This window comes from Malus sylvestris, chromosome 7, assembly GCF_916048215.2.
Source record: "Malus sylvestris chromosome 7, drMalSylv7.2, whole genome shotgun sequence".
NCBI classification, from domain to species: Eukaryota; Viridiplantae; Streptophyta; class Magnoliopsida; order Rosales; family Rosaceae; genus Malus; species Malus sylvestris.
In genome coordinates this window covers 29652606-29791623 of record NC_062266.1, presented here as the reverse complement: position 1 = coordinate 29791623, position 139018 = coordinate 29652606, and the positions used below count along the sequence as shown (strand labels likewise).

Here is a 139018-nt window from a genome sequence, read left to right as displayed (position 1 = left end):
GGGACCGAGATCCAGCATGATCTCCACAGACTCCCTCATGTATTTCCCGAAGGACGATTTCCGCCTCGGCAGGCGTAAGACACCTTAAGTATGGCAGGCTAAAACCTCGCTTATAGAGTTGATCATTGATGATCAGGTAGCGGGTAGACTTGTATCGAATTTGCTTAGCCTGGACTTTATCATTTGGGAGGGTGCCATGAGCAAGGAAATTATAGATCGGGGTGATCCAACTATCCCCCTGTTGTAAGTTGCATACTTCTGCGACCATGGTGCTTGGTGTTGCCAACAGTTCGACATGAATTTTTCTTCCAATCTTGTCTTCCACAGCCGAGGCGAGGCGAGCCAGGGCGTCTGCATGACTGTTTGCCGCTCGAGGAACTTGGGTGATCTGGTAGTGGAAGTGCTTGAGCAAAAGTTGTGTTTGCGCAAGATATGCTGCCATGGAGCTGTCCTTAGCATCAAAGTTGTTGGTAACCTGGTTGACCACCAATTGGGAGTCACTGAAAATATCAATTTGTTTAACCCCGAGGTGTTTGGCCAAACGTAATCCTGCTAGAAGGGCTTCATACTCGGCCTCATTATTTGATGCCTTGAATTTGAAACGAAGAGCATACTCCATTGCTACTTTGTCGGGTGTAGTCAAGACTAGTCCCGCTCCACAGCCCTGTTGGTTGGATGAGCCATCAACATACAGACTCCATGCTGGGGTTGTTGGTTCTATCTTCTGAGTTTCCGGGGGTAATGAAGCCACTGCTTCAGGTGTAGAAGCAATGTCAACCGGATATGTGAAGTCGGCAATGAAGTCTGCCACTGCTTGGCCCTTCTCAGCTGGCTTTGGTTGGTAGGAGATGTCAAACTCGCCCAATGCTATCGCCCATTTGATCATTCGCCCAGACGTGTCAGGACTCTGGAGTATCTGTCGAAGAGGGTGATTGGTAAGCACGATGATGGCGTGTGCTTGGAAATAAGGGCGAAGTTTCCGAGCAGACATGACCAATGCTAGAGCTAATTTCTCAATGTTGGAGTATCGTGTCTCCGCATCTTGTAGGGCTTTGCTAGCGTAGTAGACAGGTCGCTCAATATTCCCATCCTTTCGAATGAGAACGGAACTTACGGCTGAAGCTGATACCGATAGGTAGATAATGAGAATGTCTCCTACCTCGGGCTTGGAGAGTAGAGGGGCTTTACTCATGTACTCCTTGAGGTTTTTGAATGCCTCGGCACATTCATCAGTCCATGTAATGTATTTCCTACTTCCTTTAAGTGCTTTAAAAAAGGGAGCACATTTGTCTGTGGCCTTAGAAATGAACCTGGTTAAGGCTGCCACCTTGCCAGTAAGGCTCTGGATGTCCTTTGAAGTTACCGGTTCCTTCATGTCGAGGATTGCTTTGATCTTCTCGGGATTAGCTTCAATGCCTCGTTGGCTAATCATGAAACCTAAGAATTTGCCAGAGCCTACGCCGAAGGCACATTTGTTGGGGTTTAACCTCATTCGATACCTCTTCAAAATAGTGAAAGTTTCAGATAGGTTGGTGATGTGTTGGTCAGCATGTTTGCTCTTGACTAACATATCATCAACGTAAACTTCCATGCTCTTCCCAATCTGCTCGGCGAACATTGAGTTGACTAGTCTCTGATAAGTCGCTCCTGCATTCTTTAGGCCGAAAGGCATGACTTTATAGCAGTATAGTCCTCTGTCGGTAGTGAAGGCTGTGTGTTCTTGATCCGAAGGGTTCATGAGGATTTGGTTGTATCCTGAGTAAGCATCCATGAAGCTCAGGAGTTCACACCCGGCCGTAGAGTCTATAAGTCTGTCAATAAGAGGAAGAGGGAAGCTATCTTTCGGACACCCTTTGTTTAGGTCGGTGTAGTCAACACACATTCTCCACAAGACCTTTTGAAGCAAAAGACTTTCTTTGGTCGGATTTTTCTTAACAAGGACCACATTTGCTACCCATGTCGGGTAATTGACTTCGCGGACAAAGCCTATGCCTTTGAGTTTTTCAACTTCTGCTTTCATTGCCTCGTATCGTTCAGCGTCATAAGATCTTCGCTTCTGTCTCACCGGCTTGATCTTGGGGTCAATACTCAAACGATGACAGATGACATCGGGAGAGATGCCTGGCATGTCCTCGTATGACCAGGCGAAGACTTCAGTGTTCTCTTTCAAAAAAGATATCAATGCTAACCGAAGGGGTGGTGACAATGTGGTGCCAATCTTCACCATGCGATCTGGATAATCTCTTGAGATAGGTACCTTCTCCAACTCTTCAGCAGGTTGGGCTTGCTGGGTGAAAGAGTCATCTCGAGGATCATCGGGTTGATTGTTGCTATCAGGAAGATCCAAGTTCGCTTCATCTAAGCTGGTCTTTGTGACTTGGTCATGTACAGACAGGGTTTCCTTGGGTCCGGGCAAGTGTTGTTGCTTAACTGAAGTGTTGTAACATGATCGTGCACTAAGCTGATCTCCTCTAATGTAGCCGTTGCCATGGGGGGTTGGAAATTTCATCAACAGCATATGCGTGGATACCATAGCCTTGAGATCATTGATGCCTGTGCGCCCAAAGATGACATTGTATGCCGTTGGGCAGTCAACCACTAGGAAGTTAGTGGTAATGGTAGCCGTGTAAGGGCCTGTACCAATAGTAAAGGGTAAATGTATGCTCCCTAAGGGTTGCACGATATCACCGGAGAAGCTTATCATAGGAGAAATTGAGCGATCGAGCAAGTGTTCAGCTACACTGAGCGCCCTGAAAGCTTCGGCAAACATGATATTGACCGAAGCCCCTGTGTCTACGAGGATTCGTCGAACATCAAAGTTGGCTATGTGAGCCTCCACGATCAATGGGTCGTTATGAGGGTAGATGATGCCTCTTTCTTCCTCAGGGTAGAAACATATCGGATCCCAGTTAGGTTTTTGATACTTCCCTCCCCTGATGTCTTCCACGTGAAACACTTGGTGACCAGGCCTCAGAATTCGTTCACTGTTTTTCATGGCCCTATTGGAAGATTCAGATATGGGTGTGCCGCCGCTTATGGAATATATGACATTCACCTGGCGTTGGTTACGGTTATCCCTTTGAGGGTGAAGGAGGAATTGATCAATTTTTCCTTCTCGTGCCAAAGCTTCAATACGATCACGGAGGATGATACATTTCTCGCTATCATGGCCGTTATGCTCATGGTAGCAACAAAACATGCCCGCGTTATTCGGGGGCGTGTAATCTGGGTGCCTCGGCTTTGGCTTTGGTATCAGGTGAGCTATGCTGGGGTAAATGGCCGCGCATGTGGCATTCAAGGGCGTGTATGTCTCATACCTTGGGGTAGGGGGTATCTTGACGCGGGTTTGACCCACTGCATTGACTGCCTGGGGGCGAGCGTTATTGTGGCGATACCCTTGGTTATCGGGATAGTGTCCCTTACTCTTTTTACTGAAAGGAGAGTGGTGAGGATGGAAATCCTTCCTCTTGCCTTGAAATTGATATGTCTGTTGATTCGGTGAAGCATTATGCAAGGCATGGGGAGGTGCCACTGCTGTTTGGAAAGTCGAGGTCTTCTCATTTAGGTGAGTCTGGCTTCCACCTCCCACTTGTTGATAAAGGATGGTTGTAGGGGGTTTCTCCTGATATGTCTTTGCCTCGGCGGAGGCATGGTTATAAGCCTGCGCCATCACCTCAGAGTAAGTCTTCCAAGTATTGGCATTGATCATGTATTTAAAGAAACAATCACGTAGGCCTGCCGTGAAGGCTTTGAGGGCAGTCTTGTCGTCTGCCTCGGCACACCGGGAGTATTCATGGCTGAAGCGGCCAGCATACATACGTAATGACTCGTCTGGCTTCTGGCGGATAGTGTACAAGTCATCTGCAGAGTGCAAGCGATCGGTTTGGAAAATGTGTTGGGAAACAAATAGTTTCCTCAATTCCTCAAATGAGTCTACCGTCTCAGGTGTAAGACGACAATACCAATTTAGAGCTCCACTAGAGAGGGTGGAGGGGAAGAGAAGACATCGCTCTTCGTCGGTGTGCATCCGGTATGCCATGGTGGACTCAAAGAGGTTAAGGTGCTCAATCGGGTCCTCTTTTCCAGTATAAAGTTGCAAGCCAAGCTTTTGCTTTGTCTTTGCTTGAAGGGGGGTGTTGAGGATCCTCCTTATAAGAGGGCCAGGCCTGGGTTGGTTCCAGTCAGGTATTTCAGCCTGACGTTCAGCCTTCAACTTGTTTACTTCCTCAAGAAGTTGTAGGACAAGGGGGTCCTGAGCGGAGTTATGTGTCACTGGAGCTTTCTTTCGTAAATCTCCATCTCCTCTTGGAATTAGGAAGGTTTGATCAAGGGCATGTGATTTTTCCCTGGACTCGCTGTACTGGCTTCCAGGGTATGTCTGTCGGAACACCTCTGAGTCCCCTGTACCCTCATGTCTCTCTGGGACTTGTTGCCCCTTCCCCAAATTGGTGGCCGGCTTGGGCCGTGGCAGGGGACCGAGTCTCTCAGAAATCCTTGGGTCATTAATCTTTGAGCTTATATGGATGGAATTCTCTCGACGTTGCTTCAGGAAATCCCGACAATCGCGAAAGACGGCTTTCGATCCTTCTGCCCCTTCAGTAAAGAGGTGTCTCCCTCCACTTCTCATGGTTCGGGTTGAAGCAACTGGGTTAAGAGAAGCCTCATGTTGATTATCAAGTCGAGGGGTAATCTGTTCCCTATCAGGGATATCTATGTCGAATGCATGTGACCCTCCATGTTGGAGGGCACCCAGTTGATGGTTGACTTCCACGGGGGCAACAAGCTCGCGTGTCTGAGCTTGCCTAGCTTCGTGGAGTGTCTCGAAGAGCTTCTCATATTGCTCCTGGAGGACCTCATTCTTCATTACTATCTTGTTGTTCTGAGCTTCCAACTCATCGACTTTAGCTTGAAGAAGAACTCGTTTTCCTTCCTTCTTTCGTTGTTTCGCACTATGTGCAAGGGGGGTGTCATTCTGTGTGCTGTGGCTTCCTTCGCTTCCCATGTTGGAGAGGGATGCCTGGTCAAAAGAAAGTGTACGAATGATAGAAACCAACTTGACACAGCTGAAGAGAGTAGGAATAAGTGTCGTTTCCCACAGACGGCGCCAAATGTTGATGCACAAAATCAGGGAAGACTTTGGTACAACAGAAAGTGTCAGGTTTTGTGACCTTCGCTTGGTTGCTTGGTTGCTTCAGTCACTAGTGAGGATAAGTACGTAAATGAATAGAGACAGAGAAGCAAACACAGGATGTACGTGGTTCACCCAGATTGGCTACGTCCACGGAGTAGAGGAGTTCTTATTAGTAGTGAAGGGCTTACACAAGTACAAAGGATCAAGCTCTCAATTTAGTGAGTTCTTGTGAATGATTTAACACAAAATGGCATTTGGCAATATTGTGGGGGAATGACCCCTATTTATAGAAAAACTTGTAGCTTTGTCACATTGACATGTGTCATGTTGTGATTGGTTCTTGATGTCGACACGTGCTGCGCTCTGATTGGCTTCTAATCTTGACACGTGTCGAGTAGTGATTGGCCTCCTGGTCGGAGGGGAACTCTTCTGGGTCCTTGACAGTATAGCGTTGGCCGGTGCTCGGTAGTTTCGGGATTGGTCAAGTATGGTACAAACATAGTATATATCTGAGTTGTATATATGATATATGATCTCTCTCTTTCGAATCCCTTAGAACATATTTTTTCGATAATAATATATGATCTCCCTCAAATCTTAGGTGTTTTTTTTTTTTTTTTTGTTGAATAAAAAGTATGCTCTATCACTAATTCTGTATACAGCGAATGAGAATCAGCTGTGATTCTTTCCGTACATTAGCATACTGATTGATTTCTGTACACTATTATCAACTATGCAATTGAAATATTAATTAAATAGCGAAGCTTATTTAAATTAAAGTTGGCTAAGAAATGGATTAATCTTTTTTCTCATATATGTCGGCAATACCAATGAGATAACTGCTGTAAAGTGTGAAGATTCGCAACAAAATTGCACCAGCACCGATGTGCAGAGACAAATAGTACTGCAATTACAAGCAGAACAAGCTTAAGTTAATTACGAATTACGAATTACATTGTATCATCCTTGCGTCCCTCACGTCTGATTACACTGTCATCTTCTTACCCAATTTGTAACCCAGAAAGTAAGTACGTAGGAGCTTCCAAGAGGAGGATCCAAGGCTCGAAGTACCAGTTACTGTATTGATATTATCATGTTAAGTGGTCTATATTATGAAATATTTCATCATTTCTCAAAAAAAAAAAAATCACGTAACATGAGCATTCTGCCCCTGATAAGAATTACAGCTAAATAAGTAATTGATGACCAAAAAAGATTTACATGCATCAATCTGATCAAAGATGGAGAAAAAAGTTAGAAACTGAACTGAGAGGGTTGTAACAAATCAAGCTCACTTCTACAACTTAATACAAAATTCCTAATTTTTTTTCACTCTTTCCTTTAATTTCTTTCTTTACTTGTTGTATTTATATACTTTTTTGTCAAATTGTTGTGTTTATAATTTAATGCTTGTTTATAATTTAATATTGAGTGAGAAAAAAAATGCTGAGGGGCATTCAAGAACTAAAAGCGGATTTTGCAATTATTTAAGAAAATCAATATAAGATTTTTAAAAGAGAAAAAAGGTGAGGAAGCATGTGCCCTCTGATCCTATGCTCGGGCCGTCCCTGGTATTGTTTATCTTTGCAGTTTTTTCTGAAAGTTAAAACGTACTACTAATTATCTCAAATTTGACGTGTAATATTTTAACGTGTTCAATTTTGTATTTTTACATGGAAGTACACACACGGAGTTTTAAAATATCGTATCACATTGTGTTAATTAAATTGGTAATTGTCGACATTGAGGAATCAATATTAGGTGCATTGGACTGCAACTTGACTTTAAAACGATCAAGTTGGTTTGGGAAACAAATGCAAGTTGCAAGCTTTGCCTCCCTTTAACTATATAAATTCTATCTTCGTGTGTACTATATATATGTTTTGCGTTGGAACAGATATATAGTCTCTATTAGCTGCTTGCAAGTTGATTAGCAAGTTGGCAAGAGAATGAAATCAAAGCCACGCATTACCTCATCACCTACGTATGTGTGTGTGCCCCATGACTGATTTGACTATATCATCCAAAACTTTAATTGTTTGGTAGAAATTTTATTCAACCACCGTATCGAATTTAAGGTGCAAAGGCCACCATATATAGCAAATTTAATTTCCATGACAAATCTAAGACTACTCCTAAAATAGTAAAAAATTATCGACTCCAAAGTTTAAAGTTATCATCGCATCCGAATTGTCCTTTTCGATAAATATAAACAGCTTACAATGGACCACAAACTTAATGGTTTTCTTGCTGGTAGGGTGTCTCAATTGGCATTTTAGTCAAGGGAAGAAAATGTGTTTGTATGTCCATGTTGAAATTTATCTAGGGTTTATAGAAGTTATATCTGAGAAATATATAACATGGTGATGATCTGAAGTTACAAGATTGAATGGCTTTCTGTTTGTTGTTCCTCAATTTTTGGAGATTTTGCCACTAATTATGTAAGAACGTTATCAATATCAAAGCAAGTAATGATTAGTTGTCCCTTACTTTCGTGGTATTTGCCACTAAGCAAATTAAGCCTTCGGGCCCCAAAGTACTCTTTAATCTTTATTTTGATGAGTACTGCTTTTGGTGATTATAGTGAACGATTCTTATTATGTCAGCAACTTTATATATGTAATGCTTCACAAATATATTTTATCAGAAATTGTTTAAATTAAAAAATATCGGAGATCAATCAATTGCAAATATTAAATTGATTAAAATCAACAATAATTGACGACATATTAATCAAATTTTAATAATTTAGAGATCAAATATTCTTAACATTATGAAGAAGAAAATCATTTTAATAAAAAAATATCATTGTGATCAGTTTCCCTGTATTTTTGTTGGAAGTACAGTTTAACATCATCCACATGAACATGAGACTTTTGACTAAGTCAGGATAGAAAAGTCTGGCAAGTAGAAGCCCATTCCAAGAAATCGAGATCCTCTTAGGATTTTTGATCCAGAGTATAGGGACCCGAAGATTCGGATCGTTGAAGAGAGAGATCGGACCATTGGTTTGTGTGAGATGGCACAGTGATATGGGCTAATACGGGTCGTAGATTTGAAATTGAGTGGTTTAGATCTCTTGATCCGCGGACTCCGAACATAGAGACTATGAGAGGATCTAGATTCCATTCCAAGTATCTTGAAGGCCAGGTAAGCACCAATGCACACAGTCAGCATAGCTAATAGGGTTTGCCAACTGTTCTGGGGTCAGTGGACCCCACTGCTTCTTTTATTTATTAAAATGAAAACTAATGAAAAATGCTTGAAAATTTTGAATTTTAACGAAAATGATAAAATAAAGTATGAACCCTTGTAGTTAGGATCTTCAATCAAACTAGTCTGTGCCTGTGGCAAATATGTTTCTGCCATTTAATTTATATCTAAGTTTCTGTCCAACTGTTAAGGCTCCATTTAAACCGAGGAATTTGAAAGAAATTATTTGGATTTAACAACGAGACTAAATTTGCGTTGAAAGTTAGAAAACTGCGGATATGCATGCATTTGAAATATATGCAAAGAATCATTTGAAATCTAGTTCTTTTCGTTCTTTTCTTATTGTTAGTCTTGGCATGTATTATTGTGAATCTTTAGAGACAACCAATTTAACATTATAACGTTATCTAAATCCCTATATTTGACTACTTAATATTACAGTCTAGTTGTATTCTTCTTCACTGGTAAGTGAGAAGTCTTAGGTTCGATTCTTACCAAATGATAAATTTAAAACCACATTATTACTGGTCCATTGTGAAGCTTAGCCAACTCTTCCACCCACCTTAATATAGATAATATCATTTATTTAAAAAAAAAAAAAATTCCCCAGATTTGGAATCCCACCATCCAACAGGCCCTTAAATCAAATTATCTGATATCGATGGGAATTAGGTGAGAAACAACATCATGACTGTGATAGTTTATGTATCTTGGCAACAACTTGACAAACCACTTTTTCCCTTCTACTTCGCATCTCAAATCAATGCACAGTAATGGATCATGTTAATAGAAAAGAAGATGATTCTCTTCCCTCTTAATCTCTCTCTCCTTCCCTTTCCTTATATTTGAACGGTCACGGTTAAACTACGTCAACATCTTATATTGATTTTTTTTATAGAGACAATAAGACAAAAAACAATGTGTGAGAGGAGATGATGGAAAGAGATGAGAATAGAAGAGGAGAGAATCATACTCCTTATAGAAAAAGCTGAAATTTGTGCATCTATTGTTGTCTCTAACTTCTTGTTTTTTTTATTGGGGATATCGTTGTGTAAAATTATTATTTGACAAAAAGTGAGTAGTTTTACGAAGGTTGATAAAAAATTTATGCAAATGGCGTTTTACCAAGAGTTTGTAGATAGAAAAAAGAATTATTCGAAAATTATTTTTCTGTAATATTTTTAGGCAAAAGAATTTTCCATGCGTTAGTAAATGAATCTCATGATCAAAAGTTGATGAGTAAAGTAGCAGTCAATTATTTAAAGTGGCTGCCTTGTACAACAAGGAAAATGGTGCTCCTCTTCCCATGATGATGGGTTGCGGTGTTTTCCAAATTTGTTAATGAGGACCCAATTGTCACACGTCGGAAAAATATAAAATCTTAAAGAAGTTGGGTCTGTTTGGTATTCTACTTGAATTCAACTTTTTTAACTCAAAAATAATTTTCAAGTTTTAGGCGTTAAAAACTTGTTTGGTAGACTATTTTTAAAAACTAAACTCAATACTAACTAAAAAATATAATTTATTATCTAAAAACATAAAAAGTTAGTTTTTAGAGTTTTTAAACTTAAACTCACTCATTTCTTTTATCTCCCTCCTCCCCTCACTCCAAATCTATCTCTCTCTTTTCTTCTTTCTCTCCTTTTTTTTTTTTTACCTTTTTCGTCTCTCCTCCAATCTACTGTCTTCATTCTCTCGGTTCTTTCTCTCACTCCTCTTTCTCTCTATCTCGTTCGATCCTCTCTCTTCTTTCCCTTTCTTCCAATCATCTCTTACTTTCTTTCATCCTCTCTCCTCTTTCTCCCTCTCCTACGACTCCCTCTTTTTAGATCTCTTTGTTTAGTTTAAGTCGTAAGATTTAAAATTTTTAAATCGCAAACCAATCAAGTTTTTGAGTCTTAAAAAAAATTGTTTTCAAGAAATGTTCTTAAGAAATGTTTTGAGAAATGATAAAAAATTTCAAATAGAATATCAAACAGGTCCTTTTTTTTTACAATCCTGGACACCCTTTTTTTTACAAGCCGATTTTTAGGAGCAAGTTCTATCCATGAGCTCTTAACAAAATTAACGAGAAACTTTATTCCCTTGCGGGTTAATCCCATAGGTGGGCAAATCCTGTGTCTTTCTAGGTAACTCCGGTGTTCTGCTCTGATGTCGTGGCCGCAAAAGCCAGAATGGCACCTTCACTTCTTTGTAATGTTGCGGTCCCTTGAGAACCAGAGACCAAGTTTGACTCACATGAACGATGGAACGATGCATATATGGTCAACATTAAAAACAACATATTTTTAGAAGTTGTCCAGTGAGTGATACATGATGGTGATGATGAACGAAAATTACAATGTCGTTTGGCTTCGAAGCCATCTGTGAAACCGGACCAACACCAAAATGGCTTTGAAAACATTGCAATAATTCTGTACTTTCTCAAGTGTTCTCCTTCACAAAACGCAAATTTAATAACAAAATTTCATTTTTCACATTTCAAAGCAGTATTCAATCTATCTTCTTCCATGGGCCCTTCCTTTACCCACATCTTCTTCTTCTCTCTTTCTTTTGCCTTCCATCTCACATTTTTCATGGATACTTACACTATTCAATTGCCACCACCATGCAATGACCATCCCGAAAGGCCGGAAGGACGAGAACTCACCACTTTGGACCACGATCAAGGATAGAAAAGTTTGGCGAACAGAAGCTCATTCCAGGTATCTTGAAGGCCAGGCAAACACCAATGTACGCAATCAGCATAGCTAACAGGGTTGGCTAATTGCTCGGGAGTCAGAGGGCTCCACTGCTTCTTGTAGATTGATGTGTGTGCATCCTTGCGATAGTTTGAAAGTTGCGTGATGTTGAGAAAAGAAATGGGCACCGTCGTTTTACCGAATACTTCTCCAATTACCTCCATTATGTTTTTCCGGGAATCTGAACCCCAGTAGTTTGGATCTTCAATCAAAGTAGTCTGGTTGTAACAGTTGCCTCCTGGTTCACCTCCCCATTCTATACTCCTGCCAAATATCAAATGTCAGGCCACCTAAATCTTGTGAAAACTTCAAGCACAAGTTACTCGTCTAAAAAGCTTCAAATTTTCAATTTGTCTGGTTTTTTTTCGAATTGGGGTAATCACAATTATGCATGCTATATACATGATTTGAATAAATAGGGTTGAGAGAACTGTACTCACTTTCCATGAGAAGGAGACATGCTAGTGAAAAAGACCCTCGTCTTCTTGCGGTCCATGTTCCTCCGCACCCATCTTAACATAGTTTTCATCGCCATACGATAAGCCTCTGTCGTTGGCACATTCACAATATCTTTCACCTCATCATTGAAGGAACCTAGTCTGAAAATTAAAACTTCAGCATTTAGACATTTTGTTAAGCAATATAGGAAGAGAGACTTAAGCAATGTATAATTTGATAGGGGCAGGAATGTACAATATTTTAAATTCCAAGCCGGTCATCCACCACAGATAAGTATTGAACACCAATACATCAACGCCCTTCCAATGTTTGCCATGCTTATTGACGGACCCTTTCCTTACAAGCCTGTCAGATATCCTATGGACGACAGCATTATCCGCGTTTGATTCAAGAAGAAACGGCGCCCAATAGAACTCGATTGTGGCATTGTATGTCTACACATTATGGAACAAAGAATAGTAAATGACTGCACAATTGGCAATGTACAATTGAGAAGTATGAAGAAAAAGTGAAAACCACAATGAAATATCACCTTGGCTGTGAAAACAGTTCGCGAGTCTGAGTCAAAGCTCTCCATGGATTTGGCATCATCAGGGATGAGTTTGTGGAGAAGACAAATCATGGAAACATACTGACCCCGGTTCAGAGAGTCTCCAACGAACATCATCCGCTTTCCTCGTAGCGTCTCGAGCATCAAAGTGGCATTGAAGCTGTATAATTTGTGAGAAGAATGTTATACATGTTATACTATTGGTAAGTTACAAAAAAATCCAACATAACGGATATATGATTTTTATAAGATTACAAGATTAAAGTTAATACCAATGACACTGTGAACGAAAAAATAATTATTAAACAATTAATAAAAATGAAAAGAAAAATCATGACAAATATGCAGAAGAAGCATATTATTATTAGGAAGTAAATGTTTTTTTTTTTTTTTAATTTCAAAAAAGTTTAGAGGAGATTGGCTACTCTCACCACCAGTGCCATGCAATACCCACAACCTCAAGCTGGAAGAACTTACGCATAGAACCTAACCGCCATCTGCTATTGGTATGGATTTATGTAGGAATATACGGATCGCACACCAAGTTGTTTTAACTTAGCCGTTTTAACAATCTTTGATACAGTTCAAACTATAATTTTAGGGACAATTATTATATAGAGCCTGTTCGAGATTGTTTTTTTCGGAAAATATTTATGCTCATAAGAGCTTATGCCAAAAGTGTTTATATAAACACGTTGAAATGTTGTTAAAACAAGTATTGTAGTTGTTTCTCCTAAAAACGCTTATAACGACCTAGAAGCACTTTTAAGTTGTTCTACCAAACATACTTATAAATGATTTTGGTTGTTATTAATAGGCCAATCAAAAGAAGGCCTTGGGATTAACCTCAAATGTCGAGAAAATTCGAGTAATGAGTTAAGATTAAGACATGCTCAGAGTTCGATTCCCTCCCATGCAACAACGTAAAAATCAATTATTAAGAAACCATCTATGTCCGGGCCGTTCCCAAGAGCCCATAATATCGTACTCCCTAAGCCCGTACGCAATTTGGGCCCAACCCATCCACGTTGTCGTGTGCGACAGTGGGCCCCTGTACATTAGTTGTCTCCCACGAGGACAGATGAAAGGTACGGGATTTCGGTTTCCCGGGAACAAAACGGCAGCGTATCTGGCTCCATCCACACGGCCGGCCGGGAAGCAACCCAGCCGGCTTAACTACAAAAACCGGTTCATCAGACAAGGACAAAGGGACAGAACCGTTTTGTTTGTCGGTGAAAAGATTCGTAAGTAGGGATCGAGAACTAGGAGAGTTAAGTTACTGTCGTGCGATGCTTTTTGTCGAAGTGAAAGCAGAAAATCGGCTCAACTTTCCCAGACAACGCCGATTAAAACGAGGAATTGACGCGTTTTATTAAAGACTGGGCTACTGACCTGGGAAGATCGCAGCCGTGGGGCTGCCACCGCCATTTCTGGTAGTCCTTGTCGGGCCGCCCGTGTTCTTGGCAGGTCAACTGTGGCTGGATGTACGGGCACTCCGATTCCTCGTAAAGCGGCCGAGTTGACTCGTCGAAGACCCACCTCCCGCTGAACAAGTCACACCCTTCGTCGGTCTTGCCGACGGCGAAAGGCAGCTTCTCTCTCTTCTTCCCTAGCCCCAAAACAAAAGACCCAATTTAGTAAATTGCAAAGTTTCAATTGGTTCACTCGGTGGAATGGGGTGGGTTGACTCACCTGTTCTGATGACGATTGGGTCTGAGCTGGAGGTGAGTTGGAGCTGCTGGCCGAAAATGCAGGTGAGATCCTCGCCGTAGAGGACGCAGACGAAGAGGATGAAGACGAGGAGAGTGAAGAGGTAGGGAGAGAGTCGAGCCTTGCGGAAGACGGCGGCGGCGGAGGAGGAGGAGGAGAGCGGCGGTGGCTTCATTAGTCTCATGTGAAATCGTATAATTGTATTTGAAGGTGTGATCTAATTTGGTTGAAATATATGAGACGGAGGTCCATAGAGATTCATCGTGTGAGAAGAATAAATATATAAGAATTTGGTCGTTTGAGATGGGTTATATAATTTGAAACATTATAAATGTCACGGTCAGTGTACTAAGAACACGATTCAAACACAAAAGAGTAATAATACAATTGATAATTTTTTTTATTCAAGTATTCAACTAATTATATTACTACGGATGAATTCCAACACTCAGAAATCTCTTCGTATTTTCTTTTTTGTATTACGTTTCTATTAAAGGCAATAATGAAATCCAAACGTAGGGAATTTCTGTGCTTTGGAAAATCATTAAATCAAGTACCATTTCTGGTCCCAAAAGAAAAACATGATCTCCCTTGGCTTCTAAGGTAAGTAATTCTCTCTCCTTTCCAATCATGAGAGAGAGAGAGAGAGAGATGAAATATTGGTTTTAGGTAGAGAAGTGGTTGGCACTCACCTGCTTTGCTTTCTTAATTCTCACTCAATAATACAACAAATAATAAAATGATGTGACCAACAACTAAACTTACCATATTAATTAACCAATTATTTTGTTTCTCTTACAAGTTTCCATCATCACATTCAAGTGCATAATCTTTCTTACAAGAAAGTTTGATTGTCTCTTTGCCAATAAAGCTCAGAAAGTAAATGCTAATAAACATTATTGTACTTAACTGTTATGTTGTGAATATCGAGTTTTAAGAATGGAAAAAAGGAACAAAACTCGAAAACTTAAAATAAATAACTAAGATAAATAACACCAAGGATTAAGGTGGTTCGGCTATATGTGCTAATGTCCACGGGGCATTAAACAATTTTTCACTATATCAATAATGAGTATAACGAAGAATCTTGCCAAGTTTCTAGAATTAAGAACTTGACGAAAAAACCTGAAAGATCAAGAACAAGAAATACACTCTTTTTCTCTTTTCTTTTTCTCTCGCACACACTTTGCTCTTACAATATTCTCTCACTCTGACTCCTTGAGTGGTATACAACTTATTGTTTTGCTCCAGTTCCAAACTAGTGCAATAGCCCCTTACATAGACATAATAAAGGTTGTATTTAATACGGATTACAATCATAATTCGAACCTAGTTATGCATCCTTCTCCAATTGAAAAAACCACCCTGATTGGGATAACAACTCCAATTGGGTAAACAATTTAATCCTCTAAGACTATAATTCCTAATAGACTTAGGACAACTCATCGTGGGCTTGGTAACCCAACACGTCGACCCCCGGACCCCCGGACCCCCTTCCTTTCCCCGCCAAACCATGAAGAGGAAAAAGAACAAAGAGTTCACAATACATAAACCCCAGTAATCTTAGCCAAGAAAATACTATTCATCCCTCCTAAAACACAGAAGTTCAAAACGCATAAAATCTCATTGCAAAAGTTAACGATATAAATTCGTACCTGAGGCTGAAGAGACACGGAGCACATTGCAAATGGAAAAATCGAAATGAGGCAGACAATTGAAGCTGGTTGTACTTCATGTATCAAAGAGTTGTGGAAAAGAATCTTCACCCTTGCTATTATACCTTTCAGACATCTTCTTCCATACAACTAGCAGTTGCTGCGTCTTCTGGCGCCTTTCAAAGAACCTCGACAATGTGTTAGCTAGCCACATCAGAATCAGTAGACAAATAATGGCACATAAGGTAAGCCTTCAATGCTTTCAATTCATGAGGATTTCTGTGATCGGATAACACTCCAAAGAGCCTTTCTCCCACCAAATCACCATATTACTAACATAATTCTACCATACAAATATCTGTCCAGTGACGGTGTATCTTTTCAAACATCTGAATCAGAACCGTCAATTTAGACTGCATATAAGCAAGATATTCACATTTCAATAAATCAGATACTAAAATATAGTCGCACGGTACCATATAATTCAACTGGCAAGATAATGCACGATACTCAACATCCAATGTGTTCACCTTTCATTTTATCCAGAGAAATATTAAAATCCATGTGGAAACATTCATCCAAAATTGCCTGAACAGCAGCCGAGCAATGTACGAAGAAAATAACAAGTAAACGAGGACTTGGTAAGGAGGATTTCTTTACATTACAACTAAAATATGACTCGTGACTGAAAAAAAAGAAGATGGAAAGGATAGGTGAGACGGAGAAGGCACCATTTTTATGATGGTGCATGCTGAGCTTAAGTGCTAGCTTTCACTACGCTGTTGCTGCATACTGACCCATTTTCTCTTGTTTGCCAAACGTTGATGGCAGAGTACAGATGATACAAAATGAAGTCACCAGCTTAACCTAAAACAAATATCTCTATGCTCAAAAGTCGACAGGAGAATAGGTGCTTCGATGACCATGAGAAGATCTCCTAAATTTGTGCAGTAAGGATGCAAACAGACTCTGGAAAGAAAAGAGGTAGTAGTTATTAACAATATATTGAGAGCTGAAGAAAAAGAAGAAGGCAATTTAATTGAAACTTGTGTATATCTGTGCCACATCACTAGAAGTATAAACCTAAGTAGAATACCTGGGTACTTTGACGTAAGGTGGTCCAAAAGTCCAAGTTTGGTATAATCTGAAATGAGGACAAGCACCGAATCATAGTTAAATTACCAGAATTTAAACTCCGAAGGAGCACTTTAGAACCTTGACCAGATTCTAGAGTACCAGTTACGAGTAAGATTTTTTCTGCTATGGCAATGTGATCTAACTGATGTTATATGTTCTAAATAGTATGCTGCCACAAAAAGTGAGAAAAAATGAATAGATTTTGACTCCAACGTGACATATGGAATTATAGTAATATGGTAAAAGGAACATGTGGCTTTATTCCCTATTCCATGACTGTCACAAGTTTGAATTCCCTTGCCCAAAGGTCACGTGTTTTGGTTCTCTCTCCCCTTCAATATTTCCTTCCATAGACCATCCACTGTATGATACACGTGTGTGTGTGTGTGTGTGTATCACCCAGTTTCCTATGCGTAATTCATGACCACCATTTTACCTGACTCATTGACATATATTAGTTCTTCCTCTATAGATTGATTTTTAAGAAAACTTGAATTCCATTTCAAAATGATACACAGCAAATAGATGGACCTATTCATAAAACAATTTCAAGACATATGAATGGACAAAACACAAGCATAACAAAATAGTTTGTGTGCAAGAAGCTGATCTAATTGAGGAACATACGTGTATTCCACGAACTCCAAGTTTTATATATCGATAAGCTGCCCCAACCAGCAGATAAGCTCCAAAAAGGCATAAGATTCTGAAATAAAGATCAATTATCAATCACTTACGATGACTCAGAAAAACTTAAACAGTAGACATAGAAAATCGCATTGGAAATAAATTTGACTCTTACATGATTCCTAAGGTACCAAACCAGCCCCACGCTCTTCCATGCACGTGTTCAATCTTGGCACAGCCAGAAGGATGCGTTAATACTGTAGCCTGTCAGATAGAGAAGATATTATGAACCTCATATTTTATACATTGTTCATGCACTCACTGCAAATCCGCTTTCAATGTCACAAAATGAACTGTCAACAGAGAGCCAGTGCTATGCATTTCAAAGCTTCATGCATCCCTATTTTGAAATCTATGATTTCATACATTCACAACAGCAAACACTGCTAGTTTACTGGTTTTTCTCAATAGTCAATACCACCACCTGAACCATATACACAAAAACAAAGCCAAAAAGATAAAGTGCCACCAGCTGGGAAAGAAAAAAGGGTTCGACACATCTTCAGTCAACAAAGAAGCGCACTAATGATAAGCAGGAAAATGAAACAGGTTGAGCACATATTCAGTTCCAAACAAGTTTACCATTCAAATCATATTAGTTTAATTAATAAATTTGGCTGGAGATCAAGGCGAAGGAAGATTCAAGCTAAAGGAACTAATTAAATCAGGTAAGAAGCTTAGTATACAAAAGCTGAAGACAGGGCCAGAGGTCTATACTCTAAAGTATACACTGTACAGTTCATAGAATATGGACAAAATATCGATATTCCATGGACAACTTTATCAAAGTAAACTCCCATCTTCTATAAGATTAAGTGATAAGCAAGGAGAAATGAAGATATTCTAAAACTGAAAGGACTCACGTAGTCGCATTTCCCAGTTTTCTCTAGTAAATGTGGCCACTGTAAAATAGAAAGACAAGAAACTGGATCATCAACCAAGCATGTCAGAATTCCAGGATCATTTCAAATTATGCAGACGATTTTGTATAAGGTCTTGCCTGAACTCTATTTGGATCACAAATTACAGACACAGAGAGCGAACAGTTGAACTTCAGGCCACTACTTGACATCTTAACAATGACACCAGTGTTAGGATTCTTCCTGTCTGCCATAACAAGGAAGTCATAAATCTTCGGAAAATTTATTCTCAAACCAAATCAATTGTGAAGGTCAGAAAGCATGAATGTCCACACATATTTGCGCAATGCCATATTCAAGCTACATTAATGGAAACCTGAAAGTATCATTCAATTTTATATCTGGGGGAGATTCCAAGAAAAATAGAAAAGAAATCTCACCGATTATGTTCATGTCCATGCTTGAGGCACGCCCAATGGTAGTGCACACATCGTAACCTGCAGTTACCGCTTGGTTCATTTTAGAAGAATAAATACAATCTTCCAAGATAGAACAATTTTCAATCCAAATTAGATGAGATAGGTCTCAGTCTCCTGCTTTGTTCGAAACTAAAAAGAGGGCACCACAGGCTCCCAATTTCTAATGGACCAAAGCACACCATAACATAAAATTAAGAGGAATTTTGTTTGAAGCCACAGAGCATAGGATGTCATTAAACAGTTCAGCTGTCACAAATTTTTTTCACACTATTGATGAATAGCTACTGTTTAACACAATATAATTTGCAAGAGCGACATCTGATCATGACCCTTAAAGCTTTATTTGTTCCAGAACATGTCCAAATTAAACATCTACTTCTGCAGAGCTAGGCAATAGAAGGAAATATCTGAAAGAAATTAATTTGATTATTCCCAAACATGATTGAGTCACTGACTACCACTATCATACATAAGCAATAGAATGTGAATTCCTTTTTCCGATTTTACCAACAGGAAATAGATACAGTAAAGTACACAGAGGGCTACGTCATTAATCATATGAAACATTAAAGCATCTGTACCTCCTATGTTGTCTGACACAAGCGCACTAGAACCCATATCACAGCATGATGCCCCCACACAATCCTGCAATGTTCGATAAGGTAGTCAAATAAATAAGATATTCTATAGAAATTAGGGTAGGAACTAGGAAGTATATTTTACTATCTTTATCTTTGTTTTATCCAATTTTTAACAAAAAGCGACCTCTGCCCATTACACCCTGAGTCAAGAGCCTGGAATTATATGTGAACAGTAATACTCGGGTCAATTGTTAAAAAGAACTATCCGTAATTGAATCCAAAATAAAAGTTATGCAAGCATCAGGTTCATGAAAAATAAAAGAAAGCAAATGACAATTAGGACCTTTGAAAGCTGTAGCAATATTCTATTCAATTCAGTAGATTTCAAATTTAGAAAAACTCTCATGTTGTTTTAGCTAGCAGTGTAAGTGCCAGCTTTAGCTGTCAATTTCCAAATTCCCATATCTCTCTAACCCTCTCTTTTGTCTTTAGAGGCAGAGATAGAGAAAATTAGAGCAAACCATCCGGAGCGGCTCCCTCACGGATCAAAATATAGGGAGGAACTAAGTACCAAGTAAATTTATTGACCAAAAAAAAAAAAAGTACCAAGTAAATAAGTGCAAGTATTACAAAATTGCACCAGTCTCAGTTCCTTCCATATCAACATAAAGAAAATAACAGTAACAGAGCTGAGAAATCTACCCAGCAATCAACACATCTAGGTGGGTCGTGATTGAAAATCATTCCATTGCAGAGCTGCTCCAGACAGTCAAAGAAACAAACTCAATAATGAACCTAGTGGCATTAATAAGGCTTATGCTTGTAAAAGTTAGCATGATATCCATTAAAGAAAAAAAAAAACAACTGCATTGTGGTATTATCATGATCATAGTCGTACAAAATATCAGTAAAAAACACAAAGGTGTGACCTGATGGAGCGAACCTGAAACCAGAGCACAGTCTCATTTGCTGCCACCTTGTAGAACCTGTAGTAATGAAGTTTAACATCAAGGAAAAATGATTTTGCTTGACCAAATTGATAATTGAAAAAATGCATCACAAATGCCCCCGTAAATAAGAGAATGCTTTCAATGTATATCAGCTAGAATACAACCGATGTCCATAGGACCATAGCTCAAGAGCACGAAGAACCTCCGCAACCCCTTGAACCATAATGTACCATACAACTATTACAGTTTAAGATACATCCCAATTTCAAACTAGAGAAGCCAGAATGGCTCAACCGAATCTCTTTCGAATAAATGAACATTAAGCCGGCTTAATGAAAAATTGAAAACCAGTTTCGAAAATGCTTAATAGGACAGAAGCACGTTAATTTGCACAACTTCAAGAACTTCATGTATTTAACATAGAAATCATAAAGTTCATAGCAAAACCACAGCAATCAAACAGTTGGACGACATGCATATCAAAGCCCACAAGAAAAATACATGGAGATGAGGTAAATGTTCCACAAATTGCATCAAATTTCAGCTTTAAAAGATTGAATAAAATCATTGAAAGTGAGAAGAAATAACTTGAAATTACAAGGTACAATTAACAATTCATGAATAATCCGAAAACCCATATCAAGTAGCAGAGAAATGGCGAGAGAAATGGGGAGGGAGAGAGAGAGAGAGTACCCATCTTCGCTTTGGACGCCGTGAGGGAAGAAAGGGATGGGAGAGTCCAAAGTGTAGTTATAGAGCTTGTCATCGTCGACGACACTGAAATGGCAGCTAGCGGAGACCGAGTTAACTCGGTCCAAAATCGTTAAGATGACCGTAACCCATATCAGAAAACCGAGTCGGACTTCCATTGCTGGCCACCGAGCTCACAGAAACTCGCTTACAATCTCATCAATGGCGCTGAGATTCTTGGTGCTCAGAAGCATGAAAACATCAGTCTTCACTTGTGACAAAAACCGACATTCCTCGTGGCATTGCCTTCAACCAAACGACATGGTCCGCACGGCCCGGTTTGGATATGTATCACATTTTATTTGAACCAAAGTTGGGCCGAACGAAACCGCACGTGACAATTTGGATCGCCCGGTTGGGCGTTTTGATGCCCACCCTAAAACGACAGGTCGTTGAGAATATAGGAGAAACCTTTATACCGCCGAAAGCCTAACGGTGCGAACCGCGAAGAAAAACAGAAAGCCATGGACGCCGACTCTTCCAACCCCAACAGCGCCTTGAGCGACACCCGCTTCTGCGACCTGAAGCCGCCGCTCTCCGAACTGGTTCTGGAAGCCCTGTCCGAAGGCGGGTTCGAGTTCTGCACTCCGGTTCAAGCCGCCACAATCCCCTTACTGTGCAGCTTCAAGGACGTGGCTGTGGACGCCGCCACCGGCTCAGGCAAGACCCTAGCATTCGTGGTCCCGATGGTGGAGATACTCCGGCGAGCTTCAACCACTCCAAAACCTCAAGAGGTCTGCTCCACACCATTAATTATTTTTCTTTCGTTTCACTTGCTAGACACAGTTTGGTTGCCGAGAAAATAAAATGTTTACTTGCTAGACATTGTTTGGTTGCCGAGAAAATAAAATGTTTACTTGCTAGACATTGTTTGGTTGCCGAGAAAATGGAAGAGAAACAGAATGAAAAAGAAAATTTTGTGCTTGTGCAGGTGATGGGAATGATTATATCTCCGACGAGGGAGCTGTCTTCGCAAATATACAATGTCGCAAAACCCTTCATTTCGACGCTGCCGAATATCAAGTGTGTGCTTTTGGTTGGTGGAGGGCAAGTGAAATCAGACATGAAACAAATTGAGGAGGAAGGAGCCAACTTGTTGATCGGGACACCGGGAAGACTATTCGACATTATGGAACGCATTGATGTCTTGGATTTGCGGAACCTTGAGGTAATGCATTTGTAAATGGAGTCGCATTTGATGGGATTTGATTGAAATTTGATTTTTTGGGATTTGATTGAAATTTGATTTTTTGGGATTTTATTGAAATTTGTTTCATGGAATTTGATTGTGTATATGGCTGACAGAGGGTCATTTCGTCGATAATTGTTGCAGATTTTGATTTTAGATGAGGCTGATAGGCTATTGGATATGGGGTTCCAGAAGCAGATAAATGATATTATGTCTCGATTACCTAAGCTCCGAAGAACTGGTCTCTTTTCAGCTACTCAAACTGAGGCAGTTGAGGAACTGGCTAGAGCAGGACTAAGGAATCCTGTGAGGGTAGAAGTATGAGCCGAAACAAAATCGAGTGATTCGATATTAAGGAAACAATTAGCCTCTTCTAAAACACCTTCTGGCCTTGCCCTTGAGGTATGCTCTATAACATAACGTCAACAAATACTAATTTGTTCATAATGTCTAGCTTCTCTATTATTGAATTATTTCCGTCTTTGACTGTGCACTCTACATACAGTATCTGGAGTGTGAGGCAGACAAGAAACCGTCGCAGCTTGTGGATCTTCTTGTTAAGAATAAGTCTAACAAGACCATTGTGTGAGTAACTTGAGATTAGTATGTTTTAGTGAATGTGGTCGAATTACTTTCGAGGTTAAAAGTTGTTTTGCTTTGCAAAGTGATTCTCGTATTTTTCTGTGTTTTCTTTTGTAGATACTTCATGACTTGTGCTTGTGTTGACTACTGGGGACTTGTTCTTCCAATGCTTGGCCCTTTGAAGGGTTTCCCTTTGATTGCTCTACATGGGAAGATGAAACAGGTAAAACAATACAGATCAGCATACTCGGTCAATTTTTGAGTTAGTATTTCATGAACTCATCGTTCTTTGCTTTTTCAAAATTTTGAATTTCTAGGCCGCAAGGGACAAAGCTTTAGCCTCATTTACATCTCTCTCAAGTGGCGTCCTTTTATGTACTGATGTTGCTGCACGTGGGCTTGACATTCCAGGCGTTGACTGTATTGTGCAGGTAGCATTTTTATGGTTATCACCAGTTTTGAAAGCTAAATAAAATAATTCGTTTATTTGTTGTTACTGCAGTATGATACCCCTCAAGACCCAAATGTTTTCATGCATAGAGTTGGCCAAACAGCTCGTATGGGTAGACAAGGAACTGCGATCGTTTTTCTATTACCAAAGGTTTGGTTATAGCATCCATAACTATGCCATAATTGTTTCCTTATGTACGAAACTGTCCTACAGCTCTGTTTGACTCATTTTGTCTTTTCTTATTTCCCGTGTTGCTTTCATTATGATGTTGAAGGTGCTTATTTTCATCGCACTGTTGCAGGAGGAAACTTATGTGGAATTCTTACGGATAAGAAGAGTTCCTCTACAAGAAAGGAAATGTTCTGATGATGTTGCTGATGTTGTTCCTCAGGTAAGCACCATGTTATGGAACCCTTCCCCTTAGCTAATATTGTTGTGGGAAAAAAAAAATTTTAATTTATTCCTCGACACAACTGTTCTAACTCCGTGAACAGTGTTCAACAATGTGACCTAAGATGCCAGCATTTTGTATGTAAAACAGATTGATGCCATTGCCCATGTATTTCAATGCTATTCATTAAATCAGTTTTATCCATCATGCTGTTGTCTTGAAAATACGAGTTTGGTTTTAGGTGCTCTCTCTTATTGTCAAAGTTTTTGGTCCAATATATTTTAGTGATAGGTTACTTTCTGAATATTTTGATGAGATTTTTCAGTAGTTTAAGTGACATCGTTTTAAAACTTTGTTTCAGATTCGATCAGCCGCAAAAAAGGACCGCGATGTCATGGAAAAGGGATTAAGAGCATTTGTTTCTTACATGCGTGCATATAAAGAACATCACTGCTCATACATTTTCAGGTGTCTAACAGTGCCATGTACTAATTCAGGCCAAGAAATTTATTTTTCTCTAATTTATGTTTTAATGCAGGTGGAAAGAACTTGAAATCGGGAAATTGGGCATGGGATTCGGACTACTGCAGCTCCCTGCAATGCCTGAGGTAAAGCACCACTCGCTTTCCACAGAGGGTTTCATCCCTGTTGAAGACATCAACTTGGAGGAGATCAAATTTAAGTAAGAACTCCCTTAATCATTTACTGTTTGTTTGTATGACATTGAGGCGTTATGTACTGTCACTAAAGGAAATTTTTTATTATATAGGGATAAATCTCGCGAGAAACAAAGAAAGAAGAATCTACAATCGAAGAAAGAAGCAAAACAGCAAGAACCGAAACATCAAAAAACCAAAAAGATCCCAAATGCTTCAGATGCTGCAATGAAGAAGAAAACAGGTAAGCAAAGACGTGCTATCCAGACAGCTGAAGATGACGATGAGTTGGCAAGAGAATACCGCTTGATAAAGAAGCTCAAAAAGGGGGCTATCGACGAAAGTGAATTTGCAAAGTTAACAGGAACAGAAGACTTGCTTTGAAGGCATAAATATACAGAACGTGATTTCGGGCATCCAGACATTATGGAAGATTGGAAGTCTAAAGCCTTTCAAAAATCTCAAAGGTGATAGGAAGAATTTCAAGCCGCATGGGGATCATATTTGGACCAAAGCAAAGTTACCAAGGCATCCCCAAGCTTGTTCAAAAGACAAAACTTACAGATGCAACAAAAACGGTTGGGAGACAAATTTGCAGGTGAAAGAGTTTTTGCTCCTGCTAGTTTTCGATATTGGGGGTCCCTTTTACTCGCCTTATTTGATTTACGTTCTTTGTAACCATGTTAAGCTCATACGACAGAGATTGCAGAAACAGAAGGAAATCAAAGCTACTTTGTTTACAATTTGGTAGATTACAAGGCAGATTGAACAGTAATGGCCACTCGATCCAAATAATGGTGTTTTCACAAGAACACTCTGGGGCAGATGCAGATGTTGAAAATTCCTCGTGGGGAAAACCGGAAAAGGAAACATCTGTATCAATTGTTTCTTACTTTCTTGTGGCTTTCAATCGAAGAGAACAGGTGGGAAAATTGATTCTCTGTTTGGACACCTCATTTTCGAGCCGTGGTCCAGAGTCAGTATAAAGTGATATTTTTGTGGGAGGAGGATTGTCTGCCCTCCAAGTTTCGGTGCCCTTCCATGCCCTCTTGTTTTGTGTGGTCACGGTTAAGTCACGTTAATATTTTATATTATTTTTTTATAAAGATAATAAAACAAAAATAAATAATAATATAAAATATTAACGTGGTTTAACCGTGACCACACAATCAGGAGGGCATGGGAGGGCACGGTAACTTGGAGGGCAGACAATCCTCCTCCATTTTTGTGAGAGGTGTGTGACAGATGATATGGTCAGATGCCTTATAAAATTATTCTCCCCCGCAGTTCAAAGATAAACTTGAATAAAAAAATCTGATCAGCTGAATGGTTAGACGTCAAACTTGAATAATGTAAGTACAACTACTAATAGGTACCAAACAGGCTCTGGCATTTGTAAAAGCGGCCTGACTGGTGACCAGGTACGGCGCAGCCAAGGTTTTTCCTCTTGTATTGTTGACATTGACAGAAAAGGATCATCGCCCCGGATCCGGATCATTTTTCTGGAGATTTCGTAATCATGTCTATTTATCATATATCGTACGGTCAGTTTTCGTTAGGTACTATTTATATTTAATTTTAAATTTGAAATGATTTTTGACCGGTGTAAGATGAAGATTACGGATACCTCACGAAAAGGATCGGATCCTTTTCCGACGGACAAAAAAGTGTACGGCATTTGTGATAGTGGCCTGACCGAATCAAGTTGAAGTCTGTCCTTTGTTGCTTTTGAAAATTCCCAATTTCCCACCAATTAAACAGAGAACCACTACAACGACCTCAATCTCTCTCTCTCTCTGTCTCCGTCACATGCTTCTTCCCCGTCTTCGCGCCTATATTAGCCGCCAAACCCTAATCTCTTTCCTCAATCTCCTCCGCCTGATCCGCCGAAAAGCCCAAATAGTCTTCCCCTTCTTCAAAATGTCCGCCCCGGACCACCAATCCTCCGCCCCGACCCCTCCGCCGTTCGACCCGACCCAACCCGCCGTACCCATCTCATATCCGATCAAAACCCTCGAAGAGCTCGAGTCCAGGTCCTACTTCGAGTCCTTTCACTACCCTTTTAACAAATCCACGGTTGCTCTGCAATCCGGGTCGCCTTCCCTGTCGCTGCCCGACAGGCCCAGAGTGATTGTTTGCCACGACATGGCCGGAGGCTATGGCGATGATAAGTGGATCCAGGGAGGGACCAATCCGAACGCGTATGCGATATGGCATTGGTATTTGATCGATATTTTCATCTACTTTTCGCATAGTCTTGTCACTCTTCCGCCTCCGTGTTGGACCAATACTGCTCACAAACATGGAGTTAAGGTAATTTGAAACTTCGGGATTTGGGGAATTTAAGGAAACATGTTTTGGAATTTGGGTTTTGTGTGTTCAAGTGATTAATGTGGAAATGAGTTGACTTTTTGTAAGTTTAAGACAGGGTGTGAGAATTCAGTTGGGAAATAGAGGGATTGTTGTCCTCTGTTGTTTTTTCTGGGAACTCTTTGATTTGGTTATGTTTCGGTTGTGGATCATGAGATGTTTTGCTTTCTAGCCGTTCATAGTTCCAAATGAATGATTGAAAGGAATTTCGGAATCTAACTTTATCGGTTTTGTATATTGGAATCCAAGGTGTTGGGGACCTTCATCACTGAATGGGATGAAGGGAAGCTTATTTGCAACAAATTGCTGTCGACAAAAGAGTCTGCTGAAATGTATGCTGAGTTCTTGGCAGAGCTTGCCGTTGCTTTGAGCTTCGATGGATGGCTGGTAACTGTTTTTTAAGTTTGTACATTCTTAACCAGTCAACTGTTGAATTGGATTATAAGTTACAACACATTTGAGTTCTTTGCAAACACAAACGTACACACACAAAGGAGCACGTTGTATTTTGTGGAAACATGAATGCTGCGGTTCAGCTGTCCCAAGAAGTTATATTTGCAAGTCAGCATAGTATTCACGGATGAGGTTTTTTAAGCTTAACCAATTCAAGGAAAGACGGATGATATGAGAAATAGGAAGTTTCTGTTATAACTTACAAGACTGATTGAACTTTGGTTATTACTTGTCATGATTACTGCAACTTGCAGATCAATATGGAGGTTGAACTGAAGCCGGACCAAATCCCTAATTTGAAAGCATTTGTCAGCCATTTAACACAGAAAATGCATTCCTCAGCCCCTGGTTCTTTAGTGATATGGTGGGTGTCTGGAGATATGATGCTTCCAGTCGCTTATATTTTTGCCCCCTTATGTTATAGTGTTCAATTTAAAGTTTATATTTGTCTTACTATTGTTAATTCTGCAGGTATGACAGTGTTACAACTGATGGTAAACTTAACTGGCAAAATCAACTGAATGAAAAGAATAAACCCTTTTTTGATATATGTGATGGAATTTTTATGAACTATACATGGAAGGTATGTTCCACTTCTTCCTTATGGAGTTTGTTTTGTTTTTTTAACTTTTCTTTCACACTGTCAAACTTATGTACCATGCAGCAAAACTATCCGAGGCTTTCAGCAGATGTTGCTGGTGACAGAAAGTATGATGTCTACATGGGAATTGATGTATTTGGAAGGGGCAGTTTCGGTGGAGGACAATGGAATGTATGTGACACTCTAATATCGTAACTTCTGAAATGTGCAAACCCTTACTGATTGAAAATAGTAAAAGAAACAAAAAAGCAAGAAATTTGGCTGTAATTTGATTTACAGGCCGAGGTTATATTTCACTCTGACCAATGAGTATTTTAAGTGCCATTATATATGAAGTATGACATGTTAACTCTTAAGGCTAATGCCTTTACAAATAGTTGTAAAGGAGAATTCAAGTGATTTATCCGGGAGTCTCGTTTTTGTAGTTCACTTTGTTTTTTCTAATAATTCTGCATATCAGACAAGTGTTGCACTAGATGTGCTGAAAAAGGACGATGTATCAACGGCCATTTTTGCTCCTGGATGGATCTATGAGACTAATCAACCACCAAATTTTCAGATTGCTCAGAATCAGTAATTGACTCGCCCCTGGTTGCATAGTTTCACAAACTTGTTCAATTGATTAGCATACAAACTATTCCTTAATAGTTCCTTAGTTATAATTTCAGATTTCCACTACCAGTAACATAAGTTCATAGACATTATTTTACAGACAAAATCTGGCATGATATTTCCACTTCTTTTGACAAAAGCTAGTATAATGATGCATTATTTCCTGAAAAAAGCAGGCATGATGATACAGTCGTCTTCCTAACATTTTTGTAACTGCTTACCTGGTTAGTTGGAAAAAAGAACTTTATGTAATCAATGCCAGTTAGATCGGAATATGACCTGGTTGATTTCTTAATAGTATGAATATTACATTTACCGAAGTTTCTCATAATAAATTCAATTGTTTTGCAGTTGGTGGTCCCTCGTGGAAAAATCATGGGGGGTGGTACAAAATTATCCTAAAGTGCTACCATTCTATACAAATTTTGATCAGGTTGTTATGACTATGTTGATACTGCAGTGGGCCATTTATTGATATTGGAAGCGTGACCTAGTTCATAAACTTCATATCCTGTATATATATACCTGTTATCTAAACGCTATTTTTCTGTATTATTGTTCAGGGTTATGGATATCATGTTTCTGTTGACGGAGGGCAAGTGTCGGATGCTTCTTGGTGTAACATTTCTTCCCAAGGGTTGCAGGTATGGACCAAATAGCCTTGTGGTATCAGATGCTTCTTGGTCAAATGAGATACCGTTAGATTGCAGTTTGGTTTCCATCTTCTTCTTTTATTCCTAATTTCCTACTCTTTTCATTGAAAGACTATCAAATTTGCAGTTTGAACTATCTTTTCTGAGTTCTAGTTGTTCGAAGGGAGTTTGTTCTTCTTAGTGAATGGAAATATTTGAGTTACTTCCTTATTTTAGTTGTTGACAACAAAATAACTTAGAATAAGAAGAAAAAAAATTACGTCTTTGAGCTTGAGTGTTGGTGATATGGAATGTTATAATAACAAATTCGAATTTTCAATCCTGTGCATGAAAGACTTCCGGCTTAAATTATCTTAATATGCTTTTTTTCCCTTTATGTGTCTATCGGTGGGAAATTTACAGTAGTATGCCTCCAGGTGCAGTGCATTGTTGTCAAATCTTTGAGATGGTCAAGCATGCTAATTTATTCCTATTGATTTGTCACAGCCGTTCCTTGAGTTTAGTGGCAATGCAACCCCAGATGGTATCCAGGTTCATGCTGAGTAAGTTTTAGTTCTTAAACCCTAAACCCTAAACATTTGGCACCTTATGCATAAACACTATTTTATACCAGATTTCAGAGTTTCGGTGCCTAAGCTTTGCAAAAACTTTATGTTGGCAAATATAGTTTCAATGAAGCATCTTATAGCGGAGGAGGAAACATCACATTTAAAGGAAACCTTGAAGACGGTGATGATTTCTCGACAAGGCTCTTTCAAGGAGATGTTCTTCTGGGGGATTTGCCTCTCCAGTTAACGTATTCTGTAAGCTCTCTCTTCCGTCATTGAAGTTACTAAAGTTGTTCAAATTGTAGTTAGACAACTTGTGGATGCTGCCCTAGAATCTTTTGTTTGTAGTGCACTCGCAGACAAGTTTTGAACTGTGAATATTCCAATTAATGCAGGTGAAATCAGATATTAATTCTCGACTAGGCTTGCATCTTAATTTCTCTTCTACCCTGAACGAAAGAAAGTCGGTACTTCTTGTAAACTGGAACCTGAACCAATTCTCAAGCAAATTTGATAAAGTGATAATGACACGTCAACTTGGAAACCCAGGAACTCCCCCTGGATGGGTCATACAGGAGAGTAGCATCGGAATGAATGGATACAGACTAACAGAAATACATGCTCTGTGCTACAGGTCGAAGCCTGAATTTGACGAAAGGAGACCAAAGTCCATGTCAGAGGAGGGTACTCAGAATTCAACAGAGTACTATGCAGTGCTTGGTCATATTTCAATTAAGACTAGTGGGCAGAATTCAGATTTTCCGCCTTCTGATTCATGGCTTGTCGAAGGTGAATATATCAAATGGACAACAGGATCTGAGGGTTCCAAGAGCGTTAGTCTTAAAATCACTTGGAAATTGAAAGACGGGAACGATTATCCATCCACAAATTATAATATCTATGTTGAAAAACTAGCTCAAGGAGCACTTGGCCATCCAGGAGCAGCGCCAGAAAGGGTGCATGAGTATCTTGGATCGGCACGAGTGGAAGCATTTTACGTCGATGACCTAGCAGTCCCTTCTGGCACATCTAACATCAAGTTTATCGTTCAAGTTTGCGGTACCGACGGGAGTAACCAGAAACTAGATGACTCGCCGGTGTTTCTACTTGAAGCTGCAGCTTTGGCCAACGAGTTGTAAGTGTGAGATAGTGGTTGTGTGAGCTAGGGTGAATAATGCTGTCTATAAAAAGTGCTAGTGTTGTAGTATGATAACACGAATGTAAGAAATATTTACTTTTAATAATATACAGAAATGTACTGTTGTTCCTCAGAATTTAATCATCATTACTTACTTGGTTTAACCAAATATGGTAATTAAAGTGCTGTTAATGATTTTTCTTTCGGGGACAATTGGTGACAAGCTACAATTATCCACCCCTTCCGGATCTGGAGAGACTAGAGGGAATTCCTACCCGTGGTCACAGTCAAGCAAACTTTCCAGCTCGGAGTATCAAATCCGAGACCTCCTACAATTTTCTTTTGTTTATTGGGGAACCGCGGTCTGCACCATTACTAATGGACCACTTGTTGTGATTAAAGTGCTGTTAATGTTGATTAGAATAAGATCTGCACTAATACTGAATCACAAGCACAAGCAAACACATTTTTCACATGGGGATGGAGGAATTGGTGGTTGACTTATGTTGCAAGAATAATTAAAATGATCAGGGTGCCGATTCGGTTTCCGGCTCTTGGCAAACATACAAACTAAAAGAAATTTGGTAGGCCCAAACCCTAAGTCCAAACTACATACTTTGATTACCCTAATTAAGCTTTCTTAATCTTCACGTCCATAAACCCAGTTCCAACCACAGACATAAACCTGAAAAGTCAACCACCTACACTGTATATTTTTACCTACATTTCTGGTCAAACAGTTTAGTGTCTTCCAGTAGAATCAAATCTCTATCTGAATATAAAAATTGCTATAGAAAATTAAACATAACTTTTTAAAGAGAAGTTGAGGCGTGGAACATGTAAATATTTGTGCACCCATGCGAGCAAGTTTAAGCTCGTTTATAAATGTTTTTAGAATAACTGAAAGCGTTTTTAGATAAAATATTTTTAAGTTCTAAAAGCATTTGAAGTGTTTTCTGCAATTGCAAGAAACACTTCAAGTATTTTTATAGGATTCACTTGTTCTTTTATCAAGAGTTGGTTCCAAATTCCAATAACATTTTCACCAAAATCTTTTTTAGCCTTTTTCACTTCCAAATTGCAGGAAGTACTATAAGCGTTTTTATAAGATTCATTTATACTTTTACTAAGGATTGGTTCCAATAATACTTTCATCAAAAGTTTTTTCAACTTTTTTCACTTCCAAACAAGCGCTTAAGTTAAAACACACAGCGGTACGTGATAAGTTTAAAACAAAGTGTATAGCGTTTTGCAAATAAGTTTCTCTCGTGTATACAATTCATGACGTGACAGAATGCTCTCCAAACAAGACTGCAAGAGTGGGAAATTTCTTTATCGCACAAAGGTGGAAAAAAACTGATGCCTTTGTAAAGAGATCCAATCAATTACCCAGTGTTTTGGAAGTATTATGTATTAACCTCGAGCCCTCAAAAGAAAATATAAAGGCTCCCCCACTACCTACCAATTCTTGTCTCGGCAAACATCGAGGTTGATAGATAAATAATATGGAGAGATTACAGATATCTTTGTCTTGTCAAATATAATTGATTAATTTTGATTAATCTGGTGTATAGTTATTTGTTTTCAAAGCCATTTGACTCTAACTAAACTTTCTGCTCTAATCTCACTAGATGTTTCGATTCATGTACAAGAACTATAGAACAAGTTGGTCTCCAAAATTAATATTATTCTTCATGCTGAAATCTTAGTGCAAGTTGCCATTGCAAATTAGGGTAGTGTTATTTACAAACTCATTTTTTTTTCTGACACATTTTTGTTAATTTTTATCATCGATATTTTTTAATTTGTTCCATCCGACAGCTGAAAATTAAAAGAGTTATATGAAAACTTCTCCAGAAGTGAGAGGAATTTCTACATCATGCTCCAACGTGTTAATTAGCAACTTGCAAGCGAATTTTGAGGTGCTTATTCGTGAAGAGGGACCTGCATGATGTGATAAGTAATCTACTACTTTTAGTTTTGCTGTGTGCTCGTTATGAAAGGAAAACTTATCATTCTTTGATCACTCTCTAAAAGATTAACTAATTATCAATCAAGAAAGATAATTACTATTGACGTTCTGAAAATCTAATCGTCATTCCTCATAAAAATATTTTTTTTTCTAAATATAAAATGTTTAGTGCAGAATTAGATATTTGGAATGTTTATAAAAATTATTATCAGTACAAGAGAAAGATTAATCCCTTAGTACAACCAAAACAAACAGAAGACTACAAGATCAGTCACCTTTCATCAATATATTACAAAAGATAAGAGCAAAAGGAAATTAAAAAGCATGAAAATGTCCACGAAAACCACAATTTAGCAAACAATTAGTCTCCAAAATTAATATTTTAATACCAGTTTCTTGTATGGTGGCACCGGTGAGAATGGAATTAGATCCTCTCCGGATATCTTCACTGAGGATCTAAGGGATCAATTAATACCAATTGTTCATCAAAGATCGTGCGATCACAATTGAATGCTTTTTATTTTTTCAAAAGTAAAGTAGTCTCGTTTTGTATGAAAAAATATATAATAAAAAAATTATGACCGCACGATCTTTGATGAACGGTTGTTATTAATTAATCCTTGAAACTCTCAATAAGGAGATCCAGAGAGAATCTAATCCCGGTGAGAACCATACCACATAAGTACAGCAAGAAACACCCACAAAAGAACTGCACAAAAAGAAGGATTTGATAGGGGGATAGGTGAAAGTAAAAATAAAAAATGCTTTTAAGTTTGACTTAGGACATTAATGCTTCTAGATTAAACAAAGCTTGAGGAATCTTCAGGTGTTGCCTTTTGTTTTTCCCTACCCATTTGAATTATTTCATTTGATTCGACATATAATGTAGAGTAATATTCCTCTTTTCTTCTTTATAGACTGATCACTGATGTTTATTTCGATCTTTTTTTATTTATTTATTCAATTTATAAAGTATATAAATCGTGAATGTGCATAGAAAGAAAAAAAAATGTTTGGAAATCACTTGTATTGAGAGATGGATTAAAAAAATCATATTATGGTAGAACTAAAGAACTAGAGTGGTGCTTTTTTTTTTCGGCACTCTTCTTAATTTTCGACGGTTGGATTGAACGAATTGAATACAATCGAATGACAGGTATTAACAACAGCTATATGAAAGATAAAAAAAACAAGGATTGTCTGCCCTCTCACTTCCAGTGCCCTTCTGTTTGTATGGTCACGATTAAACCACGTCAACATTTTATATTACTATTCATTTTTGTCTTATTATATCTCTATAAAAAACAATATAAAATGTTAACGTGACTTAACCGTGACCACACAAAACAGAAGAACACGGAAAAGCACTGGAAGTAGAAGGGCAGACAATCCTTGTCAAAAAAAAATGCTTAGATAGCATCTCTTAAAAATTGATATTAATTTCTGTTACTGTATACTTCGCAGGGACTGGTCACTGAACCACTTCTTGCACTACACCCCACGTGAACAAGCTAGAAGAACAATCTGCAACAGGTGGCGGCATGCCACGTTTTTAACTTTTCTTAATCGTGCAGATTAGGCTGGAAATTACTAGTTTAATGAGCAACTAATTGAGTCAGAAATGGAAGCAAAGCAGCAGCTGCAAGCCTAACATTAACATAAGCCACTGAAATTTTGAATATTAGTGGTAGTTTCTCACTTCTAGTTCTAAAAGCACTTATCTGAAATGGTGCTTTTCAATACCTTTAAAACAAACACAATGGTATCTTTGCCCATGTGAGAAAACATGAGACTGAACTATCAATTAAATAGTAGAGAAACTCCTTATATTCTTTGTCTTCAGTGGAAACTTTTTTGAAATTTAGGGTTTTGGGAAAGAAGAGCAGTATATTCGGGATTTGTCTTTCTTGCAACAGGATCGAGGTCCATGAATTCCAAACTTTGGCTTCTTAGGTAAAAACCATTGCTTCAGAGTTCAGACTCTCAAAATTAAGTGCTTGTAGATTTTGCCTTTAAAAATCCGCTTAAAGATTTAAGTGTGGGAAAAGGAAAAAGTAATATTACGCAAGAACAGTGTGAAACTTTGTAGATTAATGTGATACTTTTAATTACCAAATAACAAATTAGAACAGACTAATTAGTTTATTAAAAGTCTAATACATGAGATTACAAAGTTTATTAAGAAACCATGTCGTGTCCAAAAATGTTCTCCCTCTGGAGAGAGTCATGGATTACATTGCTGGACGAGGGAAAACTGAGGTACTGGGCGAGATTGTTGTTCTGGAGAAAATATGATTTTTGATCATCCGGATCGTCCATTATCTGTTGTGGGGTAGGGACCATGGGCTCATGCTGCATTTGGGTGCAGAGGATCTCAGCTTGGACCACAGCAAGCTGCATTTGTAGCTCGGAGACTTGGTTTTGCAGGTAAGAGATGGCCCCAACGCATCCGTACACTGGGTCCCTCATTCTTGCATTTGCTTCATAAACTAAACTGCTCACTGCATCTGCTCTCTGATGAGCCGGAAGCTCCTGCAACATACATACGAATAATTCAATTAAACGACAACGCTTAATGTTATGGTTCGTTTTAAATAAAGCATTTAGGCCAACTAGCTTTTCCATCGTCTAGTGATATTTTTCTTCTCGTTGTTGAAAGATGTTTTGAGGGTTGAAAGTTGAAACCCTCGTGAACCCCGTCAACGAGAAATAAAGATGAAAAGTAGAGAATGTATATAAAAGTAGGACCTGTAACATTTTGCTAACATTGCTGGCACCAAAGACCTTGTGAACAATGGCAAACTTGTGGGGATCATCAGAAGGAAAGTAAGGAGCAAAAATGCAGTCTTTGGCGCATCGGCGTCGCAGCAACTTGCAGGAAGCGCACGGCGAAGTTCCGGCCATGTTGATTTCGAAAAGCTTGGAGAGTAGTGGAGAGAAGAGGAAGAAAGTGTGATTGAAAACAACTTGGAGAAAATGAAATGGGGGGGAGTCTCTATTTATAATACAAGAGAACGTGTGGGGCTTTAAGTGCCTAATATAGATCAAACTACAGTGTCTTAGAAAAAAGATAATCATTAACTAATTGAGATTAAAATAAGCGAATTAATTTAGTATAAATAGTTAAATATCTCGCATGAGTGAGTACGTGGGTATCATTGAATTCTTGGTGTAGCATTCTTTAGTTCCAAACCGTGTCACAACGTTATAAATCACTAAACCAAACAGATGCATTTGGTTCAAACTCTTCTCATTCTATATAAATTAGTGCATAATATCGTTTATAATAAATATAAAAAAAATTGAGTTTACAGTTCGTCTTTTGCTTGTTGGTTTTAGGGTTTGACCACCCCCAACTTAAAAAATAGTTATTAGTCATATAAATGAAATTTTAAAAATTAAATTAACTAACTTAATGTATATTTATATGTCCCCATCTTCTATAGTATGACCGTCAAGATCCAACGTTAGAAGTTGGCCGCCGCCCCGCTTCTTCATGTCAAAGAAAAGAGTTGTATGGCTTCCACGTTCTTCTTTTGACTCTTTCCCGGATTTGCCTTTTTCTGGTGAGGATCTGTTTACATTAATTGTTTGCTTCTATATGATTCATGAACATCTCTCTATTTGATCTCTCTATTTGATCATATGGCATATCATCCCGTGTTATAAATACATTAAAAACCTCCACTTGAGTGCATTATGGGGCCTACCCCAATTGCATGTTGTTGCTTTAATATTTTATCAACTTGCATACATGATATATATGTTTTCATTTTTCGCCAACTTGCTCCTTGTAGAAGGATTTAGAATTGATCCTTAAGGTAAACTGCTTAATACACTTCTCGAAATGCTATAATTATATATGTGTCATCATGCTCCTTGTAGAAGGATTTAGAATTGATCCTCTGAGTAAACTTGCTCTTGGTGGACACTAAAAATGTCATCATGCACTTTTCGAAATGCAACATTTATATATGTGTGCACAGTATAAGTCTCGGTGTGCAATATTTGAGCCTCCGTGTGCTTATATGGTATGCATGCATGTGAGTAACACACAAAAAACTTGAATATGTTTCAGTTTTCTGAAGCAGATTGAATGTAGTATATAGGGAGCTTTAACTATGAAGACAAAAACACAAAATGCATTTCATACAACTTTGTTAGTATTGAATCGTTTTAAGGAAAGAAAAAAGCAAGCAAAAAATATAGTCTAAAAAGAAGCAAACCAAAATTTTAAAACTCCAACCATGCCCTCACTTGTTACTTAGCCAAGCCAAAACCACAAACTGACACCATCAATAAAACTTCAAACTAATTTTAGATCAGCAAAAATTATTTTCTGTAATTTTGCAAGATCAGTTTCACAATTTATGCACTTATGCAAGATCAATTTCAACACTTTGTAAGATCAATTTCAACACTTTGTAAGATCAATTTCAAAGTTCTAGCATTTTTGCAATATTGGTTTCAAAATATTTTTTTTTCCTAAAATTCCAACCGTTCTTAGGAAAGAAAAGAAAACACTCATAAATTCAGGGAACAATATGAAGAAGAAGAGGAGGAGGGGGAGATTGAATGAGAGAGAGAAAATGACGAAGAAGATGAAGGAGGAGAGAGAGAATGAGAGAGACACGGGTAGGAAAGAGAATGAAGAAAAAAATGGAGATAAAAGACCAGGAACAATGCTTGGCTGCTGAAAATTCAGCAGCCACTTCTGCTTTCACCCAATCAGATTTGAACACGTGTCTAATTGTGTTTACAATTTCAATTATTTGGATACGTATTCAAATCTAATTGGATAAAAGCAGGAGTGGCTACTGAATTTTTAGCAACCAAGTATTGTTTAAAGACTAGTGCAAACAAGGAGATAGAGACTCAACTTTCAATTATAGAGGGGTAAAATTGTAAATGCAAAGCTTGGTAACTAATAAAATATAGTCTTATAAGTTGAATGTATATGAAATTATTCTTACTGTGTGTGTATATATAATGTTCAACTATAATTAATTAATTAATTGGTCTTATGCATTGAGCAACTACAAATTAAGCAGATATTTCACAAAATAAAAGGAATTATATAAACTAAATATATGAGCAACTAGCAAAGCAGATGTTTAGATCGTATCTCGTGAGCAAATATTTATAATATATAAAATAATAACATACGGATTTTTTTAGTTGATATAATTTTAGATATACTTGGCAATCCATGACATATATAAGGAGCCATTGCTTTTATAATTTGTGGAAATTTTGCAATGTTGAACGAACCCGTGATTAATCCATCAGTCTTCAGTCATCACTATCATAAATCTTGAAACTGCTTACTGATACTAGACATGATCTAACAATCAACGATTACAATCATAAAGAAACTCGTAGTAATGGAGGACAAGGGGCCTATTCAAGTTCTAAAAAAAATTTTGAGTCAAGATTTGACAAAAAAGTGCCTAATGACGGAAACTTATCACCATAAACGAAGATTTTATCATGTTTCAGTGTATTGCGTGCATCGAAACAATTGATGATTAAATCTGTGATCAAGAAATAATCAGAAATTTAATAATCAAGACTATCAGTGCATAGACCAAACCCCTTATAGTCGCAGACCTCTTTATTGGCCATGGCGCTTCCTTTATAAGAAGAAAGATGCTCTCATGTAAGAGACATTTTAGGATTCATTGTTCATAAGAATTTGACATGAAAACGAAATGTCAGCTATCAACTACTTAACATTATTTTCTTTCTCTTTTATTCGGGTTTGAGACCGTCAATATGAGATAAAGTTATACGAGCGGAGTTGTATATGAGACAGATTTGAATACTGTGTAAACATTGTTATACTAAATTACTAGTGGAGGGAAATAAACAACAAACGAAGCCCTATCAAGAAATTAATGAGGCCCTGACATAAGTAAGTTGAACAGATTATTTAAATGAAACCTAATGTTAAGGAGATTAGTTTTGAAATTAGTTTATATGATTTTGAAGAAGCCCAAAGCCCCTGTCCTTGTATTAATATATAGCTGATCCCACAAATCCATGCTTCTTTCATGTTTCCAAAATAAAACACCCCTCCTTCCTTTGCATGTTGGTATGTAAATTATTTGTTTTTATCTGGTCTAGCTCGTCTCGTTGTGCCAAATATGTTGGCTCTTTTGGTGGCTAGGAACGAACTGATGAAATTGAGACCGAGTTAAGTCCAGTTTTATGGGGTTACATTCTTGTAAAAGAAGGAAGTGACTTGTATGGAACGAGTACATCATTATATTGACATTCTATGTATGGAATTGAGACTGAGTCAAGTCCAGTCTTATAGGGTTACATCTTGTAAAAGAAGGGAGTGACTTGTATAGAACGAGTACATTGTTATGTTGGCCTATGTATGAAATTGGAACCAAGTCAAGTCCTGTCTTAAGGGCTACATTTTTGTAAAAGATGGGAGTGGCTTGTATTGAATGAGACGTCGTTATGTTGGCGTTCTATGTTATGTAAAGAAAACTTAACACATGTCTTTGTATTATTGGCACGAGACGCCATTGTGACAGTATATACTTATCATACAAGTCATTCTCATAAAAAAGACACGTAAATTATAATATGTTGGCCTGTTATAGAAATTTAGTAGCATCACCAAGTTAAAAGAGAAGGTTCTATTTATATTATTTGATCACAGTGCGCATATGATAAACTACGGAAATTGCTAGTATGTTGGACTGTTTCTACTAAATTGATCTAAATTATAAAGAGAGGTATTTGAACTTGAATGCAAAGAAAAAAACACACAGCTCTAACTAAATTAATCAAATCTGTTTAATTAATAGCATCTCCAATTGGCTCCCTAAATGAGCTCTTAGCCCAAATATAAGGAGAAGTTAAATGGTTAAACGAATCGCAAGTGGCCCTTTATCACAGTGATAGAATGATGTTAAGTCCTTGCATGACGACATGGGTTCAAATCCCGTCAATGACTAATTTAACACCTAATCTAATAAATCTATCATTTGAAATAAAATAAAATAAAATAAAAGTGGTTAAACTAATCATAGTTTTAATGACTTGGACTGACTTAAACTTAAAAATAGTAAGCATAATTAGAGATGCTCTAATTAATTACATCTTGTGATTAAACTTAAAAATAGTAAGCATATCGAGAGACTCTTCAGTGTGCCCGAAACATGGGCATATACCTCATCTGTTATAAGTGGAGGGATACTTAAAAAATCTCTCTACTTATATAATGACATATAACGTAACATCCCCGTATTCTGAACACATTAAAAATCTCTCCTTGGATACCTAAGCTCTAATAAATTGGTAAGAACCTTGGTTCCTAGTTTGTAAGATTGAATCTCTAAGAATAGTCCCAATAAATAAATAAATTATAAGGGAGAAACAGACATCTTCTTCACCACCACACAAGGCAAAAACGACACCTCCAAAGCGAGCATTAAATGAGCATCGTCGCCATGCATGCTTTTCTACAAATGCACGATACTGTTGCAAATTTGATTCTGGTTTTCTGCAAACCCCGCGACGTTGGTTATCTCGCTGCCGAGCCATTGCTTGTATCTAAAGGTTCTCTTTTCTCTCCTCTCTACAAGTATTACAGTCTAATAATATTTCTCGTCATTTATAAATGGAAAGTTTCAAATTCGACGAACCTAAATGACAATTCAATACCTAATTATCGATGACCTATTGTATGATTTAATTAAAATCTCGCAACACAAAAAATAAAAAATAAAAGTATAATTTCTAAGAGGGGAAGATGTCTTTTTTTTGTCAATGGTAGAGAGCATTCATTACACAAAGTCCAAACAGACGAATTACAACTTACATAGTTCTAAAATTGACCGGCATACAAAAAGAAAACGCTACTTATAACAAAACATGAGTAATGGTTTGCACTGCACCAGTTACAAAATAGGATTTGTACTTCAACTGACATAATCCTAAGAGGAGAAGAGAAGGCAAATTGGATTTGTACTTCAACTGCAAGAACAGGTTTGCTTTGGACAAATGAGCAAATTGGAGTGCTTATCTAGGAGGACCAAGTAAGCCCAAGGCCCTTATATTGCAGGAATTGGACCAATGATAAGGCTCACTTTTATAGGTGTTAAGGACCCAATATACACCCCATTTTCAAATGACTTGGACTGAACCTAGAGGTTAAAAGAGTACATTCAGCCTAAGCCCAATCCAATGTTTAAATCATATTATCTTAAGTAAATTGCAGAGTTTAGTTTCACTGGTGGTTAAATGAATCATTTTTTTTTTCATTTTATTATTATTATTGTAAGGGGAGGAACAAATTTCAAAAATCTCACATTAATTTAGGTATCGTTTGGTATGCAGACTGGACGGAACGGAACGGAATGGAATGGGATGGGATGGAACGAAATGGAGAGGGAGCAAAGATACCCTCTGATGGAAACAAGGAGGAAGAAGAAGGAGACGAAGAGGTTATAATTTTGTATTTTACAGATGTGGAACGAGTTGTTCTACGGGATGAGGCGGAACGAAAATTCATCCAAAACTTGTTCCGCCCGTTTTAGGCACAGCAAACGTGGGACGGAACGCCTCGTCCCACTCCGTTCCGTCCCGTCCCACATACCAAACGGTACCTTAAGGAAAGAGGTAATTTCAAACTCGGAACGAATGAGTAGATATTTAATATTTTTACAACTAGAATATTAGATCATGTGCAATATATTTTGCATTTTCGCGTAATAATTTACTAGCCTCTTACCACATGTGTGATTTACTCTTATATTTTTTAATTATTTCTTCTAAAAACTCATTACAGTGTTTGAGTTATGAATGTCTCACTAAATTGGTATTCTCCCTTATATATAATATATTATAGATAATTAACTTTGAAAATAGGAAAATGATCCTCTTTGATCTCTTTCACCAAGTTTACTAAGGCCTCAAATCCGGGCATTTTAAATTTAATCCAACGACTACAAATAAAAATTCATTTTAAAATTTATAATAATTTTAATTGTTGAATCAAATTTCAAAGACTTGAATTTATAAATTTAATGGATTTAATAAAAGAGATTCGGAGATGATTCTTTCCCGAAACTGCCAACAAACCACTTGGAAGTCTTTCAAAAGGATATTATAGAAAAAGGGGTGTAGGACCCCCCAAAAACCTTAAAGATAAAATCATGCTTGTCACACGTCATAACCACAATCTTGTCATGTCGATCGTTTTGGCCCTTCCTATCCCTTTTCTTCATCAATCAATCAATCAATCAATCCAACCCATTTTTATTAAATCCGAATCTTTTTTTTTGAGAATTTTGAAGATTCATAAATTATGTTGATTTATCGTATATTATACAGTAAAAAATTATTTTAAAATTTTTTATTTAAAATTAATCACAAACAGTACTTGACATGACAAAAATTGACCATAAAATATACGATAAACGGACACGATTCATAAATTTCCAAAATCTCACAAACAGGATCCTCATCCTGATGGATTTTTATTATCAAGAAGAAGACTAGCTCGGTGAGTTAAGAGCTCAAGACTTGTATTTGTTCTTCTATTTATACCGGTGTCCGATAACTTTTGAACACTCTAAATACGTGCTATTTTTTACAGAAGACAATTGGATTTTAACATAATTTATACAATCATTTAGTCTAACGCTAATACGTCATATTCAAGAAATTAGATGGTGAGATACAAAAAGCTCGATCAGGTTTTCATCTATTGCGAAAAATTCCCCACTGCTTCCTCCCGTCGTGTCTTAGTCCCAGTGTGACTAATCTTTAAGTTCAAATTTGATTTGAAATCAAGTACGCATATTTTTCTTCGCATGACTGGAAAAATTTTAATTCAAATCTACACTCAACGATAGGGAGATATTTAAGTCGAGAGTCCTATTGGAAACTTAATTTCCAATTTAATGAGAAACCAAAAGAGAAATAAAAAGAAAAATATTCTTACGCTTTCTGCCATTTTTGGCTACATAAAAAACCAACAAAAATTAGAAACCCCACAAATTAGAGTTCAGATGCTTTTTGTGAGAATTATGAAGATCTGTGAATCATATCAGTTCATCGTACATTGTTTAATTAGAAATTATTTTAAATAATTTTATTTAAAAATAAACATAAAATGTACGTAATGAAAATTAATCCCATGATATATAAACAGATATAATTCACGAATTTATACGAATTTATAAGATCGTCCAGAAGACCAGCACAAATTATCCAGAAAAGTTCAACACACTCCCCACAGTTCCAGATATTTCCGTGGATCCCACAGCACATCCAGCTATGGCACAAGCCCGCCACGCGCCCCTCCCAACAAATCAATCCCAGTCGTCCACGTGGTTTTGATCCAATGGTCCATACAGCCCTTAGCCACCCATATATCGGAGCATTTTTTAACACCATTTAATATGATGTATGCTTAACATTCTATTTATTATCGTTAGGTAAATTTGAATTTCAAAATTCGTGTAATAAATAGACATAAATTTTAAAATTCATTATCTTGCGAGCACTAAATGCTAAGAGCAAAAATGCACTCCCCATATATCCCAGTCCCTTTCTTCACTTCAACACTCACTCAAAACCCTCATTTTCCTCTGTTTCTCTCTCCAGAATCATGCTTCTCAAAGCTTCTTCGGCCTCCTCTCCCTCGCTCGCTCGCGGGGACAGTTTTGGTCCTTTGGTTTCCTCTGCTCCGCCGTCATCGCCGTCGTCGGTTTCGTACTCGTTCCCGCCTCTGAACTCCTCCACGTCTATGTCCTCGATTCTCCGGTTCTCTCCGGCAAGAAATGAAAGTGGGGTCGTCGTCTGCGCTTCAAAGAACGCGAATGATCGGCCGCTTACCGGTGTGGTTTTCGAGCCGTTTGAGGAGGTGAAGAAGGAGCTCGACCTCGTCCCTACTCTCCCACAAGTCTCTCTCGCCCGCCAGAAGTTCACTGACGAAAGCGAGGCCGCCATTAACGAGCAGATCAAGTGGGTTTTCTTTCTTTTCCCTTTACGTGTTATATATCTATGAAAGAATTGTTGTTTCCATAGTATTTGATTACTGCAATTAATTTTGTGTGTTAAAGTTTAAATCTTGAAGAAATATCCGATTGTGCCTTTACTTGTTTAATGCGAGTTGTTCTATCCGTATAACTGCTAGGATTTGTGTTTGGTTGGATTAGTAAATCTTTGTTCTTGGATTTGTGTATGAATGTTTGGTTTCGAATTTCGTATCTAAAAGTATTGCAACTGTGAATCCGACTAATATTTGTCGAAATTCGGTTGTATTTGCTTACGCTCTGATGCACGCTAACGGTTGATTTGTTTCTTTGGTGGAATATCAGTGTGGAGTACACTGTCTCGTACATTTACCATGCCATGTACGCCTATTTCGACAGGGACAATGTTGCGCGCAAGGGTATTGCCAAGTAATGTCCTGGAAACACTTTATGCTAATTTGAGCATTTTAACAGTGATTTCGTTATTTATGGTTTCATTATATCGCAGGTTTTTCAAGGAATCGAGTGAGGAAGAAAGGGATCATGCCGAGAAATTAATGGAATACCAGGTGTTTGTCTTAGTCCTTGTCTAGTATATTATGTTTTGTGTTTTTATTACTCTGATGGGCCTTAATTTCAGTTTACTGTTTGTAAAACCGAGTTCCTTATCACTTTTTCTTTTTGTTTATTGTCGGCATTTCTTAGAATAAGCGTGGTGGAAGAGTGAAGTTGCAGTCGATTCTGATGCCTGTGTCGGAGTTCGATCATCCAGAGAAAGGAGATGCTTTATATGGTTAGTTTTATTGGCCCTCGCTTGTGTATTTGTGACGAGAACTTCAACAACTAAATTTTGGGTCCTGGACACCATTCTGTTAAATACTCAGTTTGGGATTTACATGAATATTTCTTATTTAGTTGTGTCGTAGAACATTGTTATTGAGTTTTGAAGAAAATTGATCACTTGTTTAACAAGAAAAGTTGATGTGATATATGCAATTTAATGTGTGCTGGTTTATTTAAACGAGAAACGAGAAAGGCAAGGACCAAACACCTGGTTTTTGCAGATGATTTTCTGTCATTGGACTGATATACTATGATTTAACTGTTAATTATTGAGCTCTAACTCGGTCCTATGTTTTCGATTCAGCAATGGAGCTTGCATTGTCACTCGAGAAATTGACAAATGAAAAGCTGCTCCACTTACACAGTGTAAGGCATCCATTCTTATTGTATGCTGTCTTCTTAGTATAAGATGATTAGGTTCAGGTGATTGTATTTGTACCAATAACATCATTTGGTTCGTGTTATGAATTCACAATCTTATTATGCTGTGTTCATCCTCGAATTTACGACTAATAGGTTGCTGTGAAGAACAAAGATCCGCAGTTAACAGATTTTGTTGAAACCGAGTTTTTGGCTGAGCAGGTTAGTCTTGATATCCTCTTTTATTTGTCCCGAGTAGGAAAGGTTCTACAGGGACACTTGCGGCATGATTTTTGATGTTGTGCTCTTACCTTTGTAGGTGGAAGCAATCAAGAAAATATCTGAATATGTTGCTCAAATAAGGAGAGTTGGCAAGGGACATGGTAGGAACCCATAATTCAATTTCGTTGTCATCGTTATCCTACGTTTACTGTTCGTCCTTTGACAATAACATTATCTGATTTCATTTCCCGTTTCTTAAAACTGTATGCTATTCTGTGTGTTCCAGGGGTGTGGCACTTCGACCAGGCGCTGCTCCACGGGGATGCTGTTGCTGCGTGATGATGAGTTTGTCACTGTTGAAAGTGGTGTTATGTTGTCTGGTGCGTTGACTGTAGCTGTTTATAGGTTTTGGTTGCGTGGTTAGAACCTTTTATTAGTTTATCGGACGAGTAAAATACACGAGGGACAAATCTGTTTGGTTTTCACTATTTATGAATAATGAATAGAAGTTGACATATCTTAGAAAAAAGGGGAGGAAAAAAGTCTGGTCTACCGGATTTTTTGGTGACCCTTTGGAGACTTTTGGGTGGAACTCCACTGGAAAAGGGCAATCTTTCAACTGAACTGATTACGGTACATTCATAAACTTTAATACTTTTATCATATGGTTCGTCCGTCGTAGGTGTTAATGTATGGGATGCCCTTCTGCCCAAATTGCACAGACCGGACTTTGCAAAGTTTGAACTGCAGCGAAAAGGAACCGGATCCCCTCCTGAGCATAGGGTGGGGATCCTTCTATGACTAGCCGACCCTTGAAATTTGATTCAACGTTACAATAATTATAATTTTTAGAAGATCCTCTTGTTTGTAACTGTTGGATCAAATTTCAAGGGCCAAATGAGCTGGTAAGAGGATCCCATCCTATGCTCAGGAGGGGATCCGGTTCCAGCGAAAAACCCGTTCTCAAGAAATCAGAATAGAGAAAATGTCCATCAGTTAACCGGATGAAATGCAGTTTGAGCGGAGGGCGAACCGACCCTTTGTGTTGTTCAAGTTGTGGAATTTTGCAGATCGAAAGGATCCATATGGAACAATGAAACACGATCCAAATGCAGTGGTTATTCAAGTCGTCTAAATTTTTTTGGACGAGAGTTTAAGTCATGCAGTGAAAGGTAAAAATAACCTTTGCCTCTTCGTCCCGGATTGAGTGGAGAAGGAACCGACCCTTTGTTTCATAAAAGAGACGGAAATTCTTATTGGTTTTGGGGATTGAAATAACATCTGCATATCAAGGAGCAATATAAGTTCTACAACAAAATCTCTTGATAAAAATTGACCGCACGATATACAATGAACAGATACGAATACATAGGATTATCCAGAAAAGTTCAACACACTCCCCACAGTTCCAGATATTTCCGTGGATCCCACAGCACATCCAGCTATGCCACAACCCCGCCACGCGCCCCTCCCAACAAATAAATCCCAGTCGTCCACGTGGTTTTGATCCAATGGTCCACACAGCCCTAGGCCACCCATATATCCCAGTCCCTTTCTCCACTTCCACACTCACTCAAAACCCTTATTTTCCTCTGTTTCTCTCTCCAGAATCATGCTTCTCAAAGCTTCTTCGGCCTCCTCTCGCTCGCTCGCTCGCGGGGACAGTTTTGGTCCTCTGTTTTCCTCTGCTCCGCCGTCATCGCCGCCGTCGGTTTCGTACTCGTTCTCGCCTCTGACCTCCACGTCTATGTCATCGATTCTCCGGTTCTCTCTGGCGAGAAATGAAAGTGGGGTCGTCGTCTGCGCTTCGAAGAACGCGAATAATCGGCCGCTTACCGGTGTGGTTTTCGAGCCGTTTGAGGAGGTGAAGAAGGAGCTCGACCTCGTCCCTAGTCTCCCGCAAGTCTCTCTCGCCCGCCAGAAGTTCACTGACGAAAGCGAGGCCGCCATTAACGAGCAGATCAAGTGGGTTTTCTTTCATTTCCCTTCACGTGTTATATATCTATGAAAGAATTGTTGTTTCTATAGTATTTGATTACTGCAATTAATTTTGTGTGTTAAAGTTTAAATCTTGAAGAAATATTCGATTGTGCCTTTAATTGTTTAATGCGAATTGTTCTATCCGTATACCTGCTAGGATTTGTATACGGTTGGATTAGTAAATCTTTGTTCTTGGATTTGTGTATGAATGTTTGGTTTCGAATTTCGTATCTAAAAGTATTGCAACTGTGAATCCGACTAATCTTTGTCGAAATTCGGTTGTATTTGCTTACGCTCTGATGCACGCTAACGGTTGATTTGTTTCTTTGGTGGAATATCAGTGTGGAGTACAATGTCTCGTACATTTACCATGCCATGTACGCCTATTTCGACAGGGACAATGTAGCGCTCAAGGGTCTTGCCAAGTAATGTCCTGGAAATACTTTATGCTAATTTGAGCGTTTTAATACAGTGATTTCATTATTTATGGTTGCATTATATCGCAGGTTTTTCAAGGAATCGAGTGAGGAAGAAAGGGATCATGCCGAGAAATTAATGGAATACCAGGTGTTTGTCATAGTCCTTGTCTAGTATATTATGTTTTGTGTTTTTATCACTCTGATGGGCCTTAAGTTCAGTTTACCGTTTGTAAAACCGAGTTCCTTATCACTTTTCTTTTTGTATATTGTCGGCATTTCCTAGAATAAGCGTGGTGGAAGAGTGAAGTTGCAGTCAATTCTGATGCCTGTGTCTGAGTTCGAGCATCCAGAGAAAGGAGATGCTTTATATGGTTAGTTTTATTGGCCCTCGCTTGTGTATTTGTGACGAGAACATTAACAATTAAATTTTGGCTTCTGGACACCGTTCTGTTATATTCTCCATTGGGATTTACATGAATATTTCTTATTTAGTTGTGTCGTAGAACATTGTTATTGAGCTTTGAAGAAAATTGGTCACTTGTTTAACGATGAAAGTTGATGTGATATATGCAATTTAATGTGTGCTGGGTTATTTAAACGAGAAATTAGAAGCACCTGGCTTTTGCAGATGATTTTCTTTCAATGGACTAGTTTATAGGACTGATATACAATGATTTAACTGTTAATTATTGAGCTCTAACTCGGTCCTATGTTTTCGATTCAGCAATGGAGCTTGCATTGTCGCTCGAGAAACTGACAAATGAAAAACTGCTCCACTTGCACAGTGTAAGACATCCATTCTTATTGAATGCTGTCTTCTTAGCATAAGATGATTAGGTTCAGGTGATTGTATTTGGACCGGTAACATCGTTTGGTTCGTGTTATGAATTCACAATCTTATTATGCTGTGTTCATCCCCGAATTTACGACTAACAGGTTGCTGTGAAGAACAAAGATCCGCAGTTAACAGATTTTGTTGAAACCGAGTTTTTGGCTGAGCAGGTTAGTCTTGATATCCTCTTTTATTTGTCCTGAGTTGGAAAGGTTCTACAGGGACACTTGCGGCATGATTTTTGATGCTGTGCTTTTACCTTTGTAGGTGGAAGCAATCAAGAAAATATCTGAATATGTTGCTCAACTAAGGAGAGTTGGCAAAGGACATGGTAGGAACCCATAATTCAATTTCGTTGTCATCGTTATCCTACGTTTACTGTTTGTCTTTTGACAATAGCATTATCTGCTTTCATTTCCCGTTTCTTAAAACCGTATGCTATTCCGTGTGTTCCAGGGGTTTGGCACTTCGACCAGGCGCTGCTCCACGGGGATGCTGTTGCTGCGTGATGATGAATTAGTCGCTGTTGAAAGTGGCGTCATGTTGTCTGGTGCGTTGATTGTAGCTGTTTATAGGTTTTGGTTGCGTGGTTAAGACCTTTTATTAGTTTTATCAGACGAGTAAAATACACGAGGGACAAATTTTAGCCAAATTAGTTGAATGCAGCTTATGAATCTGTTTGGTTTTTACATATTTACGAATAATGAATAGAAGTTGACATATCTTAGAAAAAAGGGGAGGAAAAAAGTCTGGTCCACCGGATTTTTTTTGGTGAAGCTTTGGAGACTTTTGGGTGGAACTCCACTGGTTACGGTACATGCATAAAACTTAACCAAATTCATGTATCCGAGGACTGCTGACTAGGGCTAGTTTATACATCAATTCGAGTAGTTCAAAGGTTCTTACTTGTCACCAAGCTTTATATGACATTGCACACAAAATTTCTTATGTTAAAAGGAAGACGTTTACCCAACTAGGGGAGTAACTTTAAACAAAAAATTACTGTAGGGGAGTAACTTTGAACAAAGATCTGACGGTTAAAAAACTCGAAATATGGTAGTGTACTCCGGAGCACCCGAGAAAGTTTCATAATCTGACGCCAACTTGACCTAGGTTATGAAGTATCAAGTGTGCCTTGGGAGGGATTCAGCTGCATTCGCAACGGGTTGTTGTTGAGTATTTCGTTATAGATGAAATAAACAGTTAGAATTACCCAGTACCGAGCAAAACAAACAGGAAATGTTTGAGTTTTGAAGAACAGATTCCGAACCAACAGCTCCAGGTCGGCAGCAAAACTAATAGCCACACAAGTAACGCAAAATTTGAAGGCTGTGCATGGTTGCTTAGGCCGTCGCTGCTTGTTGGGCTGCTTGCCTCTTTTTCGCCTCTTCGATGATGGTCAGCTTGATACCCTTTCCCTTTGGAAGACTTACCCATGGCTTCGTCCCCTTGCCAATGGTGAACACATTGCCCAACCGAGTAGCAAACTCATGGCCGGTGGCATCCTGGACGTGGATTGTCTCGAAACTTCCCTTGTGATTCTCCCTGTTCTTGATTACGCCAACACGCCCTCTGTTCCTTCCGCCGGTAACCAAGAACATAATTCAGCGGCTATGGAGCTCTGAACAGAGGTAAGAAGGGTGTAATTACCATTTTGGGACCGTGTGCTTGAAATCTGGGGAAGTATCTGAGCTTCCGCGGCTATGGAGCTCTGAACAGAGGGGATAAGAGAGGGAGAGAGACGCAGTCACTAAAACCCAACAGAATGGTGCATGGTGGGCTTTGAGGGGATCCAAATGATACTTGGGCTACGACTCCAGTACTCGGCCCGCGATTAAGTCGTGGATCATTTATTTTGATGTGGGTCGGTTCGGTTTGGATCCATTTACCTACAAGATCGGATTTGGATAATTTTAAAAGCACATCCAAACGAGCCAATAATGTTTAGTGATTGGTCATTAAACACCTTGTTTTAACTGTGGGTCGGTTTGTTGTCCTCTCGTAGTTTTGCAATTGTTTTGATGCCAAAAAAATGAAAGGGGAGCAACGATTTGAGCCATATTTTCTCCAGCGGATCCAGTGATTCGGACTAATCATTTTAAATCATACGGCTTTCATTAGCTCATCCTACTAATCCACTTCACACAAAACTTAGGATTCGCATCTCTCTCACCCTCGAGCCAGAGAAAATGGCTTATTTGACATGATATTTTCAAAGTAAAAGGAGATGCAATGCAAGGTTTTCGAGAAAACCTTATGTCCAACTGCTTGTACTCGACAGCATGCTCACCAGAAGTGGACGACGGTGAGACTCTTGGATATACGAGCAGTCAAATATAAGAATTTCTCGAAGGTGTTAAGGCCCAAAAATGAATACAATACACTTAATATTGATATTGATTTTTCATTTTATAAGACAAGATTCTACCCTCAAATTTTTTAGTATATGAAGAAGGCGATTTAGAGCGCATTGCCTTTTAGCTAATTGACCTAACTCGTATTCCTTGTTTGTGGCAAGTCCATTTCATATAAGGCACTTAAGGCTTCATCCATTGGAATGGTGGAGGAACCATCTTTCTTCCGTTGCAACCTGCAAGATATTCGCTGTTAACATGAGCAAAAGTGCTTAACAAAAAAAAGCTTCTATTGACCGAAGCTTATGTAACTGTTGACCCTAAAACTACAAAGCCTACGTGGCGCGCAGGCCGAGTAATTAATGAGCTAACTACGTCATTCGGTGAATGCGGGGCGTGCCAACTCGTCGGCCGAGGAGTAAATTTGTTGATGTTGCGTTGGGTGCGCGGCTGACTTCTGCGTCTTGCGATTGCGGCCGAGAAAGGAACATGTCTCGGCCTCTTGGGCTCTCGAACCTGAAGACAAGGTTACTATTCTTACGAAGTTCAATATCAAATTCGGCTTTCAATATGCCGAACGTAATAACGTGTAACACCTCACTTCGCCGAGAAGACTGATGAGATGACCTCGACCAATAAGGGTTCAGAAACCCTTCTCGACCGAGACTTGGATAGGTAATAAACCATTCTCGCCGCAGTGCTGTTGATGCCAACGGAAGATACTGCGAGACCGATTGATTCTACGGTGACAGAGCTATCTATGCCGACTTAAGATATCACCGTTTGCTTCCACAGTGCTGTTGATGCCAACGGAAGATGTGTCAGCGAAAAAGGAAAAAGAAAAATCACAAGTTGTGAGAATTTGCGCTGGGCAATTTTGTATTGATTTGCAGGGGGCTTCCTTAATGCACAGCTTCCCCTATTTATAGCGCTGGTCCTCGAGTCCGAGTTACAATTCTATTCGGACTAGGTTTCCCTCCCTGGATCAACATCACCTCGACCAATCCTATCTCTACTAGGACTACGAATCTAGTCCTTAACTGAGCCGGATTCGCTTTCTGGATTACTGATCCCATCGAGAGTCCCTATTGTACTAGGACTCGGCTTGCGTTCTGATTTAACCGACCTAGGCTTGGAAGCCCATGAGCTGAACGATCCATGGCCCTTTCGCCGCACGGCCTCCTGGGCCGAGAGTGATCCTACCCTCGGCCCAAACTATTATTTTGGGCCCAAACATTGCCCCATCGCTTCTGAGGTCCTCGGCCCGAATTCTTTGGCCGAGTTTCGGCCTTGAAGAGGCGAATCTACCACTCAGAACCCTAATGCCCGAGTTCTAAGGCGCATTTATTGAACATGATTGCACGATCTTGATCCTGCTAACCAAACTTGCCACGTGGCGTCCTCCAACACGGCCAACCCTAATGATGACGTCTAAGGCGTGCGGCTGCCTGAACCGTCAACTTAACCACTACCTCAATTCGCGAGCCACTATCTCAATCCGTGAGTCCACCTGTCGTCGTGCAAGCGTCGAAACGTCTTCCGCCATTAAATTTCGCCGTCACAAGCGATCGTGCGCCCCCAAAACCTGAAACCTTCGGTCTTCTCAACTGCATTTCCCAAATGTTCATCATGATCAATGATTCCTTCGGTCGATTTTGCCCTTTGTTTTGAATTTCGAACGATTGCTCTTCCCTCCACAACTCTATAAATACCGAAATTCTCTCATTTGCACTTTACGCTCTCAAAATTTTCTGAAATCTCTTGCCCTTCTTCTCCAGCACATTCCTTTTTCCAGGTCTTCGTCTTTAAATCCCCCAACCCAAAAAACCTTTTACGCCGTGCTTCCTTCCTATAATGGCGTCTTTCATCTCCAAGCTTTCCAGGGAATGTGAACAGCACCAGAAAATCCTTGATCGGAGCTCGATAAAAAACATACGGTTTGAAAGTGACATGAGCACTGTCCACCAAATCTTGGGTCCTCTCTTCAAGGCTACAATACCGTCGACCATTACTGGCCTTCTCCAGGAGCACTGCCTAACACCATTGTTCCAAGGGTTTGAATGGTCGAGATGGGATGCGGCGAAACCCCAAGGCTCCTGGCCCTCGATGACCACAACCTGGGCAGCCTGGGTCGTTCGAATGGAACGGCTCTTCGGTGAGCAATGGAGAGCCCTCGGCATTTACGACGCCATCCTTCTCTCGTCAATGGATGTCATTCTTGACAAGGAGCTTCTCCTAGCCGCCTTGTGCTTCTGGTGCTCGGCCACCAACACCCTGGTTCTTCTTCTTGGTCCCATCGGTTCCACCATCCTTGATGTCACCGCCATTCTGGGGACTTCGGCAACCGGGATCCCAATCGACGCGGCCCTCTCTGGGCACCCGTCGAATATTGATCTGAAGACGTTTTTCGATCGACGAGCCTTCGAGACCTTGAACCGTGACGGTCAAATCCCGTCAAAAGAAGACATTCAGAAGCTCCACAAGAACTTCTTTAATTACAACACCCTCTATCTTCACTTCGCCGGCCGAGGAGAAGAGGACTTGCGAGAAGGAGAGCATGAAGCCTTCCTCTTCTATTGGTACAACAATACATTTGTTGTACCAAGTCGAACAAGTGTTTGGTCGAGAACATGCCGGTAGTCGAAGCCCTGGCTAGTGGTCACGTCCTGGCACTGAGTTCCAACATTCTCGCCCATCTCTTCCGTTGCCTGGCCGAGGCGACCCTCCACAAGGTCGACCCACACCAGAATGGTCCCCTCTGGGTCTTCCAGCTCTGGTTACAAGTGTACTTCGCCTCCCTTTGGCCGGCCATAGCTGACTTTTCACCAACGGAGGCTCTTGGACCTCAGCTGGCCTCCCGACCGACACCTCCTCACCAAGCCGAAGAGGTACTTCGGTACCTCTTCGCTCTTGATGATCTCTCAAACGACGAATTCTTGATATGTCGTCGTCGGGACTATCCTTCCTCCATCAGACTACCTACCTCTGTGTGGGGCGCGGAGGAGGATGCCGAGCTTCGTCAGACTTGGGGATCGTTTGTGCTCGCTCGCGACCTCCCTCTCGGCTGCGATGGGAAACGGTCAGGTTGGGAAGTGTACCATCCGAACTTCCTTGCCCGACAGCTCGGCTATCTTCAGGGCTGCCCTGTTCCCCTTCTCTCCTCCCGAACAGTCCTAAGCCGTGGACGTGAACCTCGTTCCTCGGAGAAGGAATGTAAAACTGCCGCGAGGGAGTTCCAAGAGTACTGCCAAAAATTCCGCCTTCGACCGGCCACCCCAGAAACCCTTTGCACCAACACCTTCGGTGAATGGTGGGAAGATTACACCCAGGAGTTCTTTGGTGCTCCGGTCGAAGAGGTGCTGAACAAACTCTTCGGTGACCGACCGAAGAAGGCCTCGGTCTCCCAATCTCAAGGTAATTGTTCATTTCTCCTCTTTTCTTTCAACTCTGCATACTGATTTACCTTGCTGAATTGCTTTTATCTTCTCAGGTAGTCGGCCTTCAAGAAAAGCGGATGCAGTTGCCGCTGCTACGGTCGAGAAAAAATCGGTCGTGGCCAAGAATGGCAAAACTGCTGGTCGGGCGGTGCTGATCAAACGGCCTCGCCCAGAGGCTGAGCCGGCTGTCGAGTCTCCCCCGCCTGCCAAGCGGGTGAAAAAACTGGCAAAGAAAGGTGCACGAGAGATCCACGTCATCTCCAGTCATACTACGGGGACGACGACTCCCAGTGCTTCCCCTTCTCCCGCCGCCGGCCATTCCTTGGTCGAGAAACCGCCAGCTTCGGTCGCAGAGATAGTTTAAGCGCGGCCTGTCTCTGGGGCCGGCACACCAGTCGTGCCTCCCTCCGTCGAGGAGGCACCTGTCCCACAGAAGGCGGTTTCTGCGACCGATGGCACCTCCCCCAAAAATCCAAAGCCCTCGGTCTTTGTTCTGGAAGAAAGTGAGGGGAGCGACGAGGTCCCGCTGGCACATCGTCCTCATACTCGTCGACAACCTCCTCTAGTGTCCGAGATGGCGGTTCAAGCCGGCCCCTCCACGGCCGATCGTGGCAAGCGTCCGGTCGATGAACCAACGGCGGTGTCCGAACCCCTTGCTCCTTCTCAGGACCAGGGTGTTCCTTCCTCAGAAGCAGCTGTCCCGATCGGCCCCTCCACAGCCGACCGTGGCAAACGACCAGTCGAGGAACCGGAGGCAACGGCGGAATCGCCCGTTCATCCTCAAGACCAGGGCTTCCACATTCCTCCGCAGGAGGCTACTTCGGCCTTCGTAAGTATCTTCCACCGTCTTTCCTTGATTGCTTTTCCGCTTTAGAATTCTAAACGAGAAAAATACTAAATGTCAGGTGCCTGTACATTCTTTTCACCGACAATTCTACGCGCCGAATGGCGTTATCTATATTTCTTGGCCGCCTTAGTGGCCATCAAACGTAGATAACCTCCATCGGCCGCGTGAACTGAGAAACAATCTGAGACACTGGGCTGGGCCATTGAGTTCTTTAGGTTCGAGCAACGATCCTGGGGACATGGCCGAGGTCTCCTCTCGGCAGGTTAAAAAAACGAAACCTTCTTGCTATTCTTGCCATGACTTCTTCGGAACTTAACCTGATTTGTGTGTGCAGGCTTCGTGGGAGGTCGAATTTAAAGCTCTTTTATCCAGCACCCCTGGAGGGGCTGGTCCTTCGGCCGCCGCAACCGAAATTGCTGATTTAACTGCTCTGACCCGGCTGCGAGAAGTCCTATCGCTTTCGGCGTCGCAAGTTCTTGAGCGCAAAGGTCTTGATCTGCTGGAAGAATGTCTAAACGACCTTGGAGTCGATGGTCAGCTGAGCGACGAGGCTGTCGTTCAGGCGTCAACTGCCTTGGAGCGGGTTCGAGAAACATTCAATGTTTCTGAAAATGCTTTGAGGGCCGAACAAGACCTGCAGGCTGCCCTGGTCGTTCAAGATGCTCTTCGTCCCAAGGTTGACGTTTTGAAGGGTAAAGGGGAAGTTTTGGCCGACCTCGACCGTCAAATGGCCGAACTATCAAAACGAAGATCGGTCATTGCTTCCGATCTTGCCAGGGACTTCGAGTCGGGTGGTAAGGCTTGCTTAACCGAGTATACGGCGAATGCAAAACGGGTCGAGCAGTTGAAGCTGGAGAAGAAGAACCGGCAAGCCCGGGTCATCATGGGTGAAGTACGGTGGTTGGAGCTGAAAGCCCTGCTCGGCACTCTTCTACCCTCTTCACCTTGAATGTATTTGATTGTAAACCGTCCGACCTACTCATTTTGTAAATGCTTATCAATCTCAATGGACCCGTTTTCTATTCCTGCATTTCCCATGTGACTGGATAATATTTCTTTAAAAACTTTCCATTAATTGGTAATCTGTGGACTACACCGGTCCGGTTTTTAAAATGATACGCCCATTTGCCGTTTACTTTATGCACAACGAATGGCCCTTCCCAATTCGGCGACTACTTGCCAAACCTAGGATCTTTTAGTCCTACGGGCAACACTGTTTGCCACACTAATTCACCCTCGCCGAATGTTTTCTGTCGCACCTTTTGATTATAGGCTCGCTCGGTAATCTGTTTTTGTGCCACCAATAAGTTATAGGCGTCAAGTCGTGCTTCTTCCAAATCTTCGAGTTCCTGCCTCATGGACTGACTATATTCGGCGCTAAACAAACTACTTTGTTCGATTAATCGTAACGAATTTATGCTTAACTCGACTGGTAACATTGCATCGTGTCCGTAGGTCAATGCGTACGGGGTTGTCGCAGTCGCCGATCGGGGCGATGTTCGATATGCCCATAATGCCTCGTTCAACTTCAAATGCCACATGCCAGGCCTTTCTTTTATCATTTTTTCAAGGATGCCGATCAACACTTTATTACTTGCTTCGGCCTGCCCATTCGCCTGTGGATAATATGGTGTAGACTGTTCGAGCCGAATTTTCAAATTTGCCGTATACTCTTTAAACCTCTCGGCTGTGAAGATTGTTCCATTGTCAGTTATGATCGTTTCTGGTACGCCAAATCTGGTTACGATGTGTTCCTCCACGAAATCGCAAACTTCTTTAGATGTTAGTTCGGCATATGACTTCGCTTCGACCCATTTGGTAAAGTAATCGGTTGCGACTATTACCCATGCGTGCTTAGCGGCTCCAGAAGACGGCGTGATTTTGCCGATTACGTCCATGGCCCATCCTCTAAACGGCCATGGCTTTATGACCGAATGCAAAGATTCGGCCGGGACCCTTTGTATAGGCCCGTGGATTTGGCATTGTACACATCCTCGTGCAAACTCGATACAATCCTTTAGTATCCTTGGCCAAAAATAGCCGTTTCGTCGAAGTAGCCATCGCATTTTCCTTCCGGATTGATGAGCTCCGCATATCCCTTCATGGACTTCTGTAATCGCCCGAGCACTCTCTTGGGGACCGAGGCATAGCAATAACAAACCATCTTCGCCTTTTCGGTATAACTCGTTCTGATACATGACATAGTTCGTGGCGTGAACTCTCGTCTTGTGATCATGTTTACCATTGGGATTGTCGAGATACTGCATAATGGGCCTTCTCCAATCATCTGGTATTGCCTCGATGGCACAAACGTCCACAGGGTCGTCTCTATCTAATAACGAAGGTAAGAACATGACTCTTGTACGTATCACGTTGTCGCGCTGGAGGACTTATTGGTTAACCAAGGCCGGGTATAGCTGTCGCAACACGGGTATTTCTCGGCCTAACTTGCCCCCCAAGAGTTACGCGCCGGAGGCAATTTGAGCCAATTCGTCTGCGTCGGTATTAAGACTCCGGGAAATATGTTTAAATGTAATACCGTCGAAGGACTCGGCCAAATAGCTGGCGATCATGTGGTAAGACGCCAGGGCACAACTCATGCAACGAAAAGAACCATTGAGTTGGTTAATCACAAGTTCGGAGTCGCCGAAGACGAGGGCGCGGGTTGCCCGTAGGTCATGAAGAATTCCAAGGCCGACGATTAGGGCTTCGTATTCGGCCTGATTGTTGGTGCATTCGAAATCCAACTTAAGCGAAAATAACCAGCGATCGTGGTTTGGGGACTGAATGACAATTCCCACGCCCACCGAAGATGACGTACTGGAGCCGTCAAAGTACATCGTCCAGTGGTTGTCGCGCGTCTGAACCATGCCGATTTCAACGTCGTTGCCCCCAAAACCGTATGGGGAGGGATGTTGAGCAAGGAAATCAGCCAGTGCCTGACCCTTGACAGCTTTCTGGGCTACGTACTGCAAGCTAAATTCGAACAGTGCCATGGTCCATTTCCCAATGCGGCCCTTTACGATTGGTCGGGTGAGCATGTAGCGGATGACGTCGGTCTGAGCAATGACTTGGGTAACTGATGGGAGCATATAATGCCGAAGCTTGGAAGCGGCGAAAAACACGGCCAGGCATAGCTTCTCGACGACCGGATAATTGGTCTCCGGTTGACTGAGATTGCGGCTGAGATAAAAAATAGCCTGCTCTCGTCCGGCGTCGTTATCTTGCGCAATGAGGCAGCCGATGGATTCTTCGGCCGCCGAGATATAGAGCTTAAGAGGCTTACCGCGCCGAGGAGGAACCAGGACATGTGGGTTCGTGAGGGAGACTTTGATTTGCGTAAACGCCGCCTGATGCTCGTTGTTCCACACAAATTTATCTGAATCCTTGAGTTTCAAAAGCGTGGAGAACGCTTTCATCTTACCTGCTGAGTTGGCAATAAATCGGCGGAGGAAATTGATCTGTCCGAGTAAGGACTGGAGTTGTCTCTTCGTCGTTGGGGGTGGAGCATTGAGGATTGCGCGGGCCTTATTCTCATCGACTTCAATCCCACGGTGATGCACGAGGAAGCCAAGAAAATTCCCGGTCGATACGCCGAAGGCACACTTGGCAGGATTCATCTTGAGGTTGTGCCGACGCATGCGGAGGAAAACCTGTCGGAGATCGTCCAGATGTGTCTGTCGGCGTTTAGATTTGATGACAACATCGTCGATGTAAACTTCGACGATGGTTCCAATTAAATCATGGAAGATGGTATTCATTGCCCGTTGGTATGTGGTGTCGGCATTCTTGAGGCCGAATGGCATAACAACCCATTCGTAAGTGCCGAGTGCCCCCGGGCAACGGAAAGCAGTTTTGTGCACATCGGCTTCGGCAATGAATATTTGGTTGTACCCGGCGTGTCCATCCAGAAAGGATAAGATTGCATGATTTGCCACAGCATCGATTAACAGGTCTGAGATCGGCATTGGATACGCATCTTTGGGAGTTGCCAGATTCAGATTTCTGAAATCGATACAGATGCGTAGTGCACCACTTTTCTTTAAAACAGGCACGATATTTGCCAACCATTCAACATATCGAGCTGTCCGAATGAACCCGGCTTTCAAAAGCCGAACCAATTCGTCCTTGATGCCGAGTTGCACTTCGGTCGAGAATCGACGAGGTGGCTGGCGGAAAGGTTTACATCCGGGCTTAATACGTAATTCATGCTCGACCAGAGTACGCTCCAAGCCGGGCATTTCATGATAGCTCCAAGCAAAACAATCCTTGAACTCCGTAAGCAAGGCACGAAACTCGTCCTTCATTTGTTGGGGAAGTAACGCACTAATAAACAAAGGCTGTGGGTCATCGGCCGTCCCAACATTAATCTCTTCCAAGGGGTCCTTAACTTGGGGCCGATGATCTTCGAGTTCGGCCGGTGCAGCTTGAATTTTATCAAGAGACAAGACAGGACCATTATCTCATTCAGCAAGGAACTCGACGAGGTTAACTCCCGAATTTGGTTGTTTAGATATAGTATACCAATGGGCCAGCAGTCGTTCCATAGTAGATGAAACCGCGGCCCTACGTGTTTCCCGATCGGTGTCAAACATCAGCTTCGGGGAGGAAATTAGCTAATCCGAGTCTCGCCGAATCCTGCTGGACAGTCTCGGCGCCAACCTCGATAGCTTTCTGAACCGAAATCCGAGTCGGCCGTCCTTCTTCATTGAAGCCTTGCAATGTAATGTAGCCGACGTGGTCATCATAGTACCGTGCTTGGATCATGTTAGTTTTGAAGGGCTGGCTATCGGCCGGGTGAACAGTGACCGAGTTGCCGTCCCAAAATACAAGCACTTGATACAATGATGAAGGAATACAGCTGGTTTGATAAATCCAGTCTCGACCGAGCAGTGCATTATACTCAGTTTTGGAATCAACCACGAAAAAGGCGGTCATGTGAGTGCGACCATCAATGTTTACAGTTAACGGAAGTACACATTTGGTTTGGGATTTGTCGCCGACGAAACTACTCATTGTGATCCCTGACGGAATAAGTTCGTCATTCGAGCGACGTAAGGCCTTCATGATGTTCAGAGGCATGATATTGACGGTAGCTCCACAGTCGACGAAAACTTTAGAAACTGGATACCCCTCGATACGGGCCGTCACATACAAAGGCTTTAAATGGTGAAGTTTGGCCGATGATGAACGAGGAAACAATTCGGCCAAAGCCGCCTTTAGACTATCATCTTTTGTTGTTGGCTCAACCTCAACAGCAGATAAAAAATCAACGTGGCCGGCTTCTTCAGTGACTACGTCACCATCGAGGAAATTCGGTTGAGTCGTGCTTGACTGAAAATCGGCGGGTAACACATGGACCATACTGATTTCCATGTTATCCAGGACTGACGGGCCCATCGGGTTAGGACCCTCCTCACTAGCTTCATCTCTGGTCTGGTCGACAACCGCATACTTTGTTGCTGTCAAGGTTGGACAACGAGACTCTTCTGTTCATTCTTCGATGGTTTGATCCTGCGGTGCTGCTTCTTGCTGGTTCTGCGTACCTACCTCATGTGATGTTGAGATCGACAATGTGCTCGGGGTAAGGACCTGCTCCTGGTAGTGTAGCCGGGCATCCCTAGTGTCGAGATAAGCATCCAGACGCGCAACACGTGCTATTTCATCGGTCGTAAGGCCGAAGAGCGAAACAGCCGAGAATACTTCGAAGTGATATCGTAAATATTGAAGGTCCTCCATTGAGAAAGGAAGGTCGGCTGCATCCATATCAATGTATGGGTCGACTTCAAATCCAAGGACACGAGCTTCTCGTAGGTGCTGGAACCTTGCTTTCAGCCCTAGGTCTGAGGTTTTCTGGATGATTCGCTCGGCATCAGGACAAGTCAGGACTAGATCAATGGTGTCCTGGCACGCCTTTGGCAAGCCATACAGATCATTGGCCGAATGTTTCTTATGGAATTCTTGCATGTACTCCAAAGCCTCCCCAAGGAACGGGGGGTGCAAATTCCGTCGGATCTTGATCAAAGGTCATTGTATAGCTGGCGGGGCTAATTTGCTTTCGGCCTCTTGCCTGAAATGTTCAAGGCGCGCCTTCATCTCCCCTGGTCGAAGAAGAAGTTTGATCCGTTTATCGGCCTCTTCAAACGTGGTTTCGACATCTTGGTCGACCAGCCGTCTCCCTTGAGCCAACTCTGTCATAATGGCTGGAGGTGGTCGTTCATCATCAGTAGCCATTGTGTCCTTCGGTCGCCATTTAGGGACCGAAGTTTCTTGGGCTGCCCGTCGACGGGCCATGCAATCTATCCTTTGATGCCGGCGTTTCTGAGATTTGGACAACGCGGTGTAGACGCCTTTCGAAGAATGATATGTATACCAACGTTGATCTCTAGGTTCGGGAGGTTTGAAGGTTTTTTGGCTCCGCGATGATTCTGAACTACTAGAATTACGTTTATAGTAATCATCGTCATAGAATGAAGCATCAAAATCGAGGCGCCGCCTGACCGGGGGTGTCTCTTCCATTCGTACTTTAGGACCGAGCCTATCAAAAACCCCTTGATGTTGGCCTACTTCGGTAATCTTCTGCTGGGTTGCGGCCGTAGGTCGTTCCGTTATAAGCGGAGAGGGCTTCTCCTCTGGCTCACTACCGACCTTGGCTCTGCATTTGCTGCACAAAACCGCTGTCCCACTGTCTTCATCGGTGGTATAATATACCATAGGTTTGACAATAGCAGGTCCTGTTAAAGCTGTAGGTGGTTTGTTTGAACGAAAATCGGCCATGAAACGTGGCCGAGAATTCTGATTCCGAAAGCGTTGCGTCACAACATCTTCGGCCTTCCCTTTCCCTTTGTCTTTAGGTAGGCATGCATCAACCATATTTACTGTTTCCGTGGGGAACGGGTCAGTATCAACACTCATCTTCTTCTCTGGAAATTTCAATTTGCCATTATCAATCCAGCTTTGGACGTTGTCTCGAAACACGACACAATTATTTGTCGTATGCTTGCTTGAATTGTGGTATTTACAATATACCTTTCCTTTAAGCTCTTCGGCCTTGGGAATGTTGTGACCAGGCCGAAGCTTGATGATTCTTGCTGATAACAGTTGGTCAAAAATTGCGTCAGCCTTTGTAATATCAAAAGTATAAACTTTTGACGGTTTCAACGTTCCCTCAGTGGCCGAACGGCTTTTGACTTCCCTAGAGTCAACTTGAGTTAATGCCTTGCAGACGTATGGCTTATCTATCACTATCTCAGCTGCATCCACACTGACGTATTCATCCTCGGTTGATGCATAATTGACAGTAGGATTCTTGTAAATCGTCCCCCGAGTTGGGACCTTCGAAATTTTTTCCTCGCGGAGCAAGTAATCATACTACTCGACATGCTAGGCTAATTCGTACATATCCCGAAAGTTTGCCCCAAGAATTTCTTTTTGTATTCGACGTCGAGGCCGTTCAAAGCAAGCCTGACAAATTCGACTTCGGGTAAAGGCACTCGGCACCAATTCCTAGCTGATTTGAACCTGGTAAGATAATCCATTGGTGACTCATCAGATGCTTGAGCCATCCTTGCTAATGAGGAAACTGACATCTCCATTCCTGGCCGATAAAACTGCTCGTGGAATTTCTCGACCAACCCCTCCTAGTTTTGGACGGAATTAGGAGGGAGATTGATATACCAGGCGAATGCTGAACCGGTTAATGAGAAGTTGAACAACCGTAACATATGGAAATCACTATTAACATCCCCGCATTGCGTGGTGAAACGAGCCACGTGCTCCAACGAGGACAGATACGATTCACCGGTAAAAAGGCTAAAATCTGGGATCTTGAAACCCTTCGGATATCCGAATGTTTCCACGTAGGCCGGGTACGGATGGATAAACTTAGGAAACTTCGGCCCTTTCTTCATGGCCGAGTCGATCATCCGCTGAACTTCGGTCATGTCAACAGGTGTTGCTTCGACCCTCTAGTCGGTTCCGTCTGACATACTATTCGACCCTCCTCCTTTTTCCAAGTCAATTTGTTTGAGCCGAGCAGGAATTGGCTCGGCCGGTACAATTGGTAACGGATTGTTTCCTGGTGGTAAGTGTTGTAGAAGATCGAAATGCCTGCTGTCACTGACTTTACTAACCAGCATTTCAAGCAATCTGGTTTGTCGCTCATTGGAACTGAGTATCACGTCATGCAGCTTGTCAATGCCTCGACTAAACGTCTGTTCGACTGACCGAGACTGCTCGTCTAGTCGCTTCCGAAGAAACGACCTTGTTGGCGGATCAGATCCTTCACCACCATCCTTATCGCACTCTTCTACGATCCCTTCATTGAGAACGCAGGTGTTTCTGTTAGGGATCTCTAGACCGCGTAGTTGACCGCCGAGATTAACTTCTCTCTCTCGGCGAGTCGCGCTCGTGGACTCAGGTGTCACCGCGCTAAGGGGATTCTGCGCCTGCGGCACACTTTGTCCTATGTTCTGATTCGGCAAATCGGCTGTCGACTTTCCCATAGTTGTTTTATTTTTTACCGATCGTGTTTCAATTGGCATGAACTTCGTAGTCTAGCACTGGGTCCCACTGGGCGTGCCAAAATGTTGACCCTAAAACTACAAAGCCTACGTGGCGCGCAGGCCGAGTAATTAATGAGCTAACTACGTCCTTCGGTGAATGCGGGGCGTGCCAACTCGTCGGCCGAGGAGTAAATTTGTTGATGTTGCGTTGGGTGCGCGGCTGACTTCTGCGTCTTGCGATTGCGGTCGAGAAAGGAACACGTCTCGGCCTCTTGGGCTCTCAAACCTGAAGACAAAGTTACTATTCTTACGAAGTTCAATATCAAATTCGGCTTTCAATATGCCGAACGTAATAACGTGTAACACCTCACTTCGCCGAGAAGACTGATGAGATGATCTTGACCAATAAGGGTTCAGAAACCCTTCTCGACCGAGACTTGGATAGGTAATCAACCGTTCTCGCCGCAGTGCTGTTGATGCCAACGGAAGATACTGCGAGACCGATTGATTCTACGGTGACAGAGCTATCTATGCCGACTTAAGATATCACCGGTTGCTTCCACAGTGCTGTTGATGCCAACGGAAGATGTGTCAGCGAAAAAGGAAAAAGAAAAATCACAAGTTGTGAGAATTTGCGCAGGGCAATTTTGTATTGATTTGCAGGGGGCTTCCTTAATGCACAACTTCCCCTATTTATAGCGCTGGTCCTCGAGTCCGAGTTACAATTCTATTCGGACTAGGTTTCCCTCCCTGGATCAACATCACCTCGACCAATCCTATCTCCACTAGGACTACGAATCTAGTCCTTAACTGAGCCGGATTCGCTTTCTGGTTTACTGATCCCATCGAGAGTCCCTATTGTACTAGGACTCGGCTTGCGTTCTGATTTAACCGACCTAGGCTTGGAAGCCCATGAGCTGAACGATCCATGACCCTTTCGCCGCACGGCCTCCCGGGCCGAGAGTGATCCTACCCTCGGCCCAAACTATTATTTTGGGCCCAAACAGTAACTTACCTTCAAAGTTTCTGAGTTCGAGTTCTACTCGCTCTTGAACCAGTGCACAACAGCAGCACATGAGGTGAGTAAGAAGGTCGTCACAGCAACTTCCCTACGAGACTAAGACCTAGTTTGGGAGTGAGGTGCTTAAAAAAAAAGCACCCATGAAAAAAAGCTGTGAGGGTTTTAGGTGTTTGGTAAACTGAAAAAAAAAAAGCTTATTTTGGAAGCTGTTGTGAGAATAAGCTGAAATCAAAGGAAAAAGCTGAAGCTGCTATTTGCAGCTTTGAAAAACTGGCTTTTTTTCAAAGCACACGGAGCTACAGTGCTTCTTTAATGAAAAGACCTACTATTAGACTGCTTTTTTTTCCAAAAGCACTTTTACAAAAAAGTTTACCAAACACTCTGCTGATTTATTTCACAGCCGCTTATTCTCACAGCACAGCCGCTTATTCTCACAGCAGCTTTTTTTCAAAGCACAACAATACCAAACCAGCCCTAATTCCGGTTAAGACGGATGAAAGCAGAAGCCTACTATTTGAGTAGTAAAGTAGAAAGATTTATATGATGAGTACCTCTATGTTAAAAAATTCCCGCAACTTTCTTCTCATACAGCAAGTGTAACAGCAGCAGCCTCCGAAGAGAGAGTAAGCCATCAGATTACTCGCTGCTTGCTCGCGAGCTGTAGTCCAAGGAAAAGGTCGGATCAATTAGGCCTCTTTTGTGAGAGCTTCAGTGAAAGGCACTTATGCTTGCTATGTGAGAGAATGCTTATGCTTACATATTTTTCCTTTTGACACCACATTGGCTATCCATGAAAATGTTCCACAGGGGTAAATGCAGGTCTTCATGCCTGTTTAAACATGGTACTTCAAACAGTGAGGAAGAGCGTTTAGAACGGGGATTAACAGGTCTGAGAAACTTACTTAGACAAGGCTCACTGCAACAACCGAAAAGCTCAGCCTGCCACTCCCCCCGGCCTTCATTCTCCAGCTGAAACCCGGGGCCTGTATAGATGGAGTTGGCATTGGTTATGCATCTGTGCCACAAAATGCTTTTAATCAACGAAATATTTACTCAGAGATACATTTCAGGTTACTAAAATGTGCTTTACGAGAAATGTTTGTTACTCGTACATGTGTTATAACAGAAGTGTATTGGTAACGTGTTAGTGTGACAGTAGCACCGAAAAATTACTTGTGATTGGCTGGTGTACTCTCAATCCCTCAAACACTACGTACCCTGACACCACATAACTTGGTTCGTTGACAAGAAGCTTCTCAACTTTCTTTCCTGGCAGTACACCACTCACAACATTTTCTGCTACATGAATAAGATGTTCAATCACCCGGCATTGATCAGGATCGTTAATCGTTATTGCTCGCTGTAGTTCGATATTCAGCTTCTCTTTCTCCTCCTGGAGTGCCTCATCAAAAGCCATGTTGGGATATTTTCGAGACAGCGCCCTCTCCAATATGTCTGCATCTTTCGTTGTTCGATCAGGCTTCAACACCACACCATGAACCTCCATGTCCTGTTCATCAAGTGTATACAACCTCTGATCCTCTTCAATGGCCTCCAAGCCTTCCTTCAAATTCTAGGTTCACAGCCACAATAGTACTAGTTAATTATTTGTAATATCCCATCATTCGCGACTTTTATTTCGGTTGAAAATGTTATCTTATCAGACTATCTGTATATCCGTAGGAGTTGACATACCTGAAGGCGAAACTCTTGAAGCAGAGAAACCAAGGGGCGGACTAGGAGACCGACGTAGTGGTCGATCTCCGCCTGGACTTGTCGGAATTGATACACCACACTCCATCCCAGGGCAAACATGTAGAGGCAGCTGTTGTCTCTGCAACCCTGTACTAGTAGAAGCGCTTTTACAAGAGCCTTTTCAAGACCATCCAACGGCTCCTTTGTACATGGAAGCTTCATCAAGTCCGTTGATTTCATCTTCTCAAGCAAGTTTCCTACCATCCTTACGTGCTCCGCGAGCTGCTCGCAGTTGTGGCGGTGTGTCCTGGCGCTTTGAGCGGTGGACACAATCGTGCTTGTGAGGCCCACGGCGTCGAGTCCCGGTGCCTCTGCAAAATCTGAGCTCGCCATGTTGGACGTTGTGGAAGCTTTTGGAATGTCATGACATCTTTTGCTTTACTTCTTTTTGTTAGTGCAATGTCGTGGTACTTTGTTTGCTTCGTCGTTCTGGAATTGTGAATGCTTTATCAAAGGGTTGGATCTTTTTTCTTTATTTATGTTTTCTTTGGAGGGAAGGAAATGGGCAGTCAACTTTTGTCATGAGAAATTGTGGTTATAGACAATAATCTATGCAATTGACACTAATTACTAGGTGAGATCACGCTCGTTTGGAATTATTTTTAAAATAGCTGAATATGTAATTTGTGAAAATATTTATGGATTTCAAAAGCATTTAAAATGTCTCATGCAAAAAACATCAAGTATGTATTTTTTTATAAAAAAAAAACACTTCCAAGTATTTTTAAAATATCTAAAAGCATTTGCAAATAATTAGAAAACGCTTTTAAAAACGTTTGGTAATCCAAATTTAAAAGTATTTAGAAGCACTTTTTTTTTGGATAACACCTAGCAATCTCCAAGAAACACTACTAATTTTTCAACACGTTTTCGAATTTTTATTGAAATTTTCCATGTTCATCGAATAACAATGCTTTCAAGAAAAGTGCTTTATGTATAAATAATTTCATTTAATTAATTTTTTAAGCCACGAAGACCTCACCGTCGATATGTCCGAGTGGTTAAGGAGACAGACTCGAAATCTGTTGGGCTTTGCCTGCGCAGGTTCGAATCCTGCTGTCGACGTTCATTTTTTAACTTACTTTTTCTTCTCTTCACTTCCATGATTTGGGCCTTGAGCTATGGTGGCTTTGTCCGGCCCATTTATAAAAAAACTAGGTGGGCTTTACCCGGCCCATTCATAAAATTAGAAAAGTAAAAAAAAAAAAAAAAAAAAAAAAAAAAAAAAAAAAAAGAAAAGAAAAGAAAAAGAAGAAGCAGAAAACAGCGTTTCCGGAACTGACGTTGAGTTGCTAGTATCACAGCTAAAGCTATCCCTCTCTGCTCTCAAAACCCTAACCCTCTTTGCTCCGGCGCGCCAAGCAAACCAGAAACTCTCTCTCTCTAGAAACGCTAACCCTAGGCGATTCAATCCACCGGGAAGCAGCAGCAACCATGGCTTCCCAGACACCGAACCTGGAGTGCCGGATGTACGAAGCGCGGTACCCGGATGTTGACATGGCGGTGATGATCCAGGTGAAGAACATCGCCGACATGGGCGCCTACGTCTCTCTCCTCGAGTACAACAACATCGAGGGCATGATTCTCTTCTCCGAGCTCTCCCGCCGCCGGATTCGGAGTGTCAGCAGCCTCATCAAGGTCGGACGCATCGAGCCCGTCATGGTCCTCAGGGTCGACAAGGAGAAGGGCTACATCGATTTGAGCAAGCGGAGGGTTTCTGAGGAGGATATTCAGGCATGCGAGGAGAGGTACAACAAGAGCAAGCTCGTCCACTCCATCATGCGCCACGTCGCCGAGACCTTGGGGATTGATTTGGAGGTAATTTTTGTGCGATTTGGATTGTTAGGATTTTGTGATGTTTTGGGTTGTGAGAATTTCGTGAGAATTGTACATTGGAGAAGAAAAGTAGACTTTTTTATGCCGGTCTGTTGTGTTGCAACACTGGAGTTAGAAATTCATTGCTGCAATTTACACAATTTAAGGCTTTCGTTTGGAAGTGCTTTTAAAATGGTTTTTAAAATGATTGGAAGCGCTTTTAGAGAAAATGTTTTTTGGTTCTAAAAGCCCTAGCCCCCACTTCAAGTGCTCTTTTAGGATTCATTTGCATTTTACTAAGGATTGGTTCCAAAAATATTTTCATCAAAACCGCTTATAGTCATTTTAGAAGCAATTCCAAACAAGCCCTAAGATTTTGTGTTATTGTTAACTGGGATTTATGGCTACTGCCTTTATCTGAATGAGGGATGGTCAAACAAATTATTGATGTTTTATTACCTATCGTTTTTCATATGATTTTAGGCTATTACTAATTTACTTTATTTGTTACAGGACTTGTATGTCAATATTGGCTGGCCGTTATACCGGAAGTATGGTCATGCTTTCGAGGTGAGGATGTTTACACTGTTCAAGCGTATGTTTGTGGTGTTGTTTTTAGGTAGTTAACATGATTTATTGCTCTGTGCAGGCTTTCAAAATCGTTGTGACTGATCCTGATTCAGTTCTTAGCACCCTCACATGTGAGGTCAAAGAGGCTGGCCCTGATGGACAGGAGGTAATGCCTTTTTGTGCGAGGTTTCTGCCTCATATTCTCTTGCTTATGTTGCATATGTAGAGGTGTCATACTCGCTTGCATCGGAATTGTAGGTCACTAAGATGGTTCCTGCTGTGTCAGAGGAAGTTAAAGAATCTCTGGTGAAGAATATTAGGAGAAGAATGACCCCGCAACCGTTGAAGATCCGAGCTGATATCGAAATGAAGTGCTTCCAATTTGATGGTGTCCTTCACATTAAGGTTCTGTATGTCCTCCAATGGCCTCTGCTTATTTTTCTTTCACGGTGTTTATCTTTTTTTAGCTGGATTTTGATTTTAGACATTGTGATATGCAGGATGCCATGAGGAAAGCAGAAGCTGCGGGTAATAATGACTGTCCTGTGAAAATTAAACTGGTTGCTCCTCCACTTTATGTTCTTACCACACAGACTCTTGATAAGGTTTGCTCCAACTGTGATTTAAATCTTTATTTGTTCAATATTTCAATTGCACGATTACCAAGCAGAAATCTAGATTACCCACGAAGCTGTATAGTGGCACGCTGATAATGTCTGCTATGTTTACATAGACTACATTGTAGGTCATGCTGTTGTGAATAAGCAAGTGTTTTGATTCAGGGCTTAAAAGTTTGTTTTCTTATCTACCAAAGAAGGAACATTAGAGTTTGTAAAGAAGTCGATCTTCAAATTTTGTACCTTGAACCTTTGAATTTGAGTCAGTTAAGACATCACCTGATGGCTGTTACTGGATCACAGCCTTTTTTCTGCACTTGTGTAGCGATGAGACTGTTTGACCTTGCCACTCTAGCGCTAATTTAGTTTCCTCTTAGTTCTTATTTATTGCTTGATTTATATTGTCAAATTCTTCAATTCCTGCATCGATAGATGCAGCATTGGTTATAACTTCTCTTCTATCAATACCATACTTTTGGAAGCTGGAAATGTAGCACAGTTTCTGTTGACCTTCCCGCGGACAGTTGTGAACTTGATGATACAGTTGTCACTAACTACTTAGCTAATGACTTTTATAATTTCTGTTCTTGGTTGGGCAGGAGCAAGGAATATCAGTTCTAAGCAATGCAATTGTAGCGTGCACACAAGAAATTGAACATCACAAGGGGAAACTAGCAGTGAAGGAAGCACCCAGAGTGGTGAGTGCCAACCCTTATTCTTCATATTTTGTCTGTTTTACATATAATCTTGGTTTTGCCGTCTGTTTTAGATATTCAGCGGAAATTGACTTATTATCAATCTCTTATTTTAGAACCTACAGAACTTACTTTTTTATCAGCGCAGTCATAGCAATGAGTTTCAAATCCACAGTAATCTTGATTGACTTTTTCGCGTAAACTCTTGTATTTATGGGTCTAATATGGTGTACTGATGTAGGTGAGCGAGCGGGATGATAAACTACTTGCCGAGCACATGATTAAGCTTCGCCAGGAGAATGAGGAGGTTAGTGGTGATGAGGGTAGCGAGGAGGAAGAAGACACCGGAATGGGAGAAGTTAACGTTGACGCAGGTCCCGGCATAGTAGATTGAGAAAAAATGTGGATTAGAGGTAGTGGCATAACCGTTTCCGTCAAGCAAGTTCGTTTTTTGATTATTTTGTACTCATGCTTTATTAACATTTGTATAAAACCGATTTCGAAGTATTGTATCATTGAGGTATTTCGGCAATTTACCAAACTGAGCCGAATTTTTGGTGGAGGAATGCAGATACATGACACCTTTAATTTTTAGTTCGACATTTAAAGCAGTAAATAGCCATGTTGTCCCATTTCCTTCCCCAACTCCTCCTTTTGCTTATCTTTTTATGGCCTTAGTTTTCGGATGTCGTCTTAGCTTTTCGTGTTTCAGTGTTCTCTGAGCTATTGTTCCTCTCCAAATATTACTTTCTCACCGTGAATCTACAACCATCTACCCCGTGTTACTCATTTTATCGAGTATCTCCTCCAAGGATCACATCCGGTGACGCATTTTGGTTGTTGGTAACATAAGGGTGCGTTTGTTGCATCGGATTATCTCGGACTGGATTAGCTTTAGGGACTAAGCTGGATTGGCTTAGACTAGACTAAGCTGGACTAACTTAGTGAAACGTTTGGTGCAGTGTCGGACTAAAAAGCAGAACAATTAATAAACTATAATATTATATTAATTAATGCATAAATAGTAATATTTTATATTATTTAATGTTTATATAATAATATTTTATGTTTTTTAATGCATATTTATTCCTCTTTTACTTTACTCCAAACAGACGCCCCTCCAGAACCATCTTCTTTTTTCTTCTACCTCTGGCTCAGCCCCATTTCTTCTTTCCTCCATCTTTTTCTGCGAAACGCATGTGTAAAGTTCATCCCAAATCCTTCAAAACAAGCTCATCCTCTTCACCCTCTTGCCACTGTTAAGAATTTCCACCTTCTTTATCCTTTTTTTGCCAAAAAATTTCGGATCTCTCTCCTTCCTCTGATACATGTGTTGCCTTCTCCGCCAACAAAGTCATCTCATAATTTTCTGGCAATGGGTGGATTTTGAATTTTGGGTTGGACTTTGTAGTTATTTTTTCGCCTTTTTTTTTATAAAATTTTTGTGGTTGGATTTTGAGGTTTGGGCAGTAGGTGGAGCTTTGTTTCAGATATGAGCGGTGATTAAAGGGTGTTGCAGAGGAAGAGGCAGAGGTGAGGAAGAGGCAGATGGGAGGATGAGAGGAAGAGGCAGATGGGAGGACGAAGCGGAAGAGGCAGATTTTGCAAGATCTGGGTTGGAAATGGGTTGTGGAACGCGAGGAAGAGGCAGATGGGAGGACGAAACAGGTAGGAGTGAAGCGTAGTAGTGTGGTCTTAGCAGTCCGCCCAATTTCGGGGGTCTCGCTAAGACCCTCTAGCGAAGCTGTTAGTCGGACTCAGTCGGAGCGAGTCTCATTAAACGTTGTCCCCGTGTGAAACAAACACCGGATTACAGTCCAGTCTAGTCCAAGGATGTTTAGCGAAGCCAAACAAACGGACCCTTAAAGTGCAATTTGCACTATTTGGTAGGATAAAGGAGTGCTCAGAGTCTCGTTTTTCGTTCGTTCTTTTTGTCATTTGGTCTTTCTTCCATGTGGCGGCGGTGGACTTGCTGTGGTGGGACGGGTGGAGGTGGTTGTTTTACTTTTTTAAGTCTAGATTTTTTTGTTTGTATATTGCTGTGGGTTGCTTATTTAGGGCTTATTTTACTTATAATTTTTGTTTGTGGAGTTGGGCTTTTGCTTGGCTGTATTAGACTCTCTCTTTGAGTTATTGTTATCAAGGTCTAAAATATCGATAATATCAGAAATATCGGTAGTTTAAAAACACGGAAATTTCGATGGAAATATTGGGATATTATCGATATCGATAAAAATTGAATAAAAATCATGGAAATTGTAAGAAAAACTTGGAAATTTTTATTGAAACTTTACAGGATGTTTATTTAGTCAATTATCTATTAGTTTATCACAAAAAATTAGATGGAAATGCATTGCATGATGAATTTAACTGATTTAAGTTGATTATATAGCGAGCTGGCAAACATTGTAAGTGTAGAAAATATGTAATAATTAATGAAAGAAGTTTAAACACACCATAATTATTTATATATAATGAATTAGTACAATATTTTACACTTTATACATTGCATGGTAAGATACATGAGTAACTTAGTACCACATAAAGTTCCTATTAAGGTCTAAAATATAGATGATATCGAAAATATCGGTAGTCCAGAAACATGAAAATTTTAATAAAAATATCGGGATAATATCAATATTTTAGACCTTGATTTTTATCTTGTATTATCAGTCTCGTTCAATGAAATTTACTTGATTGACAAAAAAATAGGCATATACAAGGCTCCAAGTTAACTAATCTACTTATAATTTCAATACATTAATTAACTAATCATGTATAACAGTCAACCAAAACCATCTCCACATTAGCTAGACTGATTATAGCTGACGTGGCATTATCACTATCTATTACTAACAATAGTATTTCGGTAATGCTAAGGAGACTATTTATGTGAACCATTTTATGTATGAAGTTTTAACAAAATATTTTCGGTACTGTTCACTTTTAAAGAAAAACCATATTTTTACCTTTAACTGGCACTATTCACTATACCTTTAAAAATGACTTTTCGTTAGTTTTCCTTTTTATGTAAGGATAATGTTCGAAAGACGAAATTTTTTAAATCAAATTTGCAAACCAAATTATGTGATTGTTGATGGTTTGATTATTACTTAAGTATAGATTAATGTGCTTATTTCCTATTAGTGACACATCATTTAGTTTGCAATTTGGTTTAAAATTTTAATATCTCTAACATTACTCTTAATGTAAACTATTTAATGTGATTGTTGATGATTTGTTTTACTTTAAAAACACATTTCCAAACGATCCGAGCTTGCATTCATATCTTGGTCTTAAAATGACTCACATAACTTATTACAACTCATCGGTATTTTGTCGCTTAGTACTACGATCTAGCGATATTTTCTTTACTTGTAAGTGAAAGATCTTAAGTTTAATTCTCGCAAAAAATAAATTTAAATCGCATTATTATTAGCACATCGTATGACTTAGCCCATAATATTGTTTGTTAAAAAAAAAAAAAAAAAAAAAAAAAACTCACCATTATTTTATACAAAAATGATTTGATAGTGTACCTAATTCTGTGGACGCAAGTGTTCCAGACAGAAATGAAAATAACATAATTAATTGCAGACAGAGTTTAATAAACGAGCAGCTACTCCATCGGATACCGACATTTCGAAACTCCTTACAAAAATACCGCGTACTCCTCCCTCCATCTCCAATCCCCCCGATCACCTCCTTCCTCCCCCCTCCATATAAATACACCTCCCTCTCTCACTCTCTCTCTCCTCCTCTCTCTCTCTTTCTCTCTCTACAGTCTACACAGAGCTATCAACCAACAACGATGGGAATCTCAGTCTCCAGCTTTTTAAAAGAGCGAAAATTCCTCTTCGTTTTCACACTCTCACTCCTACTCGTCTGCCTCACAATCCTCCTCTTCACCAGCACCAGCACCCCTTACCCTCTCTTCTTCTACTCCGATCTCCAAACCTCCCAACCCATCTCCCCTTCCGCCCCCTCCAACCCCGCCGGAGCGCCGACCCAAGTAGACGACCTCGTTTGGGAGGAACCCTCTTTCCCTGTTTCTGGGAATTCGAATTGGAACCTCTGTACGGGTCCGGTGGCGGTCGATTACATTCCGTGCTTGGACAATTTTAAGGCGATCAAGGCGTTGCAGTCGCGGCGGCATATGGAGCACCGCGAGCGGCATTGCCCCCAGCCGCCCCCGCGGTGCCTGGAGCCGCTTCCCAAAGGGTACAAGGTGCCGGTTTCGTGGCCTCAGAGCAGGGACATGGTGAGATTTTTACTTTGGCAAGATTTGTTTCTGGTTTTTCTCAAATGGGCTCTGTTGATTTGATTCAAGAAGGCGGGTGATTTGGTGTGTTTCTGGTTTTTCTCAAATGGGTTTCTTGATTTGAATGAAGAAGGCGGGTGATTTGGTTCGTTTTCAGAATTGGGTTTATTGGTTTGATACTTGAAGCAATCGGCTTTGAATTTAATTTTCCAGGAAAATGTCATGATTTCCTTTCTGGGAAAGTGTTTTTGGAATTGTGAAGTGGTTGTTGGCTTCGTCTGTTTACTTGCATTCAATAATGTATTGGTGATGTTCTCTGTTTCTAGATATGGTATGACAATGTTCCTCACCCGAAGCTCGTCGAGTACAAGAAGGACCAAAATTGGGTGAAGAATTCTGATGACCATCTTATTTTCCCCGGGGGTGGTACTCAGTTCAAGGAAGGAGTTGATCACTACACTGATTTCATCGAAAAGGTACACCGCTACCCCCGCTTTTGCTTTTACATTGCTTGTGAAAATGTTGATTTGGTTTCTATTCTTTTCGTCCTAGACTTTGCCGGTTATTGAATGGGGAAGGCATGTAAGGGTTGTTTTAGATGTTGGCTGTGGTGTTGCTAGCTTTGGTGGCTATTTGCTGGATAAAAATGTTATTACCATGTCATTTGCCCCGAAAGATGAACATGAAGCTCAGATACAGTTTGCTCTTGAAAGGGGGATTCCTGCTACTCTCTCAGTGATTGGAACGCAAAGGCTGACATTTCCGAACGATGCATTTGATTTAATTCATTGTGCAAGGTGTCGGGTTCACTGGGATGCCGATGGTAGTACTATGTCTAAATAAATCACTTCTTTCTATCAAGTTTGGAAGTTCTTTCTTTATGCACTATTCTCTGTCCTATTTTCTATGGTTATTTTGACGGTTTTTGGTTAGCGTAGGAGGGAAACCACTACTGGAGCTCAACAGGGTTCTTCGGCCTGGGGGTTTTTTCGTATGGTCAGCTACACCAGTTTATCGCGACAATGAAAGAGATACAAGTGTATGGAAATGTTCGGAGTCCAACTCTATTTCTCTCTTTCACTCATCCTTATAGTGACCTTCTATTTTCTTTACTGGACTGCATTTCATGGAAGCTTTAGAGTTTAGACTTAAGCAATAAAATGTACTATAAAAAGCAAAGATACGTGCAGCTGACCTAAGTTTGATATTCATCATGTTTCTTCCAGCAATGGAGGCTCTGACAAAATCAATGTGCTGGGACGTTGTTGCTAAGACTGTCGATTCAACTGGAATTGGGCTTGTAATATATCAGAAGCCTATCTCCTTTGCCCGATATTTCAAACGCAAAGAAAACAATCCACCTGTTTGTGGTCCTAAAGAGAGGAAAGTAGGTGCATGGTAATTTTCTGGTTATCCTCTCTCCTAGCGCTGCCACTTACTAGCAGCAGTTGTGTAAAGCTTTTGACGAACAGAAAACTAGTCTAAGCAGAGTACCTTTAGACTCTCGTAATTTTGCCTATTTTTTTGTTACAGGTATGCGCCTCTCACTGCTTGTCTTACCCCACTACCTCGCTATGGCTGGCCCTTGCCCTGGCCTATCAGACTTACCGGTAAACCTCCAAGCCTAAATCATGACCCGGAAGGGGAGGAATTGTTCTACAAGGACACCCTTCAATGGACTGCACTTGTGTCAGATGCCTATAAAAAAAATGCTGCTATAAATTGGTCGACTGTGCGGAATGTAATGGATATGAATGCTGGTTTCGGAGGGTAAAGATATTTTCATTTATATTTTGTCATCATATTGCTTAGCCGTTGGGGTCAGATGATCACTCCAATGCTGCTCTAATCCAATCCTCTTTTACCGGTGGTGCCTTTCAGGTTCGCTGCAGCACTTACCGATCAACAGCTCTGGGTAATGAATGTCGTCCCCATTCATCTACCCAATACTCTGCCGGTTATTTTTGACAGAGGGTTGATCGGAATATACCATGACTGGTGCGAGTCTTTGAATACCTACCCTAGAACCTATGATCTGCTGCATTCCAATTTTCTCTTCGAAAAACTTCCAGACAGGTACAGTATGATGTCTCACTGCTCTTATAACCTTTTGATTGCTACAGATCTTCTAATGCAAGTATGTTATTATTAGTTTCGCACACCGGTCAACAATTTTGATTGATATTAGTCTTCGATTTTGTCAGATGCGACATTGTAGATGTCGTGGTGGAGATGGATCGCGTATTAAGGCCCGGTGGATATCTAGTGGTTCGGGACACAGTTGAAGTGATCGACAAGCTGAGACCGATTCTGCAGTCGCTTCACTGGTCTACAGCCCTCTACCGAGATCAGTTTCTTATCGGTAAGAAAGGTCTCTGGCGTCCTTCGAGAGGTGCAAGTAACTCATGATTGGAGTTGCTCATCTTGTTTTATAATTGTACGATCTTATATCATATATATTAACCAACCGTGAGATAGAAATAGCACGTTTTCGACATTTTTGTATTGTTTTCGAATCGCAAATTAAGCGTCGACACGATCATAGATAAAATTTATATTCATACCTGTAATGGAATGATAAGATAATACAAATAAAATGCAGATTATTACATCATTACATGATCAAGCATAAATGAGATACTTGGAAGCCAAGAAATCTTGCAAACGGAACAAGAAGAAGAACGGGAACGAGTCCCGTTGTCGTCACGAGACAGACAAACAATGGAAGGTGGAGTTATCCGTGGTGAGGCTGCCATATCTTGCAACAATAGTTCTTGAATAACAACCATACTCATCTCTGCAACTAAATGTCTGATTAGTATCTGCACTCCCAAGGAGAACAGAGTGATCCTTCACCTCCATCCACCCTCTCGAATCCTGACGGTTAAAAGCCCGCCTCGAATATCTTCCGTGCTGGCTCTTCTCCTTCAACGAATGCGACAAATTGGTCAGCAGCAAATAGGTGTCCTTCCGCGACCCCGGTAGCGTGGCGGTGATCACATTGAGAGGGTACCTCCTCTTAACTTTACTCCTCAGCACCGCCGCGCCCATCTGATCCATAACCTTCACTTCCCTCTTCGCCCTCACTTTCTGCTTCACCAATTTGTAAGTCCCACTGTTCGCGAAGCTAATCGAGTTACTGAACTCGAACTGCTGGGAAACTCTGGTGGTGAAGTTGCCGGAACTCGACAACACCCAACCCACAAATTCGCTACTCCTCTCTGCCTTGATGCTGAAAGACCCATCAAGCTGTTTGAACTGCGAGCGGCGCTTTACCCTGACTGCCGGAGGCAGAGGCAAAAAACTGCGTCTTGCTTGCACGGTTTTGGACTGATGATCCAGCCAAATGTGCAGATTGGCATCCACAAGCCAGTACGAAATCGCATCCGTCACTCCGATTCCGAAGCTGTGAGGTTTTCCATCTAGAAGCTTCTCCAGAAATGGCGTCAGTTCTAGCTCGTAGGAAGGAAGATCGAATGCCCCAATCGCCACCACCGGCTCCCAAAACAGAGGGTTAATGCCGCCAGTGAACACCACCGGAAACGGAACTTCCGACCCCACCAACTCCCCGTCCACTGTCACGAAAACCTCCCTATAAGCTCCGTGTCCTCTCCCCGTCGTTAAGTGGTTCGTCGAGATGTATATATCCGGCGGATTCGAGTACCAAAACTCGTCGTTTCCGTGGAACGACACGTACAGTTCCACAACGACTCGCCTTGCGTTCCGAGGAATTCGAATTGCCTTTGAGTGTAAATCCAATTCGCCCTCGATTCGGAACCAGGATCCTTTGTTTCCGGTATCTGATATCGGGAGGATCAAATCGGCCGGTTTGTCTGGGACGATTGCAGAAATTTGTTTTGGGATGATCGAAGAAACCCTAACAGGCGAAACGGTGGCGTTTTTATCGTAGGAAAGGAAATGGTCGTAGAAAAGGAAATGGACTTCGACGTGGTAAACGCCGGTGTAGTCGCAGTCGACGACGTTTTCGAGCATCATGGTGAGGTTGAGGCCGGAGCGTGAGAGGAGAGAGGAGTACTTTGTGATATCCTTTCGAACCTTCCAGAAGATTCCGTCCTCCGTGGGCTCGGCCGTGCTGGTACGGAGGATCTCAGCGCCGCCAAGCCACAAGCCGGCGATACGGTCGTACTGCTCGCCTTTGCATTTGGCACGAAACTCTAGGGCGACGTGGGACCACCCGGACCAGGGAGGGGAGGATGAGCAACCGGACGGCGGGGAGTAGGGGGTGGAGAAAGGAGGGCCGTTGATTGTGTTGGCGAAGGAGTGGGTGAGGACGCGGAGGGAGCAGGACGGGGTGAGACGATCGAACGGCAGGGGTTGACCAAGCTCGAAGTACTCTTGGGACGCGTGGCGGTGGAGGGAAGAGGGGAGGGATTTGGTGAAACGATCCGGAAAGGAGGACGGCGATACCGGGTTTGTGAGGAGGAGGAGGAGGAGGAGGAGTGAGGCGTACATTTTTGCGCTGGAGTGGAGTGAGGGTCACAGTAGGGACGGGTGCTGTGTAATTTGAACCAACTGCCAAGGGAGCCATAATTTGCACTCATAGTCCCCGCGTTTATTTGGTTTTTCACTTTGGTCTTGCATTTACGTCTTCGTAGTTTTGGTCTCTAGAATTATCATAATTCCTCAGTTTGGTTCTTGAGATTTAAAATCGATAGAAGTGATCTATAAGATTCTCCATCATAAACCATTTTGGTCATTATGTGAAAAATGTCCATTAAATTGAAGAAACCATCGGTTTAGTGGATGAGTTAATTTGACAAAAAATACCCTCAATTTAACAGAGAATGACCAAAATGATTGATGATGGAGAATCTTATGGACCACTTCTATCGATTTTAAACTTTGGGGACCAAAGTGAAGAGTTATGTCAATCTCAGTGATCATTTTGATTAAAAAGTCTTATTTTTCGTTAGCAACGTTAGCCTAATCCGTCAAATGAGTAAATCATTCAACTTAGTTGACGAATTAGACTAGAATGAAAGCACAAGAACAAAAATGCAATGAGTACAAATTCACTAGAACTAATAAAAACTCCAATGCAAAATACAAATGAGCGAAGTTTCCCAAGTTTATATGGTATCACCCAATAGGACCAAATGTGAAATTGGCATCCAACTTGTTCCTCTATTCATCGCTTTCCCTTAATCCAATCGATATATAACGTGTCTATACAAATCAATAGTGTTTTTTTTGGATATGTCATATTTGGTCTTCAATGCAATCAGTAACTGTTAAGAAACTCAGTTATATCACCGTACCCCATAGAAGTAGCCATGCATAGAGGGGTGGCGCCGCCGTTGCTCTTGGCATTTACATTAGCCCCATTACGAACCAAGATCTCAACCGTCTCTAAGCTCCCGCCGACGACGGCCATATGCAAGGGTGCGTGGCCTTCACCGTCTTGGGACTCCAAGTCGGACCCAAATCGGATGAGCACCCGAGCAACGTGGTTGTGGCCTTTGATGGCCGCGGCATGCAGGGCTGTCAAGCCGTATTGATCACAGCAGTTTATATCCGCGCCTTTTTTTAACAGCAATTCAGCGTTCTTCAAATGTCCTCTTCTCGCTGCCATCAACACTAATTCAGTAATTCTCCCATTTCTAGTTTCTACAAAAATAGAAAAGATCTTGAAATATAATTGGGCCTCGTAGTAACCAGAGTGGGACGAAGCCCATCAATCAGTGGGCTCAAACCCAACAAAATTATCTAACATGTTCCGTACAATTATTTTCATCTCTGCAAACTCTTGTTTCATTACGTCCCTTGATTTCCATTTGATTCTTTACGGTTGTTCTTGTACCTAACAATATTTGTGTTTATCGTCTTTGTGACGTGTGAAATTATCCTAAACTCGATTGGTTAGCATGTAACACAAACTCATTTGTATATTACGGATATGACCCGATAAAACTTGGTTGTAACACTTAATTTTTCCATCGCACAAAAATTCGTCGCCCCAAAAGAAAAAGAGAACCCTAACCACAAACTAGATCTGAGAGTATTGTGCAAAATCCGTCCACAAACAAAAAAAAAACATCCACATCCTCACCTGCAAGGATGGTCACAAAACTCTCAGATCTGTACGGTTTTGTGACCTTCCTTGCAGGTGAGGATGTGGATGCTTTGTGAGAAAGACAGCTGTGGAAGGTGCAGGAGGGTGGGAAAGAGGCTAGGAGGAGGAGAGGAGAGGGTGTCGCCAGCCTAAGCCATAGCAAGGGCCAACGGCGCCGTTGAAGCCAGAGTTTGGTGCTCCTTCAGAGAGAGGTTAGTTTGGTGCCCCTTATTGCTCCTTTTTCCTTTTGAAGGGGAGAATTAAGAAAATCGAATTGATTGTAGCTTTTTAGGGTTTTTTCACAAATGTGCTGTATCGTTATTTATAGGATTAATAGAAGTTCCGGACCCATTAAGGTCTCTTGTGTTATATAATTATGGGTTATATGATTATTTGCATGTGGTTTTACTTTTTGTCCAACTATTTTCAAATTTAATATCTCAATATATGCAAGGAAAAGAAGAAGTAACATTTTAATGAGATGGCGCCATTACTCATTAGACAAATAAGTAACAATAGTCTTTATGCACGTGCAAAAGACATTTTTTGAATTACGGTGCATTACGTGCTACTTACACATTTTATTACAGGCAGTCGGCACTACGTGCCCCCTAAAGATCTTTTATGTGTGTCCAAAGTCCAAACCACATGTTTGGCAATTGTCTCATTTTTTAATTAAGGGATCAATTTTTCTTACAGAAAGTATGAAACAATCTTGTTGCATTATGAGAAGGTTTGAACTAAATGAATAATATTATATTATGCTAGAAGAAACCCGTGGATATTCCACGTAATAGTGAGATACTAATTTTTTTTTTTAAAACATTGTTTTCATGACTAAATTACCCCTGCATTATTTTGGGCTGTTTTTGAACCTTTTTGTTTGGGGATATTTTTGTCCAATTTTTTTTTGGTAAAACCTATGACTCCAAAAGGACTTGGATCCTCTCCTGAGCTAATGGAGAGGATCCTCCTTACCACTAATCATGGGCCGTTGGATTTTTATCCAACGGCTACAAACAAGGGGGTCCCTTTAAAGTTATAATAATTATAACCGTTGGATAAAAATCCAACGGTCCATGATTAGTGGTCAGGAGGATCCTCTCCATTAGCTCAGGAGAGGATCCAAATCCGACTCCAAAAGGGTCTTCCGGCTTTATATATAAAAGATTTTCAATGAGAAGATGCCATAAGATAAGATAAATAAGAGCAATGCTTGAGTCAGTTCGTCCACGTGCGAGTGCGTGAGCGGGTAAGGATATGTTATTGCATCCAGATTTAAAAATAATAGGACCTTTGTGACTCTCTAATAATAGAAAACTTGCATAATTATGAATTGTATAACTCACAATTATTTTGTATGGATTTCATGCCTTTTACGTGAAAGTTCATAGCCAAGGACGGAGCTAGAAAAAAAATTTAGTGGGGGCAACCCGAAAATCAACTAAAAAATCCTTATTATAGTATAGCTTATACCCAATATGATAATAGGGATGATTTCAAATGATAAGAAAAATATTAATAGATGATTACGCGGGAGTGAGGTTTTTCGGTTTGAATGACGGAACAAGAGCACTTTTGGTCATATAATATTTGATATGGAGTATACACAGTATGAAAGTATGTTGGATACTATATACATATATTTTCTTTAAAAATAACGCGTGTGTATTATGTAATTGTAATCTGCAACTTAACAAACGAACCGCTTGAGTGGGGGCATATGCCCCCAGTAAGCCTTCATTGGCTCCGTCCATGTTCATAGCATTGCACCGAACTCGTAAAAATTGTATAACTAAGCTTTTTTCTAAATGAATTAATTGGTTAACAAAATTTTATCATTTTAAAATCATAGATTTTCTTTAAATACAACGAGATATTTACACTAAGGGGTGAAAAATAAATTTGTGTTAAATTTTTTATTTATGAGATTCAAACATACTACCTCACTTATAAGTGAAAATAAATATCAATAGATCGTGTATTAATATTCAACTATTGGTACGAAAAAAAATATAGTGAGTCCACACATTTTCCCATGAACAAACGAAGATAGATATATGATATGTACAAAGTGAATGAGAATAGATTTTGCTAGACCAAATAATCACATTCAACATTAGTTGAATTTAGTTCTAAATTAAATTCCTTAAATTATTAACATTTAGCCAATATGAATACAAAAAAACACACTTGTTATAACTTTAAATTACAAATGTATTTAAAGCCCAAAAACGATTGTATTGGGTGCATGCACATACTTTGACCATACTGGCAAATACAACTCTTACCGTAATTCCAAATATAGATATGTATAGGGAAAAACATATGTGAAAATGTTTCTCATTGCAAATGATGTTGAAAACTACGATTTTCCTATCTGTTTTTATCATTCAATCTAGTGACATTTCTTTTTCGACGTTAGAAGTATTTCAATAACAAAATTCAAACTTCATGTTCTAGTACCAATAACTAGTACACACAACGATTAATTACTCAATACACTCGACACACTGTACTTAGCTGTAAAAACGTATGTTTGACCGAACCTAGAACTAGGTTGAAATTATTTAAATTTGGTGAGCAAAAAATGTTTTGAAATTCCAAAAAGATATCCTTTCTTCTTATCTAGGACTAGGACCAATACTTAACGTCAGATACCTAATTAGGCACCAAAAATCCTATCGTGATTTGCATAAATAACCCTCAACGGAGACCCACCAAAGACTCACTAGTCACTATAACACCCTAACCCCCCCCCCCCCTCTTCTCTCTCTCTCTCTCTCCCCATCATGTGGTCGCCATGGCTGAAATCACCGAGCAGGGTGCACACAAATAAACCAGCGCGGTCACAGAGGAGCTTTTCCTGCTCATCCTTCAAAGATATCCAAAACCTCTGCAAACCCGAACCCGAATCCGAGGTCCTAAGCCCGCGGAGCTCTTCCATTTTGCACCGGGTCAAAATATCCACCTCAGTCCTTCAGTTGTGGGCCCACCGAAACGCGACTCCACCAGACGCCGACCAGCGCGTGGTAATCTACTACACCAGCCTCCGCGTCGTCCGCAGGACCTTCGAGGACTGCAAAGCCGTCCGATCCATTCTCCGTGGATTTCGCGTCCCCATCGACGAGCGAGATCTGTCTATGGACGGGAAGTTCCTGGACGAGCTGCAGGCGATTACGGGGAACAAGACTCTGACTCTGCCGATGGTTTTCATTGGCGGGCTCTTCATTGGTGGGGCCGAGGAGGTCAAACAGCTCCACGACATAGGAGAATTGAAGAGGCTGATTGAACGGCTACCAGTGGTAGACTCCAGAGCGTGCGATTTGTGTGGAGGGCTGAGATTTGTTCTCTGTCAGACGTGTGATGGGAGCCATAAGGTCTATTTTGAGAAGATTGGGTTTAAACCTTGTACCGTATGCAACGTCAACGGTCTGATTATGTGCCCTTCGTGTGCTCCGGTGCGGCGGCGGCACAGAGAATTCTAGATTTCAAATTTTCCCCATTTGATTAATTAAGTGAACTGAAACAAAAAAAAATTAGAACACAGTTTGTGTTTTTTTTGGGTGTTAATTTGCTTAGTTTTGGGGAATATGAATGTGATGAGTAATTGAACTTATAATTTTTATTCTATCTAGCTAATTAAGTTGGAATTTTGTTAGTTTTGGGGAAGATCGAATTGTCCTGTTCGATTTTTTTTGTTCAATGAAATTCTCTTTATTTTATGCAAAGAACAACTACAACCAAATTTTGTTTTATTAAGTGAGATCGGCGGTATGAATTTTAGAATACTGATGCGCTCGGCTTTACACTAAGACTTCTGTTAACTTTAAGTACTTCATATCTTTTCTTAAAGTTTATTCCATGATTTCCTAAGTTTTCTGGAGCCTTCGGGCTGGTTTGGTATTACTGTGCTTTGAAAAAAAATTGTTTATGTGGTGCTGTGAGAATAAGCTCATATTTGCTGCTTCATGTTTTCAACTTTTTTTTCGCCCAAAACTGTGAAAATAAATTGTTTTTAAGTGTTTACCAAACACATTTTTGAGCTCAGCTTTTTTTTATACCCACTTTTATAAAAACACCTCAGTACCAAACCAGTACTTCATCTCATAGGTTCATTTTCAATCGAAGTATCTATAGGTCTTCGGTTCATGTGTCCAAACTATTTTAACTGATTTTCTCTTATCTTATTTTTAATTACGGTCACTCATACGTTACCTTAATTATCTTTAATGAAACATTCTCATCCCCGCTACACTTTTTGTTACTTTATGACCGCGCAAGATTCCATATTATAAAAAATTGTTGATCTTATTACCCTCCTATAAAGTCAATTTCTTTTATGCACAAAATTAACATTTGTAAAAAAAAAGTTTGAATTTGTTGTTTTTGTCGGAATTCCTATATCCAATGTAAATGGGTAGTGAATTGCCTTCAAATTAAAGTGAAAAATATCAACATTGTACAAGAAGTTGTATGTTTGATTCATTCCTCTCCTCTCTAATATTGCTTCTTTAATCTCTTCATTTCAAAGATATCAAGAGCTATTCAAAGACATCTTTTGTGTGCAAATCAAAAGTGCCTGAGAGTGTAGTAAGATGATAGTGTCTAAAATTTAAGAAGACGTTGGTACGTCACTTAAAATTTGTAAGAAAAATGTTTGAATTTGTTGCTTTTGTCGGAATCCTATTTCCAATGTAAACGGGTAGTGAATTGCCTTCAAATGAAAGTGAAAAATATCAACATTGTACAAGAAGTTGTATGTTTGATTCATTCCTTTCCTCTCTAATATTGCTTCTTTAATCTCTTCATTACAAAGATATCAAGAGCTATTCAAAGACATCTTTTGTGTGCAAATCAAAAGCGCTTGAGAGTGTAGCAAGATGATAGTGTCTAGAATTTAAGAAGGCATTGGTGTGTCACTTAGTATTACGGTCTAGTAATATTCCTCTTCACTTGTAAGTGAGAGGTCTTAGATTCGATTCTCATCAAAGGCGAATTTGAACCACATTATTGTTCGCCCATTGTGAGGCTAAACTCACCTCTTTTTTTTTTTTTAATATAGACAATATCTTTTGTTTAAAAAATAAAAACAGTGTTGGTGCGGTCAAAATTGGATTTTTAATTCAATGAATGAAGACATTGGATAAATAAAGTAAATGAGGCTATATTGTGTTCGGTAAGATACGCAATTCATATATTACCAAAAGGGGTGTGATATCCACATTCCACACACCCTATTTTACTTCTCACACATCTTTTTAATTTTCGGCCGTTGGATCGGATAAATTAAAGAATATCAACGGACATAAATTATCAAGGGGTATATGAGAAGTAAAATGAGATATGTGGATAACACACCCCTTACCAAAACTGCACCAAACGTTTCGGACTTTTAAAAAATCATCCAAATTATCCTTTTTTGGGAAATCCTACCAACTACCAAAGTGTTTAGTAATTATCTTTCCTTTTTCTTTTCTTAATTTTCTAACATACTCGATATGTTTTAAAATATTACACAACTTAACATAATTTACACACACAAAAAATATATTACGTCAAACAGGTGGATCCTGTAAATAATGATATAATCACAACAATTATCAAAAAGTTTGTCAACTCAATTTTGTATCTAATTAGAACCTTCTCCATTTATAATGCATGAGATATCTAATGCTAGTGAAAACTGCCGAGCACTTGGACTAGAGAATGCAACTGAGAAACGCAATGACTGAAAGCATTTTTAGAGAATATTTTTTTGTTCTAAAAACACTTAAAGTGATTTTTACAAGAAACACCAGTTGTATGTTTATTGCATAAAATATTTTAAGTGTTTTTCTAAAATTAATTTGATTTTTTACTAAAGATTGGTTCAAAATACGTTTTCACAAAAAGTGTCTTCATCCATTTTAAAAACTGTTTTGGACGAGCTCTTAGCTTCTCAAACGAGACAACTGAAGCTAAAAAAAAGAATCATACAACATACACATTTCAAGTGTCATCTTGTTTGAAATTTCATTAAATTTTCCTATAAAAGAATGAGAAATTAGGTTTTCATCCTTTTTTTTGCTACCCCATTGATTAAAATTTTATTCCTTTTCAATTTTTTTATCAAGGTTCTTAGGTTTTAATAAATGTCATTAATTATTTCAATAATAACATATTTTTTATTTCTAAATATATTCATTGAGTGTTAGAAATGTTACATTTGATATATTTATATTTATGGCTAAATTTTTTATCATATATTTTTATTTTTAGTTTGTACCCATTTTTAATTTGCAACCTTTTTTTTTAATTTGTACCAATTTTCTTTTCAGTTTTAATTTGTACCCATATATTAATTTCTTTTTATGCCCATATTTTTAAAGTTTTATTTGTGACATCTCACATCGTCCAGGAGAGTGATCCTTAAATGTATATTCACATCCCTACCTAGCACGAGGCCTTTTGGGAGCTCACTGGCTTCGGGTTCCGTTGGAACTCCGAAGTTAAGCGAGAAGGAGGCCAGAGCACTCCCAGGATGGGTGACCCACTGGGAAGTTGCTCGTGAGTTCCAAAAAACAAAACCGTGAGGAAATGGTAAGCCCAAAGTGGACAATATCGTGCTATGGTGATGGAGCAGTCCCGGGATGTGATGGACCCGGGCCGGGATGTGACAAATGGTATCAGAGCCAATCCTTGGCCGGAAATGTGCTGACGAGGATGTCAGGCCCCTAAGGGGATGGATTGTGACATCACACATCGCCCAGGGGAGTGATCCTTAAATGTATATTCTCATCCTTACCTAACACGAGGCATTTTGGGAGCTCACTGGCTTTGGGTTCCGTCGGAATTCCGAAGTTAAGCGAGAATGAGGCCAGAGCACTCCCAAGATGGGTGACCCACTGGGAAGTAGCTCGTGAGTTCCCAAAAACAAAATCGTGAGGGAATGGTAAGCCCAAAGCGAACAATATCATGCTACGGTAGTGGAACGGGCCTGGGGCGGGATGTGACATTATTTGTATTTGTACCCATATTTTTTAATTTATTTGTACCCATTTTTAATTTTGCTAAATGTACCCATGCTAATCATATGTATTTATTTTATGTTTTAAAATATATCAGTAGTTATTTTTAAAAATATGTTGATAATTATGTGGGTACATTATTTTCTTGCTATAATTTTGTGAAGAACAATATTATTCTAATATTTATTTTTAAGTATTACTCTAATATGTTGATAATTTGTGAAGAACAATATTACTCTAATATTTATTATATTTTAAAAATATTTTTGAATTTGTTTAAATTTCATAATTTGGGGGACATTAAATCATAAATGCATGAGTTAAATCTCTTAAATGATATTAAAGACCTTGATCAAAATATTTAAACAAATAAGGTTTCAGTCTAACAATTAGTTTGATTAGGGACAGAACCAAAATGACCCTAAAAAGAATTATACATCAACAAAGCTAGTATTGAACTTTTAACCAAAAAAATGAAATTCTCAATGGGTTAAACCAGTTAAATTACGATTTATTATTAATTTAGGATCCTTTCATATCCATTTTAATTAAAATTTTGTATGAAGTTGAGATTTTAACGTATTTAATATGGTTGTATTCCTCATCAAGCTAGAAACGCTCTTTTGTATGGTTCTAGAAGTCTCTGGTGTTACTGATGCCTCTCATTAAACTAAATACATTTTTAACTAAAAAAAAGGTTTAATACCCAAATAAGAAACCATAGAAATAGGAAAGATTTAGTATTGGGCTAATGGCCTTCACGTAGTGGCAGTTGGCATGCAACTTAGTAGCTCCCACGTCCGACAAGATTAGCCTGTGTCGTCAAATATACCATATAAACCAATAACCTATAAATACCATCCCATCCAATCGCTCTTCATCCAACCCGGCTTTTCTGCTAAGCACTTTTAAAATAAGCTCCGGCAGTCCTTTCCCTAACCCCCAAGAAATGGCAAGCAGGAGCTTCATAATCTCCATCTCCTCGCTCCTCCTCATCTCCCTCTCCTTCCCATCCGCAACCGCCAGCGACTACTCCCCGGAAACCCCCGAGCAACCGGAGAAAGTGGTGGTGGAAGGCGTGGTGTACTGCCAGAGCTGTGACCGCTACGGAACATCGTCCTTGGCCGGGGCCGAGCCGATTCCTTCGGCGAAAATCAGCGTCATCTGCAAGAACCACAAGGGCCAAGTCAGCTTCTACAAGTCTTTTGTGGCGGACGTTAAAGGCTACTTCTACGCACAGCTTGAAGGGTTTAAAGTTGGACAACATCTTTTGGACCATCCACTCCATGGATGCAAGGTGAAGCTTGTTTCTTCTCCCCTGGCAAAGTGCAGTGAGCTCACCAATGTGAATTACGGGCTCTATGGCACCCCGCTTCGTTACGAGGACAAGAGGTTGTCGGGGAGGAACTATGAGGCTGTTGTGTATGCTGCAGGGCCTCTGGCTTTCCGTCCTTCTTATTGCCCTACTACTCACTCTTGATTCGGAACACCGGGTTTTCACTGATTAATTTTCATCCTAAAGTTAACCTTTGCTACTTCTGTTTTCCATTTTTTTTCAATTTGTTTTGAAAATGTTACGGTGTCTGAAAATTTGTTTTGTTTCTTGAATAAACTGGTTTTGTACTGCAAAGTGATGGAATTACATGTTTCATTTATTTCTTTATCCGTTCTTTGTAAGATAAACTATGGGATGTGGGAAAGTTAAAGCACCTGACAGTGAGTGATTGATTTAAGATATCGTCATCGTGGCTTCCTAGATTTCCCAAGTGCCCGAAAGTTCTCATTTTTTGGAATCTATAGAAAATAGGGGACAAAATTCATGATTGTAGGCACAAATAGATCAAACTAAAATTGGAAAGTAGGATAGCACAAATCTGTTTACTTTAAGATTTCCAAAATTCAAGTACAATGGATGAATGAGGAAGTAAAGCAACACAGCTCAATACATTCGCTACAACAACAAACCCGAAAATCTGCAGCACGCACACACTTAGCAGTTGGAATTGAAGGAAAAATTTTGTCCTAGCTAAGAACAAGTATGAACATTTGAATACACATGCAAGCTATTAACACTTTAAAGTAGGCATGCATCCAAAAACAATTCATAAAACCCATGACTTTCAAAGCCTAGTATATGGTGAACCAAAATAAACTCTTTAACAACATTAAAGAGAAGTAAAGATTTAGTGATTCTTTACCCTTGAAGCTCATCCTTGATTACACAAAGGATTCACCCAAGTGGAGGGCCTTCAAGTCACCTCCAAGCTCCTTGAATCCTCCTTGTGTTTTCCTCCCTTTAGTGCTCCTTTGATGATTTGAGGAAAAAGGATTTGTTCTCCAAAACACCAAAAGCTTGATGTCTCTAAGTCTCTTCACCAAGGATGTATCTTGTGAAGATGATATGGATGACTAAGGAAAGAAGAGATTGCTAGATGTCCCTCCCCTTAGTGGCCGGCCTCCTTAGAAGAAAATGGAGAAAATGTTTCACCCAATTTCAACAAGAAGAACCCTAATTAGAAAATAGCTATAAAGTTGTATTTATAACCTTTTCTTTGGTGAGTGGCAAACTTGTAATTAAGCAAACTTTGCCCATCCACCCTAATGGCCGGCCATCCTTTGTTATTGGGCTAATTTGCCCATTTTGTTTTAGTTGTCATACAACTTAAACATAATGGGCCTTGTGGACCAAAACGCTTTTGGGCCCCGAAACCCAAAACCAACATATAAGCCCAATACGAACCTTTCGTATAATTAATTAACTAATTAATTAATATTGACCATTCTTCAATTAAACCATTTAATTGCTTATCCATCTCATTTAATTTCTTCACATACATCCTTACTCGGTGTACGATCCATTAGGTTCTATTTAGCGAGGCAGTGGGCGATGTTACTCTTAACGATCGATTGTGAATTGAAACCACATTTCAATTCTCCCTTTTTGTTGATTAGTGTTTGCTAACCATTAGGGCTTCCACAAACCATGAGTGACGCCTAGCAGCATATCATGATTACCCGAGCTAAGTAGAATTGGTTGGAGAACCTATCCAGTTACAACTACAATGCAATACGATCATTCTCTAATACAATACTCTTAATCACATTGTTTAAGTGATAGTTTGTTTCATGTCTACTATCCAATGTGATACTTTCCTATATGATTCCCTTGAATATGATTTGGAACAAACTTCCTAAGTCATATTCATTTGCTTTGGCCAAAGACTTTAGAATCATATCTTAGAGTATTCTCCCTCCACCATGGAAGGTTAGAGATCCCTTGTTGTGCATTCATATGCCTACATGACTAGATAGCTTGACCCCAACAATGCCGTGGACACTCCAAAGGAATGCCGTTGACAGGATCAAAGATCAAGGACCTAATCATTAGACATCGATGATGCCTCAGGTCAAAGGACTACTTTGCATATTGCAACCTTAGAGTTCATACATGACATGTATGTTCGAACTCTCTTTTGATCGTCGTTTAGTGAACTCGAGTACTCTTTCGAGCACCTATGTGTTTGTCTTAGTGTCCAACACCAAATGACTTGAGACTAGTTATACTCACGATTGAGTCAACATAACACATACTAGCCTTAGCGGATTGTCAATGCCCAATTAGCAATCATATGGCTAGGAACGTTTTAGGAATGAACATAAGAGAAAGGTCTCGATAATCTAACTCATTAGATCACTTATCTCTTAGAACAAATACATTCCTTGGATTCCCTTATTGCTTAAACACATGATACAATAAATAGTGATTAACAATAAGATTTGCCCTTCATTAAACATATAAAAGTTTAATACAATAAGTATTCCAAAAAGCTATTACATCAAATGAGTGGCTTTGTGGGCATACTTCCAACAATCTCCCACTTGCACTCAAAGCCACCTTCCCATGTATCTAATACCCATCTTTTCCATATGACGGTCAAGCTGGATCTGAGACATTGGCTTTGTCAGTGGATCTGCTACGTTATCAGCTGAAGCAACTTTGAGGATGTTGATTTTCCCCTCGGCAGCATATCTTCTAATGATATTGAAGCGTCTGTCAATATGCTTGTTCTTTTGATGTGCCCTGGGTTCCTTGGCTTGAGCTATCGCCCTACTATTATCACAGTACAAAGTTACTGGTGATGTAATGGTTGGAACCACCCCAAGTTCAGTGATGAACTTCTTCATCCAGAACGCTTCTTTGCCGGCTTCAGCTGCAGCGACATATTCAGCCTCTGTCGTGGAATCAGCAATTACACTTTGCTTCTTGCTTTTCCAACTGACAGCCCCACCATTCAGAGTGAATACATATCCGGAGTTAGAACTTCTATCATCGACGTCAGATTGGAAATCTGCGTCTGTATAGCCTTCCACTCGCAACTCTGATGCTCCTCCATACACGAGGAACATGTCCTTAGTTCTTCTTAAGTACTTAAGGACCGTCTTGACAGCTCCCCAGTGTTCTGATCCTGGGTTAGATTGATATCGACTAGTAATGTTCACAGCATATGCAATATCTGGCCTTGTGCATATCATGGCATACATGAGACTTCCTATGGCTGAAGCATAAGGAATACAACTCATTTGCCGTATCTCTTCAGGAGTTTTAGGTTCCATGGATTTAGAAAGGTGAATTCCATGTCCAACAGGAAGAAAACTTTTCTTAGATTGTTCCATCTGGAACCTACTTAGCACCTTATCAATGTACATAGATTGGGATAATCTAATTAATTTTCTGGATCTATCACGATAGAGCTTTATCCCAAGTACATAAGATGCATCTCCCAAATCTTTCATGTGGAAGGTTTTGGACAACCACACTTTTACAGAAGAAAGTACTGCAGTGTCATTCCCGAATAGTAATATGTCATCTACATATAACACTAGGAATACAACTGCATCCCCAACGACCTTTTGATAAACACAATTGTCGTCTTCGTTTTGAGTAAAACCAAACGTTTTGATCTCATTGTCGAAACGAATGTTCCAGCTCCTGGAGGCTTGCTTAAGTCCATAAATGGACCTTTGAAGCTTGCATACCTTAGTCTTTTCAGACTTGGACACGAAACCCTCGGGTTGAGTCATATAGAGCTCTTCCTCTAGGTAGCCGTTCAGAAAGGCCGTCTTCACGTCCATTTGCCATATCTCATAATCATGGTACGCAGCTATCGCAAGCAAAATCCGAATGGACTTAATCATGGCTACAGGAGAGAAAGTTTCTTCATAGTCAATCCCTTCTCTTTGCCTGTAACCCTTGGCTACTAATCTAGCCTTATAAGTCTCCACGTTCCCATCAACGCCTATCTTCCTCTTGAAGATCCATTTGTTTCCAACAGGTACAATACCTTCTGGATGGTCTACAAGAGTCCAGACCTGATTTTGATACATGGAATCCATCTCGGATTTCATGGCCTCTTGCCATCTCTTTGAATCAATGTCGGACATTGCTTCAGTGTAGTCTCTAGGGTCCTCCTTTGTTTCATTGTCACCTAGAAGGTACAATTCATCAAAGTCATTGTCTAAGCCATACCTCTTAGGTGGCTTACTAACCCGTTCAGATCTACGTGGAGCTAGGGGTTCAGGAACAGGGTTGTCATCTTGTTGAGTGCTGGTTTGTGGTTCATCATTAATCTCATTAATTTCTTTCAATTCTATCGTTTTCTCACTACTTCCATTGAGAACGAATTCATCTTCAAGGAATATAGCAGTTCTGGCGACAAAGACTTTCTTGTCGTCAGGGTTATAGAATTCGTATCCCAAAGTCTGTTTGGAATACCCCACAAAATAGCACTTAACAGATCTTGCTTCAAGCTTGTCAGCTTCAAGCCTTTTAACGTAAGCCGGACAACCCCAAATCCTAATATGATTAAGATTTGTGCTTTTGCCATGCCATATCTCATATGGCGTTTGTGAAACTGACTTGGAAGGTACTCTATTAAGCAAGTAAGTTGCTGTATATAGAGCGTATCCCCAGAATGATACTGGTAGATTAGCAGAACTCATCATAGAACAAACCATGTTCATCAAGGTTCGATTTCTCCGTTCAGAAACTCCGTTATGCTGAGGAGTTCCTGGTGGAGTCCACTGTGATACTATTCCACACTCTTTGAGATAATCTAGGAACTCGTTACTCAGATATTCACCCCATCGATCTGATCTTAGGGTCTTTATCTGTTTCCCAGTTTGCTTCTCAACTTCATTCTTGAATTCTTTGAACCTTTCAAAGGATTCTGACTTGTACTTCATAAGATACACATAGCCAAACCGAAAGTGATCGTCGATGAATGTGATATAGTAGGAGAAGCCTCCTCTCGACGTAGTAGACATAGGTCCACATACGTCAGTGTGGATTAACCCTAGAATTTCAGTGGCACGTTCTCCTTTTCCAGTAAATGGAGATTTGGTCATCTTACCTTTCAAGCAACATTCACAAGTACCCATTTGGTCATTACCTAATGGGCGAATATATCCGTCTTTCGACATCTTGCGAATCTTATCAAGGTTCAGATGTCCAAGTTTAAGATGCCACATCTTTTCTTGGTTAACTTCTTCTCTAGCCCTTTTGGGTTTTGAGGTATTCCCGCTCTCAATACAGTGCATCCCACTATTCGTCTCTAGGTGAAAAAGTCCCTCTATCATATTACCATGAGAGATAATACGACCGTTCAAGTATAAAGTGCAACTCATTTTGTCAAACAATACTGAGTGCCCATCTCGTAAAAGCTTAGAGATAGAAATCAAATTCTTTATACATGAAGGAAAATATAAACAATTTTTAAGTTACAGGACTTCCCCAGAGGGTAGGTTAAGCATGTAGGTGCCTATTGCTTTTGCAGAGATTTTAGTGCCGTTCCCAACTCGCACAACCATCTTCTCATTGCGCAGTGTCCTGCTCCCAGCTAGTCCCTGCAACGTATTGCAGATATGTTGACTAGCGCCTGAATCAAATATCCAGGAATTGGAGCTCACTGTAAAAGCACTCTCTATGACATAAATAGTCTCTTCAAAAGTTCGTGTCATAAGGCTCGCAATGCGCACCCTGTATTTCTTCTTCCAACGTTCATCCTTTCCACAATGAAAGCATGTTCCTTTGGATTTCTTTGCCTTCTTCTTATGCAACCTTTTCCTCATCATTGCATTCTCACTCCCACTGTCCCTTTTGAAACCTTTTTCAAATTTACAGCACATGTCGATCATCTCTTTCAAAGAATGATCGAATATATTCACTTTATAGTTTACAATAAACTTAGTGAAATTATCCGAGAGAGATGCAAGGAAAAAGTCTTGGGCCATTTTCCCATCGATGGAAGTTCCTAAACTTTTAAGATCCTTAAATATCTTTTCCATCTTTTGTCCATGTTTATGGACCGATGCCCCCTTTGCCATCTTGGCATTCATTAGACTACAAACATTTGAGAATCGTACATTACTAGTCTCAATGTCATGCATCTTATGCAAACTTTCAACCATGGCACAAGAAGTGTCCATGTGCTTATGTAGCTTCACAAGCTCCTCACTAAGTGAAGTGAGGATTAAGCATTTGGCTTGTAAGTCATCCTCATAGTGTCTAACATAATTTTGACACTCCTCCTTTGAAGCTAGTTTCGTAGGAGGTACATGAGGAGGGGATTGCTTAAGCACATACAATTTGTCTTTCACCTTTGAGACATTCTCAATATGGCGATACCAAGCAAGGAAATGTTGGCCCTTAAGGCCCCTTTTGTCAAGTATAATGGTGGGTATAATTTTAGGCATGTCGTTCACTACATAACATAACAGAAATCGTATTAGATTGTTTGTTTAAAACTATTTGATTGGGTCTTTGAATCAAATAGTACCACCCACTATTTTTGGCAAATTCCACATCCCTCAATAGAATTCGAGAGTTATATTGAACTCTTAGCGGGTTATGGGAGACTCACCATTACCAAGCCCACCTCAGAAGAACTCCATATTGGCTAGCAACAATAATGATGAGAGAGTACGCTTACTCATTTGCAACAACCTCTTGCAATTACCCATCTAGTTTGGCCTCTAGAGAATGATGCCTCAGAAGAACTCCATATTGGCACCATTGCACTTAGTTAAGTCATTCCCACCATGCTAGTTCAAGTAGGGGTTCAAGAATGGCCTCAGAAGAACTCCATATTGGCCACACTCGTTGCCTACTTTCACTTCATCATATGTTTATGGGCTTCTCCTGAATGTAAGCACATACTTTGCATACCCCAGAACTAGACGAATACGGTGTATGAGTCACAAACGATTGAAGCCCACCACGGTGGAAGGCCTACGAAGAGATGTTCAAAGCATCTCTCGCTTATCAACTTAATATTCGGTTTTGAGGGAGTAGTTTTGGGCTACATCAAAACATTTTAATCACATTAAAAGAACTTGGGCCTATCACAACCATTGGTCCAAGTTAATATGAATTAGTAGCATATAATACTCCCACTGTTTCGTTGAAACAAGCGAGACTATATGGAACTACTAACGAATGCATTGCATCCTCATATGGACTATGTAGTCATATTAGGTCTTAGGATGATTATGAACCGATCGATTTGATCCAAACGAGCCTTGTGTTGGACCTTGGGTTTAAGGTAGATAGTTGTTGATTTTAGTTACGCGTTTAATCTAATTAAACCGTTATTTCCTATTGGGCGTTGGACCCAACTATTCCATTTGCATACATTTAAACAAAAAGGAATACATGAAATAATAAGAAGGGCTTATGCCCTTTTACAACATAAATCAAATGATGGACTTATGTCCATTTACAACAAATTGAATTAATCAAATTACATTCAAATCTACACTACTAAAACCCAAACATTCATAATGTATATCGGCCAATCACATAGCTCAATTATCGTGGCCTTTGGTTCATAATCACCCTTTTCTTAATCAATCATATTAACCAAGAAAACAACTTTAAACAATTGGTTTTTGGATCCATAGAATTGATTTAAATGAAACTAAATGAAATGAAAATCCAATTCTCATTAAAGAGACAAAACAATTTTGTTCTCATTTTATTTGGGCCAAAAGGAAACTATGACCACAACAATTGGGCCATAATGCAAATACAAAAACTTTTGGGGTCACTTTGAAAAAATACAAAAGTCCACAACTTCATGTAATTTCAACTAGAGCCCAAAATTTTAATAATGTAAAAACATCATTAAAATATCAAAACAATTTGTCCTTTAGAGTTTTAGGGCCTAAACGTAAAAACGTAAACTTTTGGGCCAAAATGCAAAAAACACAAAAGTATCAAAACTTTATGTTAATTGCACAAAAGGCCCCAAAAGGACCCCCACTAGGGGTGGCCGGCCATTTGGAGTGAACAAGTGAAAAATTTAAATTTTTGAAAAAGTTTTTGCAAGTAGATTAAAGTACTTAAGCAAGTGGATTGGTTGGTGAAGAAAGTCTTTGCAAACTTTAAAGACTTGTAAGAAAATGTAAGAAAATGTAAGAAAATGTTTTGTAAACATTAATGACATTTTCCTTTCTTCACCCTTAAGTTATAATACAAAATTAATAAACCAAAACTTTATGAAAAACATAAAACCTTTAAATCAAAACTTCAAAACTTTTTGTTCTTGGCAAGAACTTCAAGAACATGAAGAACAAACATGAAAAACTCATAATAGCTCCATGGATGTTTTCATTCACCAAAACTCAATTTTTCACCACTCAAAAGAGGGCTAATATCCTAGGGTACTTAGGGGTTCCAAAAGTCACCTTAAAACCATTTTAACAAGACAAACATGAACCCAAAAAGTCACCCTAAGGATTTGGCCGAATTTCCCAAAACTCATGGCACCAAATTTTAGTTCCAATATTCATGCTTAAATGAAATACATCTACAACATTTGAGATGCTAAATTTTCTAGCAAAATTTATATATTCAAAAGCAAGAACAAAGCTTGTAACATTTACAACATTTAAATCACAAAATATGAACATCACAAAACCCAAAAGGATTCACCATACACTAGGCCTAGGCTCTGATACCACTTGAAGGAAAAATTTTGTCCTAGCTAAGAACAAGTATGAACATTTGAATACACATGCAAGCTATTAACACTTTAAAGTAGGCATGCATCCAAAAACAATTCATAAAACCCATGACTTTCAAAGCCTAGTATATGGTGAACCAAAATAAACTCTTTAACAACATTAAAGAGAAGTAAAGATTTAGTGATTCTTTACCCTTGAAGCTCATCCTTGATTACACAAGGGATTCACCCAAGTGGAGGGCCTTCAAGTCACCTTCAAGCTCCTTGAATCCTCCTTGTGTTTTCCTCCCTTTAGTGCTCCTTTGATGATTTGAGGAAAAATGATTTGTTCTCCAAAACACCAAAAGCTTGATGTCTCTAAGTCTCTTCACCAAGGATGTATCTTGTGAAGATGATATGGATGACTAAGGAAAGAAGAGATTGCTAGATGTCCCTCCCCTTAGTGGCCGGCCTCCTTAGAAGAAAATGGAGAAAATGTTTCACCCAATTTCAACAAGAAGAACCCTAATTAGAAAATAGCTATAAAGTTGTATTTATAACCTTTTCTTTGGTGAGTGGCAAACTTGTAATTAAGCAAACTTTGCCCATCCACCCTAATGGCCGGCCATCCTTTGTTATTGGGCTAATTTGCCCATTTTGTTTTAGTTGTCATACAACTTAAACATAATGGGCCTTGTGGACCAAAACGCTTTTGGGCCCCGAAACCCAAAACCAACATATAAGCCCAATACGAACCTTTCGTATAATTAATTAACTAATTAATTAATCTTGACCATTCTTCAATTAAACCATTTAATTGCTTATCCATCTCATTTAATTTCTTCACATACATCCTTACTCGGTGTACGATCCATTAGGTTCTATTTAGCGAGGCAGTGGGCGATGTTACTCTTAACGATCGATTGTGAATTGAAACCACATTTCAATTCTCCCTTTTTGTTGATTAGTGTTTGCTAACCATTAGGGCTTCCACAAACCATGAGTGACGCCTAGCAGCATATCATGATTACCCAAGCTAAGTAGAATTGGTTGGAGAACCTATCCAGTTACAACTACAATGCAATACGATCATTCTCTAATACAATACTCTTAATCACATTGTTTAAGTGATAGTTTGTTTCATGTCTACTATCCAATGTGATACTTTCCTATATGATTCCCTTGAATATGATTTGGAACAAACTTCTTAAGTCATATTCATTTGCTTTGGCCAAAGACTTTAGAATCATATCTTAGAGTATTCTCTCTCCACCATGGAAGGTTAGAGATCCCTTGTTGTGCATTCATATGCCTACATGACTAGATAGCTTGACCCCAACAATGCCGTGGACACTCCAAAGGAATGCCGTTGACAGGATCAAAGATCAAGGACCTAATCATTAGACATCGATGATGCCTCAGGTCAAAGGACTACTTTGCATATTGCAACCTTAGAGTTCATACATGACATGTATGTTCGAACTCTCTTTTGATCGTCGTTCAGTGAACTCGAGTACTCTTTCGAGCACCTATGTGTTTGTCTTAGTGTCCAACACCAAATGACTTGAGACTAGTTATACTCACGATTGAGTCAACATAACACATACTAGCCTTAGCAGATTGTCAATGCCCAATTAGCAATCATATGGCTAGGAACGTTTTAGGAATGAACATAAGAGAAAGGTCTCGATAATCTAACTCATTAGATCACTTATCTCTTAGAACAAATACATTCCTTGGATTCCCTTATTGCTTAAACACATGATACAATAAATAGTGATTAACAATAAGATTTGCCCTTCATTAAACATATAAAAGTTTAATACAATAAGTATTCCAAAAAGCTATTACATCAAATGAGTGGCTTTGTGGGCATACTTCCAACAGGAATTCTTCCTAGAAGTCCAGGGGCATTCCAAACATCTTATTGATCTCATCCATGGCCTCCTTTGTTGTTACAGTGGCCTCGAACAAATCTGAATCTCTTGATCTCTGCGGTAAATCAGGCATTTTCTGCTCTTGCTTCTGGTTCAAGTTATCATCAGGAAGTATAGAAAACCCACCAAAATCTTCTTTCCTATCAAGTCCTCTTTCCTGCTTTTTCACTCTCCTCTTTCTTACAAATTCCATTGGCTTCCCAAACATGTTATTGATATCATCCATGGCTTCCTTTAAGTTGATTGTAGGGTCTACCAAACCATGGTGGCAAGCATTTTCGACCTCCTCTGGCTCATCCGAAATGGTGGCCCCAACAAACCTACAAACCATTGTATCCTCCCTGAACCTCGGTCGAGATGAGCCTTCAACAGCCAAATCACCGGAACTTTCACCCGGAAAATCTTTTGGATTTGGAAACACGAATACATTTCCATGTGAAGCAGGTGAGGTAGAATCATCTGTCGGATTTCCGATGTCACTCTGATCAGGGCTATCTTTGTCGTCATTATCATCATCATCAATGAAAATGTTTAAAGGTTCTTGGTGAGACTGGTGGGTAGCAGTTCTACTCAATTCTCCCTTAATATTTTCGGATTTCCCTCCATTATCTAAGTTGTCATCAACAAATACTTGGAATCCACTGTCCACAGTATTGTTCTTCGGTTGGGATTGTCGAGATCTTCTGCTAATGGGAGCCTCCTCTATAGGCTCTCGAAACATGTCATTGATGGCGCTCATGGCCTCTTTCATGTTTATAGTAGGATCCACCAATCCATGGTGACACGCATCTTCCGCTTCAGACTTCCCAACAATGGCAGTGTCTACAAACTTCACCACAACTGTATCATCGCCGCCAAACATTTTCAGTTCCTCTGACCCTCTTCCAGAAGTCACTTGATGCTCACTTCTAGACGGAACATGTTGGGATTCTATAGGCCTGGGGCCGATCCTGCAGGCATTTTCTTTGTTCCTTTCTCCATTTGGAGGGATAGTCTTATCTGACAGAGGCCTTTTCAAGGTCCTCTTTTCCTGGCAATGCATAACAGTTTTCTAAAGTTAAAAGGAGTGCTAACAACACAAACTACAATCCCTATACACCAACAAGAAGATTAATAAACTACCTGGTTTCTGTGTCTCCTGTGTCTCTCCATCCGTTGAAGGAACTGCTCGTACGACTTCTCTAACGCTCCAATGGGCTCTGCAAGGCTGTTCGGAAGTTAATAAGATGTAATGTAGCAGCAATTCAATTTTCAGAAATGTACATACACAGAAACCCTTATAGTAGCTATTGCAATTTTAAGAGTTTGTAGTCCAGTCCAATTCAAACCATTACATCAAAGAAGGCAACTGATTTACGAAAAGGCACTATATCCATGTTCAACAAACTTGGAAAAGAAAATGTGTCCAGTTTCCTTGATAACGTACTTTAGCTCGATACACTAAACTTTGATACAAACAATTTTGGAAGAGGGCAATTTGAAGGCAAGACCTCTAATGCAAGGTTAAATGCTCTTAACTGCTTAAGTTACAAGTCCCCTCACTCCACTAGAGGTTGGAGCATTCAAATTACTGCCACTTATAGCCCGAATCCAGACTTGTACAATACATATGAATAGGTTGGCATCTAACCTACATATTAGCAAAACAACATATCCAAGCTAGCAAACACTAACGAATTCGGTACAAGGTTTAATTCCCCTATACGTTGATAGCACCACTAGACATTCAATGAAAACAAATGCTGAAGTTTAAACACTTACTTTTGCACTCCCAAGTGGTACATCTTCTCGGCTTCCTCAAATTTCTTGTTCTTTTCATAGTACAGAGCATATGCCTGGTAGAACAAAGAGTGCTTTGTCCCGATTTGATTCGCCTCCATTGTTCTCAACAGAGCTCTCGGATCCTCGACAAAATCCATCTACCCACAAAACAAACATCAAAAATTGGAAAAACCCAAATCGAACCCCTTACACTTCTCTCCTTCAATTTTCCCAGTAACCAAACAGTATCTAAGAATCAGTAAAAATCCAAAATACCCAGAAGAAACTCTCGATCACAAAGAAAGGGGTTGGAAAGTTACCAACTTTAACCAAACTCGAATGTAGCGCAAATCATTTCGGTATCGTCTATCGGACTCGAACGTCTGCGCACACTTCTGCAAGAAGCGAGGGAGCTTCTCCTTCAGAGTGTGAGGCGGGAGTGAGTCGTTCATTTTTCGAATCCCTCTGCAACCACAATGTGAAATCGAATGGGTTAAACAGTAGAATGGTAACTGATAGCGAAGAAGAGATGGAGGTGGCGAGAAGGTACCTTAGCCATGGTAGAAGAGGGTCTTTGCCGGAGTAGGTTTTGACGTCGGAGATTAGGGAGGTGAAAAGATCATTGTTGGACATGGTGATAGTGGTGGTGGAGATGGAGGAGGAGGAGGAGGGAGGTTTTGTTTGAATTTTTGAAAAAAGGAGCCCTTGCTTGCAGGGACCCAGCAAATGGACCAGTGGAAAGCCCAGTCCTTAGTTGGTTTTGGTGGGCTTGAGGCTAGCCCTGGCACGGTTCGGTACTGGGATGGTACCAAAACCGAACCCGTAGCAAAATTTCGGTACGGTATGAATAGTTGTACCAACTTAATACCGAAACTTATAGGTTGGGTTTGGTTCGATTCTGGGCCTTTAAGGAACAAGGCCTGTTTTTCAATTTTGTTAAAAAAAAAAAAAAAGCCCCAAATCAGTTTTTGACCCAAAATTGATTCGATACTAAACATAGAATCGAAACCGAAACCGAAACTGAACTGACTAAGCACCAAACTGAACCAATTTTGTACCGATACCAAATAAACTGGAAAAAAACCGAACCGATCGGGTTCGGTTCGGTTTTCGGTATTTTTTGCCCAGGCCTACTTGAGGCTGAGGTCCAATTTAAATAGAGTTGGACTTTGTGAGAGACACTTTGGAACATAACAATTACTTGCTACTTGAAATTATTAATTTACGTCTTGTAATATGAGTTGACAGCTAAAGTTAATATTCGATTGACATATGACATAGTTTTAATAACTAGAAAGAGTATCGCTTACGACCGAAACAAATAATAAGGTAATGAAGCTCGACTCATATAATATACGATTGCATAGGTGGTGAGGTGGTTTACGCTATTACATTGATTCGTATTTGCTGGTCAAGTGTGTGTTAAGCTTTGTTTTTCTATTTCGAAGTTTTGTTCTAGGTAGTTTTCTTGGGAGGTTTTTTATTAAGCCCACATTACCAGTTTTTTTTTTTTTTTTTTTTTTTTTTTTTTTTTTTTTTCAGCTTGCCATTTTCTCTTTGAGAGTTTATGTATTTTCTTTTTGAGATGGTTTTTATAAAATATTTTATATTGCGTTTTATAATGTTCAATCATGTAATGTAATGTATCTTTTGATTAAGATGTAACTTTAGTTTCTAAAATTAATGAAAAGAGCTTGAAATTTTTGAGTTTGAACAATAATGACAAAATAAAGGATAAAATGAATAGTATCATGATTAACTTTTTAATGTAAAAATATGATTTTTCGTTAAAATGAACAATACTGAAACTTTTCGTTAAAGTTATCTAAAAAAAAATAATTAGAAGAATAAAACGTTAAAAAAATTTCCGACCCGCGAAAGCCCAACAGAAAGAGAGCAGGCCTCACACAATCACACCCACTGTTGCAAGTCACTGCTGAGTGGCCTTCAAAATTCATCAGCGCCGCCGCTCGTTTTGCCCCTTTTTCCAAACCGCCGCCCTCCGTCCTCCCTAATCTCTCTCCCTATGGCAAAATCCGACTCCGAAACTCAAAACCCTAAGGACGACCGCGACGAGGAACCTCCCTTCAATGTCGACGGCACAGTCGACGGCGACCCCGAACCCGACGAAATGGATGACGAAATCGACGAAGAGGAAGACGAAGACGACGACGAGGAGCCACCTCTGCCACGAAAGCCTCTCTCTCAGGAGGCGCGGTTGCGCGCGGAGAAGTCCAAGCTAGAGAACCTGGTCCAGCGGATGTCGACCGAGCGAGTCGATCTGAGGGTCCACGACGTTCTGATCAAGGGCAACACGAAGACGAAGGAGCATTTGATCGAGGCCGAGCTGGCGGGGATTAAGAAGGCCACCACCATGCAAGAGCTGCTCGAGGCCGCCGCAATTGCAAATGCGAAGCTTCAGCAGCTTGAAATATTCGATGCGGTTCGGATCACCCTCGATTCTGGCCCGCCGGAGCTGCCTGGAACTACCAATGTTATTGTGGAGGTCGTCGAAACTAAGAGCCCGATTTCTGGCGAAATCGGTGCTTACACGAAGCCGGCGGTACGTTTTTTTGTTGCTATATTCTTCATATATTTGTATATATTGGTTTGGTTTGCTGAATTGGTGAGATTAGGGTTTAGTACGTAGAACTACTACAAACTGTTTGGTGCTGAGAAATTGGAGGAAATGGAAGTCTGGATGATATTAACTAGAGAGTTGAAATTAAATTCGTCTGCGTATGCTGTACAATTACTTGCACAGATGGGCGTGAAATAGATGGCATGCGTTGTAAATTTTAAATCCCACATCGAAACCAATATACTGGTAAAACCTGTCCATATCTGCTGCTCCTAGTTTTTCCGTTCGAAGGATCATATGATATTATAATACTAGGAGGTGGGGTTAAGTGATGAATGCAAATGTGGGAGCTTAAAGCCATAATATGCTGTGTTCTCATGTTTCGTAAATGTGAACAGATGCATAAGCATGGTACCCGATATATGACTTACAGAGTTGTGTAATGTTTTTGTAGGCTAGGTCATGGACTGCTGAAGGAACACTTAAGTTCAAAAATCTGCTCGGATATGGGGATTTGTGGGATAGTTCTTTGGCATATGGGCCCAACCAAACGTCGGAGTTAAGTGCTGGTCTGTTTTTGCCTAGGTTCAAAGGGTTTGTTACTCCAATGACGGCACGAGCATTCCTGCTTTCCCAAGATTGGCTGGAATTCTCTTCTTATAAAGAGCGCATGATGGGGCTCTCTCTTGGACTGATTTCATCAAAACACCATGATTTGGCATACAATCTGGGTTGGCGAACCCTAGCAGACCCATCACAATTGGCCTCGAGGTCAATAAGAAGGCAGCTCGGCCATGAATTACTTTCTTCAATCAAATACACATTTAAGATTGATAGGAGAAATTCACCTTTGAGGCCAACTCGAGGTTACTCATTTGTTTCGACGAGTCATATTGGTGGCATTGCACCTGATCATCGAAGCACGAGGTTTTTGCGTCAGGTTTAGTACAAATTCTCTTCTTTGTTTTGATTCTGTAGATTACTAAAGCCACTATCTGTCTGTATTTGAATTGGCATATGCGCTGCTATTTCACTTATATTTGGGTCATGGAGTTATTTTGGTCAAATGTTCAAAGATGGAATTATAGTATCTGTATACTGTTGTTCTTGTCTCATATGTGACTATGTAAATTTTAGTTTCTTTTTAAGCCAAACTTAGGAGGGAAAAGGGAAAAAAATAATTTAACGTATATGTGTCGTTCATGTTAAATCTTTTGGTTAACACCTGCTTAAGAGATCTGTAAATGTTATTAATCATACTTTCATGTTTAGATTATTAATGATAGAATGTTTCCCAGAATTGTCATTGCATAATGAGTTATTTCTAATATTTCTTATATGGGTTTGTTCTTCTATTTCATATTCTTGAACGATGACCATGACTGCAGTCCTTTTTTTCTAGTAGGCCATCTTGGAAGAGCCCATGTTGCGGACTTAATACATTATTCAGATACAATCTGTTCATTTTCTTGTATATTACTGATACTCTTTGCTACTCATAATAGAAGCAGAACATGAAATGAAAAACAATGAGACCATTCTATTCTCTACCGTGTTTTATCTTTATATTTTGAAATTAAGAAACCCAATATTATCGTTTGCTAATTAGAGATTTCAAACTCTGACAATCTGTATTATGAAGCTTTCTTTGTCCTGTAGTAAATTTGTGTGCATTGTTATCTTGCAGCTTGATTCAAGGTAGTGAAAAGTAGCAGCTTCTTAATGCCAATGGATATGTGGCCTTTTGCTTTAAGTCAGATCATTTATATTTAAGGCTAAATGTGGATAATGTAAAGAACCAATTTAAAGATTGATTTTTACCCCCTTTCTACTTATTCTCTAGACCTATTAGTTATTATGCTTATTAACTTTCTTCTCTTACTGTATGCTACAGGAGTTCGATCTTCGTTATGCGGTTCCATTAGGATTTTATCATGCTGCACTTAATTTTGGGATCTCTGCAGGAGTTATTTTTCCATGGGGGAGTGGATTCTTGAACAAGCCCTCATCCCTTCCAGAGCGGTTCTTCCTGGGTGGTGATTTCTCTCCAGTTTGCACCGTTGGGGGCCCTACAACAGTGTGGGGATTCAAGACAAGGGGACTAGGCCCAACTGAACCAAGAAGGCATGTCGGAGATAATTCTAATGAGGAGAATTCAGAATCCCCTGGAAGAGATTCTGTTGGAGGAGATCTTGCTGTTTCTGCATTTGCAGACATTTCATTTGATCTTCCACTTCGCTGGTTAAAACAACATGGAGTGCATGGTCATATTTTCGCAGGTGCAGGGAATCTGGCGAAATTGACGGAGAACGAATTCCGAAACTTTTCTGCCCCGCAGTTCCTTCAGTCATTTCGAAGTTCTGTGGGAGCAGGGATTGTTGTCCCTACCAAGTTCTTCCGCCTAGAGGTTAGCTATTTAATCTGATTTTGATGTAAAATTTTGAGATAGGAAATTCATGGTACATATACTTCTTGCATCCATGATTTGTATTGTATGAGATAGATTGGATGAAGTAATGGGCATAAGGATCCTCTTTCTTCAAAAGGGGTTTTTCTTTCATGGTCTTATCTGCTTTTATACTGGGTGTCTGGGAAAACAATCTAATTTTATTACATGGTGATTACGATTCAGGAATGCTTCTGAAATCTTTGGAAAATGGTTATGATTAAATGGATCTTGTAAACAATCTGTTCTTGTTCGAGTCTCATCAGTTAAACTCCTCTGAAGGGGATACATGTGATGCATGCCTGTTTTCATTTGTGTTTGTGTGTTGTTTTGCCCGAGTTCATGTATTTGTTTGGTTCCTACTTTTTATTTGGATGCCTGGTTAGCAAGATCCCTATTGTCTCAGGGTTTAACAAGCTCGTTTTTTGTTGTCAGTGCAACTACTACTATATACTGAAGCAATTTGAGCATGACCGTGGGAAGACTGGCTTTCGCTTCAGCATCTCAGCTCCGTCATAGAATCTGGGAATTTTTTTTTTCCTTGTGCTATTTGATGTCCGGCTAAACTTGAGGTCAGGTATCTGAGTTCTTTTTTCCTTTTGGATTGACAGCCCTGCCTATTTTCTTAGAATCTTAGTTCAGACAGAATTACAAGTTTTCCGTTTTGTACTTTCAACTTTAGACTAAGATTTGAGGAAGAATGGTGCTTGATGATGCACATAAGAAGAAAAATAACATGAGATTTCCGGTGCTGGAACATATAAACACGGCGATTAAAACTGTTGAGAAAATCCTGAAATTGTCTATTATTTCCAATGAATATTTTCATACTCGTTTATTTCCCTCCGTATGTTAATCATATCTTCTTGCCCAAGTAAGTTGAATATAAATCTGCTATTGACCATTTAGGTCTTCTGTTGCTTGTCACGATCTACGGAAACAATTTAGGACCAAAATTATGTTTCATTGCTGCGAAACCCTTTGGCTGGAGATTGAGCAACTCTCTCCTTTTGTTTTTCTTTTATAGGGGAATCAAACTCAGAAATGCTCTACAATCCCCTTGCAACTTTCTCTTTTCGTTGATGTCATTTTATATGTGCATGTGGCAATTTTGTCTACACCCTTTCGGAAATTCCTCCGTCCGGATGATCTTGCAGTTGTGTTTTTGGCTTTTTGGTTTGCTTAGGGTTTCCAGGTCATTTAGATGGAGAATATAATTAGAGTCTCTCAACTTATCAAAGTGTGTAATTATGATCATTTTTGTCAACCATGTCAAAAAATTTGTCAAAACGAGTTATGTTGGAAGGACCATTGCTACAATTGAGTTAAAGTTAAGGGACAATTTCTCCAGATGAATTAAAGTTGAGGGACCAATGATAATGAATTTTTAGTTGAGGGACCATAGCTGCACGTTTTGATGAGTTGAGGGACCAATGGTAATGAATTTTTAGTTGAAGGACCATTACTTCAATTGAGTTAAAATTGAGAAACCATAGCTACAATTTACTCTAAAGAGAATCGGGTAGGATCAGGAATTTGCCCTCCTCAACATTTGGTCTCACACCTAATGACAAAGAAAACAGCCAATGAGAACACAAAACAGAAAAAGTCCGAGGTGGGATTGCTTCTCTAGAAGGCACTTATGAATATAAATGCCCCCAGTAAAATTCTTCCTTCGTGGAATCTGATATTTTTCTTTTTTAATAGTTTTATTCCGGATTGAATGCGACTGCTCCGTCGTAGCGTGGTAGTCTCATTTGGAAAAATGGACATGTATATATGCTACTATATGTTGGGTGCTCAGTAGGAAAATTTGAGCGGTGTATTTGTCCTGGTGGATACGAATATTTATTTTTTCTCCTCTTAATGTGGCTCAAAACGGTAATCTTGCTTATGATAAAAATAAATTGAGTTATAAACTCTTTGGAATGTTACTCCACATTTCTATCAAAGGATACATAATGTATTACCCAGTGGCGAAGTTAGAATTTTATAACAATGGGGTCGTAATTTCGGCAAAAATAATTTCATTGGATTGTATCGTCAAGCTCCTAGTGGGTACTTGGCGAGTAAGCTGCATTGTGTCGATTTCTGTCGACTGAGGCATTTTATGGAACACTTGTTGCGGGCAATAGGGTCCCACACAGGAAATAGTAGAAGAAAGAAGAAAAGCTACAAATAACGATACATAGTGTTTCACAAAAGAAGTAGCTAATCGTAATTTAGTGTTTTGACTTGTTTTTTCAATTTGTCGTAGTTATGTGTCATATACTGATATTATATAAATATACATTGGAATTATGAAACTATTGAAGTCATGAGCAGCCAATGACTCCATGTTAGCTTTGCTGCTGACGATGGGTAACATATTGCCTTTGTGAGCCTCACAAATTGGAAGAAATGAAAGGGAGATTAAATATTATACCTTTGAGATTAATTAAAATATCATTAGGTTTGAAGTTATTCCTTTTGATGCATGCATGCGTTTTATTTACAAAATATACTCAACATGCTCATAATTAATTGGTTAAAGAATATGTGGTATACATAGCCCTCTGACCTTGGTGAGTATTGACACACACACACATATGCATATATATATGGGGGATGGTAGTGTGGCATATATAATTCGAAGTAATAATAATTAAGGTTTTATACGACCAATAGAAATACTAAATAAGGTGCTTAAAATATAATTAGTTTAGTCCTCCTAACATGCACAATGTTAATGATAAACACTTGATAATTAACTAACTATTACCTATATAAAAGACAAAGAGAAATGCTAATTAATGAGACTTTCTTAAAAAGTGGGGCTCTCTATGAACTCTCTTCTATATCATGTTTTTAGCACAATGTTTTATAATGTTAACACGTGAATTAACGTTAAACTGTGAGGTAATAGAGAGTCCATGGAGAATCCAACTTTGAGAGTCTCATTAGCATTTCTCAAAGAAAATGGTCTTTAATAGAGGTGGATTCAACCATTGTACGTGGAACTCATCAACAAAAAAGAGTGTCAGCAATTAGGTTAATTTTTGTACCACTCTTTAGTTTAAACAAGTTAGTGAGAACATTATACTCATTTATGCGTAAAATTTTATCTCTCTCCATAATTTAATTAAACTTAAGACAAATTATCTTATTGTTTTTCAAAAATAAATAAATAAATTGCGAGAGTCTCTGTTGTATATTTTTTTCTTCCAATTTTGTTTTTGAAATTTGAAAGCCATCGATTGAACGTAGAATCATTGTCACCGCAGTAAATATAATGACAATGGTGATAGTTACTCTCATATGTTGTTTATTATGACACACACACATATATGTGTGTGTGTGTGTATTATATGCATTGCATGGCATGGCATTCGCAATGGCAATATAAATAATACATGCATGATGATTCATAGATGATTGCTTATTAATAAATTAGGTATACCGGAAAAAGACAGACATCCTCATCTTCAAGCAAATCGATCCGCATAAACAGGATCACGAGTTTTCATGCAAGAAAAATAAATCAACAATTGCAATAACTAAATTGAAAAAGAAAAAAAAAAGAAGAAAACCGATGGGAGTTGACTTATAATTCATCATATAGAGTTGGTGTTGGGTGCTGTCGAATCTTGCAGACAAATCTCTCCTCCTCTGTATTTTAATAGTTTTCACAGGCGAAACCAGAACCCTCAACCTCAATGGTAACTGGTAAATGTCAGGTGCAGAAAAAAAAAAAAGATATATAATTTTGCTTTCGAAATCATCATAATAATATTTTTAATATAAATCTTCTTGTTCAAAACTTTATATTTGTGTATGTATAGTTTGTGACGATGGTGTGATATTACTTCATCTGTCTTTCAATATGTATAAGGATAATACTTCCTTCGTTCTTAGTATGAAGGAAATTCATCATTTTCCTTAACGTTATATATCATTTTATCTCATAAATGTCATATTAAGAACTGTTATTCTTTTTATTGGTATATGTACGTTGAGAATTAATGAATTTCACATATTTTGATGAAAAGAGGGACTTGCATGTGATTATAAGCCACTACTCATATTGCCAATTTGTTTTATGGTGAAACCCCAACTTCTTCATGGTAACCAAACAGCCACACGAGCTTGATACCATGAAGAAAGTTGAGGTTCCAATATAAAACCAATTGGCAATATGAGTTGTAGCCCAACTTACTTATAATCCTATGCAAGGTCCATCCTCTCATCAATGTGTGATTCATTCTCAAGACGCTCTCTCACGTGTGATGAATTTTCAAGCCTAACACCTGGAGCGTGTGTGGCTATTTGGCTTCACACGTGGGACAACCTGCTCTGATACCATGAAGAAAGTTAGGATTCCACCATAAAACTAATTGACAATATGAGTAGTCTAACCTTTTATAAGCTTAGGCAAGATCTCTCAAGATGTGGGATTCATTCTCAACAATGTAAAATCATTTTTATAAAAATTTATTCGATTTAGTAATCTATATGAATAAAAAAATTGACGATTTATTGTGAAAATGCTATGATAATTGTCAATTTATTTGACACATAAATGACTAAATGTCTCTAAATAGATTGAGTTTTTCTAGAATCTTTAAAGGTTGAGAAAGAGATTAAACCACTTCAAATATGGCATTTGTATAACAAAATGATGCCGTTAGAAGAAAGTATCATATATCCAGGTAGTGATTAAGTACTATTTCTTACTTTTCCTCGTCTTTAATTCTTTTAAAGTAAACGACTGTGATGGTGGATGAACTTTTTGAAGAGGCATAACTAGCATTTCTTTGACGGCTGTGATTTCTCTCAGGATGCCTGTGATGAGCGAAGGACTTTAGTCTTTAGTGGTTACATATTTTCATGATGATGATGATGATATATATAGATTCAGCATTATATAAGCTTTGCATTAATGAGGGTTACAAGTTACACGAGGCTAGAATATTTGGTTTAAGCTCAAATATTTAAGGTCAATATTGCTCGCGCATGCCGGCCTTATATATAACGGTGTTCCTTTTTTTTTTCTTTTTTTTTTAACATAATATATAATGGTGTTCTTAAAAGGTTCTGAAAGTTCTAAATTTATAACTAAATTCCTAATTATAATTGATAGTACTTTCATCCTCTCTTTGCAAAAGAACGTATCTTTTACCATATAATTTTATAATAATTTTTTATTTTTATTTTTATTTTGAAAAATATTTCTATAAAAAAATTCGAATCTAATAAAAATTTAATTTTTATTTTAAGATCGTTTATACATTCAAATGTATAAAACAAATCGACGGTGTAAGTACCGATTATTATGTTCATGAAGAATCATCCATGCATTTATATAATTTATACGTTGAGGATATGTTGTTCATAAATTGTGGAATATGAACATGCTCTCCATAAGAAGATGCAAGTATTTTCTATAATTAATTAAGAATGATTCGTTTAATAATTTAAAATCCTAATAATAATAATTTTACTTCGTTGGATGCCAGTAATGCATGAATTCCAAATTCTAGAGCATTCCCAAATGATTGTTTAATTACTTGGAACTGATCTTTCAGTGAGGACAAATATATACCCATGATTCATTGGCAAAATGACAGTGGCGTTTTTCTAATATTAATATAAATTTGCTAATCTGGTGACTAGTGAGCATATGAAAGGGCTAGCTAGCAGGATTTTATATTTTTTGTTTTGATGATTCACTATTCTACTAAGTTACGAGAAAAAAGATTCAAACTTGAACGTAAGAAAGTCGAAATAGTATCAAGCGCAAACTGGTTTACCCAACATTTCTGCAACAGGATTTGAATTAATGACCAAACCTAAGGCAGGCGATTCCATGATTGCCAACTCATATGTATGTGTGTGTATAACAGTATATATATTTGTGTATGTGTTAAATGTTAATGCATGTAAATGAGGTAGGGGTATCCTTTCTTCCAAACACAAGTCACGAGCAGACGACCTAAACATCCTTTTTTATAAAGCTACGTACAACCACAGGATTCTCATTGCTTCACAGGTCGCGTGCAAATCACTGTTTCTTTTCAACTCAAAGTTGACTACTAGTTTCCCATGTGGTATATGTTTAGCTCTTAATCGACATGACAACGTTACAAACAGGAAACAGTAACAGTAATCTGAATCTAAAATGTTAAAATTGATCCCTTAATTGCCAAAGAAAAAAAAGATGCTAATCATATAATTTGTACCACAAATTAAACTAACGGAGGAAGATGAACTATTACTTATAGCAAAAATCTACAAATGTTATTATTTATTAACAACAAAAAAATGTATATCGTATGATTAGTATAAAGCATAAAGCACACAGTAACTAGATTTGGAAATGACAAATTTATGTAATCTATATATTATATACAGTATATAAAGGAAATCCCAGCACTCTCTTTCCTTTTTTTTTTTTTTTTGGTATAGTTTCGTGCATATATGTGTGTGTGTGTGTAGAGAAATGTTATATTAAATAATTTGATGTATCCATGTATCATATGTGTGTGTGTGTGTGTAGAGAAATGTTATATTAACACCTGAAAAAAAAAGTCATTATTCACCCTTTTTTTGTACATTTTTTCTCTTATATTTTTATATATTTAAAGTGCAGGATGAGTATCTTGGACCTACTCCAACCCTTGTAGTAAAACTCAAATTTTAAATTCTAAACTTACTCCAACCCTTAGGGCAAATATTAGTTAAAACTCAAAACTTATTTTTGGGCCAAATTTAGCCCAGGATTCTCCCTAGGATTAGTGGAGCTGACCCACCATATATGTATGTTTTTTTTAGTTTTATATTTATAAATCCATTTAATCCAACGATTAAGATCTAATTTGATGAAATCCAACGGTAAAAAAAAATATCTAACGGTCCAAATTTAAATCCAACGGATAAAGTAATTAAAAAAAAATTATTTTATGTGTTTCATATTTTTTTCATAGTATTTTACGAGTTTCATGGTGTCAGTTAGTGATTTTTCAAGATTTGTCGGAACCTAAATATTTTTAGGTTAAAGTGTTCATAAAATAAAATTAGGATAGTCTACATAATTTTTTCTTTTAAAAAAGTTAATTTAAGAAAAAAATTAGCCTAAATTCATTCTTTTATAATCTATGGCTAAAATTTTAACCTAGAAGGGTTGGAGCAAAAAAATTATTTCTGGATTAAAACCTAAATTTTATGGTCTAAAAACTTTAAATTTTAAGATGGTCTTAGAGTATCAATAGCAACTCTCTTGTATCTTATATATACATACCGAAAGCTTGGACAAAATTTGCATTACATATGCAAGGTCATATAATATTGTATATTGTATATAGAGAGAAGAAGAGTGAGAAACAGACGTTTAAATACTTAATATCATGGGACACTTTGGATGCGGTCCCTGACATTAATGTAAGTTACTATATTTTTTTAATTAAAAATGAAAAATTGAAATTTGTATTTGTTTATATTAATGAGATTTTAAATATAACCCATAATTTGTGAGATTAAAAATAATAAAATATAATTATACTCTCTATTATATTGTGTGTGTATGTAAATATGGGTACATTCATCAAAATTAACAAAAAAAATTATTATACCAAAACATGCTTACATTCTTCAAAACATAGAAAAAAAAGAAAATATTAGGCTTAATAACATTAGTAAATTTTTTTCGATTAAACTTGATATAAATACATTCGCAAATCAACGAAAAGGAATGTACCCATATAAGTTTAAAAATGAATTAAAAATTTTTGAATGGATTTTATATTAAAAAATTGGGTACATTTTATATTGAAAAAATGGTACAGTTTACTTATAACAAATTGGTATATTTAAAAATAGGTACATTTAAGATTAAAAAAATCGAAAATTATATGAATTGGTACATTTAAGATTAAAAAATTGAGACTATTTTTATAAAAAAAACTAATGGGTACAAACTTATTCTAATTTATTTTATTTTGGAAATGTTTAATTGAAAATTAATTAGGAGTTTAATAGAGTTGTGATTATTAAAATCCTACATCAATTACTAATTTTTATTTTTAAAATATGTAATAAACATGTAAATTCATTATCATATTAATGCTAGGGACTCCAATCAAAATTTAAAAACTAATAAGGTTTCAGTCAATAAACATTAGAGACCGGATACTAATTTTTCCTAATACCATATATGTGTCATTGCTAGCAAGGATATATATAAAATTCCACTCTCCAATTTCTCCATTCCTGCAAGTGTTAGCTAGCTCATCAACTGCCTATAGCTAGCTTGTATGCAAAGAATGGATCTCCCCAAACATCAAAGATCACTTAGTGGCTAAAGAGAAATATGATGATCTCAAGATCTTTCCTTAACTTGCCCATCAATACCATATTATTGGGAATCAAAACATAAAAGAGATTAGGGATGAAGAGTGAAAGCACCAGTATTGAAGAAGTTTCTAAATCAAGCCCTTCTACCAGCAAGAAGGAATACGATCACGAAGACGATGAGGGTGAAGAGGATGAGGTGGATGAAGAAGGCCTTCAGCTAAGGAATAACGGTGGCAGCTCAAGCAATAGCACCATTGAAGAGAATCATGAAAAGAAGGGAGCTTCTGGATCTGTAAGGCAGTATGTTCGTTCCAAGACATCGCGGCTTCGATGGACACCTGATCTCCATCTTTGCTTTATTCGTGCAGTTGAAAGATTAGGTGGACAAGAAAGTAAGTGTAGTACATATAAATCAAAGCTAGGTTTTTGTGATTAAGTTATGAGATTAGCCTAGCTTCCCCGTCAGTTCCTATTTCCTAATTAATTGAGTACTAATAATTGTGATTTAATGGTGCAGGAGCAACTCCTAAGTTGGTTCTTCAATTGATGAATGTCCAGGGTCTTAGCATAGCTCATGTCAAGAGCCATCTTCAAGTAATTGATTTGCTCCAGATCGATTTCATCATCCATATATATTTTCTCTACTAATTGTACTGTCTATAAGATTCAAAACTATGATTAAATATAAATTAAAGGTTCATATCTGATTAATATTGTTCTATATTTTCTGGTTTTGATTTTAATCATCAGATGTATAGGAGCAAGAAGACGGAAGACCACAATCAAGGTGAACAAATTAACAAATTGCACACAGGCTCACATACTCCTACAATATTAGTACAAAAATTAGGGTTTACATATTTACAATCTTGATCTTGCTTTCTTCTTATATGACAGTTGTGACGGATCAAGCAGGATTTTTCATGGAAGGTGGAGATAACCAACTTTACAACCTTACTCAACTCTCCATGCTACAAAGCTTCAACCGATGGCCTTCTTCCAGATTAAGGTATGAAATACTTCTCTTAATTTTACTGTCTATTTTGATCAATTTATAAATAAAGTGTTTTTTTTGTTTTTCATTTTTCATTGAATCCTATTCGTAACCATTTCAATCTTTTTTTTTTTTTTGCGTATTAGATATGGTGCTAATGATCATTCCTCGTGGCGAGGCCGCCACCACCAGATTTACAGTCCTTACTGTTCAAGTAGGACTACTGCACTACTTGATCATAATACCAGAAATATTGGACTTTATGGTTCAGTTGCTGAAAGAATACTTGGAAGCAACAATACCAACATTATGAGTACTTCAGCAAATCAGTTATATACAAATCTTCCATCTCCTAGCCATGGACAAAGGAATCAAATTCCTTGGGACGAGTTGTGTCAAACCATGATCCACAGGCCAGGCCAAGATCATCATAGTTGGACCGCAGTGATTCGAGACCATCAAGGGCAAAACATGCTGAAAAGGAAGGGTTTGGACACAGACAACTGTGACTTAGATTTAAATCTGTCACTAAAAGTTCCACCAAAACATGATCATGGATTCGGAAAGGGTTTACAGTGTGGTGATGATAATCATCAAAAACTACTCATGGGTTGTAGTTTATCTCTCACTTTGTCTTCGTCGTCGTCCTCGAAGCTTGGCGTCAAGAAATTAGAGGGTACTGGTCACGGTGACGGCAAGCACGGGAAGAACATGGCAAGTACTCTGGACCTCACTTTATGAATGAGACAAATGTTATTCTAAGTGAGATCTTGAGGTACTTTCCAAAACTAAATTTGACAAAATTCATGAAATTGAACTTAACCATTGTCATATTCTACCGTCACAAAAAGGTAATGATCGCCACTATTTGTTCAGTTGTTCGGTCATTTGCTTTTGTTGTATGTATTGTCTTGTATCGATCCATGATATATAGATAGCAATATTATTATCAAAGATTCAAACATTGCTGAATAACGAGGTATAAAACAGACGAATGTGTTTTTTGGCATTACCAAATATGCACAGTTTCGTGGTCATATATGTACATTGTTTTGTGAGTTTTTAGGTTCCTATTTCTAGGTATTATTTGTTTTATTAGTTTTAAGTCAATAAAAAAACAAAATCTTGGTGCTTGATTAAGAACAATATTTCTTGGAAATCGAAAATATTATCAACTTTTATATGTTATCTCTGAAACCATGTTTCTGCAAATAATATTAACGTTTTCCTTACGAAATGTCATTTTAGGTCACATGAATTATATCTTTCGTAAGTTTAGCCAAAGCACAAAAAGGAAATACAATTTGTCTCCTGTTTTGTAGACTATAGTTTAGCCCTTTGATGTCAAATTGATTGAGATTCTCAACATGTATGAGTACGCATTAAACTACATAAATTCTTATAGGATACTTCTGTTCACACACTCCTCTCAATTTTCGACAGTCAAATCAAATAAATTGTAAAAGATAGAAATATATGTGTGAATAACACTATCTTTCTTATATATATGCTTCTTCTTTTCGTAAATATGTTCCTGATCTATGCATGTATTAATTTCTGTAGACTTCTCATGCTATCATTTATGTTGCATCTTGAATAAAGTGCTTAATTTCCAATATTTGTTTTCGCCGTTTGTTTGATTACATGTTTTATTTTTTATTTTTTATACAACGATACGAATTTTTTATACAAGGTCGAGGATTGAGCAAGATTATTTTTTAAACACAATCCGTTGCGATTACACGCTTCAAAAGTAACCAAGGATTATTTTCCCAAAAAAATAAAAGCTAACCAATGTTATATATTTTAAAACATGAAGGAAAAAGGATTCTTGGATCTAACTGATTAATTAAGAATATATCTATGCATATGTCCTGAAAAAATTAAGAGATTAGGAGATTGATCAATCCATCTAATTAATCAAGCAGTAAGGATCGGTAAGACCGTCCTCGCAGATATGTCAGCAAGAACTTTGTATGCTGCTTGGGAAGGATGCATGGAATCCCAGAACAAAAATTTAGAAGGGTCTGGACACGTCAGCGAAAGCTCCCCGCACAGTGGGCCCAACTCCACCATCCCTGTACCACAGCATCCTTTATGCGTTTGCACAAACCCTACACATCAAGATTTACAACAAAATAAACAATTTAATTACAAAATTAAGCACAGAAAAACCCTAGAAGACATTTATATACATATGATTGCATGCATGATGCATGAGACATGTCCAAATGCTTAAGATATCTTGTTTGGAAGTGTTTATTTATTTATTTATTTATTTTGAACAAACAATATTATCTACACTACGAAGGTGGGCTTAACCTCACAATACGCTATCAATAATGTGATTTGAATTTGTTTTTGGCGGTTATCAAACCTAAGATCTCTTACTTACAAATGAAGAGGAATACCACTAGAGCGTAGTACTAAGTGATTGTTTGGAAGTACTTTTAAAATGATTGAAAACACTTTTAAAGAAAATTTTGGTTCCAAAAGTACTTAAGTGCTCTTGAAATGAGCACATAAAGCACTTTGTGCTTCTTTCAGTAAAGACTTGTTTTTACTAAATATTAGTTCTAAAAACATTTTCACCAAAAAAAACGTTTTCTGTTATTTCAAAAGTATTTACAAACAAGCCTAAACACTAGCAAAAATATCAACTATATATTAGATACTGTAAATTGGTATTGGGTATGATAAGGGGCATAACAATATCCGAAATTTTTACCTACCATATTTAGATGGGTTGTTGAACATGTCCAAGATGGGAATGTAGGAGTCGAAATAGGCGAGCCTGGATCCGGGAAGGGAGGCTTGCAACCTAGGAATGAGGCCTTGGAGCTTGGTGTTGTAAGCCTGACAGTCCGTGTTTTGCTGTTCTACGCACACACGCCGAAGCCCGTTAAAGATGCTGCTAATTGTCAGCTGCATTGGCAGACATCCGATTGGTGGAAGACCTGCCACCTGGAATCTCCTCGCTCCCCTTTGGTACAGGTTCTGCCATATCACAAACAACATTATAAGCATTGCATGTCGACGTAGCGTTACAAATTTATCTAAATTATACGCCATAACATCTACACGGGTACAAGATGACCTCTTAATAGTGTCTTGATCGAAGGCTCTTAGTAATAACAATCAATTGATATAAATTGATCTTAATTACCATCATTTAAGTCTAATTAAATTTAGATTTTTATGAGGGAAAGAACGTGCATGAACACTTTGGTGTTGGCGTGATGGAGTCATCTAAGCCTTCAGAATCAACTCATTCAGAAAGTGTTGCATGAAGAAAGTTCCAATAGGCTAAATAAACTCTAGAGTTTATAAAGATTCGTAAACTGGAATACATAACAACCTAAAACCTCAAACAACAAATCATGCAGGCACACAAAACATTTGAATCATAGACTCAATTAACCAACATAATCATGCATGGCAAAAATTACAGCAAAAAACCCTAGAATTTGATCGTAACACCACCAGATGATGTTACTAATTCACCACATAATTTGATCGAGAACTATTTAATTATATACCTGAATGAAAGACCCGAGTCCGCGGAGAAGAAAATCCTGGTATCCTGAAGGTGAAAACTCGATTTTCCTCGCAGTAACAGGTAGATCGAAGAGGTTAAACACCATGTCATTAGTACCAACACTAATCACAAACACAGCGTTGTTTACAATCTCACTACTATTCTTCTCCCCAACAGTTCTCCTCATCCTCCCCAACGCTTCATCAAATTCCTCCAACTGCCTCCCCAAACTCGTGGCTTTTGACACGGCCAGAGTCAGATCATCCAGCCCGCTACCGCCTGACGCGAAACTGACACCCGTTAGCAATTCACGGTCGGTCAGTCTCGGATCGCGGTAAGCAGGTAACAAGTCCTTGAGGCCAAGTCTGGAGACCATGAAGTCCGTTGATAGTTTTCCATTGGTAAACCTTCCGGACGGGACATGGTTTGGCAAGTCCCGGCCGTATGGAGGGTGGTCACTTCTGAAAAGGGTGAATGGCAGGCGGTTATTGTTGCCCGAATCCACGGTTGAATCACCGAAGGCAAAAACAGCGGATACAGGCGGAGATGCCGTGGATGGGATTGGTAGAGAAAGAAAGGAGGCCAAAGAGAATAAGAGTACAAAGAGGACGGTGGTTTTTTGCTCCATGATTAAAGTGTTTAATTTCTTGGAGAAAAGAAGACGCAATTTATTAAGAAAATTACGTGTTAAACTATATAGAGTTTGAGATGATTGAGTTTAAATTTCATTAGATTATAGTTAACCTTAATTAGTTAGGAGTGAAAAAGTAGCTGGCAAATCCTATACATAATAATACATGCAATAATTAGAATTTTTACAAAAAAGGAAAACTGCATGCACTATAATTCCATACCAAACCAAATCCTAATTACCGGCGTCGGATTGGTCCATAGTGTAAAGAATAAAAAAATTTGGGAAAATTAGAATCTCCTACCATTTTTTTATATCATTTAGATTAAACATATGTGCCTTTTTAAAATTTGATTAAAATGCCTTGATCAATAGTCACCTCAAGCTAAATTACATATCATTATTATATTTTTTTTTAAATTAAAATAAATTTTTTGATTTATCCATTTATCTACATAATGCAGTTTTCTTTATTTAGTGCAGATATTAGTAATTAAACTATATTTTCTCTTCTTCCATATATGTTTTTTCGATTACAATTTTTTTTTGTTATGCAAACATTTAATATTATTTCTTTTTCAAATGATTTTTTTTTTCAAATAGTTGGTGATCAACAATAAAAGCGCCGTGTAATTTTTTCAAATTTTTTGTGAAATTATATTTTTTTGTTGTTTTTTAAAATATAGTTTGTTTGTACCATACTTGGCCAATCCCGAAACTACTGAGCACCAGTCAACGTTATACCGTCAAGGACCCAGAAGAGTTTCCCTCCAACCAGGAGGCCAATCACAGCGCGACACGTGTCGACATCAGAAGCCAATCATAGGGCGACACGTGTCAACATCAGAAGCCAATCACAACACGACACGTGTCAATGTCAGAATGAAACTAGAAACTCTCTTCTATAAATAGAGATCATTCTCTCACAATATTTCCTAATGTCATTTGTATTAAATCATTCACTTGTACTCACTAAAGGAGAGCTTGAACCTATGTACTTGTGTAAACCCTTCACAATTAATGAGAACCCCTCTACTCTGTGGACGTAGCCAATCTAGGTGAACCACGTACATCTTGTGTTTGCTTCCCTGTCTCTATCCATTTACATACTTATCCACACTGGTGACCGAAGCAATCTAGCAATAAAGGTCACAAACTTAACACTTTCTGTTGTACCAAAGTCCTCACTGATTTTGTGCATCAACATTTGGCGCCGTTTGTGGGAACGACACTTATTCCCACTCTCTTCAGCTTTGTCAAGCTGGTTTCCACCATTCGTACACTCTCTTTCGACCAGGCATCCCTCTCCAACATGGGGAGCGAAGGAAGCCACAACACACAGAATGACACCCCTCTTGCACCTAGTGCGGGAGCGAAGGAAGCCACAACACACAGAATGACACCCCTCTTGCACCTAGTGCGAAGCAACGAAAGAAGGAAGGAAAGAGGTTTGCTCTTCAAGCTAAAGTCGATGAGCTAGAAGCTCAGAACAACAAGATAGCAATGAAGAATGAGGTCCTCCAGGAGCAGTATGAGAAGCTCTTTGAGACGCTCCATGAAACAAGGCGTACTCAAACACACGAGCTCGTTGCCCTTGTGGACATCAACCATCATCTGGGTGCCCTCCAACATGGAGGGTCACCTTCATTTGACATGGATATCCCTGATGAAGAGCGAGCTAATCATCAAAACATTGATCAACATGAGACATCTCACAACCCAGCTGCTTCGACCCGAAGCAGGAGAAGTGGAGGAAGACACCTCCTTGCAGAAGGGTTGGAAGGATCGAAAGCCGTTTATCGTGATTGCCGAGACTTCCTAAAGCAACGTCGAGAGAATCCTCTCCACATATGCTCGAAGATCAATGACCCAAGGGTTCTTGAAAGACTCGATCCCCTCTCACGACCCAGGCTAGTTGCCAATCTATGGAAGGAACGACAGGTCCCAGAGGAACATGAAGGTACATGAGACTGTGAGGTATTCCGACAGACTCGCCCTAGAAATCAGTACGGCAAGTCCAAGGAAAAATCACACGCTTTGCTCAAACTTTACTACTTCTAAGAGGCGATGGAGACTTACGAAAGAAAATACCAGTGGTACATGACACCACTCAAGACCCTCTTGTCTTACAGCTCCTCGAGGAAGTAAACAAGTTGAAGGTCGAGCGTCAGGCCGAGATACCTGATTGGAACCAACCCAGGCCTGGCCCTCTCACAAGGAGGATCCTCAACACCCCCTTCAAGCAAAGACAAAACAGAAGCTTGGTTTACAACTCTATATTGGAAATGAAGATCCAATTGAACACTTTAACCTCTTTGAGTCCACCATGGCATATTGGATGCACACCGACGAAGAACGATGTCTTCTTTTCCCCTCCACCCTCTCTGGCGGAGCTCTAAACTGGTATTGCCGTCTTCCACCTGAGACAGTAGACTCATTTGATGAACTGAGGAAACTGTTTGTCTCTCAACATATCTTCTAGACCGATCGCTTGCATTTTGCAGATGACTTGTACACTATTCGCCAGAAGCCGGATGAGTCACTACGAGAGTATGCTAGTTGTTTCAGCCATGAATATTCTAGCTGCGCTGAGGCAGATGACAAGACCGCTCTCAAGGCCTTCACGGCAGGCCTACATGATTGTTTCTTCAAGTACATGATCAATCCCAACACTTGGAAGACTTACTCTGAGGTGATGGCACAGGCGTACAACCATGCCTCTGCCGAGGCAAGGATATATAAAGGGAAACCCCCCACAACCACCCCTTATGAGCAAGTAGGAAGTAGAAGCCAAATCCAACCAAATGAGAAGACCTCGACCTTCCAAACGGCAACGGTGTCTCCCCCTGCCTTACTTAATACTTTGCCAAGTTAACAGACATATCAATCTCAGGGCAAAAGGAAAGATTTCCATCCTCACCAGTCTCATTTTAGTAAAAAGAGTAAGGGACACTACCGCGATAACCAAGAGTATCGCCATGATAATCCCCGATCCCAAACAGTCAACACAGTGGGTCAAGCACGTGTCAGGACAGCCCCTACCCCGAGGTATGAGACATACATACCTTTGAACGCCATATGCGTGGCCATTTACCCCAGCATAGCATACCTGATACAGAAGCCAAAGCCGAGGCACCAGGATTACAAGCCCACGAAGAACACGGGCACGTTTTGCTGCTACCACGAGCATAACGGCCATGACGGCGAGAAGTGTATCACCCTTCGTGATCATGTTGAAGCTTTGACATGTGAAGGAAAAATTGATCAATTCCTCCTTCACCCTCCAATGGGTAATCGTAACCAACGCCAGGTGAATGTGATATATTCCATAAGTGGTGGCACACCCATATCTAAATCTTCCAACAGGGCCATGAAAAATAGTGAACGAGCTTTAAGGTCTGGCCACCAAGTGTTTCACGTGGAAGACATCAGGGGAGGTAAGTATCAAAAGCCTAACTGGGATCCAATATGTTTCTACCCTGAGGAAGAAAGAGGTATTATTTACCCTCACAACGACCCACTGATCGTGGAAGCTCACATAGCCAACTTTGAAGTACGACGAATCCTAGTAGACACGGGAGCTTCGGTCAATATCATGTTTGCTGAAGCTTTCAGGGCACTTAATGTAGCTGAACACTTACTCGATCGCTCGATTTCCCTTTTAATAAGCTTCTCCGGTGATATCGTGCAACCTTTGGGGAGCATACACTTACCTTTCACCATTGGTACAGACCCTTACACAGCTACCATTACCACTAACTTCCTGGTGGTTGATTGCCCAACGGCATACAATGTCATCTTCGGACGCACATGCATCAATGATCTCAAGGCCATGATATCCACACATATGTTGTTGATGAAATTTCCAACCCTTTATGGCAATGGTTACATCAGAGGAGATCAACTTAGTGCATGATCATGTTACAACACTTCGGTTAAGCAACAGCACCTGCCTGTGCCCAAGGAAACATTTTCTATACATGACCAAGTCATAAAGACCAGCCCAGACGAAGCTAACTTGGATCTTCACGGTGGCAATAGTCAACCTGACGATCCTCGATATGACTCTTTCACCCAGCAAGCACAACCCGCTGAAGAGTTGGAAAAGGTCTTTATCTCAAAAGATCATCCGGATCGCATGGTGAAGATTGACACCACCTTGTCACCACCCATTCGGTTGGCATTGATCTCTTTTTTGCAAGAGAACATTGAGGTCTTCGCCTGGTCATACGAAGACATGACAAGCATCTCTCCCGATATCATCTGTCATCGTTTAAGTATTGACCCCAAGACCAAGCCAGTGAAACAGAAGCGAAGATCTTATGACGTTGAACGGTACGAGGCAATGAAGGAAGAAGTTGAAAAACTCAAAGGCTCTGCGAAGTCAATTATCTAACGTGGGTAGCAAATGTTGTCCTTGTTAAAAAGAATCCGACCAAGGAAAGTCTCCTGCTCCAAAAGGTCTTGTGGAGAATGTGTGTCGATTACACCGACCTAAACAAAGGATACCCGAATGATAGCTTTCCTCTTCCTCTCATAGACAGACTTATAGACTCTACGGCAGGGTGTGAACTTTTGAGCTTCATGGATGCTTACTCAGGATGCAACCAAATCCTCATGAACCATCCGGATCAAGAACACACAGCCTTCACTACTGACATGAGACTATATTGCTATAAAGTCATGCCTTTCGGCCTAAAGAATGCAGGAGCAACTTATCAGAGACTGGTCAATTCAATGTTCGCCGAACAGATTGGGAAGAGCATGGAAGTTTATGTTGATGATATGCTAGTCAAGAGCAAACATGCTGACCAATACATCACCAACCTATATGAAACTTTCACCATTCTAAAGAGGTATCGAATGAGGTTGAACCCCAACAAATGTGCCTTCGGCGTAGGCTCTGGCAAATTCTTAGGCTTCATGATAAGCCAACGAGGGATTGAGGCTAATCCTGAGAAGATCAAAGCAATCCTCGACATGAAGGAACCGGTAACTTCAAAAGACATCCAGAGCCTTACTGGCAAGGTGGCAGCCTTAACTAGGTTTATCTCTAAGGCCACAGACAGATGTGCTCCTTTCTTCAAAGCACTTAAGGGAAGTAAGAAGTACATTACATGGACTGATGAATGTGCTGAGACATTCAAGAACCTCAAAGACTACATGAGTAAAGCCCATTTGCTCTCCAAACCTGAGGTTGGTGACACTCTCGTTATCTATTTGTCGGTATCGGCTTCAGTAGTAAGTTCCGTTCTCATTCGAATGGATGGTAATGTCAAACGGCCTGTCTACTACGCTAGCAAGGCTTTACAAGATGCGGAGACACGATACTCCAACATTGAGAAATTGGCTCTAGCATTGGTCATGTCTGCTCGAAAACTTCGCCCTTACTTCCAAGCACACTCCATCATCGTGCTTACCAATCATCCTCTTTGACAGATACTCCAAAGTCATGACACTTCTGGGCGAATGATCAAATGGGCAATAACATTGGGTGAGTTTGACATCTCCTACCAACCAAAGCCAGCTGAGAAGGGCCAAGCAGTGGCAAACTTCATCGTCGACTTCACATATCTTGTTGACATTGTTTCTACACCTAAAGAAGTGGTTTCATTACCCTCGGAAGCTCAGAAAATAGAACCAACAGCCCCAGCATGGAGTCTAGATGTTGATGGCTCGTCCAACCAACAGGGTTGTGGAGCAGGACTAGTCTTTACAACCCCTGAAAAAGTGGCAATGGAGTATGCTCTTCGTTTTAAATTCACGGCGTCGAACAATTGGGCCGAATATGAAGCCTTCCTAGCAGGCTTACATTTGGCCAAACACCTTGGGGTTAAACGAGTTGATATCTTCAGTGACTCCCAATTGGTGGTTAACCAGGTCACCAACAACTTTGACGCTAAGGATAGCTCCATGGCTACATATCTGGCACAAACACAATTGTTGCTTAAGCACTTCCACTACCAGATCACCTAAATTCCTCGAGCGGCAAACAGTCATGCAGATGCTTTGGCTCGCCTCACCTCAGCAGTGGAAGACAAGATTGGGAGAAAAATTCAAGTCGAATTGTTGGTAGCACCAAGCACCATGGCTGCGGAAGTTTGCAACTTACAACAGGGTGATGGTTGGATTACCCCGATTTATAGATTCCTTGCTTATGGCACCCTTCCAAATGAAAAAGTCCAAGCTAAGCAGATTCGATACAAGGCTACCCGTTACTTGATCATTAATGACCAACTCTACAAGCGGGGTTTTAACCTACCATACCTACGATGCCTTACGCCCGCAGAGGCAGAAACTGTCCTTCGGGAAATACATGAAGAAGTCTGCGGAGATCATGCTGGATCTCGATCCCTAGCACACAAGGCTTTTCGCCAAGGATATTACTGGCCAACACTCCACCAAGATGCCATCAGAATATCCTGCTTATATGATAAGTGTCAACGCTACGCAATTATTCCTCACTCCCCTCCCGAGCCGCTCACTCCTATGATCAGCCATTGGCCCTTCGCCCAATGGGGACTTGATTTGATCGGCCCAATGCTTGCAGGGAAGGGCAAGGTTCGCTATGCAATCGTTGCAGTTGACTACTTCACAAAGTGGGCCGAAGTAGAACCCTTGGCAACCATTACTGAGGCAAAAATAGAAGACTTCGTATGAAAGAACATCATTTGCAAATCCGGCATTCCCAATGCGATAGTCATTGACAACGGGTGACAGTTCGACAAAAATAAGTTCATGATGTTCTGCTCGAAGTTCATCAACTTATGTTTTGCCTCCCCAGCTCATCCCCAGTCTAATGGACAAGTTGAAGCCATCAACAAAATAATCAGAACTTTGAAAACCAGCTTGGACAAGGCTAAAGGTTGTTGGCCAGAATTTGTACCTCAAGTTCTTTGGTCATACCGCACTTCGTATCGGACATCAACAGGAGAAACCCCATTCTCACTTGCCTTTGGTACAGAGGCAGTTGTCCCAGTTGAGCTTGAGCAAGCAACGTTCCGAGTCCATAACTACGTGCAAAGCGAAAATGACAAGCAACTCACCCTCAACTTAGATCTAGTCGAGGAACACAGAAACCAGGCTCACTTGAGGAATGTCGCCTACAAGCAACGCATCTCCAACTACTATAACTCCAGGGTCAAACCTCGTTCTTTCAAAGTAGGGGACTGGGTATTGAAGAAAAGATTACTCTGTGACAGAGTCCCGAGTGAATGAACACTTAGTCCAAACTGGGATGGACCATTTGAAGTTGTTAGCATCAGTCGCTCTGGCTCCTACAAGCTTAAAAGCTCCGATGGCAAGACTTTTGGCCATCCATGGAATACTGATCACTTGAAGTACTATTACAAGTAAACTCATATTGTACTAGTGTTAAGCTTCAGCCGTTCGGCATCCTATGTAACGAAAACTATTTGGCATGAATTTAATAAATAGGTGATTTAGACAACTTGGTCATAATCCTCTTACATTTCTAGCAATGAAACACTCGGGTTCAAAGCTTCAACATGAATGCTTCCAACAGGAAATCAAGTCTAAGTATATGTCAACAAGACTATACAAATAAACAAACAGTACTGGACAGAACTAGTACATCCAAGTTATGGCTTATAACTAAACAAAGGATTTGCTCAAACATAGCCAGGCATTCATCAATGATAGTACAAATACTTGGTAATTAACAACAAACTAGTACATCCAGAGTACATGGCACAAGCCACACAAACAACAAACTAGTACATCCAGAGTACATGGCACATGCCACACAAACAATAAATTAGTACATCCAGAGTACATGGCACATGCCAAACAAACAACAAACTCGTACATCCAGAGTACATGCAGAAAAAAGAGGGCACTACGAGTCATTCTCATCTGAGGCCGAAACCCTGACAATATCACTCTGTGTTTCAACCCCATCGCCATCACCACATTCCTCAACATCTTCATGACCATCTTCACTCTCCTGAGACTGCTCACTGATACTAGCCTCATTATCAGAGTCATCATCACTGCTAGGATCAACTGTGAGGACGAAAGCTTCACCCTTTTGTCGGTACTCATCCATCTCATCACGGTACTTTTGGATAATGCTTCCATTGTCGTAATGATCAAAGATGGCCATCCATTTCCTTTTCTCAAAATTAGCCGCTCGGATGCAGTGAGGTCTAAAAGCATCGTGAAAGGCCTGGGAACCTAAGAACTCCTGCACAACAGCATCCCTCTCAGTTGGGATACTCCTCTTCAGCCCATAAACCTCAACCAATGCACTATCCAACTCCTCTTTAACCTTGGAAACCTTAAGGATGATTGTCTCCAACTGTTCCTTAGTCGCTTCCAATTATTTCTTGAGCCTTACGTTCTCACCATTCTACCTCTTCAGACTCTTAAAGTTTTCATCCTTAAGGCGGATGGCATCAGCCAAAGCTTTGCTCATTTTTCTGACATCATTCACAAATTGCTTATTCTCTTTAAACTTTGCCTTGTACCGCTCGACTTCTCGCAATCTGTCATCGTACTCGGTCATGACCTACATGACAAGATAATCGTCACTACCAGGAAAAAGAGGAGAGAAAGCAGAGAAATGACAAAGTAACACTTACATAAGAAGATAGCCTCATCATCCGGTCACGATTTGATTTGTTCTCATCTAGCGGCTCGCTAAGCTCATCAACAGTGGATCGACGTCCTGCTAGGCAATTATTGACATACCTAAAACTACTTGGCTGCATGGCAACCTTCAAGTCCTTCTAATGAATGTTGCCAACCTTTTCCTTGTACTTTCTCTTACGGCTACAGCTAGGCCACCTTCTTGGTCAACAGACTCCATGGTTGGAGGAAATATAAGATTGATGGTAGGAAGAGGAGGCAACAATCGTCTCTCCTCCCCTGCAACTATGGCAGCAGCACACCCGATGGCCTCAGCTTCAACCTTCTTTGAGGTAGCAATCTTGAGGACCTCATTTTGCTACTTAAGTTTAGAGGTTGGCTTCACCCGGTGCTTACGAGCTCCCTTGCTTACAACCTACAGTCTGGAAGTGAGTAGGAACACGTCGCTCAGGCGTGACACCTTTAGCATACTCCTAATCATTATAAAGAAAGCACCAACGGTTTTTCCAAGTGTAGTACGCCTTTTTCTTACCAAAGACAATACGCTCTCTTTCACTACGACATGCACACTCGGCATACCCAGTGCATACTTTCACCGGGCGCATCTTATAGCAGTAGCGTCATTGATGAAAAAAAGGCTCACCTAACCGACATTCTATCCAAATAATATAAAACCCAATCAAGGTATCCCAAAAATTAGGGTAGAGTTGCCCATGCACATATCCAATGAAAGACAGCATCCGTTGCAACCACGGGTGTAAAGGCAGCTTCACCCCTAAAGTTAATAATATCTGGGTATAGAACATAACATGACCCTTGGGTGGTTCAGAGGACAATTCTTCATGATGCACCAAACACATTCCTACACTATGGGGGATACTGCATGATTGCCTTAGGGCCTCAAACTGTTTTTCGCTATCTAACAAGTTTTGCACTAAATTGTCTGCTGTGAACTCAGAGCGAAATATGGGTATGGCGTCACAAACAACCCCCTCACCCACTGACATGAAGGAGGAAGAACCAATATTGGCTAAGGCTTGGCAATTGCGAAGATCACCCAATCTTGAATTTTTTGTACAAGACTCCAACAAAGGCCCTGAAGACTCCAACATTGCAAGCTCAAACCTAGAGTTAAAGTTAGGCGAGCCCCCATCATTAGGACTTCCAAACTCTGACATCTACAACAAACAAAAATAAACTTTATCACTACATGAAAGATCGAAACATAAGGAAGTTCCTAGGGCGTGGAGAAAAGCTCAATCAGTTCATTATGTTCTCAACCAAATACATGAACACTCAAACAATTCAACAAGAATGAAAGCATGTGATCTAGTGGAGAAGACTACCAACCTGAAGATAGTGCAAAACAATGCCGGAATCCCTCTCAACTATAAGAGCACTTTATCTCCAAAAAATCACTACAAAATGAGCAAATGAAGACAATGAAAAGAGTGGAAACTTCTCATTCTTATAGGGTTCAACATGGTCAAAGAAATTCAAAATTCAAAATTCAAACCATGAGAAAACCCCACATGGAAAGTCTTCAAACTTCCACACAAGCTAAGGAGTTTTCAAATTTCAAACTTGCAGCACCCCCTCTTCCCTTCAAAAAAAAAATCCGAGAAAAAAGGGAGGGGGAGAGGTGAACACATTAGCTTCATCAATTTCCGGTGCCAACAAGAGTTTCATCAACGGAGGGCAACCACAATTCTCAAAAGCTTCACACACTCTTGATCAAGACGGTGTAAAGCAAAACCAATTTATGGTGCCAACAAGAGCTTCATCAATGGAGGGCAACCACAATTCTCAAAAGCTTCACACACTCTTGATCAAGACGGTGTGAAACAAAACCAATTTATGGTGCCAACAAGAGCTTCATCAATGGAGGGCAACCATAATTCTCAAAAGCTTCACACACTCTTGATCAAGATAGTGTGAAGCAAAACCAATTTATGATGCCAACAAGAGCTTCATCAAAGGAGTTCAACCACAATTCTCAAAAGCTTCACACACTCTTCATCAAGAAAGTGTGAAGCAAAACTAATTTATGGTGCCAACAAGAGCTTCATCAAAGGAGAGCAACCACAATTCTCAAAAGCTTCACACACTCTTGATCAAGACAGTGTGAAGCAAAACCAATTTATGGTGCCAACAAGAGCTTCATCAATAGAGTGCAACCACAATTCTTAAAAGCTTCACACACTCTTGATCAAGACAGTGTGAAGCAAAACCAATTTATGGTGCCAACAAGAGCTTCATCAATGGAGGGTAACCACAATTCTCAAAAACTTCACACACTCTTGATCAAAACAGTGTGAAGCAAAACCAATTTATGGTGCCAATAAGAGCTTCATCAATTGAGGGTAAAACACACTCTTGATCAAGACAGTGTGAAGCAAAACCAATTTATGGTGTCAATAAAAGCTTCAACAAAAGAGTTCAACCATAATTCTCAAAAGCTTCACACACTCTTGATCAAGACAGTGTGAAGCAAAACCAAATTATGGTGCCAACAAAAGCTTCATCAATGGAGGGCAACTACAATTCTCAAACCTTCGAAACAAATTCAAGACTGTTCGAAGCAAATTCAATTTATATGGTTCATCCAAACCTTCGACTACTACAAGGTGTGGCTTGCATCACAATCTCTTGCTCAACAGTGTGGAAGCAAAATTTGTATATGTTGTCTCTCCCATATTTTCAAATTTTTAGTTTCCAAAAAAAAAAAAAAAAAAAAAAAATGAAATTCAACAAAATCTTCAACTCCAAAGCTTCATCAACAAAAGCTTCATTAATGAATGACAACTACAAATTCTCAAAAGCTTCACACTATCTTGATCAAGATAGTGTGAAGCAAAATCAATTCATGGTACCCAACAAAAGCTTCATCCACAAAAGCTTGACCTACAAAAGCTTTACCTACAAAAGCTTCACCTACAAAAACTTCACCCACAAAAGCTTGACCCACAAAAGCTTCACCTACAAAAGCTTGACTCACAAAAGCTTCACCTACAAAAGTTTGACCCACAAAAACTTGACCCACAAAAGCTTCACCCACAAAAGCTTCACCTACAAAACTTCAACACAAAAGCTTCACACTATCTTGATCAAGATAGTGTGAAGCAAAATCAATTCATGGTGCCCAACAAAGCTTGACCTACAAAAGCTTCACCCACAAAAACTTCACCTACAAAAGCTTGACCCACAAAAGCTTGACTCACAAAAGCTTGACCTACAAAAGCTTCACCCACAAAAGCTTCACCTACAAAAGCTTGACCCACAAAAGCTTCACCCACAAAAGATTCACCTACAAAAGCTTGACCCACAAAAGCTTTACCCATAAAAGCTTCACCTACAAAACTTCAACACAAAAGTTTCACCTATAAAAGCTTCACACTATCTTGATCAAGATAGTGTGAAGCAAAATCAATTCATGTTGCCCAACAAAGCTTCAATCTCAAAGCTTCAACACCAAAACTTCACCTACAAAGCTTTAATATATATATATATATATATATATATATATTTATTATTTTTAATTTTTTTTTTGGAAATTCGAAAATTCAAAAAAAAAAAAAATTGCCTAGGCCTCCTCTTCTTTGGGTCTAACAACTTTCATAACAAATATATATAAAGAGGGAGTTTTGGGCTACCACTTAGAAAGGAAATGCCTCATTCATCAACTCTCTCGACTGGAGACTTGGGGGACTCCTACCATATGCTGCTGCACCTTGATACTCGGAAGTCTCACGACCACTCAGTGACTTGGATTTTTCAAGTCTCCAAACGAGAAGTTTTCCTCACTCGGGAAATTAAGGGAGCACTACCTCAACCTACATGCTTCACTCACAAAGTTTCAACATACAAGCTTCAACAAAATGAAAAATTCAAAGAACTTAGTGAAGAAGGCCTTGGTGTATTTAACACAATACGTTGAAATGAAGCAAAGCTTGTTTATTGATATCTCCGATAAGTTACAAATATGTACATATACATGAATCAAAATAAACAAACAAGAGGGAGCCTTCACAAAGGTTGCTCAGGATAAGTCTCAGCAGTCGGTAGAACCCCAGAAAGAGGAGGCACTAGAAGGTGATTATTCGGAGCCTCAATACTAGGCAGAACCCCAGAAGGAGGAGGTACCAAAGGTTGATCATTTGGAGCTTCATTACGCAGTACAGCCCCAAAAGACGAAGGCAATAAATGCCTTTGGAATAAACCCACAAACCTCTGATGATCAAGTAAAATCTGACCATCAGATTCCTGCAGCTGGTCGAGCTTCCTCTTCATGTTTGTAGCATAGTCATGTGCGAGCCTGTGCAACTGTTTATTCTTATGTTTGAGCTCTCTGATCTCCTGTTTGAGACTTATCACTTCAGCCGCCAATGATTCAACTTGGTGGGTTTGAGCAAATAGGCGTTGGGCCATATTAGACACAGAACTTGCACACTGAACACTGAGAGCCAGAGAATCCTTAACAGCCAACTCATCAGACCGTTTGGAAAGTAGTCTGTTATCTTTGGGAGTGAGAAGGTTCCTGGCCACTACCGCAGCAGTCATATCATTCTTCATCACAGAGTCCCCAACGGTAAGAGGACCAGTAGGGGATAAGAAGGATGGACGCCATATGTTGTCTTGAGAAGGCATGGCTGCTTCTTCACCAAAGTTCAAGTCAAAACGATGGTCGGATGGACCAGACATTCTCAGAAATAATGAAGGAGAAATGAAGTGCAATAAATCTCTGAAGTAAGGGGAAAATTCCTACAAGCAATAACTCTCTGAATGTACTCCTTGCACATAATTGGTGCCCTTATAAAAGAAAGGGCAACAGGGCCGTTGGTTCAAAAAGTGAAGAGGCACCATTCTTCGGATTCCGAAGAGGCACCACTATCCGGACTTCGAAGAGACACCACTTTCTACACGCAACATTAGCTCATCGGGTACCACAGATAACTTTGCCAAAGATCTCTGACAAAGTTTAGACACATAAATTTTGAAGGTCAAGCTACCCTACTATTACCCACAAGGGTAAAGGAACAGCACCACTGCTTGATAACTAGAAAATCCCAATGTGTGTCAACCTCCATGCTCCGTGGCAAGGCAGACTGGCAAAAATGCCCAACCTTTACTCACATTCGAGAAAACACTCCTAACAAGATTGCTTGCTCAAAAATCGAAGAGGAACCACTCTCCGAATCTCGAGAGCCAGACTCCCAACATGATTACTTTCTCAAAAATCGAAGAGACACTGCTATCCGAATCTCAAGAGTCAGACTCCCAACAGGATTGCTTTCTCAAAAATCGAAGAGGCACCGTTCTCTAAATCTCGAGAGCCAGATCCCCGACAGGATTGCTTGTTCGAAAATCGAAGAGGCACTGCTCTCTGAACTTTGAGAGCCAGATTTCCTTGGATAAAGCTTGTCTGCAATCTTCACACACAACATCAGTTTTCCAGATACCACATACCACTTTTTCAAAGCGCTCTGACAAAGTTAAAACATGTAAAGCTTGCAGCTCCCACTACATTGCTATGACCAAGAAGGGTAAAGGAATAACATTATTACTTGCTTAAAAATCGAAGAGGCACCGCCCTCCGAATCTCGAGAGCCAGACTCCCAACAGCATTATTACTTTCTCAAAAGTCAAAGAGGCACCGTTCTCCAAATCTCAAGAGCCAGACTCCCAACAGGATTGCTTTCTCAAAAATCGAAGAGGCACCGCTCTTCGAATCTCGAGAGCCAGATCCCCGACATGATTGCTTGTTCGAAAACTGAAGAGGCATCGCTCTCTGAACTTTGAGAGCCAGATTTCCTTGGATAAAGCTTGTCTGCAATCTTCACACGCAACATCAGCTTTCCAGATACCACATACCACTTTTTCAAAGTGCTCTGACAAAGTTAAAACACGTGAAACTTGCAGCTCCCACTACATTGTGACGACAAAAAAGGGTAAAGGAATAACACTATTACTTGTTGTTAGGGAGATTCCTATATATGTCGACCCCCATCCTCCACAGCCAGGCAAACCTGCAAATAAAAAAATGCTCAACTTTTCTTCACATCCGAGAGGGCACTCTCAGCAGAGTCTCTCAAAATACTCAGCTTCTTTTCCTCCCGATAATACCTCTGCAAACAAGCCACACTAGAGCAAGAGTATCTCATATCATCAGGGTTAAAAGTAAGAGTATCCCATATCATGCTTTTTCCTGTCTTTTTCTTTGGCCTTGTTCTTACCTGCAAGACAAGGAGAAATAGAGCGATCAGTCAGCACTTGGAATCAAGCTTCTAGTCAAGAACTTACTGTCTAGAACCCCTTGCCTGATTACTTACTTGGCATTGCTCTCGAGTACTCATCTTCAACATCTTATGCTTCCAGAGAAGATACCACATATGCCTGAGAAACAGATAGGGCAAGTGAGAAGGATACAAGAAAGCATGTGGAGATAAGCGTAACAGAACACGTGCCGATACATCCACTACTTTGTCAACAGCAAAAGTATCCCATATCATCAAGGTTGAACATACTCTAGATTTGATGGACTTGTTTTGACCCTCAAATTCTTGAGTCGGCCTTATACTCTGGAGGGAACCAGAAAACCCTCCAGCCCAGTTCAAGAATAAGCCTGTGGAAAGTTACTTCTTTAAAAGCAAAAGTATCTCATATCATCTCTTCTCCATTTGCTTCTCCTTATCCTTGATGCTATTTACAACACAAGGAGAAGGAGAACAATCAACCGGAAGCTGAAGTCGAACCTCCGATCCAGGTTGCTTGCTTGGAAGTCTGATTGCTTACCTTGTCTGTTACCTCATTTGGCAAATCTCCTAGCTCGGCGACTTGGGAGACTCATACTATAGGGTTTGTATCGTACTTGACCAAACCCGAAACTACAAGTAAGCTTCAAGTGAAATTGATACATTACCTTATGCATCTTCATCAGTTAAAGATACCACCCTTGGATGGAGGAAAAGTACTTCCAGAGAAGATGCTACATCTACATATGAGACAGATAAGGCAAGTGAAAATGATACCACACTTCAGTACTTAGAAGTTTCGTGATTACTCAATGGCTTGGATCTTGCAAGTCCCCAACCGAGGAGCTTCCCTCACTCGGGAACTTAGGGGAGCACTGCTTGTACCATACTTGACCAATCCCCGAAACTACTGAGCACCAGTCAACGTTATACCGTCAAGGACCCATAAGAGTTTCCCTCCAACCAGGATGCCAATCAGAGCGCGACACGTGTCGACATCAGAAGCCAATCATAGCGCGACACGTGTCAACATCAGAAGTCAATCACAACACAACACGTGTTAATGTCAGAATGAAACTAGAAACTCTCTTCTATAAATAGAGATCATTCTCTCACAATATTTCATAATGTCATTTGTACTAAATCATTCACTTGTACTCACTAAAGGAGAGCTTGAACCTATGTACTTGTGTAAACCCTTCACAATTAATGAGAACTCTTCTACTCCGTAGACGTAGCCAATCTGGGTGAACCACGTACATCTTGTGTTTGCTTCCCTGTCTCTATCCATTTACATACTTATCCACACTGGTGACCGAAGCAATCTAGCGAAGGTCACAAACTTAACACTTTCTGTTGTACCAAAGTCCTCACTGATTTTGTGCATCAACATAATTGTCGACATCAGAAGCCAATCATAACACGACATGTGTCAACATCAGAAGCCAATCACAACACGACACGTGTCAATGTCAGAATGAAACTAGAAACTCTCTTCTATAAATAGAGATCATTCTCTCACAATATTTCCTAATGTCATTTGTACTAAATCATTCACTTGTACTCACTAAAAGAGAGCTTGAACCTATGTACTTGTGTAAACCCTTCACAATTAATGAGAACTCCTCTACTTCGTGGACGTAGCCAATCTGGGTGAACCATGTACATCTTGTGTTTGCTTCCCTGTCTCTATCCATTTACATACTTATCCACACTGGTGACCGAAGCAATCTAGCGAAGGTCACAAACTTAACACTTTCTATTGTACCAAAGTCCTCACTGATTTTGTGCATCAACATAGTTGTTGACAAATTATTATTAGGTACAATACATTACGTATATATTATATGCGGGTACATTTGAATTTACAAAAATCATTAATTGGTACGTTTATTTGCAATTTTAGTACGTTTGATTTCATACATATTGTTAATATTAGTACATTATTTTTATTTTGGTACGTTTTATTTCGTACACATTGTGTATTGGTACGTTTATATTATTTTCAATTGTCACATCCTGGTCTAGGTCCTCATCACATCCCGGGCTCGACTCCGCCGTAGCATGATATTGTCTGCTTTGGGCCCCAACCACGCCCTCACGGTTTTGTTTCTGGGAACTCACACGAGAACTTCCCAGTGAGTTACCCATCATGGGTTGCTCTCGCGCGAACTCGCTTAACTTCGGAGTTCCAATGGAACTCAAAGTCAGTGAGCGCCCAAAATGCCTCATGCTAGGTAGAGATAAGAATATACATATAAGGCTTGCAGGATCCACTCTCATGTGGGATGTTACATCAATCTTATTTTCTCTTAACGTACTAAAAAGAAAAACTTATTTTGGTACGTTTGATTTTGTGGGATTTAAAAATATTTTAAACTATTTTGGAAAGAAAATATCTTAAATTGTAGATAATTATTGCTAAATTACAGCATTATTGTGAAAATAAATTGAATCTAACCATTTTTTTTACAATTATCTCAAACGGAGGAGAGTGTAATCAAAATACTAAATTATAGGAAATTTGTTACAATATAATGTGCATATAGCAACAAAATTATGACCAAAAAAAGTTTAATCAAATCACTAAAAGACATGGATACTTGATCTATAAAATTCAAAATTGAGGTGCCATATCAAAAGATCCCAAAATTTTTCAACGTTAAAACTGGAAATAAAAAATATATTTTGAGAGGAAAAAATATGTTAAAATGGGAAAAAAAAATTAGTTTTATCTACATCGGTCTTTGACATCTCATTTTCACTGGAAGTACTACTGGACGGAAGAATTTTCCAAATAAAAGTCTTTGAGAGAGACATGGAGGGGAAGAAGAGGCCAGGTTTTGGGCTAGGCTGAAGCTTACTTAGCGGGCCGGACTCATGGTCCTTATATGGACCGTTACAAATCGTCTAAAACCCTTATAAAGTCATAAATATGTTTAAATGGGGAACTTTAACGAAAAACTTCCGGTATTATTCATTTTAACGAAAAATTATATTTTTACATTAAATAGTCATTCTCGGTACTATTTACTTTATCCTTTATTTTGTCCTTATCGTTAAAACTCAAAGTTTTAAGCATTTTTCATTAATTTTCCTTTTACATAGACGTTAAGTATTTTATTTCTTTTACATTTGTATTTTTTTTTACTTATACTTCAAGGCGTTGTTTTTTATGCCCTCGGCTCTGTTGTGTATATAAAGTGTGTTGAGTACCTTTCTTTTTTCTTCTCTATCAAATCAGCCATGCCATCCAAGGCTCATATGAAAAACTAGTTAACATAAAATATATGTGTTGGTTGTGCAAGAAGGAAGCATCAAATCCCAACTGGAAGCAAAAATTACAATTACGTGAAGGTGTGTTTTCTTAAGATGTGACTCAAAAAAATTATAACTTATTACAATGTAGAGTTTATTCCTACACATAACTAGCCTTAAGTTGGGGTCGAGATTTTGTATGACTTAAAAAGGTTATTTCTTTGTAGAGTATTACTTTAGACAGGTTTATCTCAATTTGTATCTTGAACCTGCCATTTCGTCTCATTTTGTAGAGTTTTAGGAAGAAAATCAATTAAAAGAGGTTATTAATTGATTTTTTTTCTTCCTAAAACTGTCATTTAGGCTCATTTTATCCTCTAAAATTAGTTTGTCTCAATTTGTCCATTAAACCTGCCATTTCGTCTCATTTAGCCTCAGTTCACTTTGTTTTTATTCATTATGTGAAATAGACGTTAATGGTAGTATGGACATTTTATTGTTGACACAACTCTTTGCCTCCAACTTACCTTAACTTGCAATAAAATGGTTACTCTTCTCTAGGTTTACCACAAATGTCATCGCCACTAGAAGACTAGCCGTCGATTGAAATCAATGATTGAATTAGCAAGCCTAAATTCCTTTCTCCTCTCTCACTTAACTCTAATTCTTTTTCCTGAATCAAATATCCATCACTCCTTAAGGCATGAGTACTTATTCCTTTATTTGTAATCAAATACTTGAAAAATCAAGAATCATAATTGTTGATATTAAACATTTGACCAACTTAATTTGGACCTTAAAACCACACAATCGCATAAGAAGTTCACTAGTGTTAAGAGCATCTTCAAATTTATGTCAAATATAGTATGTCAAAATTTTATTTGATGGTTGATGTGACAAATTGAATACAAGTGCTAAATCTTATTCTTTTCCAATAGATGTGTTAAATATTTATTTTATTATTTTATTGGGCCTAGAGTTACATTAACTATTAAAAAAGAATCAAAATTAATTTTAGTTTGTATTCTATTGGTTGTTAATAGGACTCATGCATTAAAAAAAATTAAATTAAATATATTTGACTAATTCTTTGTTTGCTGTAAAAAAAGGCAGCTAGAAAGCAATGAGTCAAATGACTCACATGCCACATCATATATGACATATCCATTGGAGAACACTTGAATATCTTTTAATCCTATTTGGTATATTTGATATCTCATTTGGAGATGGTCTAATGTAGCTTAACCTAACAAGATTAATCACAATATTTACATGTATTTAATACAATCACAATCTACCAATCATATATAAATTTACAATTTGCATGTGTTTAATACAATTCACAATTAGACCTGTAAATGGGTCGCGTTTATCGGATTTGGATCGGGTTCAATTCGACCCTTTAAGTTAACGAGTCACTCGAACCTGACCCGTTAGCTTAATGGGTCATCCGAACCTGACCCATTAAGCTAACGGGTCACCTGTTTCACCAGTTAACACCCATTAACAATTATTATTATTATTTTTTTGCATAGATTTTATTTT

The 139018-nt window shown here is 39.6% G+C and overlaps 16 protein-coding genes and 1 non-coding gene across 24 annotated transcripts; 10 read left to right on the top strand and 7 right to left on the bottom strand.

Annotated features, from left to right (window-relative positions):
• Positions 1–10604: 10604 nt before the first annotated feature.
• Positions 10605–16295, bottom strand: LOC126628749 (protein trichome birefringence-like 33). Its single transcript, XM_050298538.1, has 8 exons — positions 15990–16295; positions 15460–15872; positions 13787–14021; positions 13487–13703; positions 12077–12254; positions 11779–11978; positions 11526–11684; positions 10605–11349 (listed from the first exon to the last, which is right to left on the bottom strand). The coding sequence occupies exons 2-8, from the start codon at positions 15484–15486 to the stop codon at positions 11010–11012; spliced, it is 1356 nt and encodes a 451-aa protein (XP_050154495.1). The 5' UTR covers positions 15487–15872; positions 15990–16295; the 3' UTR covers positions 10605–11009.
• LOC126628750 (uncharacterized) lies at positions 15970–21175 on the bottom strand. 3 transcript variants are annotated; one of them, XM_050298541.1, is made up of 11 exons: positions 20847–21175; positions 20147–20189; positions 19906–19959; positions 19204–19267; positions 18584–18640; positions 18277–18390; positions 18147–18178; positions 17399–17487; positions 17224–17302; positions 16556–16603; positions 15970–16428 (listed from the first exon to the last, which is right to left on the bottom strand). In XM_050298541.1, exons 1-11 carry the CDS (start codon positions 21020–21022, stop codon positions 16348–16350), a joined length of 837 nt encoding a protein of 278 aa, XP_050154498.1. In that variant the 5' UTR covers positions 21023–21175; the 3' UTR covers positions 15970–16347. The 3 variants fall into 3 exon arrangements, with proteins under 3 accessions (XP_050154498.1, XP_050154497.1, XP_050154499.1); XM_050298540.1 differs by having other exon boundaries at positions 18147–18185; positions 18284–18390; positions 20847–21174; XM_050298542.1 differs by lacking the exon at positions 19906–19959 and having other exon boundaries at positions 18147–18185; positions 18284–18390.
• A 151-nt stretch (positions 21176–21326) lies between these two features.
• On the top strand, positions 21327–24915 carry LOC126628748 (DEAD-box ATP-dependent RNA helicase 18). Its single transcript, XM_050298537.1, is given in 11 exon segments — positions 21327–21637; positions 21835–22071; positions 22237–22494; positions 22598–22677; positions 22792–22897; positions 22992–23105; positions 23177–23275; positions 23427–23516; positions 23878–23984; positions 24055–24198; positions 24286–24915. Coding segments are annotated over 11 exon segments (1776 nt in total). The 5' UTR covers positions 21327–21367; the 3' UTR covers positions 24557–24915.
• Positions 24916–25487: 572 nt separating this feature from the next.
• LOC126628747 (cytosolic endo-beta-N-acetylglucosaminidase 1) lies at positions 25488–30683 on the top strand. Its single transcript, XM_050298536.1, has 11 exons — positions 25488–26485; positions 26792–26929; positions 27250–27359; positions 27467–27578; positions 27660–27767; positions 28057–28169; positions 28560–28641; positions 28772–28852; positions 29348–29403; positions 29529–29664; positions 29805–30683. Exons 1-11 carry the CDS (start codon positions 25982–25984, stop codon positions 30546–30548), a joined length of 2184 nt encoding a protein of 727 aa, XP_050154493.1. The 5' UTR covers positions 25488–25981; the 3' UTR covers positions 30549–30683.
• Positions 30684–34591: 3908 nt separating this feature from the next.
• Positions 34592–35468, bottom strand: LOC126628751 (LOB domain-containing protein 12-like). The gene is made up of 2 exons (XM_050298543.1): positions 35268–35468; positions 34592–35051 (listed from the first exon to the last, which is right to left on the bottom strand). The coding sequence occupies exons 1-2, from the start codon at positions 35421–35423 to the stop codon at positions 34698–34700; spliced, it is 510 nt and encodes a 169-aa protein (XP_050154500.1). The 5' UTR covers positions 35424–35468; the 3' UTR covers positions 34592–34697.
• Positions 35469–43083: 7615 nt separating this feature from the next.
• On the top strand, positions 43084–49090 carry LOC126629016 (ferritin-3, chloroplastic-like). 5 transcript variants are annotated; one of them, XR_007625649.1, is made up of 9 exons: positions 43084–43511; positions 43868–43951; positions 44031–44091; positions 44228–44315; positions 44670–44731; positions 44882–44947; positions 45045–45108; positions 45234–45383; positions 48786–49090. XR_007625649.1 is itself a non-coding variant. In XM_050298909.1 (9 exons), exons 1-9 carry the CDS (start codon positions 43156–43158, stop codon positions 48685–48687), a joined length of 834 nt encoding a protein of 277 aa, XP_050154866.1. In that variant the 5' UTR covers positions 43086–43155; the 3' UTR covers positions 48688–49090. The 5 variants fall into 5 exon arrangements, 4 of the variants coding, with proteins under 4 accessions (XP_050154867.1, XP_050154866.1, XP_050154868.1 ...); XM_050298909.1 differs by lacking the exons at positions 43868–43951; positions 44031–44091; positions 44228–44315; ... (2 more) ...; positions 45045–45108; positions 45234–45383 and adding exons at positions 46685–46912; positions 47269–47352; positions 47434–47494; ... (2 more) ...; positions 48283–48348; positions 48446–48509 and having other exon boundaries at positions 43086–43283; positions 48635–49090; XM_050298910.1 differs by lacking the exon at positions 48786–49090 and having other exon boundaries at positions 45234–45464.
• Positions 49091–50548: 1458 nt separating this feature from the next.
• On the bottom strand, positions 50549–66511 carry LOC126629015 (cell number regulator 13-like). Of its 2 annotated transcripts, none has more exons than XM_050298907.1 (7): positions 66037–66511; positions 65515–65914; positions 65244–65324; positions 65099–65170; positions 64893–64999; positions 64336–64429; positions 50549–50768 (listed from the first exon to the last, which is right to left on the bottom strand). In XM_050298907.1, exons 1-7 carry the CDS (start codon positions 66427–66429, stop codon positions 50716–50718), a joined length of 1200 nt encoding a protein of 399 aa, XP_050154864.1. In that variant the 5' UTR covers positions 66430–66511; the 3' UTR covers positions 50549–50715. The 2 variants fall into 2 exon arrangements, with proteins under 2 accessions (XP_050154864.1, XP_050154865.1); XM_050298908.1 differs by having other exon boundaries at positions 65244–65356; positions 65559–65914.
• A 568-nt stretch (positions 66512–67079) lies between these two features.
• TRNAS-CGA (transfer RNA serine (anticodon CGA)) lies at positions 67080–67161 on the top strand. Its single transcript has one exon. It is a non-coding gene; the product is annotated as a tRNA-Ser (tRNA).
• A 201-nt stretch (positions 67162–67362) lies between these two features.
• On the top strand, positions 67363–70409 carry LOC126629993 (eukaryotic translation initiation factor 2 subunit alpha homolog). Its single transcript, XM_050300167.1, has 7 exons — positions 67363–67914; positions 68425–68481; positions 68561–68647; positions 68740–68886; positions 68982–69086; positions 69698–69796; positions 70035–70409. The coding sequence occupies exons 1-7, from the start codon at positions 67531–67533 to the stop codon at positions 70185–70187; spliced, it is 1032 nt and encodes a 343-aa protein (XP_050156124.1). The 5' UTR covers positions 67363–67530; the 3' UTR covers positions 70188–70409.
• Positions 70410–73422: 3013 nt separating this feature from the next.
• Positions 73423–76668, top strand: LOC126629111 (probable methyltransferase PMT23). The gene is made up of 8 exons (XM_050298999.1): positions 73423–74054; positions 74381–74530; positions 74607–74877; positions 74993–75103; positions 75281–75452; positions 75588–75824; positions 75936–76130; positions 76259–76668. The coding sequence occupies exons 1-8, from the start codon at positions 73605–73607 to the stop codon at positions 76461–76463; spliced, it is 1791 nt and encodes a 596-aa protein (XP_050154956.1). The 5' UTR covers positions 73423–73604; the 3' UTR covers positions 76464–76668.
• On the bottom strand, positions 76597–78567 carry LOC126629113 (peptide-N4-(N-acetyl-beta-glucosaminyl)asparagine amidase A). Its single transcript, XM_050299000.1, has one exon. It carries the CDS (start codon positions 78525–78527, stop codon positions 76758–76760), a length of 1770 nt encoding a protein of 589 aa, XP_050154957.1. The 5' UTR covers positions 78528–78567; the 3' UTR covers positions 76597–76757.
• A 4334-nt stretch (positions 78568–82901) lies between these two features.
• On the top strand, positions 82902–83809 carry LOC126629602 (uncharacterized protein At5g39865-like). The gene has a single exon (XM_050299680.1). The coding sequence runs from the start codon at positions 82920–82922 to the stop codon at positions 83613–83615; it is 696 nt and encodes a 231-aa protein (XP_050155637.1). The 5' UTR covers positions 82902–82919; the 3' UTR covers positions 83616–83809.
• Positions 83810–88009: 4200 nt separating this feature from the next.
• Positions 88010–88800, top strand: LOC126629687 (non-classical arabinogalactan protein 30). The gene has a single exon (XM_050299784.1). It carries the CDS (start codon positions 88087–88089, stop codon positions 88615–88617), a length of 531 nt encoding a protein of 176 aa, XP_050155741.1. The 5' UTR covers positions 88010–88086; the 3' UTR covers positions 88618–88800.
• A 10230-nt stretch (positions 88801–99030) lies between these two features.
• Positions 99031–101559, bottom strand: LOC126630414 (uncharacterized). Its single transcript, XM_050300538.1, has 5 exons — positions 101387–101559; positions 101157–101301; positions 100837–100994; positions 100198–100282; positions 99031–100105 (listed from the first exon to the last, which is right to left on the bottom strand). Exons 1-5 carry the CDS (start codon positions 101467–101469, stop codon positions 99035–99037), a joined length of 1542 nt encoding a protein of 513 aa, XP_050156495.1. The 5' UTR covers positions 101470–101559; the 3' UTR covers positions 99031–99034.
• Positions 101560–102708: 1149 nt separating this feature from the next.
• LOC126630413 (uncharacterized) lies at positions 102709–106705 on the top strand. Its single transcript, XM_050300537.1, has 4 exons — positions 102709–103399; positions 103872–104357; positions 105312–105824; positions 106299–106705. The coding sequence occupies exons 1-4, from the start codon at positions 102863–102865 to the stop codon at positions 106380–106382; spliced, it is 1620 nt and encodes a 539-aa protein (XP_050156494.1). The 5' UTR covers positions 102709–102862; the 3' UTR covers positions 106383–106705.
• Positions 106706–114097: 7392 nt separating this feature from the next.
• Positions 114098–116139, top strand: LOC126630418 (two-component response regulator ORR23-like). Its single transcript, XM_050300546.1, has 5 exons — positions 114098–114583; positions 114709–114785; positions 114942–114978; positions 115089–115200; positions 115332–116139. The coding sequence occupies exons 1-5, from the start codon at positions 114286–114288 to the stop codon at positions 115924–115926; spliced, it is 1119 nt and encodes a 372-aa protein (XP_050156503.1). The 5' UTR covers positions 114098–114285; the 3' UTR covers positions 115927–116139.
• An 801-nt stretch (positions 116140–116940) lies between these two features.
• Positions 116941–119443, bottom strand: LOC126630419 (GDSL esterase/lipase At2g40250-like). The gene is made up of 3 exons (XM_050300547.1): positions 118725–119443; positions 117918–118182; positions 116941–117299 (listed from the first exon to the last, which is right to left on the bottom strand). The coding sequence occupies exons 1-3, from the start codon at positions 119349–119351 to the stop codon at positions 117106–117108; spliced, it is 1086 nt and encodes a 361-aa protein (XP_050156504.1). The 5' UTR covers positions 119352–119443; the 3' UTR covers positions 116941–117105.
• Positions 119444–139018: the final 19575 nt, after the last annotated feature.

What these genes read in the sequence shown, in the direction of transcription:
- LOC126628749 (XM_050298538.1), bottom strand. Translation starts at nt 15,486, where the DNA reads ATGTGCTCCGTGTCTCTTCAGCCTCAG. An exon ending in CCGTGTCTCTTCAGCCTCAG is followed by an intron (nt 14,022 to 15,459) that starts GTACGAATTTAT and finishes CAACCAAATTAG; the next exon opens with ATCACACCTTCAAATACAAT. An exon ending in GAACTGTTTTCACAGCCAAG is followed by an intron (nt 11,979 to 12,076) that starts GTGATATTTCAT and finishes CATAATGTGTAG; the next exon opens with ACATACAATGCCACAATCGA.
- LOC126628750 (XM_050298541.1), bottom strand. Translation starts at nt 21,022, where the DNA reads ATGGAAGTCCGACTCGGTTTTCTGATATGGGTTACGGTCATCTTAACG. An exon ending in CATGGACATGAACATAATCG is followed by an intron (nt 18,391 to 18,583) that starts GTGAGATTTCTT and finishes TTGTTATGGCAG; the next exon opens with ACAGGAAGAATCCTAACACT. An exon ending in TTTGGTACCTTAGGAATCAT is followed by an intron (nt 17,303 to 17,398) that starts GTAAGAGTCAAA and finishes TCTTTATTTCAG; the next exon opens with AATCTTATGCCTTTTTGGAG.
- LOC126628747 (XM_050298536.1), top strand. Translation starts at nt 25,982, where the DNA reads ATGCTTCTTCCCCGTCTTCGCGCCTATATTAGCCGCCAAACCCTAATC. An exon ending in CTCACAAACATGGAGTTAAG is followed by an intron (nt 26,486 to 26,791) that starts GTAATTTGAAAC and finishes TTGGAATCCAAG; the next exon opens with GTGTTGGGGACCTTCATCAC. An exon ending in TTTCAGATTGCTCAGAATCA is followed by an intron (nt 28,170 to 28,559) that starts GTAATTGACTCG and finishes ATTGTTTTGCAG; the next exon opens with TTGGTGGTCCCTCGTGGAAA.
- LOC126628751 (XM_050298543.1), bottom strand. Translation starts at nt 35,423, where the DNA reads ATGGCCGGAACTTCGCCGTGCGCTTCCTGCAAGTTGCTGCGACGCCGA. An exon ending in ATGTTAGCAAAATGTTACAG is followed by an intron (nt 35,052 to 35,267) that starts GTCCTACTTTTA and finishes TGTATGTTGCAG; the next exon opens with GAGCTTCCGGCTCATCAGAG.
- LOC126629016 (XM_050298909.1), top strand. Translation starts at nt 43,156, where the DNA reads ATGCTTCTCAAAGCTTCTTCGGCCTCCTCTCCCTCGCTCGCTCGCGGG. An exon ending in GCCATTAACGAGCAGATCAA is followed by an intron (nt 46,913 to 47,268) that starts GTGGGTTTTCTT and finishes GTGGAATATCAG; the next exon opens with TGTGGAGTACAATGTCTCGT. An exon ending in AACTGCTCCACTTGCACAGT is followed by an intron (nt 48,133 to 48,282) that starts GTAAGACATCCA and finishes TACGACTAACAG; the next exon opens with GTTGCTGTGAAGAACAAAGA.
- LOC126629015 (XM_050298907.1), bottom strand. Translation starts at nt 66,429, where the DNA reads ATGGCGAGCTCAGATTTTGCAGAGGCACCGGGACTCGACGCCGTGGGC. An exon ending in AGTACACCAGCCAATCACAA is followed by an intron (nt 65,325 to 65,514) that starts GTAATTTTTCGG and finishes CCATCTATACAG; the next exon opens with GCCCCGGGTTTCAGCTGGAG. An exon ending in CGAACTCAGAAACTTTGAAG is followed by an intron (nt 50,769 to 64,335) that starts GTAAGTTACTGT and finishes AATATCTTGCAG; the next exon opens with GTTGCAACGGAAGAAAGATG.
- LOC126629993 (XM_050300167.1), top strand. Translation starts at nt 67,531, where the DNA reads ATGGCTTCCCAGACACCGAACCTGGAGTGCCGGATGTACGAAGCGCGG. An exon ending in ATGGTGTCCTTCACATTAAG is followed by an intron (nt 68,887 to 68,981) that starts GTTCTGTATGTC and finishes TGTGATATGCAG; the next exon opens with GATGCCATGAGGAAAGCAGA. An exon ending in TGAAGGAAGCACCCAGAGTG is followed by an intron (nt 69,797 to 70,034) that starts GTGAGTGCCAAC and finishes GTACTGATGTAG; the next exon opens with GTGAGCGAGCGGGATGATAA.
- LOC126629111 (XM_050298999.1), top strand. Translation starts at nt 73,605, where the DNA reads ATGGGAATCTCAGTCTCCAGCTTTTTAAAAGAGCGAAAATTCCTCTTC. An exon ending in GGCCTCAGAGCAGGGACATG is followed by an intron (nt 74,055 to 74,380) that starts GTGAGATTTTTA and finishes CTCTGTTTCTAG; the next exon opens with ATATGGTATGACAATGTTCC. An exon ending in TTCGAAAAACTTCCAGACAG is followed by an intron (nt 76,131 to 76,258) that starts GTACAGTATGAT and finishes CGATTTTGTCAG; the next exon opens with ATGCGACATTGTAGATGTCG.
- LOC126629113 (XM_050299000.1), bottom strand. Translation starts at nt 78,527, where the DNA reads ATGTACGCCTCACTCCTCCTCCTCCTCCTCCTCCTCACAAACCCGGTA.
- LOC126629602 (XM_050299680.1), top strand. Translation starts at nt 82,920, where the DNA reads ATGTGGTCGCCATGGCTGAAATCACCGAGCAGGGTGCACACAAATAAA.
- LOC126629687 (XM_050299784.1), top strand. Translation starts at nt 88,087, where the DNA reads ATGGCAAGCAGGAGCTTCATAATCTCCATCTCCTCGCTCCTCCTCATC.
- LOC126630414 (XM_050300538.1), bottom strand. Translation starts at nt 101,469, where the DNA reads ATGTCCAACAATGATCTTTTCACCTCCCTAATCTCCGACGTCAAAACC. An exon ending in TTCGAGTTTGGTTAAAGTTG is followed by an intron (nt 100,995 to 101,156) that starts GTAACTTTCCAA and finishes TTTTGTGGGTAG; the next exon opens with ATGGATTTTGTCGAGGATCC. An exon ending in ACAGGAGACACAGAAACCAG is followed by an intron (nt 100,106 to 100,197) that starts GTAGTTTATTAA and finishes ATGCATTGCCAG; the next exon opens with GAAAAGAGGACCTTGAAAAG.
- LOC126630413 (XM_050300537.1), top strand. Translation starts at nt 102,863, where the DNA reads ATGGCAAAATCCGACTCCGAAACTCAAAACCCTAAGGACGACCGCGAC. An exon ending in GTGCTTACACGAAGCCGGCG is followed by an intron (nt 103,400 to 103,871) that starts GTACGTTTTTTT and finishes ATGTTTTTGTAG; the next exon opens with GCTAGGTCATGGACTGCTGA. An exon ending in GCACGAGGTTTTTGCGTCAG is followed by an intron (nt 104,358 to 105,311) that starts GTTTAGTACAAA and finishes TGTATGCTACAG; the next exon opens with GAGTTCGATCTTCGTTATGC.
- LOC126630418 (XM_050300546.1), top strand. Translation starts at nt 114,286, where the DNA reads ATGAAGAGTGAAAGCACCAGTATTGAAGAAGTTTCTAAATCAAGCCCT. An exon ending in GACGGAAGACCACAATCAAG is followed by an intron (nt 114,979 to 115,088) that starts GTGAACAAATTA and finishes CTTATATGACAG; the next exon opens with TTGTGACGGATCAAGCAGGA. An exon ending in TGGCCTTCTTCCAGATTAAG is followed by an intron (nt 115,201 to 115,331) that starts GTATGAAATACT and finishes TTTGCGTATTAG; the next exon opens with ATATGGTGCTAATGATCATT.
- LOC126630419 (XM_050300547.1), bottom strand. Translation starts at nt 119,351, where the DNA reads ATGGAGCAAAAAACCACCGTCCTCTTTGTACTCTTATTCTCTTTGGCC. An exon ending in GACTCGGGTCTTTCATTCAG is followed by an intron (nt 118,183 to 118,724) that starts GTATATAATTAA and finishes GTGATATGGCAG; the next exon opens with AACCTGTACCAAAGGGGAGC. An exon ending in CAACAACCCATCTAAATATG is followed by an intron (nt 117,300 to 117,917) that starts GTAGGTAAAAAT and finishes CTTGATGTGTAG; the next exon opens with GGTTTGTGCAAACGCATAAA.